General features: G+C 42.1%; 12 protein-coding genes and 2 long non-coding RNA genes across 39 annotated transcripts in view; all 14 read right to left on the bottom strand.

The window, feature by feature from the left end:
* LOC8073559 overlaps positions 1–2,615 on the bottom strand; it is a 5,385-nt gene extending 2,770 nt beyond the window's left edge. For 2 of the 7 annotated variants that reach the window (XM_021463266.1, XM_021463267.1), the window contains exons 1-3: positions 2,372–2,615; positions 1,004–1,095; positions 178–247 (exon numbers count right to left, since the gene is read on the bottom strand). Coding sequence is in view for 2 of the 7 variants with exons in the window: in XM_002447945.2 (XP_002447990.1) it covers positions 1,004–1,013 (10 nt within the window). In the remaining 5 variants the exon portion in view is untranslated. Of the gene's footprint in view, positions 1–177; positions 248–1,003; positions 1,096–1,728; positions 1,875–2,371 lie in introns of those variants that run through there. The other 5 variants (XM_002447945.2, XM_021463268.1, XM_021463269.1 and 2 more) reach the window with 4 other exon arrangements.
* LOC110436584 lies at positions 13,377–15,476 on the bottom strand. Of its 4 annotated transcripts, XR_002454384.1 has the most exons (4): positions 15,072–15,476; positions 14,865–14,944; positions 14,117–14,198; positions 13,377–13,629 (listed from the first exon to the last, which is right to left on the bottom strand). XR_002454384.1 is itself a non-coding variant. In XM_021463938.1 (3 exons), exons 1-3 carry the CDS (start codon positions 15,356–15,358, stop codon positions 13,523–13,525), a joined length of 465 nt encoding a protein of 154 aa, XP_021319613.1. In that variant the 5' UTR covers positions 15,359–15,476; the 3' UTR covers positions 13,377–13,522. The 4 variants fall into 4 exon arrangements, 1 of the variants encoding a protein (XP_021319613.1); XR_002454385.1 differs by having other exon boundaries at positions 14,128–14,944; XR_002454383.1 differs by having other exon boundaries at positions 14,117–14,944.
* Positions 20,559–25,186, bottom strand: LOC8057500. The gene is made up of 2 exons (XM_002447946.2): positions 23,598–25,186; positions 20,559–20,862 (listed from the first exon to the last, which is right to left on the bottom strand). The coding sequence occupies exon 1, from the start codon at positions 25,152–25,154 to the stop codon at positions 23,631–23,633; it is 1,524 nt and encodes a 507-aa protein (XP_002447991.1). The 5' UTR covers positions 25,155–25,186; the 3' UTR covers positions 20,559–20,862; positions 23,598–23,630.
* Positions 41,073–46,148, bottom strand: LOC110436135. Of its 2 annotated transcripts, none has more exons than XR_002453825.1 (5): positions 46,108–46,148; positions 42,515–42,573; positions 42,230–42,297; positions 41,450–41,611; positions 41,073–41,325 (listed from the first exon to the last, which is right to left on the bottom strand). It is a non-coding gene; the product is annotated as an uncharacterized LOC110436135 (long non-coding RNA). The 2 variants fall into 2 exon arrangements; XR_002453826.1 differs by lacking the exon at positions 46,108–46,148 and adding an exon at positions 43,738–44,934.
* Positions 48,256–49,425, bottom strand: LOC110436134. The gene is made up of 2 exons (XR_002453824.1): positions 49,141–49,425; positions 48,256–48,483 (listed from the first exon to the last, which is right to left on the bottom strand). It is a non-coding gene; the product is annotated as an uncharacterized LOC110436134 (long non-coding RNA).
* Positions 51,721–57,115, bottom strand: LOC8073560 (poly(A)-specific ribonuclease PARN). The gene is made up of 7 exons (XM_002447947.2): positions 56,495–57,115; positions 55,565–55,695; positions 55,041–55,369; positions 54,062–54,175; positions 53,700–53,826; positions 53,150–53,414; positions 51,721–52,960 (listed from the first exon to the last, which is right to left on the bottom strand). The coding sequence occupies exons 1-7, from the start codon at positions 57,034–57,036 to the stop codon at positions 52,156–52,158; spliced, it is 2,313 nt and encodes a 770-aa protein (XP_002447992.2). The 5' UTR covers positions 57,037–57,115; the 3' UTR covers positions 51,721–52,155.
* On the bottom strand, positions 57,122–60,615 carry LOC8057502 (indole-3-glycerol phosphate synthase, chloroplastic). The gene is made up of 10 exons (XM_002447948.2): positions 60,319–60,615; positions 59,944–60,222; positions 59,678–59,854; positions 59,054–59,128; positions 58,913–58,957; positions 58,642–58,806; positions 58,448–58,526; positions 58,048–58,130; positions 57,592–57,660; positions 57,122–57,488 (listed from the first exon to the last, which is right to left on the bottom strand). The coding sequence occupies exons 1-10, from the start codon at positions 60,517–60,519 to the stop codon at positions 57,393–57,395; spliced, it is 1,269 nt and encodes a 422-aa protein (XP_002447993.1). The 5' UTR covers positions 60,520–60,615; the 3' UTR covers positions 57,122–57,392.
* On the bottom strand, positions 61,143–66,137 carry LOC110436174 (protection of telomeres protein 1b-like). 3 transcript variants are annotated; one of them, XM_021462535.1, is made up of 12 exons: positions 65,985–66,137; positions 65,780–65,858; positions 65,380–65,672; positions 64,766–64,899; positions 64,442–64,622; positions 63,667–63,734; positions 63,495–63,580; positions 62,932–63,207; positions 62,772–62,842; positions 62,288–62,352; positions 61,918–62,076; positions 61,143–61,773 (listed from the first exon to the last, which is right to left on the bottom strand). In XM_021462535.1, exons 3-12 carry the CDS (start codon positions 65,573–65,575, stop codon positions 61,558–61,560), a joined length of 1,452 nt encoding a protein of 483 aa, XP_021318210.1. In that variant the 5' UTR covers positions 65,576–65,672; positions 65,780–65,858; positions 65,985–66,137; the 3' UTR covers positions 61,143–61,557. The 3 variants fall into 3 exon arrangements, with proteins under 3 accessions (XP_021318210.1, XP_021318209.1, XP_021318211.1); XM_021462534.1 differs by having other exon boundaries at positions 64,766–64,908; XM_021462536.1 differs by lacking the exons at positions 65,780–65,858; positions 65,985–66,137 and adding an exon at positions 65,160–65,251 and having other exon boundaries at positions 65,380–65,516.
* Positions 67,921–74,711, bottom strand: LOC8058628 (kinesin-like protein KIN-14F). Its single transcript, XM_021462440.1, has 17 exons — positions 74,449–74,711; positions 73,697–73,860; positions 73,459–73,602; positions 72,748–73,074; positions 72,548–72,616; positions 72,135–72,326; positions 71,747–71,828; positions 71,577–71,666; positions 71,308–71,487; positions 71,103–71,209; positions 70,691–70,869; positions 70,302–70,466; positions 69,778–70,031; positions 69,534–69,697; positions 69,270–69,449; positions 68,553–69,127; positions 67,921–68,391 (listed from the first exon to the last, which is right to left on the bottom strand). Exons 1-17 carry the CDS (start codon positions 74,519–74,521, stop codon positions 68,238–68,240), a joined length of 3,099 nt encoding a protein of 1,032 aa, XP_021318115.1. The 5' UTR covers positions 74,522–74,711; the 3' UTR covers positions 67,921–68,237.
* On the bottom strand, positions 77,574–84,175 carry LOC8058669 (spidroin-2). Of its 14 annotated transcripts, XM_021462477.1 has the most exons (8): positions 83,938–84,175; positions 83,759–83,837; positions 82,737–83,652; positions 80,351–80,472; positions 79,838–79,918; positions 78,411–78,485; positions 78,218–78,274; positions 77,574–77,902 (listed from the first exon to the last, which is right to left on the bottom strand). In XM_021462477.1, the coding sequence occupies exons 1-3, from the start codon at positions 83,941–83,943 to the stop codon at positions 83,090–83,092; spliced, it is 648 nt and encodes a 215-aa protein (XP_021318152.1). In that variant the 5' UTR covers positions 83,944–84,175; the 3' UTR covers positions 77,574–77,902; positions 78,218–78,274; positions 78,411–78,485; positions 79,838–79,918; positions 80,351–80,472; positions 82,737–83,089. The 14 variants fall into 14 exon arrangements, with proteins under 14 accessions (XP_021318152.1, XP_021318153.1, XP_021318142.1 ...); XM_021462478.1 differs by lacking the exon at positions 78,218–78,274; XM_021462467.1 differs by having other exon boundaries at positions 77,574–78,274.
* On the bottom strand, positions 86,148–87,638 carry LOC8058670. The gene is made up of 3 exons (XM_002447951.2): positions 87,326–87,638; positions 87,146–87,227; positions 86,148–87,016 (listed from the first exon to the last, which is right to left on the bottom strand). The coding sequence occupies exons 1-3, from the start codon at positions 87,329–87,331 to the stop codon at positions 86,535–86,537; spliced, it is 570 nt and encodes a 189-aa protein (XP_002447996.1). The 5' UTR covers positions 87,332–87,638; the 3' UTR covers positions 86,148–86,534.
* On the bottom strand, positions 96,528–97,430 carry LOC8058672 (heavy metal-associated isoprenylated plant protein 16). Its single transcript, XM_002447953.2, has 3 exons — positions 97,244–97,430; positions 97,026–97,104; positions 96,528–96,936 (listed from the first exon to the last, which is right to left on the bottom strand). The coding sequence occupies exons 1-3, from the start codon at positions 97,247–97,249 to the stop codon at positions 96,635–96,637; spliced, it is 387 nt and encodes a 128-aa protein (XP_002447998.1). The 5' UTR covers positions 97,250–97,430; the 3' UTR covers positions 96,528–96,634.
* LOC8058673 (heavy metal-associated isoprenylated plant protein 47) lies at positions 112,425–113,033 on the bottom strand. The gene is made up of 3 exons (XM_002447954.1): positions 113,028–113,033; positions 112,850–112,928; positions 112,425–112,741 (listed from the first exon to the last, which is right to left on the bottom strand). Exons 1-3 carry the CDS (start codon positions 113,031–113,033, stop codon positions 112,425–112,427), a joined length of 402 nt encoding a protein of 133 aa, XP_002447999.1.
* LOC8058674 (heavy metal-associated isoprenylated plant protein 41) lies at positions 126,271–126,878 on the bottom strand. Its single transcript, XM_021463607.1, has 3 exons — positions 126,761–126,878; positions 126,430–126,653; positions 126,271–126,393 (listed from the first exon to the last, which is right to left on the bottom strand). The coding sequence occupies exons 1-3, from the start codon at positions 126,876–126,878 to the stop codon at positions 126,271–126,273; spliced, it is 465 nt and encodes a 154-aa protein (XP_021319282.1).

A 142,370-nucleotide genomic window follows, 5' to 3' on the forward strand; every position in this document is an offset into this window, starting at 1 on the left:
AGAGTGAACAGAAAAGAAGAAGAAAAAAATCATAATGAAGCAAACATATTGTAATCGGCATTTATTGTTTCTAGTTTGCAACGTCAATAAATGACTAAAACTATTTCTAAGATTATAATAGTAATAATTGATGACCAACCCAACCAGGACAAGAAATATCTGGAAAGAACTTATTACCATGGAATTAACATTAGAGTACTTAGGTAAGTTCAGCTGTAGTTTCTCTTTCCTTTTAGTTGCGCTGTCACTGTAATCATATGCAAGCATTAAACTTTCCTGCAGTGACTCACAACTCAAATAAAGCACATCTTGTCATAAAGAAACCCAGAAAAGTTTATTTGCTTAAGTTGTTGTTGGTAGTCCTGAAGGAACAAAAACCAAGAACCGAAAATCTTCCTACCAAATCAATGAAAATCATGATTCAATACAAGCAGAATAGTTTTTTTGGTTTTTTTAGCCAAGAATAATGTTTTTCTGTCGCCATCAAGTCAATATAGAGATTGCATTAAAATTAAAACTGACTGAAATTGGTATGATGGATCCTTCTACGAAGATTAACGCGAAATATAACAGGCGTACGGAAGATGAGGTATTAAAATCACAACAATGAGATAACAGTGGGGTCTAGCAAATCACATGACATATCTCCCCTCTGAGTTGTTGTTCTGCTCCTGTTTGTGGCTTTTGTAACTTTCTCGGTTGCATTTTTTTTCAATAAATTTCAGTAGAGGTCCCCTCGGGCCTCTCCTGTTCTTTCAAAAAAAAAAAAAACGATGCGATGTGATGCACATTTCTCAGTTCAGTTATCCTAGCAAATGAAATGCATCATGCAATCAGATCGCAATCTATCAACAGACTACCCTATAAAGGCACACAATCAGCCTTTGCCACAGCCCAAAACCTAGCATCAAGAATCGTAGAAATCAGAATGCAACCGTGCTTAACTGACGCAATTTTGCAAGTGCCTTTACAAATAAGAAGACTAGATGTGAAACTGACTTACCTATCTTCATGATCTGCACATACAGTATCCTTAAGTACTACCCATGCCTCAGAACTCAGGAGCTGCCTTTGCTAAACAGTGCTGGTTATTTCCTGAAAAAAAGAAGAAGAGAAAGAAATATTAGAAGTCAAATACTCCCACGATCCACCCAGACAAAAAAGTGCATGCTTCCTGTTCTCCAGAACGGAGGACAAAAGGCTGCGTCTGCGAATGCCGATGTCCATTCATCTGCAAACAAATGCCGCGTTTCGCGTAAACTAGATTCCCATGGGAGGAAAAGTCTCGCAGCGTCCTGATAGAACAAGACACTTTACGCCCTTTCAGAGACAGCCAAAAGAAAAAAAAAAAGAAAGGATGAAAAAGAAATCAAAAGACGAAACCATGTCGCAAACGCATAACGCTAAAGGAAAAACACAAACTGAAGAGGGATAGCAGAGGAGGCAACGACCGGCCCGCCCAACAACTCCTTCGCGGCATTTGGACACACCAAACATCAAGCGTTTCCAGGGAGAGAGAGTCAGCCTCAATGTACACACGCATTACAGCTAATACTACACAGCACAGGACAGCAGGAGCACCAGACAAGGCACCGGATACCAAAACTGCAGGTTTTCTATACGCGTCGATGCAGGAGACGGTCGGTCCGGCATACAGGCAGACAGAGAAAGGAACAAACAAAGTAGCGGTACCATACCATAGGAAGGAAGCAAAGGGGAGACAAGGACCTGGTTGGATCACAGGACAGGCACGCCATGGTTTCTTCCTTTCCCCTCACGGAAAGAAGCAAGCGAGCGAGCGAGGACGACGATGGACAGGGAAACAGGAGCGAAACCACCAACCGCGCACCGATCCACCACTTGAAGCCTTGAAGAAACTTGCAAGGGCCCCGAGGAGCTCCGGACTCTGATGGTGATGGCATGGCTTTAACTGCGCCGCATCAGACTGTGTCGGTAAGGCCTAGGGGGGAGTAGTACGGAGGAGTAGGACTGTGCGGCCCAGCGCAGTAACTACGTGCAGGCAAGAACAAGAGGAAGCTTGGATCAAAGACTCTCTATTTTCCCTCTTTCTTTTTGGGTGAGAGAAATGATGCACCTCCAATCCAGAGTCATGAAACATGCATGTCGAATGCTACTTCCGCGATTCTACCACCCATCCACCAGTTCTTCAGATCAGAGCTTCTGAAGAAACAATAACAGAGCAAAAACGAGCAACATGGGAAGATGAACAGGGCCAAGAAACAAGTCTCCTCCACTCCCCACTCGCATGCAGAACCAGTCCAGGCGTGGGCGAAGGAGGACGATAGCACCACAAGAAAGAAGACCAAGAACAGGAGACGGAGTGAAGGATCGGAGTCGGAGGAGCTCTGACCTTTGCGTGTGCAGACGCCGCCGCCGCCGCAATTCTGTTTCGCCTTCTCTCTGTCTGCTGCGCCGGCCAGAAAGAAAGCTCCGGGAGAACCGGCGGGAGCAGCGGCAAGGCGAGGATCGGGATGGATCGCGGCGGAGCCCGAGAACCCAAAAAATTCCGCGATACGTACACAGAAAAGAATTCCCCGGGGCGGAGGGTGGAGACTTAAATAAACGCCATTCATGATAGGCAGCAGAGCAGTGCAATAAATTTGATGCGCTGTGAGGGGAGAGGGAGAGGAGGCTCTTTTGCGAATAGGACCTCGGCGAGGTGCACGAACCGAAGCCTTGGATCGCTTCGAGAAGAAGGGCCTGCAATTTTATTTTTTTAGTGCAGTGCAGGTGCAGGTGTCGAGGAAAATTTTGCGCGGTGGTTGACTGCGTAGGCTTGTGTGCTATTCTTATTGTTTTGGGGTGGAATTTGTATAAATGCTCTAGTCATCCTGAGTTGTCATTTTAAAATATATAATAACACAATATCTTATATAGTAAAATGCCAACAGTACAACAATGGTATTGGTACACTGGATTTTTTATGAAAGATATACAATAAATGTTACTACTCCAAAATATGTACAATATATTTTTTTTATGTTGTCACTATATAGCATCAACAATGAATTGGTGATATGTGAAGATCTTCGCAATATCAGTCGAAACAAATAAAATGAGGTCACCGAGATTAGTAAAGGGTTTCTATATAACTCTAATAGAATACTATACTGACAAATGGAAGGCACCAACAAGAAACATATTTAAAAACACACATGTTAAATTGCTGGCATTCCAACAAACTGTCAAGATCTCCTCTTTCCATGTGATTTTTATATTTCAATTTTTCTTGACAAACAGGCTTACTTTATTTCTCCACATAACCAGAGTGAACATTAAATTTCCTGGGAATATATATATATTTCCATAGCTCAAATGGGCATTATATAAGTTTAAATCTTACTTGATGGCTTGATGCATGAGGTAGGTTGCATAATACTAGTACTGTACCACCTTGTACTGGAATGTTAATGAATCCTGGACATGAAAATCTTTTGTTCAGTGTTCTTCCATTCATGTGCTGCTGTACCGGCCGGGAGCAAATCACTGGACAAGATAACCTGGAAAGTACTGCTAGCAGTAATTACGGACAAAACCGGGGTGTACATGCGAAATGCCAAGAAGAGTCAAAGAAAAGGAGGGGCATTGTTTCTCTAGGAGCAAATCACCGGGCCACCAAACCGGAAGGAGGAGACAGCTCGGCCGCATTTAAGTACTAGTAAACCTCCATGGACCCCAATCCATTAGAGACAAAGACAAAGTAGAAGCCATGCTTTCAAGTTCCATCAGCCAAAGGCAAGACTCAAAAAGAGATGATTCTAGCATAGGCTAAATTATGGGTTTAGTAGCAGCATTCAGAGTCTGAAAACATTTTTACTTGTGTCATGTGGGCCAAATGTGCTTGTTTATAGGGAGAAGATTAAAGAAGACTACTACCACCTGTCCCAGATTGAAGTCCCTCTTTTTTTGGGATTGTGCTCTTGCCAAGCATTTTGCTCTCTAATTGTCAACCGAGGTAGTGCAGTGCGCTGGTAGTTGTGGGTTACTACAACTTAGGCATTGTTTAGTTCCAAAAAATTTTACAAAATCGACACTGTAGCACTTTCGTTTGTATTTGATAAATATTGTCCAATCATGGATTAATTAGACTCAAAAGATTTGTCTCGTCAATTTCGACCAAACTGTGTAATTAGTTTTTATTTTCGTCTATATTTAATACTCCATGTATACGTCTAAAGATTCGATGTGACGGGGAATCTGAAAAATTTTGCAAAATTTTCTGGAAACTGTTTAGTTTGAGAAAAATTTTGGATTTCGCTACTGTAGCACTTTCGTTTGTTTGTGGCAAATATTATCCAATCATAGACTAACTAGGATCAAAAGATTCGTCTCGCGATTTACAGGTAAACTGCGTAATTAGTTTTTGTTTTCGTCTATATTTAATGCTTCATGCATGTGCCGCAAAATTCGATGTGACGGAGAATCTTGAAAAATTTTGGGAACTAAACAACCAAAATATTTTGCAAAATAGACACTGTAGCTCTTTCATTTTTATTTGACAAATATTGTCCAATCATGGACTAACTAGGCTCAAAAGATTTGTCTCGTCAATTCCGACCAAACTGTGCAATTAGTTTTTATTTTTGTCTATATTTAGTACTTCATGCATGTGTCTAAAGATTCGATGTGACGTAGAATCTGAAAAATTTTGCAAAATTTTTTGGGAACTAAACAAGGCCTAGAAAACTCTGATGGCATAATCACCGCGCGTGAACACGTACTGACGTCCATCTGTGAATGGCGTGTGTTTGACTGGAACCTGACAGTGATAACGTGTTTACCACAAAAGTGGCGGTAGAAACCTCATCCACAAGCCTAGCATCCTCTAACATGCTTAAACTCGGCAAGCAAGCAGGTATCATCGCTTGCTTCGTTCAATCTTCAATCCTTTGTGTAGCTTTATGCTGAGGTCTGCAATGCAAGAAAGCCAGGTCTCAAGCATATCCATCAGATACTGCTGACTGAGCGCTACCAATCCCTTGTCCCTTCCCTGTAATGCCATCGTATCTTTGCTGACCTATTTTTTTTTATATCCTACTACTATATAAAAAGCTTCCTTTTAAGGATTATAATAAGCTACTAATACTAATACTAGTCTGTTTGTCCGTAAGGAGGTGGATCTCAAGAGGATTAAGCGGCGACCTCGCGGAGATCCTCATCTCATGATTTCGCGGTGCCCGCACACAGCAAGGAGCGCAATTTTTTCAAGGGGTGCGGAAAAGAAATCCGGGGGGCGGAAATGATGCCATTGACTTGTGCACCTCTAGGCCATTGGGCATTGGCCATTGGGATTTGGGAGCCGAGAGGCGGTGGTGAACCGGATGATTGGCTGCCGGTTGCCGCGGCCTGCGAGAGCAGCGGAGGCCACTGGCGTGCGTATCGCGGTGGGTGGACGACGGGGGTGGTGGATATGGGATGCAAGGCGGATTGGCAGAGGCTACCTTTTCTCTGGACTCATCCGTTTGACCCCGGACGCCTCGCCATGATGCTGGCCTGGCCATCATGCCAAACGGCCTTTTTCGTTTCCGGTGTGTGTTCCAGCCTGCAGGGCAGGTTCCCGGTTTTGGGACTGGCCGCTGGATCTGGATCACCGGAGGGAGATCTTGCAGCTGACATGTGTCGACGCCTGACGTCATGCCCATGTTTCACATACAATTCCCCGAAGAATATGACATGATTTTGCAGTAGAGGATTTTTAGCTCCGCGTGGAATTGGCTATTTTCTTTACAAAACCGTTATGAAATTCTAGCATTGTTTAGGTAGGGTTCCTAGAAATTACCGCCAGCTTGGAATTGCCCTAGGCCTTGTATTTTCTTTACAAAACCGTTATGAAATTCTAGCATTGTTTAGGTAGGGTTTCCTAGAAATTACCGCCAGCTTGGAATTGCCCTAGGCCTTGTTTAGTTCACCCTAAAAACCAAAAACTTTTCAATATTCCCCGTCACGTCAAATCTTACGGCACATGCATGGAGCACTAAATATAGACGAAAATAAAAATTAATCACAGTTTACCTGTAAATCACGAGATGAATCTTTTAAGCCTAGTTACTCTATAATTAAACAATATTTGTCAAATAAAAATGAAAGTGCTACAATTCTGAAAACCAAAAAGTTTTCGGAACTAAACAAGTCCCTAGTAGAAATCGTCAACACAGAAATGCACAATTTTGAACGACGTTATGCACTCTGGCCCATTTTGGATGAAGTGGAAAGCTCCCCCTTGTCTCACTTTGCTTCTTGTTGGACGGCAAGCTCGACTATTTTGGACGGCAAACTCAGGAGCTGTTTACTTCTCTAAAGTTTTGTAAAAATTTTTCAAAATTTCTCGTCACATTGAATTTTGCGACACATGTATGAAACATTAAATATAGATAAAAAATAACTTATTGCATAGCCTGTAATTTACGACATGAATCTTTTGAGTCTAGTTAGTGCGTGGTTGAACAATAATTATCACATACAAACGAAAATGCTACAGTAGCCATTTTGCAAAATTTTCAGCACTCCGTACTGAATGAACTATTTAGGCATTGTTTAGATCCAATTTTTTTAGATTTGGACACCGCAACACTTTTATTTGTATTTGATAACTATTATCTAACCATAGACTAACTAGGTTTAAAACATTCGTCTCACATATTACAGGCAACTATACTATTAGTTATTTTTTATCTATATTTAATGTTTCGTGCATGTGTCACAAGATTTGATGTGATAGGAATCTTGAAAAGTTTTTGGATTTTGAATGGAACTAAACAAGACCTTAGCACTGAAAATTCATGTCGCACGCCCTAGTGTGTGGCACGATATTTCTCTGTTTTTTTTTCAATTAAAAAATGTAAAGAAACACAGTATTTTCTTTTCCGTCTTGCATGATGAGCATGAGCCACACAGCAAATAAAGCAAGGGCACTAGTACGAACAGTAGGTCCTCTGGCCCTTTTTGGGCGGGGGGAGCTGGCCTGCGCGGGGAGCCGCGGACACAAAAGGTGCAACCAAAGCAAGGTTGAAAGCTGAAGGCGATCGAGTTGAATGGCTGCGGAGGCAACACCTCAAAAGGCAGAAATTGTCACAAGGGTGCTAGCTAGGTATACTGTACATGGAGCAGTGGGCCAAGCGGTAACGAGTGCAAACAAGCATGGCTATCCATAATCCATCTATATATCTAGGTCTTATTTAGTTTCCAAAAAAATTTACAAATTTTTTCGGATTTTTTGTGACGTCGAATCTTGTGACACATACATAGAGTATTAAATATAGATAAAAAACTAATTGTATTATTTACCTATAATTTGCGAGATGAATCTTTTGAGCCTAGTTAATCTATAATTGGACAATATTTGTTGAATACAAACGAAAGTACAACGGTGTCTATTTTTTAGAAAAAAATTGAAACTAAACAAAGACCCTAGCTAGCTAGGGTCTATTTTGTTTCTTTCTATTTTTTTTTTGCCTCGGCCATTTAACTAACCCATTGAAGTTACAAATATTACTCTTCATTTTTTGAGTACTATGCAACCAGTTTTTTCCTCAAAATTTCTATAATACCGATTTAATTTGGAGCTTGCCTCTCCCCCCCCCCTTCTTCTTCCTTCATTTCTTTCATTCTCCATCTTCTTCTTCTTCCTCTTCTTCCAAGAAAATAGAGGGGCTCAAGGAAGGGTTCCACTGTGCAGGAGGCGATAGGGGAGCTCGAGCCCTCCTGGTTCCATTTCTATGGTTTTTTTGGCACATCTAGCAGTGGTTGGACTGGAGGATTCATCGCTTCCTTTTCAAAGGAAAGTTTCCTACACCTATACATTTTGGAGGAAAATACTTAGTCCAAGACAATGAACCACGATGTGGCATCATAGTGTGTGTTTGTTGGTAAGCTAGCCATAAACTCGTATAATCATTTATCGCTTGGGAGCATGACGATGAGGAGCTCATCCCAAGCGGAGCATGACGATGAGGAGCTCATCCCCAGCGGAGCCCGTCTTGCTACGAAGAGTAGGTTGTAGGAGCCAAAACCGGAAGCGCGGGCAAGGAAGGTCATGATGAAGCGCCTGGGTGTTGAGGTAGAGACGCAACTACCTCACGAAGCATCTTTCCAGGAATTCTAGGAGGCCTTCACTCTACCACTCATGCCATCGAAGCGAGAGGCAATGGAGGGGCTTTTCCCATGCATGAAGCAGTGGGCCGTTCACACTGACTAGTATGACAATAGCTTTACTGTATGTGGTCTAGTCGTAAAATTTGGATCATGTGTAATAGACATGCGTAACTTCAGTAGCTAGGACCTGACACATCGCCTTCAATGGCCCCTGGCCAACGCCATTGATCGTCTTTGTAATATTTTCAAAAATTCCCTTTCCTCTTAATGAAATATGAGGTAAACACCGATCACACAAAAAATGTTGTTACATTTTTTTCCCAAAAAGCTACCCTAGCTAACACATGAGCCATTTGATTAGCCTCCCTATTATAATGCTCACACAAACATAATCAAAACTATGCCACATAATGTTGCATTCATCATAGATGGCCACAAGAGCCGTTGATGAGAAACCACCATCTCTCATCATCTCCACCAATTCAAGGTAGTCGAATGGGACAATAAGCCAGTTCCCCCAAAATGCTAGACCAAGAGTAAACCTTTTATGTAGGCCAACTGCTTCTGCCATAGTAGCACATCTATTACATGGCCTATTCATCTGTTTTAATACTACCCCTCTATCCTGTAATATAGTGTATTTCTAAGAACATAAAAGATGTATGTATCGTCATTTTAGTTTTCTAATCAGACGCTATTGTCAGCGTGATTATTGGTGATTGGTTGATAAATGAAAAATATTTAATGCAAAATTGGTTTTTGTCCTCCAAAATACATTATATTTGAAGACAAATTTTGACTACAGGACAGAGGGAGTACATTTCCTATCACTTTCTATATAATAGTTTATCTAATCTCTTTGCCTGCGTGTCACGAACCTGCACGGTGCCAACTGGCATACACATACCGGCCACTGGCATTTTTTTTTTTTTGGAAACTTTTGGTCTCTCTCACGGTATCACCTGCTGGCTGCGGGAGAGAAGGCTTGTGCGGGTGTGCAGTGGTGCACGGCGGGCGGCGAGAGCGTTCTCTCTCGGCTCTCACTCACGGTACCCCGTACCGTGTGGAGTGGCCTCGTCACGCGCAGGATCGGAGGCGCAGCGCGCATGATGGTGACGCGCGGGCTGGCCTGATGAATCGTGATGGGGGCAACACGCCCACTTCACTGCCCCCGCTTTTGCTCACCGCCGCAGGCAGGTTGGGTGGGTGGAAGCGGAGCAGTGCTCAGTGGGCCTTGGAGTTGGGAGTTGGAGCGAGCGGACGACGGGTGCCGGCGGCGTGCGTGCATGCGTTGCCTTTGCCTGATCGCGTTCGGTTCGGTTGGGTTTGGTGGGCATCGATCGATCATGCCCGTGCCACAAACACCCACCTGTCACGCATACACATGCACAGTACTACAGTAGTACCTGCGCTGCGACTTTTGATTTGATTTGATGAGTTCACGAGCTCTCGGCCCCACGTCACATGAGCTAGCGGGGGAAAAAAAAAAAGGGAACTGCTTTGGTGCTCCTCTATTAGAAAATTATTTACACGCATCTTAAAGCAGCTACTGAATTAATTAATTATTATTTTCTCAATTCAGAGTATTATAACCTGAGTCCCACAAGGCCCAGCCCTAAAAACGAGCCCAGCCCAAATGGATCCCATATCCATCTCCCTGCAGATCAGCCTCTTCGTGGTGGACGTCCGCAATCGTTGCAAGAACGCGGGTAGGTGAGGACAGCCATGGCTGCACCTTGCATGGACACCGCCAGGCGATGGGCGAGGCTGCTCCTGGTATCACCGGCCATCACTGCAGCCATCCATGGATTGCCCCTCTTCACTGGTGCTGGGGATGTGAAGGCAACCATGCACACTCAGATGTTGGTGCTACTTTGCCGTGGCCTCACGCGGCAGCATTCATGACGAAGGGTCAACAAACGCTGCAGATCTCATACGAAATGAAACAAAGGGATTTAGAGGGGATGCATTTGCCGCTGCGGAAGTGCCGTCGATGAAGTTCGTTTCTTGCCGCTGCATGATGTTGATGGGTTTCGATTTTGTTTTGGGCTGCGCGGAAGCAGGAACCATCCAGATTCATAATAAATTAAGTAAGAATATAATTAATTAGTTAATTAGGTGGGCTACTTTAAGATGTGTGCAATTTTAAAAAATAGGAGTACTGGAGCATTTCCCAAAAAAAAAAGGTTAGAACCTTTTGCCAGTTTCCACTACCCATGCGGCCATGCCTCACTCAGCCTGGAGTGCCTGACCCGGGGCCTGCATGCGATGCGAGTCCAACGTTGACATGCGGATCGAGCGGAGGTCCATGCATGCATGGAGGATTAGAGGTGGAGGAGGGCCGCGCTTTTCAAAAGACAAAAGGGAACCTACGCCTACGCTATGCTATGATTGATGATGATGATGATCCATGTCGCCTGGCAATGCAATGCATGCTCCATTTGTAGTTGTAGGCCATCCTTGTTTAGTTCACCTCGAAATCCAAAAAGTTTACAAGATTTCTCATCACATCGAATCTTGCGGCACATGCATGAAGTATTAGATATAGATAAAAATAAAAACTAATTATACAGTTTGTCTGTAAATCGCGAGACGAATCTTTTAAGCCTAGTTACTCTATAATTGGACAATGTTTATCAAATAAAAACAAAAATGCTACAGTGTTAAAATCCAAAAAGTTTTTGAATCTAAACCGGCCTTAAACATGAGGTGTTTACGCTTAGTCGAGGAGGAGAAAGCGGTGGTGCCGTGGTGGTGGTGGTGGACATGCACAGTACAACGATGTTTACGCTTCGGGATCACAACGTGACGGGTGTTTTTCAGTGGTACTGTATTATATATTATTTGCAAGTACCCACGTGGGCAGGACACGCATTCAAGGGATCGATATCATCGCTGGTAATCAGCGAGAAGAAGAAGAAGAAGAAGAAGAAGATTTATCTCAACCCAAAACACGGACGGTCGGATCTCGGATGCCATAAGTTCGTCTCCTGTGCACCGAAGGTCCAAGGATTTCGCACACAGAGAGTACTCTAGCTAGCTAGTTAAACAAATCTTTCTGGACGTACGTACGTCTCCGTGCCGGACGTACGTCTCGGCATCTTCTGCGCCGTGCTGCTTCCAGTTCGATCGATCGGTCAGTCTCAGGCTGCTGCCGGACCAGCTCGTGTAGGAGTACGCGTACTATTGAAAGATGCTAGATCGACGTAAGTGCAGCACAAAAGCACACATGAAATGCCTGCAAAGAAAGAAACCAGCAGAGGAGAAAATAAAGAGACGCACGCACAGAAACATGAATGCCGGCCTGATCCTTCCTACATGTCTCAAAGTTTCATTTTCATGCATGCAGAGTGCCGGCCATACCACCAGTTAGGCCTTGTTTAGTTCATCTCAAAATCTAAAAAGTTTTCAAAATTCCCTGTCACATCGAATCTTACGGCACATGCATGAAACATTAAATATAGACAAAAACAAAAACTAATCACACAGTTTGACTGTAAATCACGAGACGAATCTTTTGACTCTAGTTAGTCTATGATTGGATAATATTTACCACAAACAAACGAAAGTGCTACAGTTCCGAAAACTTTTCAGTTTTCGAAACTAAACAAGGCCTTGCATTATGGAGCAGGGCACAGGAGCAGCTGGGATGGGATGCGTGATCGCGCGGGCATCTGATTTGATGGTGGAGCAAGTAGCTTGAACTTATTAGCTACTATATAGTCACAACAAACCTGTAAAAAGTATTTATAGCATATATAAGCTAATTTTCAACGAAAACAAGGTCAACGCCGCAGCTTTCACAAGTACTCCTACGACTCCTACTCGGAGGCGGTCGGATACGATCAACCTGACAAAATGAACTCACCAACCAGTAGCCAGCTAACTAGATCTCTGTAGCCTTTTTGAGTTGATGCTTGCAGTCCATTACGGTATTAATACACAAAACTACTAATAGTATGCTGTTGGTTGCCTGCATCGTCGTATGTACGAACCAGAGGCCCACGCTGAACAGACTATCTTTATTTGGTTGGCTACATGCATACGCATAGAACATGGCTGAAAATATATAGTGTTTGGTTTACCACGTAAAGTTGTACCTTAAAAACAGGTAACAACTAATCTTACAATTCTCCAAGAAACGATCCACATAGGAACTCAAATCTAAAATGAGTAGCGAGAGACCTAAAATCAGCCTCCAACAGATTATTTATACAAAAAACCTATTTTAGATTGCTTGAGAGGCACAATCCAAATATAATTATCCTCTCTCATAGAAATCCATTTGTAGAAAGAATTCTCTTTTGGGTCATATTGTTAGAGAAAATACTAAATAGGTATTGAACTCTTTCACTGCAGCACTACCTAAAAGTCAAATGGGTTATTTTGGGTGCTGTTGTTAAAGATAGTCTAACTATTTGGATACTATGGCTAATTGCTAGCTACCTAAAAATTATCTAAATTTAGCTCTAATGCATCCAAATAAGAGAGCTAATATAGTTTGGCTAATTTTTTAGTCAAATCTTCAACTAGTTATTAACCAACCATAGCTATTTTTTAGCCCTAACCAGTAAGTAGTCAAGTGTATCCAAATATGTTCACTTGAGCTTATCTGCCGAATCTGCCAGACATTCAGCAATGTTTTTCTCTCATAATAAATCACCGAACAATATTTTCAGTCATGGCTTTTCAGACAAGCGAACAGACTCACGTCCCTACTTTACTTCTAATATATTAATCTATTTCAAAATACACTACTATCACTTAGTATACATTAATCACATGTTAATAGCGCTACTAAGAAAATTTGCACTATACTAAGCGAGCCTGACTCGCTAGAAACGCTACTGAAATTCATATATGGTGAGCGATACTGTGGGCTGCCTTTTGCATTTGGGAAGTCAGATCCACTACAAGAATTCTGTTAATTCATGACAAAAAATTTCCGTCATGGATCACCAAAAAACCGTCACAATACAATATCTTTGATGGTTTCATCAGATATCGTCACGGATTGAGCGTCATGGATTAACCTCTGTGACGATTTTGACCAAACCGTCACAAATTGACAAAATCCGTGACGATCTCACAGTTGAACCCAAAGCCTAGTTAGCCCAGCCCAAGCCCAATACCTATGACGGTTCTAAACCGTCACAAATAAATTGCCACATCATCATCAGACTGCTTACGTGGATGATAACATGGATGCTTACATCACCAACTGGCCCATCTATTTTTGTTTTAAGAAGAAATCCCAACATTCATTGAATGACAAATATGGTGAAATTTCATTATAGCATTCTGAATTATAGATTTACAACCATTTGGTCAAATATGTTTATATAAAAAGATTTACAAATTGATGATGAATCAATTTAAAAACTACACTAATTCAAACAGCTAACATTGTCTATCCACCATGCCGCGATAAGCAAATAAGCAATGCAACCGCCTTGGTGAAATGATGTTCCTTGGTCAAGCACTTCTCCAATATTGTTTTATCCACCAATTCTCTTCCTAAAAACCAGAAAAAGAAACGTTCAATCAAATGGTGATTCAAAGAACTTAATAGATAGCACTGCAACGACAAGATAATGTAACACTACTAATTGTTGAATTATAGATTAGAACACAAAAACTATTAATTCATGTAAGAAAAACTTATGTATCTACTCAATAGTCTGGCAGCCGTTTTATCAAAACAGGAATAAATGCAAGTAACACATACACGGAAGATATATTGCCATAGTCAGTGCACCTAGAGAAATACATGATTTGCCAAGGGAGCATAGCTTTGAATTAGGGTGGCAAAAAGAGAAATAACAGGTCAACCAGCAAACTTAGAGTTTTCTGAAATCTCAATTACCACACTTGTTTTTTGTGTGCCTGCTGAAAAATAAATGCTAATGTTACTACATACTATACTATCGAAAATGTCCAGCATGCTTTAAAATTATTAAACTTCTTGTTTAGCAAACAGGAGGTTAGAACCTATAATACTCACTCAAAACTCACTAGTTAGATAGAACAGTGATTGAAAGCATAGCGACTGCCTCAAACTAGTGCTGAAACCTATTCCAAATGGCCTGTAGTTGCACAATAGATAGCAGTCATCGTCAGATTTATTTGTCATACATATATGATGCTTAAATCCCTACAGAAAGTGTAGATGGAAAAATAGAGGGCTACAAGCAGGAAATAGTAGTACACTTGCCATCAATTTATTACAAGTGACATCACAACAGTAGGAGCTAACTAACCATGCTAACTAGAAGCAGCTCCGTGACTACCTATGGTCGAATTAATAAGCAGTTGTAGTATACTGAACTTCCAAAGATTAATTTAACTAGGAGCAGTACACTGAACTACATCTTTAATCTAGACTTTGGCCGATGGCTATATGCATCCAGAATACAAGAGACCACCAGCAAATTTATAGTTTAATGGTGAACTACAGAATTAAGTATATTAAAATCTACACTACTGCATTACATGCAGAACATATCACTGTAAATAGCCTAAAATTATTATTCATAACACTATGAGAATGCACAGTTTCTTGGGTGTTAGATAACCTGGGACAAAATATCACCACAATAGTATAGCTAATCATCTATTGAACACTTCATTGAAAAATATATACAAGAATAACATGTATAACTTTAGTATCGAGTATGATTTTTAGAGTGTTCTCCGAGCTTGTCAAATTTATGTTTTTATTGATGCTGAACTGAATTCATATTAAAAAATACAGAATCATGTTGCTGTTGCCGGTTAACAGATGCAAAGCCAACACCATTGAACTGCTGCTAATTCAGAAGAAATTCAAAACCTGAAAAATTCAGAACTGCAAAAATTTAGAACCCTAACGCATCATTGCAGGACATCAGTGAATGGGTTATGCAATTTATACTCTGAATAGGATGAATTTATGTTAGCATATATTGGAAATTACTAACCTCTGGTCTCCCAAAAACAAAGGCATGAGAAGACCTCTGCCAAATCTAACCACAGAGAAGGCCGTCATCGCCAGCATCCTGGCAGAGCTTGTCACGCCAGAGCTACACGTCACCATGCCTCTGCATGTGCCGGAGCAGCATGCTGCTAGGCAGGGCAGCGTCCGCCCAGAGCTGCACGCCTCCAAGCCGTTGCATCTACCCGGAGCAGCACTACCAGGCTGCCTCTGCCCAGATCTCGGAGTCACGCGCCACCAGGCCACATCTACCGCCGCGCCACCATGCCGCATCTACGGGAGCCGCCTGCTCCAGGCCGCGTCCGCTAGTGTGGCGTGGGATGTGCGTGGCACCTGCTGGAAGGGAGAGAACTGGGAGAGTGTGGGTGTGGGTGGCGGCTGGTGGAGGGAGGGGGGCAGCTGCGGTGGGTAGGATTAGGTTTTGGGTCTCTTACTATATACGTGAGCTGTTAGCGGGCTTTGGGTTGGATATCCAAAACGCTATCTCCTGTGTTGTAATTGATAGTGTACAATTGGTGACGTTCTCAAAATCCATCACCAAGAAACCGTCACAGATTAACACATTTCTTGTAGTGTCCAGATTTCCGAGCAGACAACCAAACACTAATATCTCAAGAACCTTCTGGTGTACGTCGAGCCTTGACATCATTTGGTTTTTGAAAGTAAATTGGCATGTTCGTTTATTGGCTTATGTCGATGATAAAAAGTACTGTTTACTGATTTATTATGATAAAAAATATTATATAATGATTAATAAGTCATTCTGATAAGTTCAAGCGACCAAGACCTTAGGAAGGTGTCCTAAGCTAAAACATATACAATGCCATTGTTTGGTATGGGAACAGCCAAAAAATAAAGATCATGTTTAAGGCTAATTTAGATCGCATGAGCTAGTAGTTAGCTGGTAAAATTAGCTCTAGTAACTGAGACACTCTAGCTATTAGCATAAAATGAACTATTTAGCTAATATGCCTCCATTCTAAATTATCAGCCGTTTTGACTTTTTTTATACATAAAATTTGTTGTACATATACATGTCTAGATGCATAGCAAATTCAATGTATCCAAAAAGTCAACATAATTAATAATTTGGAACAGAGGGGCTTCATAAAAAAGTTATTAATTAACACTTTACTAGCTAAGTATATTAGCTGGAGGATCTAGATGGAGCTTAGCTAATATGTCCGTTAATATCTCCCCTAATAAAAAACTATTAGCTAGCTTCCTTAGCTAGCAGCTAACAATCAACTGTCTGGATCCAAAGAGGCTCTAAACTAGACGCAAACGCAGGCACAGCCGCTTGCTCCCCGGTGATTCGCAGAGCAAGAGCAAATTTTCTTGTGTGTCTGCTTGCTTGCGATCTCCGCGTGGGCGTGGCTAGGTTTCGTTGGACTGTGGATATATATGCAGCACACTTGGCTTCTCCTGGGTTAATTTCCAGAAAAGATGGAAGTGACATGACTGCTCAACTACTAAACCAACCGGCCGAGCGAATTGAAGAGGTGCAAACAAGACAGCTGACACGCCCCGGGAGTATATATACACGGGTTAATCAATTCAGGGCTTCCCTTCCAAGGAACCGACGTATATACACCATTTTTCATACAAATATATTACTCGCTCCAATTTGCTTGTCTTGATAGGAACCTACCCTGATACTAGCTTAAGATTATCCATCGAACCACCAGTCTTTCATCAATGTTTTTCTCTTACAAGTCACAACAAATCAATAAATAGTACTTTCGGCTATGACTTTTTTAGACAAGCAAATAAGTACAACACTATCTGCCAGCCTCTTTAATTGGTCTGGTATGATGGTGCTAACTAATTAACGGGATTAAGCCCAAATGCTATACATTATTGTTTGGGGAAGGGGGGATGTTATTCATTGGCTTGGATATGCTTTCAGTACGGATATAACAAGTAGTACAATGGAGGAGGAGCCACTATAGGATGTGGTACACGGCTTGATGCTTGTTAACCACACAGATTTTGTACTAGGCCTTGTTTAGTTCCGAAAAAATTCAGATTTCGCTACTGTAGCACTTTTGTTTTTATTTGATAAATATTATCCAATCATGAACTAACTAGGATCAAAAGATCCGTCTCGTGATTTACAGACAAACTATGTAATTAGTTTTTGTTTTCGTCTAAATTTAATGCTTCATGCATGTGCCGCAAGATTCGATGTGACGGAGAATCTTGAAAATTTTTTGGATTTCGAGGTGAACTAAACAAGGCCCTACTCCTATGTTTGTTGACCAATGGGCGGAGATCCTAGACGACGCACGGTTTCATTCAACAACGGCCACACGCAAACGGCAGGATGGTACTGCAAACACGAAACTGCACATGATTTTATTTTCTTTTCGGAAGAAAACTGGAGAAGTTTTCACATTGTTTACTTTCTCACTCATGCGTCCTTTCGATTATTTATATATATATATATAATAAAAAAAAGAACCTAGAAGTCCACTGTACCCTTCACTTCCGAGAGGGACAAAAGCTTGAGATCACACGCACACACCTCGCCTCGCCATGTGACAGTGTGTCTGCCGTTTGACCGGGGATTCGCTTACTTCGGCCTTTTTATAGTTAATGGCTGAAAAGTTTTAGGTGGAATATTTTCATTTGTATTTGGTAATTATTATCTAATTATAAATTAACTATGTTTAAAGAATTTATCTCGAAATTATAGATAAACTATGAAATTAGTTATTTTTTATATATATTTAATACTCCATGTATGTCCCACAAAATTCGATGTGATAAGAAATCTTGAAATGTTTTATAATTTTGCGTGTAACTAAACAAGACCTTAAGCGCAAGGGGAACGAAAGCGAAACAGAAAAGCCTCATTACTGTACTACATACATACTGTACTCACCAAACGCACACGCATGGCATGTTACCCGGCTGGGGTGGTTCCGTTACTCCTGTGTCTGCAAGCTAGTGGCTCCAGCAGCGTGCGTGCGTGCGTGCGCAGACTGCAGAGAGAGGCGCACACAGGAGGCCAATCATTTGACCGTGACTGTTGGCAAAAGTCCAAGGCCTGGGAATTTTCCATGATCTCGGTGACACCACACGTCCACACCACCGCCGCTCCATGGCTCCATGTTCTGAAACCAGCCGAGTTTGTTAAGGTTTTCCCTCGAGGGCAAGGGTCACGTGACGCGCCTCGCCTCCCGGCCCGTGCTTTTTATTTGGATCCCCCTACCGTTTGGTTCTCCGCAGGACAGATGCACGGAACAGCCGCTCGCTAGCCCACACCACATGGGTGCTCGCTGCTCAAGGTAACGTAGCGTGCGGCCAAGCAAAACGGGCGGGCAGGGGCAGCTCCCGTGTTCTCTGCGGGGGCTTCTGCACGTGTTGGCTTTTATGCCAGTCCGCGAAAGGAGGCATTTGGCGGTTTGGCCAGTCCGCCGACGATGCGACGAGGAAAAAAAAAAGATAGTTTTAGGTAGCCAGGCAGGCAGGCGCCCGCCAAGCGGAATGCACGGGCTGCCTCTTCCGGCTCCATCTGCCGCCTGCCGGCGGGCGGGCGGTGGCCGGCGGCATAGAGCTGTGCCACTGCCAGCCACGCGCACGGGCGCGTCCCCGTGTGCATGCATGCGCCGCGCGAATGGTTGGCTGAGGCCGACAAACTAAAGCCTTGTTTAGATTAAAAAGTTTTTAGATTTTGACTCTAAAGTATTTTTTTTTATTTTATAAACACTGTCTAATCACGGAGTACGCGAGAAAGATGGCATTGCGTTGCCCGGTCCGCGGCCCGTTATTTTGGGCGCGGGCGCGCCAACCTTTGCTGTTGCTGCCCAGCCCCCAAGTGCCTGCCCGGCCAACCAATCCAATCCCAGAGCAGGAACGCCCCGCCCGCCGGCCGCCGGCCGCCGGCCGCCTGCCTATACCTATCTGTCTGCGCCTGCCCTTGGAAAAATAATGGTTGGGTTCTCCAAAAAAAGCAGGAGCAGCACCCAACGTCCCAACTGCATGCACATGCATCCGTGTGTGTATGGACCAGGATAGACCGACCGACCTCTTAAATCCGCCGCGACCATTACACCCGCCGGCGGCCGCGCCGAAATGTGCCGGTACTACAGACGTAGACGTGTATGGTGTGTGTACCCGGCGGAGATCGGCCAACTCGCAGTACTTTGTGCTTCCGTTCCGGACCATGAACAAACACAAAACCGGTTTTTACGGCCCGGCCCATGAATTCCCCTGGGCGCGTTGCCAGTCGATGTAGCGGCCCAGCCCAACTAACAGCAACAACTATTGGCCCCCCAGCACCGGCACCCTGGCGGCAGCCCACCAAACCGACACTCTCCGTGTTCTGATAAAATCTCAATAAAACCGGTCTAAAGCCAGTCTCAATATATAATTTTATGACAGCCTTTATAGGGATAAAACTTTTCTCTCATCTGATGAAACTCCTTCATTTAATGATGCTGCCAAGTCAGCAATTTTGCTTATGTGACACCTTATTTAATGTGCATGACACTCTTATAAAACATGCATTGAGACTAACCTAATACGTTTTGAAAAAACGGCGGATTCCTAAATATTTGTTCCAAATAAATAATTGAACGGCGTAGGGAAACAGACATAATTATAGTTAAGATGCGAGGAGTACAGAGCAGAAAAAAATTGCAGCCCGATTGTAACAATGATCCGTGTGGCCTTAGCGATCCGCTTTAATCAAGTGGGTCGAATTTACCGCGTGTACTCATTTCGTATCAGATTTAAAAGTCGTTTTGATAAAATTTAGGCCAAACATTAAAAATATAAATCATAAGTGACTTTTAAATTATTGAGTTTATAAATGTGAAAATTATATAAATAAATTTGTCTTGAAAAATACTTTTATAAAAATATGCATATATTATTTTTTTCTAAATATTTTTATAAAAATAAGAGGTCAAAATTATATTTTATAGACGGTGTCGCTATCCTCAAGAGAGTATTAGGTTGGACCGGAAGCGTTGCCGGCTGTTCCAGTTAGCATGCAGGAGTACAGGACACGGGGCATACAGGCTATAGGGACATTCAATTTGATCTCAACATTCGCACGTGTTCGGCTGATATTATTTGCAGCAGCAGCGCCTGCCGCTGCCGAGAGTTAAAAACATTGAGGAATCACCATACGCACAGCGCCAGGGCAAACATCAGAAAACGAGCTACATCACGCACCCACAGATCCACATGATAATCCAAGTTCAACCAAACAAAACAAACAGTTGTCTGTCAACAACAAAATAAATACTAAGGCCTTGTTCAGTTTGCAAAAATTTTGGGATTTCGACACTGTAGCACTTTTGTTTTTATTTGACAAACATTGTTCAATTATGGAGTAACTAGGTTTAAAAGATTCGTCTCGCGATTTACAGATGAACTGTGCAATTAGTTTTTGTTTTCATGTATATTTAATGCATCATGCATATGCCGCAAGATTCGATATGACGGGGAATCTTGAAAATTTTTGGAAACTAAACAAGGCCTAAGTCTATTACCGTAGTCAGTGATCACCAACATTTAAATAACATTGTAGTCTGCACCTAAAGCAAAGTCACCAATCAATCCGCCATCTTAAGAGTGGTTTTTCCAACATCATCACAAGTTAAGTTTAACTACTGCATAAGATAAATTTCTCGTGCTGGTTATCTCTACCAATTCCTTTTAGTCAGTTGACATTTGGTACCAGGTAAGCCTGGTGTCTGCAGCAAACTCCAGGGAGAGCAGAAGTTGCCGAACAGGACGGCTGCAGAGGACAATGAATCTGCCTGCAGATATGAATGAACAGAGTCAGCGTATTTGAACAGGAATCATAACAAATTAATCCACATTTGCGAGAAAGCACTACAACCGCATGATCAATCATGTAAATGGTGTTTCGATCCAATGGAGAACATGAAAAAACGCTAGATTGAATGAAGATCTGTGGAAGAAACATCGCTGGTGAAAGTCAAATGTGAAAAAGAAAAAGAAGCAAATATACTTGCAAGTCGTTACTCGAAATCTCTGTAGTTTAAACTTTCGAAATGGTTAAGGAACGAGACTACTATACATTCAAGCCCTAGCAAAGAAAGAACACCACTTGTAGACTTGTAGTCGGTATCCTGACAAAGTCTAGCAAGAATCTTCTTCATGAGACACACTTCATGAGACACAGGGTTCGCTTGTCTAACATCGAGCACTAGCATGGAATGGAAATACCAGAATTCTAATGTTTTATGAAGTGGCACCAGAACCTGGAAAGAACAGAGCAAGCACAGCGGGTGATAATATTGAATTCTATAAACCTGGAAATATCAGGTGCTAGTTGGGAGGCAATGCTCCAACGTATGCTTGACAAGCCAAGGCATTCCTAGCAAAGAAGTAGTCTTTTTCTCTCCCTTGCACATGGTGCTAACTTAAGCAACTGGTGCTAGCATTTGTGAGCTAGCACTACCTGCTTCAGCATATTGCACCCTCCCTAGTTTTCTCTCTCTTGCTAGCACCCCTAAAACACCAAATCACTAAAGTTTGTTCATCTTGCATCGGGTATGTTTCAGTAAACCAAATGGATCTTTGCCCAATCGCCAAAAGAACAATATGGTGTATCCCACCTATTATATTCCATACAACACATTGTTCACAGTGTATTGTGCAAGCAGTAAGTTGAAACTGCTATGTGAGAATTTGTTGCATGACAATCAACAAGCTCTATCCTAGTACAACTCATCATTTTCTATTCGATTCCCTATAGCATCCACAGTCCACACTTACCCCTCGTCCTTAACTCCTTATCCTTTCCTCTCTCTGAACATTCTCACGGCAATAAAGCCAAGCTTGCCTCACAAAAAATGAAGCAAAAACAAAATACTTAAAGCTAGCTCAAAGCGGAAAACAATAAGCAACTGGCATAGCATTAAAATCTAACATTCACTTTCAAGATTTACATGAAATAAATTATTCAGTTATATTCTCTCCGTTCCAAATTATAGTTCACTTTGGTTTTGTCCCAAGTCAAACTTCTCTTAACTTTGACCAAGTTTATAGAAAAATCCACCAACATATATACCATCAAATTAGTTTCATCAAATTCTCCATGAAACAAGTTTTGGTATTGCATTTATTTGAACTTATAGATGTTATTATAATTTTTAAACTTGGGGTCAAAGTTAGAAAGTTTGATTTAGCACAAAGCCAAAGTGAACTATAATTTGGAACGGAATGAGTACCTATTAACTCGAGAGACAGTAAATAATTAGCTAAATTACAATGCAAAAATTTATCTTTGGCTAAGAAAATTATAATGACCTTTTGCAATCACACAGAAGTATAAAAATTATTCTAATATGTTGGCAGTCATGTATGATAGAACCGACCAAATCAAGTGCTTTGTTTAGTTGTGAGTAGCATGTCAAAACCATATGCTAGTAGATGGTCAGTCAGTATACGCATGGAAGATACGCATGAGCGCAGTTAAATATTATACATGCCCAAATATGTATGCTACTAACTGTTAAGATGAAGCACTAGAGGATCACCACTATTCTGTGCTATGCTGACAGCATGGTATTGTGATAAGAGACGTTTATTTCATTACCAAGTTTCTGATAAGTTCTTTCTTAACTGTACAGTACCATGCAACACTTAATTAGCACAAGTGCTCAAAGGTGGCAAAAGACAATGTGACCAAAAAATGCCAGCATATTGTGTTCTGACTCTGATTAATTAATTGCATGGAGATAGGAACAATGACTAGTGAGTTTACAATTACATGTTCCCATGAAGAGAGAACTATATGTAGTATGACATGGCATAAACACACTTGAGTCAGGAGAAAATGTCATGCTGATAACAAGTCAACAACAAGGCAATGGTTTTCCTAAAAAAAAGGCAATGGTTTAAGTAACCAATGCTAAATAGTCAAACAACATGATTATGATGAATGTAGCAGCTGTTTTTGCACTAAGTCCAATGTAACTGACTAACGAGAAGTGGCAAGAATTCACCACGCTCAATAACCAACTAACTACTACCTGCTCATACAAGATGCAACCTAAAAGGAGGAACATAATAAATTAATAGAGATCAATCTCTTATCCCTGTGACAGATTGAAAGTAGAAAAAGGATCATAGTTGATGCTTATAAGGAGATAAAAACATCAACCATTCAAGTTTCGAAAACTACACTCTTTTAGACACCATAAGGCATAATGATGCTAAAGGAGTTAACTTAAGGGTACCATCCTGTCAGTTACAACAAGAGCTGCCTATGTACATTTACACAAGAATATGACTAAAGGGAAGAGCTTCTGGTTGCAATATAGATCTAGGGATATATTAAATCTACCAATCATGTACGAAGCTGCAACTCAGAACAAGAACACTATGAATGATTGCTCAAAAATGAAGCAAACAAAAAGAACTAGAAGAACAATAACTTCAGATATACACCATTTACACTAGTTATAGGAGGAAATAAAACACAATACTAATAGAACAATGTGTTTCCAAGAGTTTCAATTACCATTTAGCTGGAGTTGCTGCCTGGAGTGCAAAATTAGCGCCTTCTCCTTGGATGATCATCATCACCATCATCCCTTGATTGGCTCCTTGACCTTGCCCGTACTCTCCTATCCTGGTCAGCACGCTCAGTGTACTCCTGGTACCTCCTATTGCCACCACCATGTCGATCAATCTGATTCCAGTGCTTCTCCTGCTCCCTTTCCTTGTCCACAATGTGCTCGTGATGGCGACCCTTCTCACAATCATTCTCTTTGTAATAATCATCCCCATCACGGTCAGCCTGCCTTCTATCCGGATATCTCACATTGCCAATGCTCCTCTCCTCGTTCTTATTACTTAGTCCTTCGCGTCTTAAGCAACGCCCCTGCTTCCCGTAGTTCCCATTTCCAAACTGCTGATGTGCCTGTTGGTGCTGCCTTGGTGCTCTTAGCTGCTGCCATGGCATTTGACAACTTCTGAAATTATATTCCTGCTGTGCACCCCATAAGCCCCCAGACATCCCCTGACCATGCCAGACTCCTGAGCCTTGCATCCCCATCCCACTAGCTGCAAAGAACGGTGGGTTCATGTGGTGTGCCAATGCCGACGACATCATACCATTGCCCATCACAGCATTGTACTGTGCCATTGACTGAAACCCACCGTACCCACCAACGCATCCCAAAATGCCAGGGAATTGCGGGCTAGGAGACGACCGTGGAACCACGGAGCGCTGAGGTGGTGCCCGAGGCGGCCGATCACCCAACACGGGGGCCGCATTGCCTCTAATCGCCGTCGCATTGCTGGCACCACGACCGCCGTTGCCGAGACCTCCGGTAGGGTTCGGGGACCGGGCGGCTTCGGCGTAGGAGTCAGAGTCGTCGCCCAGGCGGTGGAGGAAGGGCGGGCGGTCGAGCGAGGCGACGCAGTGGCGCCCGTGGAAGGCGTGGCCATGGAGCGCGATAGCGGCAGAGGCGGCCGCGGCGGGATGGAGGAAGTCGGCGCGGCAGATGCCACGCGACTTGCCGTTGAACTTTTCGGCGTAGAAGTGGAGGCCGTATAACGCGGCGGCTGCGCCGTGCGGCGCGGGCGCGAGCGCGGCCTCCACCTCCGCGTCCGTCGTCCACCAGTGGAGCTCGCTGATGTAGAGCGGCGTGCACCTGGACGGCGACGAGTAGGAGGCGCCGCCACCGCGCGGCCGGCGCTGCCTCTGCGTCGGCGTCATGTGCTGTCTCGGCACGGGCGGAAGAGACCGCGGCGGCTCTGGCTCGCGCTGTGGGGCGGGCGCGGGCGCGGGCAGGGGTTCCGGAGGCGGGAGACGGTGCGGCGACTGGGGTGGGAACTGGATGGAGCGGCCGGGGGATGGGGTTTTGGGAGGCGATGTCGGAGCCGGAGACGGGGAGAGCGGCAGCAGGGGGATGAAGCCGACGTTGACGTCACCGTAGAGGTCGTCGTAGTCCTCGCCAGCGGAGGGGGTTAGGGGGATGCGGACGTCATTCTGAGGCGCGGCGATCGCCTCCTCGGTGCGCGGAGAAGCGGAGGCCGGGAGGAACTGGCCGCCGGCGTCGTCCCCGTCCATGGGGAAGGAGGCCGACGCGGCGAGGAGGAGGGTTTTAGCGTGTGGGGTGGTTGGGTGGTGGTAAGTACCAAAAGCGACCGCAGCGGCGCAGCCGCCAGCAACAGACCACTAGCACTAGGGGAGACCAGGGTAAAGTTTTCTTTGCCCTTGAGGGCATATACCTTCACTCTCCTACTTATTGGATTCGCTTTGAAAAGTATGTAAACACACATCTCAATGTGAATCTGCTTTGAAATATGTGTTTGCACACTTCTCAATGCGAATCCGACCAGCAGGAGAGACTGGGGTGTTTTTAATTACTCGGTCTTTTTTAAAAAAAAAACTAAGGCTTTGTTTAGTTCCAAAAAATTTTGGAAAATTGATACTATAATATTTTCATTTATATTTGACAAATATTATCTAATCATAGACTAACTAGGGTCAAAAGATTCGTCTCGTCAATTTCGACCAAACTGTGCAATTAGTTTTTATTTTTGTCTATATTTAATACTACATATATACGTCTAAAGATTTGATGTGACGGAAAATCTGAAAAATTTTGTAAAATTTTGTGGAAACTAAACAAGGCCTAAATCCTTGTGCTAGATGGTACGGTTGGTCAAACCTTTTCAGAGTCGGCTCACGGTGACTGATGTATAGTTACTCCGTTCACATACAAATGCACTCCTAAAATTAGGCCTTTTTTAGTTTCCACAAAAACAAAAAATTTTCAAGATTCCTCGTCACATTGAATTTTACGGCACATGCATGAAGCATTATATATAGATAAAAATAAAAACTAATTACACAGTTTACTTGTAAATCGCGAGACGAGCTTTTTGAACCTAGTTAGTCCATGATTAAACAATGTTTACCACAAACAAACGAAAGTACTACAATAGCGAAATCCAAAAACATTTCATGTCTAAACAAAGCCTTACACTGTCAAATTGTCTTGAGTTTAACCAACTATGTTGTAATAAAGAATAATAACATTTATATATAACATCAAATGAAAAGATTATGAAAATATATTTTATAATGTATCAATACCTAATAATACTATTTTAGTATCATAAATATGAGTATTCTTTTTTTGAATTAGTAAACTTTAAAATAATTTGACTTAGAACAAATAGAATTAGTATCATAAATATGACCGTGTCATTTTGTTTCGTAGGCTCATGCACGCTGGTCTGATTTGTTGTAAGAGAAAAATATTGTTGAATGACTAAGAGATTCGACGGATAAATTTAAGCGAACAAGTTTTTTTTATTTGGGTTGAAGCATGAATCGATGTTTTTAGCACTTCTCTAAACATATTTTAAATGTGACACTAATCTTTTTAAATCTAACTCTTTTGGTCATACTACCGGCCACGGTGCCGTATTTCAATACTGCACCGCTAACGCTGACTTGGCATAGGGACCCATTATTCAAAGTGACAACCTGATTTATGCACCAAAAATTTCTCGTCACATCAAATTTTGAATGCATGTATGAATCATTAAATATAAATAAAAAATAACTAATTATATTGTTTATCTATAATTTGCGATACAAATTTTATAAGCCTAGTTAATATATGGTTCAACAATAATTATTAAGTACTACGATAGTCTAATAATTTTCGCGAACTATGGCCTTGTTTAGTTCTTAAAATTATTTAGTAATTATTATTTAATCATAGACTAACTATACTCAAAAGATTTATCTCGTAATTTATAGACAAAATATATAATTAATTTTTGCTTTTGTGCCAAAGTAAGATTACGATAACAAATGCGCCTGGTAGCTGTGACTGAGAGCCTGTGACTTCGAGAGAGCCATGCCGTGCAGCAGGCTCTTCTCCTTCGCTCCCCCAATGTCACTCCCTATTCATGCTGCCTAAATTCCTACTAGAGCTAGTGCTAGGTCTTGTTTAGTTTCCATCTAAAAACTTTCCACATATCATATTAAGGTCTTGTTTAGTTCCTAAAAACTAAAAGAAATTTCAAAATTCTTCATCACATCGAATTTTGCGGCACATGCATGAAATATTAAATATAGACGAAAACAAAAACTAATTGCACAATTAGCATGTAAATTACGAATGAATCTTTTGAGTCTAGTTATTCCATGATTGAACAATATTTACCAAATAAAAACAAAAATACTACAATACTTAAAACCAAAAAAAATTCAAAACTGAACAAGGCCTAAATCTTTGGACATATGTATAAAACATTAAATATATATAAAAATAAAAATTAATTATATAGTTTACTTGTAAATCACGAAACCAATCTTTTAAGTCTAATTAGCAATACAAATTATTAAATAAAACAAAAATACTATAGACCTTGTTTAGTTCACTCAAAAATAAAAAAACTTTTCAAAACTTTCCGTCACATCAAATTTGTGGCACATGCATACAACATTAAATATAGATGAAAAAAAAACTAATTACACAATTTATCTTTAAATTACAAGACGAATTTTTTAAACCTAATTATTCACAATATTTATTAAATAAAAACAAAAAAAATACAGTATCAAAATTTAAAAAACTTTTTAGATCTAAAACAAAGCTCCGTCATGTCCTCCTCTCCTCTCTCTCGCTCTCTCTCCGTCACGTCCCTTCCATCTCTCTTCACACACGGCAGCAGTAGCCTAGCGTAGCAGTAGCAGTAGCCTACGTAGCAGGCCTAGAGTAGCCATGACAGGTGACAAGAGGAGACTTGACAAGAGGAGGCCGGCGAGCCTGTGCATAAACTGGCATGCTCGTATATAAATGCACGTATTATTTTCCAACAAAATATTTTTAAGTTTCATCAAATATATCAAAATATACTAATATTTATCACGTACAATATTTATTTTAATTTAATTATGAAATATATTTTTATAATGTACTCCATCCGTCTAAAAAGAGTGTCATTTTAGAATTTCAGACATCTTATTTGACCATTCGTCTTATTCAAAAATTTTACATAAATATTATATATTTTGTTAAGACTTATTTTATCATTAGAGATACTTTACCTATGATTAATTTATTTTATAATTTACATAAAATTTTTGAATAAGACGAACGGTCAAACACAATGTCCGAAAGTCAAAAACGTCACTCTTTTTGGAACCGAGGAAGTACTTATTTATAAATATAAATATAATATTATTTAATATATTTCTCTCCTTGAAAAAAAATGATTCTAAAATCCCGGGGCATGGAACATGGATACACGCCGATCCTACTACCTTGCCGCCTATCTAACCTGCTGCGCGGTGTGCCATGGCACGGCTTCCCTATAGTCACCGCTTACCACGCCCTTGTTTAAATATGAATTTTTTTATTCTTACGCTATAGCACTTTTATTTTTATTTAACAAATATTATTCAATTATAAAATAACTAGGATTAAAAGATTAATCTCGTGATTTACGAATAAACTGTATAATTAATTTTTATTTTTATTTATATTTATATTTAATACTTCATCATGTGCGACAAGATTCGATGCGACGGGTATCTTAATTTTTTTTCCGAACAAAACAAGGCCCACGTCAGCATTCTTACCGTACCGGCATGTACGACGCCACAGTGTTGAAATGCTGCGTCGCGCGACCAACTAGGGCCTTGGCCAGATCATCCTCAAAACCAAAAAGTTTTTAAGATTCTCTGTCGCATCGAATTTTATGACATATACATGAAACATTAAATATAGACGAAAATAAAAACTAATTACACAGTTTAACTGTAAATCACGAGACGAATTTTTTGATCCTATTTAGTCCATGATTGAATAATATTTGTCACAAACAAACAAAAGTGCTACAGTATCGAAAACTTTTCACTTTTCGGAACTAAACAAGGCCCTTGTTTACTTCGGCTCAAAAACCAAAAAGTTTTAAATATTTCCAGTTACATTAAATCTTTCGACACATGTATAAAGCATTAAATATAAACGAAAATAAAAACTAATTACACAGTTTAACTATAAATCACGAGATAAATCTTTTGATCCAGTTAGTATATAATTGGACAATATTTGCCACAAACAAACGAAAGTGCTACAGTAGCGAAATCCAAAATCTTTTCACATCTAGTTCACCAAAAAAACCAAAAACTTTTCAAGATTCTCCGTTACATTAAATCTTGAGACACATACATGAAACATTAGATATAGACGAAACAAAAACTAATTGCACAGTGCCTGTAGATTACGAGAAGAATCTTTTGAGCCTAGTTAGTCCATGATTGGATAATGTTTGTCAAATAAAAACAAAAATAATAGAGTACCGAAATCCGAAATCTTTTCGCAACTAAACAAGGCCTAGATTTCTAAAAAAGAAAATTCAATGTCAAATTTGAAATATATTTTAGAAAATGCTAAAAATAAAAAAATCTGTTCAGGTAGGGTTAGGATCAGTTCATCCTAATTATATGTTTATAACAAAAGAAAACCCTAATGGTGTTACATTGTTGTCTTTTTTCTGATGATGAGTTGACTCATCGGCAGCGATGCTCTTAACTTAGAGTAACAAACATATTTGATTAAGTTTGACATCTAAAAATTTAAATAGATACCTTATCAAGACGTATTATAGATGTTGATATTTTTTTCATATACTTGATCAAAGTTTGAATAAACTCAAAGTAAGGACCGTTTTGGAATACAAAAGTTTCACAAGAATTATATAGAGCTATCTCCTCCAACTAAAAAGAAAGAAAGAAAGACCATCTTTTCGTGCGATAATTGTCGTTCAGTCGGTCCGCTCCTCTTTGCGATCCCGCGCTAACCAATAGAGGTGAAAGGGTGCGAAATAAAATAAATAATAAGCAAGGATTCCTGATGCAAATGTACCAGAGAAAGAATATAAATGTAGAGGTGAAAAGGTGTTAAGAAAATAAAGAATAATAAAAAATTCCTGATAGTATACAAACTCCAATTAGTTGAAAAAGTCTCGGCGTATAGGTTTTCCTAGGCGACTCGAGTGGTGTCGCGTCGTCCGCCGCCTTCCTTCTCTCTCTTCCATCTCTTTGTGCCCTCCGGCAAGGAGATCGTCCCTGCTAGGTGTCCCAGACTCGTTGCCCTCGTCGTGGGGGTGGGTCGTCGTCCCTCTCTTCCTGGCCTTTCCCCCTGAAAGTCCACCAAAACTTTTTTTTCTTAAAACCCTAGTTTGCTAGCCTGTGCATCCGGTGTCCACTAGAAAGCTTTTCGGTTGGCGGGGGTCTGTCGTCCAGTCCACCGTGCCAATGGAGGGGATGGAAGATCTGCTGGGGCGGCTGAACCTGTCTTCGGAGGAGAAAAAGACCATCAAGATCGGGGCGGGGAAGGAGTCGTCAGTGGTCGCGAAACCCTACCGGCCGCGAGCAGTGGCCAAATTGCTGACAGAGAAGAATGTTGGGACTGAGGTCATTGTGGACTCGGTGGGCTGGATCTGGTGTCCGACGAAGGGAATTTCATGTAAGGATATGAAGGACAATATCTTTTTGGTGACTTTTAACCAGGAGTCAGGATTGCGCAAGGCGGTTGATGATGGACCATGGACAATCTCCAAAGAGGTTCTGATCGTCGAGGTGTTTGACGGGTCCAAGGCAATTGAGGAGTACGAGTTTAAGACCATTCCAATATGGATGAGGGTGGAGCGCTTGCCCCTGGTCTGATGAACAGGGAGGCAGCAGAGGCTATTGGGGATGATGTGGGATAATTTGTGGAGGTGGATGTAGATGGTGATGATTCTGCAGTGGGACGTGCCCTTCGCATCAAGATTCGGTTGGACATCAGCAAACCTTTGAGGCGTGGGATCATGGCTGACCTCGGAGAGGAGAAAGGAGAGCGTTGGTGCCCCATTGCATATGAACATCTACCGGAGTTTTGTTATATATGTGGCCATATTGGTCATGTGGATCGCTCATGTTCCAAAACGCTGGGGAAGAAAGAGCTGGCACCGTATGGGAGAGAGTTGAGGTTTATACCCCCGCGTAAACCTTTTGTCCATAGAACTCAAGGGTCAGTGTTGTCAGGCAAGCAATGTGGTTCGGGTTCTTGGAGGGTGGGGCGCTCGGAGTCTGGAGGCAGTGGTGGTAAATCCCGCTCGGATGGGCCGTCTTGGAGAAAAGACCCGGTGAAGGAGATCGCGAAGGTGGGCGGGAAAAAAGTTGGGGAAGAAGAGGAAGTCACAAGTCCTCTGAAGCTTACCAATTCGAAGGAGGCAGGTGCAGAGAAAGCGAAGAAAATGTTGTTTGGTGCTAAAGACAGGTTGGGTAGGGAGGGGAATAATGAAAAGGAGGGTGAGGTTCTAGCAGATAATGATGGGATAAAAAACAGGGTTAAGGTAGAAGCTCGGGGGGGTTTGGACTTGGTTTTGGGTAAGAGGAAGGGGGAAGAGGATGGTAGGAGCTGGATGTGCCGACTGAGGTGAAGAAGTCGAAGCAAGGGGTGCTGGAGGGTACCCAAAACTTTTCTCCTGAAGCGGGGCTGGAGGCGCAGCCCTGCGGGTCACCATGAAGATCATCGCTTGGAACTATCGCGGGTTAGGGAACGGCGCGGCAGTTCGTGGCCTTCTGGGTGCCCAGAAGGAGGAGGACCCCGACATCCTTTTCTTGTCCGAAACTAGAATGGACGAGAGGAGGTTGGACGGTTTGAGGTGGAAGATGGGGATGGCAAATATGGTGGTGAAAGATTGTTCACCGACTCGGGGTGGCGGTCTTGCCCTTCTATGGAGGAGGGGCATCAATGTGAGTGTGCAAGGCATCTCGCGTTTCTTTATTGACGCGGAGGTGACAGAGGAAGACGGCTTCGTGTGGCGGCTCACTGGCTTTTGTGGGCAACCGGTTGATAAGAAGTTGTCATGGCAAGCGTTAAGGACCCTCAATGCATCACGTACACGGCCATGGCTGTGTTTGGGGGACTTTAATGAGATTTTAGTGGCAATTGAGAAGGATGGTGGACCACCAAGACCTCAAGGCTGCATGGATCGTTTTAGAGAAGCTCTGGAGGAATGTGAGTTGGTGGATCTAGGGTTTGAAGGTGATCCTTTTACTTGGCGGAATAATAGTCACACCAGCGTTAACTATGTTCGAGAACGCTTGGATAGGGCTGTGGCAAATAAAGGTTGGATGGAGAGGTTCCCCTTGTACCATACAATAAATGGGGAGCCTAGGCACTCCGATCATCGCCCGGTGATTGTGAACACCAACCCGCCCTTGGTTAGACGGCCAGGAGGACAGCAACACTTCCGTTTTGAAGCTTCGTGGGTGGAGGAGGAGGAGTGTGAAAGTGTAGTGGAGAATGCTTGGAAAACAGCGGTAGAAGCAAGGGGGGAGAGGGTTGGGGGTGCTATACAGTCGGTGGCAAGGGATCTGGGAGAGTGGGGGAGGAATGTGTTAGGAGAGTTGGAGAAAAACGTTAAGAGAGCTAGGAAGGCGCTGGAGGAGTGTAGAAGGAGGGTTGTGACGGATGACACTGTGAGAAGAGAGGGGCTGCTCAAGTTTAAGCTAGAAAAATTAGAGGAGAAGAAGAATCTCTATTGGCGCCAGAGAGCTAAAGTGCATTGGTTAAAGGATGGAGATAAAAACACTAGCTTTTTCCATAAGTATGCTTCGGAGAGGAAGAGGCGTAATCGAATTAGGAGGCTTGTCAAAGAGGATGGTGTGGCCGTCGAAGAGGAGGAGATGAAGAATATGATTTCTATTTTTTACTCTGATTTGTTCACAGCTACCCCAGGGGAACGGATGGAGGAATTACTTTCTCAAATCGCCCCAAAAGTCACGATGGATATGAACTCTTCTCTTCTCCAACCGTTTACGGCAGAGGAGGTGAAGGGAGGGCTAGATGCCATTGGAGATCTGAAAGCACCGGGAGTGGATGGTATGACCTCTTTGTTCTATAAGAAGTATTGGGCCATTGTTGGGGAGGATATTACAAAGGAGGTACTGCATTTTCTGAATGGGGGGTCGCTCCCCAGTGGATGGAATGAAACGGTCGTCGTGCTGATCCCAAAGGTACCAAACCCTGAATCCCTCAAGGACCTTAGGCCAATAAGTTTGTGCAACGTTTTATATAAGGTTGCTTCCAAGGTCCTAGCTGCTCGGCTCAAGCTCATCCTCCCTGAAATAATTTCCCAAAATCAGAGCGCCTTTGTCCCTGGGCGGCTTATCACGGACAATGTTATGGTGGCCTATGAGCTAACACACTTTCTTCAGAATAAACGAAGCGGATCCGAGTGCTTTGCAGCCCTCAAATTAGACATGAGCAAGGCCTATGACCGTGTGGAATGGCATTTTTTGAGGGGAATGATGGAGAGGTTGGGTTTTGATGAAAGATGGATAAATCTAATTATGCAATGTGTGAGCACCGTCTCCTATCGTTTTAAGGTGAATGGTGAGTTAACTGAGGAGATTATTCCTACGAGAGGTTTGAGGCAGGGCGACCCCCTATCACCATACTTGTTCCTGATTTGTGCTGAGGGCTTCTCTGGCTTGTTAATTGAGGCTGAAAGGACCGGAAATCTGGAGGGGGTCACTATATGTGCGAATGCACCGAGCATTACTCACTTACTGTTTGCAGACGATTCTTTGCTTCTCTTAAAAGTGAATGACGAGAATGCAAATTGCCTGCAACATGTGCTACAACTGTATGAGGAGTGTTCGGGGCAAATGATAAACAAGGATAAATCGTCTGTCCTGTTTAGTAAGAATTGTGGACATGGGAGAAAAGCGGCTTTTATGTCACTGCTGAATCTAAGTCATGAAGCAAGATCAGATAAATATTTGGGCCTACCGGTTTACATGGGCAGGTCGAAATCAAAGTTATTTGCATACCTGAAGGACAGGGTTTGGAAACGCATTCAAGGATGGAAGGAGAAATTGTTATCAAGAGCTGGGAAGGAAACTCTCATCAAAGCAGTGGCCCAAGCAATTCCGGCCTATGCAATGTCGTGCTTTGATCTTACCAAATCCCTGTGTGATGAAATAAGCACAATGATTTGTAGATTTTGGTGGGCTCAGCAAGAAAATGAAAGGAAAATGCATTGGCTGTCCTGGCAAACTTTATCGTGTAGGAAGGAGTTGGGAAGCTTGGGATATAGGGATTTACACCTTTTCAACTTGGCAATGCTGGCTAGACAAGGCTGGCGTCTTATTCAGACTCCGGACCGTTGTGTGCACGACTCCTGAGAGCAAGATACTTCCCTGATGGTTGTCTGTGGAAGGTGAAGGAAGGTCCGGGTATATCTTACACCTGGCGCAGTATGATCAGGGGTTTAAGAGCACTGGAAAAGGGGATTATCTGGAGAATTGGTGATGGCAGTCAAGTCCGCATTTGGGAGGATCCTTGGATTCCAGCTGGGTTCTCTAGGCGACCAAGGACCCCGAGAGGTAATATTATCTTGTCAAGAGTGGCAGAGCTAATTGATCCAATTTCGGGGACATGGGATGTTCAACTTGTGAGAGATCTATTCTGGGAGGAGGATGTGACAAACATTCTGGCTATCCCAACTCATACTGATCGGGATGACCACGTGGCATGGCATTTCGACAGCAAGGGAGTTTTCTCAGTTAAGTCGGCGTATCATGTCCTGGATGAGGATAAAGCCAACAAAGCTGTCAAGCAGAAAGGCGAATCATCTAGCCGGCAACCAATGATAAACCAAGTCTGGAAGAAAATATGGCGTATTCCAGTGACACCAAAAATCCGGCAGTGTGTTTGGAGAATTGCCCATAACAGTTTAGCTTTCAAGATGAACATAAAACACCGTGGGGTTGACCTTGACACAAGGTGCCCAGTATGCTTCCGCTTCGATGAGGATGGAGCTCACTGTTTCCTGAAGTGCAAGGAGGTGAGGAAGTGTTGGCGGCTGATGGGTTTGGAGGCGATCAGGCGGCAACTGCTAGAGACTCCCTCAGCCGAATCCTTTGTGGCTGAAATACAGAAGCTGAGGAAGGATACGTGCATCACTGTGTGCGTCCTACTCTGGAGATGGTGGGAAGTTCGAAACAAAGTAAACCTTGGGGAGATGATGCCGTCAGTACAGGCTACAGCCCACTCGGTCATGTCCACGGCGATGGAGTTGTTGAACGGGGAGCTGGCGACCAACCCGGTAGGGGTCGCAATAACAGAGCAACGGTGGTCGCCGCCGGCAGAAGGAACTTTGAAAATAAATTGTGATGGGAGTTTCCAGGCTGAAACAAAAACAGGAGCCTGGGGCTTCATTATCCGTGATCACGAGGGGGGCACTGTGGTGGCAGGAGTGGGAAACCCAGGTCACGTCCATGATGTGTTCTTCATCGAAGCTTTGGCGTGCAAACAAGCTCTGGAAGCTGCGATCCATTTTGGTATATCAAGGGTGGTCATTGAGACTGACTCGAGCGAGTTAAAGGAAGCCCTGTTATCAGTGACGCATGACTTGGCCGTTGGAGGTGGTCTCGTCCGTGAGATCAAGGTTCTAGTTGAGGAGAATTTGGCTAGTTTTAGATGTGCTAAGATTCCACGTTCTTGTAATTTGTGTGCTCATGAGCTAGCTAGTGTGGGTGTGAGTTGGGACCCGGGGCAGTACCATTTCTGGACTGACCCCCTCCCGGATTTTGTAAAGCGTTTAAGTGCTCGCGATTGGGCTGAGCATCAGTCTATTAATCCAAGGCCATAGAGCCAAGGGCAGTTTCAAAAAAAAAAAAATTCCTGATGTAAAGTTAACGTGGAGATGGAAGGGTGCGTAGGTTTTTTTAGGAAGGAAAATTTATCTTCCCTGCGTTCCGCGCGATCTCCACCCTTGCTCACCCCAGCTGCCCAGCACGATGCGGAAAGGATCGAGATAAAAACAGGGATTTGTTTAGATGCGAATTTTTTTTTGATTTCGCTACTATATCACTTTCGTTTATTTGTAGTAAATATTGTGCAATCATAGACTAACTAGAATCAAAAAATTTCGTCATGCGATTTATAGGCAAACTGTGTAATTAGTTTTTGTTTTCATCTATATTTAATGCTTAATGCATATGCCGTAAGATTTGGGTCTTGTTCAGTTCACAAATTTTTTTAGATTTTGACACTGTAGCATTTTCGTTTTTATTTGACAAACATTATCCAATCATGAAGTAACTAGGCTTAAAATATTCGTCTCGCGATTTACAGATGAACAGTGCAATTAGTTTTTGTTTTCATGTATATCTAATATACCATACATGTGCCGCAAGATTCGATGTGATGGAGAATCTTGAAAATTTTTAAAAACTAAACGAAGTCTCGATGTGATGGAAAATTTTGAAAACTTTTTTATTTTGGGATGAACTAAACAAGGCCCAGAAAGGCAATGCAATCACCGCGAACTTTGCCTTCCACGCCTCACACATCACCCATGCTCAAGACGCCCTCCAGCTATAAATGGCAACGGGCAGAAAATATCCACATACTCGTGGGCACCCGACCCGGTGGGCGCGAATACAAGCATCAACCTGTGTCCGCGGGCACAGGCGTGGGCATAGAACTGTGCCCAACAAGCAAAGATACACGGGTAAGAAAAGAGTGTGCCCGCACCCGCAAATCCGCCAAACCCGCACTGACATGTGGGGCCACTGCCGAAGAAGTATATATCCTTTAGCTTCTAGAGTTTCCTCATCCCAAATTCCCAATCCTCACTCCACTCCACCAGCGCCGTCACCCACCCTCACGCGTGGACGCAGACCTCACCTTCCCCACATCGCGGTCGCGGCCCCACGGGTTGGCATCGCGCCTGCGCTTCTAGCCTTCCCAACCACGACGAGCGCGACTCCTCCACTCGCAGCATGCCTCCCGACTCCCTCAAGCGGCTAGGTCTGCTCCCCGACGCCTGAAGCCTGCTTCCTCGTGTCGAACTCTGGCCTCCCAGTACCGGCACCGAAGCTCCGACCTAGGACGACGGTGAGGCCTCCAGTGTTTAGCCTCCTCCACTCGCAGCGAGAGCGGCATGGCTCCTCCACTCGCGGCTCCCCGACACCAGCCGCCGGCCTCCCCGTGACCCCGGTGACCCTAGCACCATGCGAGCATTGCGCCTCGTAGACGGGTATGCGGGCATGCCCGCGGACAAAACATGCCCGTGGGTAGTGGGCACGGGCGCGTAGTGCTGCCCGTGACGGGTGGCGGGCGCGGGCACGGGCATGGATTTTTTCTCGCGGGCACGGGTTCATGATGCCAGTATCAGCACGAATTTTACCCGTTGCCATGTTTACCTCCAGCACACCCTACCGACCATCGTGGGCACGACCTTCTTTAGTTCTAAAAAAATTTTGCAAAATTTTTCGAATTCCACGTCATATCGAATCTTTAGACATATGCATGGAGTATTAAATATAGACGAAAATAAAAACTAATTGCACAGTTTAGTCGGAATTGACGAGACAAATCTTTTGAGCCTAGTTAGTCCATGATTGGAGAATATTTGTCAAATACAAACGAAAATGCTACAGTGTCAATTTCGCAATTTTGAAAGATTCTTCAAAGTCAGCGGGCGTAACAGACGAGAACTTCACTGTTGACGTCAGCATGTCCTGCATGTTCATCTCCTACACCTCCAACACCTTTCCCACCGTAAGGCCTTGTTTGTTTAAAAAAATTTTACAAAATTTTTCAGATTTCCCATCACATCAAATCTTTAGACGTATGCATAAAGTATTAAATATAGACGAAAATAAAAACTAATTGCACAGTTTGGTCGGAATTGACGAGACGAATCTTTTGAGTCTAGTTAGTTCATGATTGGATAATATTTGTCAAATACAAACGAAATTGGTACTATTCCTATTTTGCAAAATTTTTTGGAACTAAACAAGACACTTAATACCACATCCAGATACGACATTAGATATGTAATTAAGTGTATTGGTACTATTCCTATTCTAGCGCAATCTCTTCTAAAGGCACTCACAATGCAAGACTCTATCACAAAGTCCAAGACACTTAATTACATATTATTTATAGTACTTTGCTGATGTGGCAGTATATTTATTGAAGAAAGAGGTAGAAAAAATAAGACTCCAAGTCTTATTTAGACTCTAAGTCCATATTGTTCGAGGTAATAAATAACTTTCGACTCTATGATAGAGTCTGCATTGTGAGTGCCCTTAGGGAGGTGATTAAGGTGAAGCTTTTTTATGTTAGGAGGCAAGGCTACGCGAGTAGTGGGTTATCAGGTATATTTAAACATTATGATTAAAATCTTGATTGAATATGTAAATTCTAGGAGTTGTAAATTACAATGTTTAAAGGAATAGTGTGGAATTACTAATAACACATTTATTGATGCTACAGTAATGTAGTCTATAGTTTTGATCTACGAGTATACATATGTTGCAGACCCAGATGCTTTCTAGATATGGTTCTTTCGACAGTCTTGGAACCTTAACCATCCAGGTGTGAAAAATCAGCAATTTGTTTATTATTATTCTTGATTGCTCACTCTATCTGCTAAGCACTGAAATATTTTTGATGATAAATTGATAATCATGTTGATGTGACAAACTGTGGATTTTGGTAGCTCAGTTGCATACCATTGCTTCTTCCAATTTGCAATACATTTTTGAGTTTATAATATCAGTTAGCTATTATGTGGCTCTCAAACATTAAGCAATGAAGTTTGGAAAATATTGAGGATGTATTTGCTTCTTAGCTTACTCCGAAGAAATGGCATGTGTTGCTTGAAATGTTTTATGTAGGCAAAATTAACTAGCCACCGATCCAAAAAAAATTGTATGCTCCTTTGCCAAAAGCAGATGTTTCAACTAGAGTGAGCCTAATGCAAATCAATATCATTGCAGATAAATAGGTCTATTTTTGCTTAGGTTATCAATAATGGACTGCAGTTCCCATCCTTCTGCTTTGTTTTTGTTGTATTCTTTTTTTAGAAACTACTACACCCTAATTTTAGAGGATGAGCAACTAGTTGATTTCTTTTTTTATATTTTGGTTTTTGTTGATACAAGACTACTCTTATCTTGTATGTTTTTTGTTTAAATTTGAACTTTATGCATGCTTTTGAAATCAAGTTTGTGTTTTAAATTAATTAAGACACTGAAACAATAGTTCAGATTGCACATTGTATGCTGTAACACTGCAACTGCAGTATGTAGGTGCCTCTCTATTTGTTATTAGATCACTTTCTCAATATCACATTTGAAGTTGCTGCTCCTCGGTATTGCTCTTATTGCCGCCACCACAGGCCAACCAGGGCACCACACCGCCACCGTGCTTCTCATAGGTGATGATGTATCTCATCTCTGTTCTCCACTTATGTCTATTATTTGAACTTATAATGCTCTATTGTCTATTGCTTTGAAGTCTGAACCTACGACGGTTCTGAAGTCTTAAGTTAGAACCTGTTGTACTCATTGTTGTCACCCAAAGAGCCAGGCCTGGAAGTAAACATTTGTGGAGCTGCTGCTAAAGATTGATTAAGTCCAACTACTAACATTCCCAAAATGCCTTTGAAAACTGCAGCACTTACATTTAGAAAGCTTACGACACCGAAGCGTGTTGCCTATAGTGTGATGAGAATAGTGAGGAAGAAGGATACTATGGTGTATATGAAATTATTTTTTATAAGGGCATAGCTTGAGAAAACTATACTGAGTTGTAGCTATGCATGGATCAAACAATGTAGGGTGTCATGGATCAAATAATTTTGAGGGAGGTTGTAATGAACTTGACTATCATGACCACTTCCTTTAATTTGAACTCCGTGCTTGTATCATGTGTTTAGTGTCCTTTCTTCAAGCAAGCAAGCTTGGATGCTTTCATGTAAAATTGGTGCTTATACATCTAAAATGTGTCTCAAAACAACATGTTGCTAAGATCAAGTATATTATAGTGTTTAATGAGAATATGTAATTTTCTTGACACCACTTAGAATATGCACATTGCAGTATTGAACATCTTGATCATTTGATTTGTATGGATCTTTCCCCTTGAAGCTTTAACTATGGTTTTGTACATTGCGATCCCTGTGTGTTTTAGTACAAAAAATTAGTTATCCCGTAGCAACCCACGGGCACACTACCTAGTCATAGAAAAAACATGAAAAACGGGAAATTTTTTAACAATGTAAAAGGCCCTAAACTATAATTTCAGCAGAAGGAGAGTCCACTCTACAAGTCTATATATAATTAACGAATGTCTAGCACTTTTTATCACACCCCTCGGCTCTATAGCCTTGTATTAATCAAGGCTAGCTCAACCGAATCGTAGTAACGTTTACATGTTGACTAAAAAGGTTATCCAACCATATTTGCACCTGGCCCGGATCCTATACTCTAGCTAACTAAGCAGCCTCATGCATAGACGATTTACAAGAGCGAGGTATATGCTTTAAAGCTAAGAGATTAAAACACAAAAGTAAAAGATGACAAATGGCTTTAAAGATCATTCCGCTAGGGTCGAGATCTCTGGAACAAGTTGATGGCTGCCTCCAATCGCATTGAATCTGTCTCCAAACTCAATATGAGAGATGTCGTATTGATCAGCAAGATCCAGTGCCTTGAGGCAGGCTGTTGCTTCAACCATTAGTGTATTACTAGAACATTAGGCGCCCTTTGGGCGCCCTACCGTGACTTCTAATCACAGCCTTAAATTTCAGCAAGTTGATTAAGGAGATTGATAATGAGATAAATGCATAATAATAAATATTATTTTAAAGATTAATAACAAAATCACATCCAACATAATTTGTTTGTTACATGTTGTCCGAGAGTAAACATTACATAATGTTAGATGAACAAAGCTTAATCTTTTATATGTATTCATATGTGTTTGAATTTTTTTAATCTTCAGCCCTCCAGTTTCTTACTGGACAACATTCCACCCTTTTTTTGTTCCTTCTGCTCGGCATCGTCATCATCCTAATCCACGACTCTTTTGTGGCCCCAAAAGCATGTATTTTGGAGTTTGCAAAAAGAAAAAGAAAATGTAAAACATATGTAGAAATCACATGCAATGTAAGAAGTCTAGTTAATGACAGGCATACAAACCATGTTTTATTGGAGGTTCGTACACATGAAGGTTCCTGGAAGAAGAATAGTTTACATAACTTGTATTTGAAAGGTGCACAGCTTGGACAGAAATATCTTCTTGTCCGTATGACATGTAAAATGACAAACTTAGTAACTGTCCTAGAAGCAGATTTGCCAAAACAGAAGCCAATTCAAACAACTGGAGCTCCACCCCTTTCACCATCTTCATCACCTGGTCACTAGAAACCACCTAAACTGCCTTAGGGATTTTTTTATGACATATGGTTTGAGCAGTGATGAAATGTATTAGTAGTCTAAAAAAATAGCAATATGTGCTGTCCACTTAAGTAGCATACATGGTCAAATCATGTTGTTTCTTGAACTGGGAGCAGAGGATAGCAGAGAATTTATTGTGTGCGTATGGTGGTGAGGCGGGGTTGGTGTGGATCAAGGAAGGGCTTTCAGATTTGTGATGTTCCTGCATCTTGAGCACCATCTTGTCTTCAACCAATTGTTTTCTTTCAAAAGAAGATAGAGAGAAGAGGTGTGATGCACTTCGACTGAACAATCCATCATTTAACATTTTTGAGGTGGCATCCAACAAACATGTGGAATCATGCATAAACACTACATGCTTTGATGAGTAAGGACATATACAAGTGAGTTGGCACAATCAGGTAAGAAACAACAAAACATAAGATAAAACTGGAGGGTACAGAGAGCCACTTAGCAACAACAGAACTGCGAATAAAGAAATGCTAACCTGCTGATAAATTTGTGCACGGAAACTGATAAAGCCTCATTTGTGAGATATAGAACAAATAAGCCTCCAATAACTGGGAAGCAATAACAGGTTAACATTTTCTTTTGGAATACTATTACAAAAATCCAAAACTAATATATTAGTTTGCTACAGATAGTTTCTTAATAAGTTTAGTTCGAAACCAATTTCACAAACCAATGAATTTGACACAGCCATTTTGATGGATAGTAAGAGCAAAGCCATGGGACTGAACAAAGTCCAATAGTGCAGATCAGTCATTTAGAGAAGTTAAATGGGCATAGGCACTCAAACACTCGGTGAAAAAAAATCTAGGAACACATATAGAGAGAAGGAGGCTCAGAAGGAATCTCACATCTCCATCAAAATCACAGTTGAATTTGACGCCATCATCCTGCTCTTCTAGTTGTTATCAGTTTCGTCCTGTGAGCATATATGCATATGGAAAAAAATCAGAAGCATCCAGCCAATAAAGAGGTAACACCATCATTCATATTTGGACTTGAGCCATTAGAAATTGTGTAGTTATGAAATCTTGACAACTTTTGCACCAGCATTGCAAGCAGATAAAGCCTATGAATGCAAAAAGCAAATATGCCAAAGAACAAAAATATGGTTGCATAGCTCAGAAGTGCTTTACCTGAATTTGATGGAAGTTCACACATCAAGTGATACATACTTAAACTGGTGTCCGCAATCCTGGAATATACAGAATAATTACTTTCTTTAAGAAAGCAAAGGACCATCCTAGTGTGCTGCAGAAGCACAGTGTACCACAGTACAAAAACAATCATTTCACAATTACATGACATGGGTGGAACCATCAAAGCAAAGGTCTTGATAATTTTTTAAACAAAAATCCAAGTTGGTTGCAAACACTTGTTTGCAAGTAAGTCAGACCTAAATATAAATCCTCATGTACCAAGCATATCGACAGTGTCAGGTAGAGAAAAACAAAACAATGGGTATAAGACACATGATAAGTGATTGCAGAATTGCATAGCTAAATTAGTGTGATAACTAAACATGGGCAAAGCTGTTAATACGACAAACAAGAGAGCAATGACTATATGGCATCATTCTGGATTCCACTCTCAACGAGTAACATTCCAACATTGTAGCTCTCCTCATCTGCTAATTTTAATTTTAATTTAGGAATTATCATGAAACCTTCCTGCTTCTCTAATTTCCCCACTACATTCACTTGCTCCCACAGTTACCTGAATCAACTAAGATACAGGTAAGAAATCAGGGAGTCTATTTGTGAACTGACAAATCCCCAAATCAAAATAATTCACAATATCTGATGAGTGGGATGAACCTGCTACAGCTCATTTTTTCCTATAGAGTCCACTCCAGCATGCATCGGATGCTCAAGGCAGCTGCTAGATGTTTGAGATCCGTGAGCCACCCTAGTTGGACATCGCCTCCTCTCTGATCTCTGCTCCCACACGACGAGGAACTCGCAGATCCGGTGGAAGGAAGAACGCTCCAACATGATGGCTGGGGAGCTAGCAGATCTGGTGGGAGCGACGAAGCTGTCGATCTTCATGTGCTTGGACTGTCCTAGCCCATGGGGCGAGATGGAGCCGTTGAGGGTTTGGGTTCCACTACTGCACCACAGTCCTCCCTTCACAGTTCGAGGAGTGAATCGAGGCCACTACACCAGATCCGGAGGCGGAGAGCTCACTTCGTCTTGATAAAGTGACATTCTGCTTGTGCCAGCATGGAGGTGACACGAGGAGAGGGGGGAGAGGCATGGAGGCGGCACGCCGAGGAGAGGGCATGGAGGCGCCCGTGCCGGTGGTAAGAAGGAAGAGAGGAAAGGGAGACTATGAAACAGATGGGGGAGATGTCACTGACCTGTAGATCTGTGCCGTCACCATGAGCAGAGGGGAGCTTGCCCCGGCACCGCGAGCGGAGGGGAGGGGAGAAGAGGAGTGGTCTCTGCAGATCCGTGAGCTCCTCTTTTAGAGCATCACCACGAGTTGAGGCGAGAAGAGAGAAGAAATGAGGGAAGCTAGGGTTTCGGGTGCCACCCAGGCCGTGCGGCAGTGAGCCCGATGAACATCAATACATCTGGACTGCGGGTTGGTTTTCAAAAAGCTAAAAGGCTTTTTTGTAAAAGATGTAGCACGACGTGTCGACACACGAATGAGCCAGCAATGCTCTGGATGCTGTGGTGCTCCCAAAGTCGAGTAACTTTTAAACAACCCTGATGCGTCTGTCCGATATTTCCAGCAGCTCCAGTGAATCCAACACCTCAACATTGAGTTCAGGTTGGAGTAATATATTGCAACTACTATTTTCTTTGAAATATAAATGTACGTGGTTCTTCTATGTATTTGATTTGACAAAAAAATTGGGTAATGCCTCTAGCGTGATGACTTGAAAATCTTTTTTTAAAGAAAGAAACATAATTTTGCCATGACATACGATGTGATAACTGTTACTATGTTTCATCTATTATTATACTTTCTCCGTCCCAAAATAAATGTAGTTCTAGCTTCCATGACTGAATTAATATGATAAAATATTTATATTTATATTACATAATTATTATCATTAAATATGTTGTCAAATCTATTCGCACAATGAATTTATTTGGAGATCTCTATTTGGCTTGCTAAAAAAGGCTGCTACTGATGTTGATTTGTTATGGGAGAAAAATATTATTCTATGGTTGAAAAGTAATGCTGATAAGCTCAAGCAAACATGGCTATGTTGCTAATATTTTCTATAAATTTAGTTAAATTTTAAAAAGTTTGTCTCACACAAATATCATATAACAACACTATTTTGAGATGGAGAGAGTACTGATATATATAGTACTACTCGAAAAATATGAAATGATGCATCATGAAAATAAGAAACATAAATTGTTAACTTTTCAGAAGAAAACTATGGATGCTGATGCATGATGTACGAGTAGGTGAAAGGTCCTAATATGGCTAGAGAGGGGGGGTGGGTGATAGCCTATTTAGAAATTCTACAAACTCACTAGAGCAAAACGTTAGTAAATAACAAAGCAAATCTTTTTACTCTAGATCTAAATGGGTGTTTGCAAGCCACCTAACCAGTAATTCTAGTTGCTATGATCACTAGGCATACAAGAACTAAGTCTCTAAAAGTTACACTAGTAAGCATAACTATACAAGACAAGACTAGCAACTAAACTAGTTATACTACTTTGCGGTAATTAAATGAAGAGGAAGAGATATTTATACCGCCATGTAGGGAATGAAACAATCACCAATATATGAACAATCATGCATCGGGAGAATGCCAATCAAACACAATTGAGACACCGATTTTTCTCCCGAGGTTCACGTGCTTGCCGGCACGCTACGTCCCTGTTGTATCGACTAACACTTGGTGGTTCGACGGGCTAAGAGGTATAGCACGAACCTCGTCCTATCTAGGACACTGCAAGAACATGTGGTCACCGGACGCACAACGGGTGACCACCGGACGCTCAACCCCTATGTCCGGTACTCCAGATCCAGCCACGTGTCAGCTAATAGAACCTCGCGTGTTGATCTCTAACGGTAATATTTGAACCACCGGACGCGGTAAAGTAGATACCAGACGCGTTCGGTGCACACCGGTCATGTACGCAGAGAGATTGTCAAAAGCATGGGATCACCGGACGCAGCCACCGGACTCACTCCTGAGCGTCCGGTGCCTTCAGTCAGAGACACTCGCAATCTCACAGCTAAAGTCAAGTCACACCGGATGCACAAACAGGGTCTAACCCGCGTCCGGTGCATAGCGTTCGATGCTCGCAGTAAACTTCGCTAGAGACTGACAGCACACCGGACGCGCAGGCTCAGCGTCCGGTGCCTGCGGTCAGAGCGTCCGGTGAGTGTTTTTCAATGAGAAACACTCCAGCGACTTCTCCAAACTTTCCATCGGCGCAATAGAAAATATGCATTTCATTTTCCCAAAAACCCTCTCTACCCTTTACACTCCACCTCATTCTTAAAGTGTGCCAACACCGCCATGTGTGTACCAACATGTGCAAGTGTGTTAGCATTTTTACAAACATTTTCTTCGAAGGAGTTAAGTTAGCTCACTAGGTTCTAAATGCATGCACATGAACAATGACACCTAGTGGCACTCCATAACCGTTTAGCCAAGGAATTTCCCTCTTTATAGTACGACTATCTATCCTAAATATGATTGCACCCTCTATGGTGCCTTGATCACTAAAACTAAAACCCTAAGCAATACCTTTGCCTTGATCTCCATAGGGTTTTGTTTTTTATTTCTTCTTTTCCAAGTTGAGCACTTGATCATCTTGTGGTCATCACCATCACCACCATGATCATCACTTGCTCCATCACTTGGCATGTACCAACCTTATTAAGTCTACACGCACTTAGTATAGAGGTTAGTACTAGGGTTTCATCAATTATCCAAAACTAAACTAGGACTTTCAGTAGGGCCATGTTTGGATCCACTAGCTAAATTTTAGCCAGCTAAAATTAGCTATGGTGGATCCAAACAGTTCAAACTAAAACCTAGGTAGAAGTGTTCTGCTGACACTCACTAATATCAGTTATAAATCATTAACATAACCTGCATATATACTTAATTCCATCATCAAACATATGTGTAGGGGTTTAAACTAATAAATTCCATAAGTTTTGGTAAATCTGTATTTTTAGCGGAGTTTATCTAGAAAACTGTCAAAGGAAATCACGGAATACCACCACAAAAACTACGTGGAAGACTCTATAAGACTCCAGGAGGCTCTCCATCGAAGATGATCGTGAGAGGCGGACATGGGGGGCCGACTGGCTCCACATGTAGGCCGTCCGGCCCGTGAGACCCATGGGTCAGCCTATCCTTCGTATGTCGGTTTTCCACCGTCTTTAAGATTGCATCTCTATTGTTCTTTCAAGTCGGTTTGATCCGAGGGTCTAGAATGAAGCTCGGACCTATATATTGCAGCCCCTACCCCCTAACTCAGGCATCCTAAAACCTTAATTCATATCCTCATCTCAGGATCAAGGCATCAAGAGAGATTAATCCTCTAGTTAGGTATATATATATATATATATATATATATATATATAGAGAGAGAGAGAGAGAGAGAGAGAGAGAGACAGAGAGTAAGGGAAGAGATGGGGGGGTACCGGTCGTGATACCTCTACGGCCTGTACTTTGGCGGATCTAGGCTTCTCCAAGTCTACATTTGAGATACCTCTGGCAATTGATTTCTATTTAAAGTATTTGTGCTCATTTGTTCAGGGATTCATAGTTCTTTTGAGTGCTATAGTTCTTGCTAGCTGGATTAGAGTAGTAATGGTTACCATAAGTGTGGTGCTTAGGCTACCAGCGTTTGCTCCCTGCTCTCTGGTTGTGTGGTAGTAGCGGGAGGTGATAGCCCCGTCTATCCTTTGTAGTCCATACCAAATTGAGTAGGTTCTTAAATTAGTAGGACCGTAGTCGCATCGGTAGTTATGTTTAGAGGTGCCTTTACTATCTAAGCGACGTCCCAAAGTGAACATTAGAATCATAAGCCTTGCTTTACCTAGGATTAAAAGCGATAGGAATCCTCTCTACTCATACCTTAAACCTTGATTGCTACCCCTGGACAAACTAATTGTTAGACAACACACGTTTCCATATGGATACAATACTTTAATACTTCTGGTGAAAACTACTTCGATACCCATGCACTTGCGGATTTTATTTCTGTGCGCCTCCACAGGTGCCAACATGCTCTTAGCTAATGGGAACCCATTATCTCATTAGCTGTTCCAACCTAACTAATGACAACTAAAACCAGTGAATGATGAAATTGCCCTCATGGCTTTTCCACATCAGCGCGCTAGGACCGCATGATTTTTCCCCAAATCGCATCGGCACACTGCTTTTCTCTTCACCGCACGCTCGCCTTCACTGCTGATGGCGGTGGCTTCCCAACGCTTGACAGTCTCCCCCACCCAACGGTAGCCACGGTGGCCTTTCCCCACCCGACCCGATGGCGGCCGTGACAGCCGTCGCCTTAAGATCCAATATATAGATAAATATTTCTACATTAAAAAAATACTTCCGGCTCCTAAGGGCACTCACAATGCAAGACTCTATCACAGAGTCCAAGACAATTAATTACACATTATTTATGGTATTTTGCTAATGTGGCAGCATATTTATTGAAGAAAGAGGTAGAAAAAATAAGACTCTAAGTCTTATTTAGGCTCTAAGTCCACATTGTTCGATGTAATAAATAACTTTAGACTCTATGATAGAGTCTGCATTGTGAGTGCCCTAAACTTTTTTTAGCTATATCACTATATACTCTAGTCATGTATGCATGTCCTCATGCATGATCATTGTCGGTTTGAACACCTCCATATTCAAACTAGCAGGTATCCCCGTGCTTCGCACGGGTCAGGAAGCCAGAATTATAATACATGATACAATTATACATTAGGAAAAAGATTAGTGACATTAGTTATAGATGGGTTGCCATTTGGTTGGACACTGCTGGCATAGTACAGTGCTATTTCGGTTGTATATGGAGACTCATATTGTTTAGGCCCAACCACTGAGGAGTAGGATATCTGCTAGCGTGCTTGCAGATGTCCAGTATTAGCCCTGCACCAAAAAGAGTGTTATATGTTTGTCGACAGTTGAATAGATTGGTATTGATCAAGTATGTCAATAATGTAGTGGTATATGTAAGGCGAAGGATTGAACTATTTTATTAATTCGCAGCTGATGCTGGACTGAGGTAAGAAGGTAGAATACAACGTCAACCTAAACCAAAGGCTTTTACTATTGCAGACTTGCATTACATCACCGAGGAAACCAAAAGGGATAATTATTTCATGGATTATTGTTCATGAAACTGTAATCTCTGTACTAAAAACAGAGGGTCTGAACGGAGAATAGAAGCTATTATATTTGTTCCTGAATATACAGCTACGACAGTAGATTAGATTATCAGCAATTGGGTACTCAGTGCAGGTAAGATTAAGTACCTGATGTTAACTTCAGGAACAAAAACTTATATCGATTCAGCTACTATCAATATCATCGGTAAGGAATAATAGAACAGTTGGGTAACATAGGCTGTCTTCCATGATCCTTAGCGCTGCTAATGGCAAGGATTGAACTATTTAATTAGTTGGTAACTAACATAGTTGTGAAATAATAAGGCAAAGGAAATTATTTGGGTAAGGTAAAGGGAAAACAATATGGGATGATTATTTGATCAGCTGAGGTATAACAGGATTAAAAAAGAGAGCATACCTAGTTCCCACTTTTCATGCCAACGATTTTGCTTTGTCAGCTGTGCAACAGCATTGTATGCAGGGGTGAATTGTTGCGCAATAAAATATGAGGAGTCTCTAAAGTGGTGTGTGGGCTGCAGAGCTGTACGACATAAGTTTACTCATTAAAATAGAGGCAAAATAAAGTTGTGTGAGATATATATGTGTATAGGAAAATGACCATTTTATTGTAGTGTTCCATAAAGTAATGGGAGAATAAGACAACGTGAGCTGTATATCTGATTATCTGTATAGGGAAATGGCAGGCTCTATAACGCTGTCGACTTCAACACATCGTTGACGTCGTCGATTGCGGCCTGTGTCCACAGGATGGCCCTGAGCTTCAATTTAGTATTTCACAAATAGATAGAAGCACCGAGTAGCAGGTAATTCAGGTAGATGTAGGTGCCTGTGCACATAGGAAACAGGGAAAAGGATTTTCTGTGAGCTACAATAAATTTAGTCAGACTGAGAAAGACCGTAGAAACAGGTGCACAACTAATATACAGAACAAACAATCTGTGATGCATATAAACTGGGAGATCAAAGAAAAGTTACAGCTATTGTTGGAGGGTATATTAAGTTGGGAGGTGGGAAAAAAGGTCACAGCTATTGTTTGAAGCTATACCCAACAAATATACATGCGACATGGCATATATACTAATATGGCTGTTACTTTGGAGCCGAATAATAATAATTTTGGCAACAACCTATTATGAAAACTAAACATATAAGATGTTTGGAGTTCCTATTGCCGAAGCAAAGGAGCACCTATAAGAACGCAAATCGTACAGGCAAGTTTGTAGTGCAATAAAATTTACCTAGAATTTGTACCCTGCCTTGAGGGAGAACAAACAATTTATGTTGCATCTAAGCTGGGAGGTAAAAAAAGTTGCAGCTATTGTTGGAAGGCATACTAAGTTGGGAGGTGGGGAAAAAAGTTAAGGTATACCCAACAAATATACGTGGCATATATACTGATGTGGTTGCTACTTTGGAGCAGAATAATATTACTCTGAGTAATAGCCTATTAATGGCAGAAACTAAGCATATAAGATATGTGGATTTCGTATTACCGAGGGAAAGGAACACCTATAACAACCCATAGAGGCAAATCTGTAGTCCAATAGAATTCACCTGGAATTTGATGTCGTCCTTTGTACTTATCTAAATTCAGTAAGGACGCAGTATTATATGAACTCTGCATTCATCCCATCGTGATGTTTAGCTGCTATTTTGTATGTAAGAGTCCTTTCTATATGAGTAGAAAGTGGTTTAAACAATGGGACTCCAAAGTCAGTAATTAAGGTGATGTATTTTTTTTGTACGACGCTTTTACAGTGGACTGAATACAGAGTGGTTTGGACTCAGAGGTCAGTAAAGAACAGCTTTTCAGTAATTATAATTCGTCGAGGTGAACTGGAATTGCAGAAGTAAGTGGTTTTGTTGGAAGGAATGCGTCCTCATGATTCTTGGAATTGCAGAAGTAAGTGGTTTTCAAGATTCCTCGTCACATCGAATCTTGTGGCACATGCATGAAACATTAAATATAGACGAAAATAAAAACTAATTACACAGTTTAGCTGTAAATCACGAGACGAATCTTTTGATCCTAGTTAGTCCATGATTAGATAATATTTGTCACAAACGAACGAAAGTGCTACAGTTTTGAAAAGTTTTCACTTTTCGGAACTAAACAAGGCCTAAGAGTATAGTATAGATACTAGCTCTGTCCATGGACCTCACAGTCGCAGACTTGCGGCTTTTGAGGTCAAGGAAGGAGTAAGAGCACCTCCATGTTAGGATAGAAGCGAACCGTGAGCTATCCAAACCGAACCGTGCACACTAGGAGCTACGAACCGTGAGTGTCAGATTCAAAAGCGCACCTTACAGACATGGCACACCAAGCCCATAAAAATATTATATACATACATGCACATGGTCCTTTCTTCTCCTTTCTACAGAGCACCCATCCGATTGCCCAAGAAGTCGTATGTAGGTCCCTCAAAACCGATACCTACACTAGATTAATCAAACTTTGATTCTATCTAAACCGTTCGGTTCGGCTCACACTAGAGGCGCCCTAAGGGAGAAGAGATAACGATGACTGCCAGATCTCACCATAGGTCTTACATGAAGGCTCTATCCATATGTAGTACCCATTGGTCAAGTAAGAATCCACCACAGCCCACAAGTCGAGCGGGTTCAGGCAAATTAGGGGACGGGGACTCACGTGATATTTTTTTTTTTTTGAAATGGATATTTTTAGATTTAGAACCTAAATGACACCCAAGACATGTGAGTTCGAGGAACTAAAGTATAACATGTAACAAGTTTACGGACCACCAATATTTTACTCAATAAAAGTTCACAGCCACTACACCAAATATAGCTGAAGTTAGAACGTCTCTCAGTGAGCAAAGGACGATGTAAACAGTGCATTAATCATCCTTGTAAATGGCATCAAGAAGAATGCTTCCCTGCATAGGTATAGATTTACTCTGTAGTTCAAAGCTTGCACAGTGCGGATGCGAGATGGCACTGTGCCTAGACATACTGGTAAAATGAATACTCATAAAAAACATTAGAGTAATCCGTGAGCCTCAAATAAAAGGCCAGGCCAATAACCTGCTGAAAAAGGCCGACGGTAATAATTAGCTTCTGTTCTGATCCTCAGATCATTTGGGGATATGGATAACTGTTGCCACGAAGATGGCCGAACAAAGTCAGCATGAAGGGAGACTGCGAACAGGCTCTAGAGTATTTGGGGGAATCGGATTGTTTGTTTTTTCTTCATTCCCCTCCTTGGTACATCACCTCACCTCTCTTATAGAGAGAGGACCCCAGGCCACCTAAGGAAGGCCTAATCAAATCGTAACAAATCATATCCAATCCTATCTCTAATTGACCCAAATCTAATCCTATCTGTAACTCATCAAATGCCTCTAATTGATCCTGTGGCCCCTGTGCCCCTAATTGATGCCCCATAACAGCTTCACATTCGTCTGCCCAACAATGCTTTGCCATCGTGTAGAGCATCTAAAATATCGTGACATGTAACATCAGCAACGTCTTGATTCTTGGAACCCGATAATATTCCATCTCCCTCAGTTTCAGAGGTGAGTGCAAATCCATCAAGAACACCAGATATAAGATTATCATCAACATTTTCTTTGAATTGATTCTTTGAAGTTGCACAAACTGCTTCAGCTTGATCAGCAAAGAGAGATTTTGATTCAGAAGAGCTGCAGATGTCTCTGTAGGTATCATACTTTGCAGCTCGTGTTTGGCCTCCTTCCAATATAGTTGACAGGGGGTGTAGAATTAAGACAGCACTATCTGCCCTCTCCAAAGCAGACTTCAAATCCAAGAAATCGTTTACGGACTCTTGTTTCTTGAACTGCACAAGGGCAGCAGTGGAATCAATGGAGAAGACGGTTGTAACCGAACCTGAACCAAATACTTTGCAGATGCAATCCTTAATTTCCTTTGGTCTAACCTTAGACATGAATCCCCAAATGACAACGATGTTATCATACACAGCAGCAGGGTACCTTCTCATATAACCTGGATCTGGTCTCTCCATGCCAGTGCTCAAATCAATCACTGTTCCACTGTTCCAGCTAGGGGACAAAAAATTGATGTGTTTCTGCAGCCTAGTGTTCGTTGCTAGGTCATCCAGAGGTGAGAACTGCTCAAATTTTATGCCAAGATAAGCACACAACTGCGCAAAAATACATCCAGTCATGTATGCATCATATCCAGCTTCATGCTTGGCACCTGAAATGAAGGAAGAAGACCTGCAGGGTAGCATGGGAAACAAAAGAGTACTAGGTCACTATGTTAATTTATGAACCAACTAAGTTCAATTAAATGGAAATCTCATAGCAATGTTCTCTGTACATGCCAAAGAAGTTTTGTGTAAGTGTGTTAAATGTTATCAAAAGCATGCAAGTGTATCAAATATCAAGGATCCAGACAAAACGTACGTCGTTTCATCTCCTTCAACTTCAATTGTCACAGGAGAATGACTGGATGCCTTCTCAGCCGATGAATAAGATGCAGGGCACAACAATGAGAAAGCTGAAGATAGTGATTTGCTTTTCTGCTTCATCAGTTCCTGAACTGCTTGATTGACAGACAAAAGATGCCTGGTATCTGCAATGTGTGGGAAAATTTTGTGGAAACTTAACGCAAATTCCTTGATAGATGATGGAAGAGGACCTACAAACTTGCTGTACACTTGGGCAATATCTGTTTGAACACAAAAGAAAATTTTGAAAAGCAGGAAAGTTAGTGTCAGAGAAATCAACAGTTCAATTGGTATATATTGGTCCAGGTTCACAGAACATCTGAGCAGAAATTTCCATGGTAGGAAATCATAAATTTTAAAATTGACTAGCAATATCTATAAAAATATATTATCTTAAATGATGGTCACAGTTAAGAAAGAAGGTCTGACTTGAGATTTGAGACAAACGAATAAACGACTTATATTTATGATCGGAAGAAGTATCTGTATGCACATAAGAGAACTACCTAGGAAACAACTATGTCCAATAATCAATTTCCTTTCTGATGAAAGAAGGTCGATGACATGGCGGATTCCTATTGCTGATTTGACTCTTTCTTCCCTGTTTTTTAGTTGATCTTCCTGCACATCTTTCTGCATTGAAGTAGAAAACACCTACTGCTTAGATTAATGGAATAATGATCATAAGGATAGTGATGTTTCATAGATTGAGCCTCTTCAATTTAAAGATAAAAGAAAGGAGAAGTGCCAGTTCCAAAAGTTGGATTGCATCATTCAAACTATGACCTAGCTTTTGCAATATGTTTAGTGTAGATAGAAAATTTAAAGAAACATGCACCATTCCAAATAAATAAATAAATTCTCTTACCATTAATAACATTCTGTCCTCATCAGTGTCTGAATAAACTACTTTCTTTTCAGATGTGTCATCCTCACCAAATGTACAGACAAAAACAAGATCCCTAAAGTTTTTTCTCAAAACCTGCATGGGAAAATATGAGCAGAAACAGAAATAGGTTACCAAGAAACATTATTAATGTAGTAAAACATTGTGCAACAGAAAACACAATTAGTATGAAAATATTCTAAATCAATTACCAAAGATTGCAAATTCAACATGGCAGAGTAACTAGCAAAATGACAACAGCCAAAAGTGTTGGACTTGGACCAGGACTATCTTACAAGGTTTAATGCATACCTTGATGTTTTAGAAGTGAAAAGGTATTCATTCTCTTTAATGTTATAGTTAATTAAAAAAAGAGATATGTCTATGTTCCTAAAGTGTTCCAACCCACATTCAGCGCATGCTACGGGCTTGTTTAGTTCCCAAAAAAATTTGCAAAATTTTTCAGATTCCCCGTCACATCGAATCTTTAGACACATGCATGAAGTACTAAATATAGACAAAAATAAAAACTAATTGCACAGTTTGGTCGGAATTGACGAGACAAATCTTTTGAGCCTAGTTAGTCCATGATTGGACAATATTTGTCAAATACAAACGAAAAGCTACAGTGTCCATTTTGCAAAATATTTTGGAACTAAACAAGGCACATTGTACAGGTTATGAGAATTTGGCCATTGGTTACTGTAAGTGTTTTAGGACGCAAAATAAATTGGACAAATTTAATAAGGTAGCAAGAGACAACTTTAGTAGGGACATGTCTTCTATTTATTTTTATTTTCATAATCATGTGTAAGTCTAATACACCAAATAAAGAACAAAAAGGAGGGTAAGAGCACCATTCAGCATTTCTTAACGATATAACTCAGGAAGAACTACAGTAACTTTTCACAAATTTGCTGCCCAACTATCACTATATTCCAAAGTAAAGACTGTGTTCTACCTGTTGAATTAACTTCAATTGATGGGATGAGAATCCATTAAGCATAATAGCTGGGCGCATTTTGAAGAAAACTGTCTGGAATTGTCCTGCACCACATTTAATGTTTACTGACAAATGGTTGTCAACCATTGGCTTGCTGACTATCACATCACGCCATTCCTTGAAGTTCATTTTCATCCTTTCTGTGAAAAGAATATCAGAAGCACTCTTTAAAGGTATGTCTCCGTCCTCTTCAGAATTGGTGGAAGATGTAGCGGTTTGACCATGATGCAATGTATTAAATTTCTGTAGCGCCTCTTCCTCTTGTGCTCTGGATAGATAAGATATTCCTGAGATTAACCAAATATTGTAAATGAACAAATGCTCCGGAATAACATGCATGGAGCATGGTCTTATCTCTAATGTACTGGACAATGAAGAACTACAAAACGATTAGTGTGATAAGCACATCTTGCAATCTCCATTGACAGAGAAAAAGGCATGAAGTAAAAGCTTAGCAAACTATTATAGGTAAAAGAAAGCACCTTCACGGAAGCATGTGTTGAAATCAAACTGGTACTTTGCTAGGAAGTCAATTGAAGTTGTCTGACAAAGAAACTCATGAGATGAACAATCACTAGGGAGCTCCTTGCGAGGGAAGATAAAGAAGTTATGCCTGCAAGAAGAAAAAGGTTATATCCTGAAAAAAACAGCTGCAAATCTGATTAGCAAGTGATCAAGCAATCAACAACTAATGTCGATTGTCGAATTACAAAGCAGTAATAAGGCAATGACTCAATATACTGCAAAGTACAAACCCTCACAACTAAGATACTCAAAGAGGGAATGTCATGGTATGAAAAGACTGATACAGACAGAGATACAGAGCAAACTATATTGGTAGTGTTGGACATGTGTCAGGACAGGGGCGGGGACCCCATAAGTTAGTACAATTTCCACTGGAAATTTTTAAATTTGATCAAAATTTTGACAAAATTTGTACTGCTGTCACCCCCTAACAAAGGAAAATTCACATTTGCCTCTGGTGCCATCAGTGTGCACCATGGTAGACGAAACTACCACACGGCAATTGGAAATTCATGCAAGGTAAAACGTGTTGATGATCCATTCTTGATCAACAATTCAACATTCCCCATAGGTTTCTCAGAAGTCCATTTTCGTTGCTATCTAGTTTGAGCTTATCGTTGCAGAGCATTGCACGAAGCACGGTAAGCCAAACTAATAATTGCTGTTTTCTCACACCTGCTCAGAAAAAAAAAAGCCCCCCCTATTGTGGCTTCTCCTCCTATCAGCACAAAACTTTCAATAGGAAATAAGGCCAAAATGTTGCCTACGGCACAAAAAATGTGCGAGTCGCACCCCCAAAACCTCGATAAGATATTCAGAATCCTCAGCTACTAGTGGGTTATTACTGGAACATGAAGGAGATTCGGGCGAGACAAAGAGGCACGCACGGATGGGCAACGAAGGCGGACTTGGCAGGGTCCCATCGGAAGGGGCAGACGCCGAGCTGTAGGGCGGCGAACCGCTCCGCGGAGTCGCGGAGTTTGAGGTAGCGCACGTCGGCGCGGTCGAACTCGAAGGTGTCTCTCCAGGGCGCGCTCGTGACGCCGCTCATCTCCAGGTCCACCCCTACGAATGCGGCCTCCCGCACGCGTCCCCGCAGCTTCTCCAGGGCCTCCGCCATGTTCCCCCGCGTCACCTGCTTCACCGCCACCCCGCTGCCACCATCGCCACCGCCACCGCCGTTGCCTCCGGGCGGCGGGGAGGAGATCGCGCGGTAGAGTAGGATTCTAGGCGGCGGCGCCCGGAGGACGCGCCGGAGGCGGCCCTGCATCTGCATGGCCGCCGCCGTCGCTGGAGAGAGAGGGTGGAGCGGTGGAGGCACGCGGCGGTGCGTTGGGCTTGATTTGGTTTGATGGATGGATGGAGTCCTGCTTACCATATGGCCCATCTTCTGGAGACTAAACTTGGGCTGTATCTTAAGTTTCGACATTGTCGCAGCCCGGTTTTTATTTGATTTATTATCTATCTTTTTTTTTATTTACTACTATATAAGAACAGTACGGATCAAGCCTAAATAGGCAAAAATCAAGCTGCTTGCAATTTACATTCAACTCATTGAACATATCTTGTGCACTAAAATCTGTATTTATTTTGAGATGGTTCGGTCACAAAGAAACAGCAGCATGGGGAAGTTGCTGGTCAGGTAAACAAAACGACCGATCAAAACTCTGCGGAAGGGTGGTGGATTTCTGATTTGCACCGCTCCATTTTCTCCCCTACACAAAATGATGCAACCTGGAGTTGCGTTTCTCGCTTATTCTGGTTGCTCTTCTGCGCCTTTGCTCTTTAGGTAGCACCAGCGTGCGAGATATCTTTGCCGAAAAGCCCAGCGATTGCTTTCCCTGGATCCTCCTGCTTGATGAGGGATTCCCCGACGAGAACCTTCATCAGACACAGCGGAGGAGTCAGATCAGAAACACCAAGGAATGGCATGTCGCCAGTTCAGCCTGCTGTAAGTCTACAGTATCTCTGTCTCATGGCTTACCGCTTTGACCCCAGCATTTTGAACAAACGAAATATCATCAGGAGTGAACAGCCCAGATTCTCCTACAACCTGAAACATAGAAAACAACGTGAATGCTCGATGCAAGTACTACTTCCTGTTTAGATGACATTAACAATGTGATAACTGTCCCAATTGTAGCGAAGATGACACAAATCACGTGATAACTGTCCCAATTGTAGCAAAGATGGCACAATTCACTAAGTAAACATAGTTGTAGAACATAAGCATTGCAAGGTTAGCATTGTACTTCACCGATTCATTCTATCTGTTTGTATAAGAATCTGTGCAACAAGGTATTATTTGTGCAAGTGTAATCTGTGAATAGCTCTGCACAGGTAACATGGAGCGTGAATAGTCATAGCCAGAGACAGAGAAAGCATACTTTCTTTTTCTTTTTTTGCTTTTCCCTAGATTCGTGTCAAAGAAAATACTTACAATTACATCCTTTTGAGCTATAATTTGTCCTCGTTCACCCTCCAGAAGCTTTTTTGTGTTTGTAATATCAACTTCAAATGTCTCTGGAAAAAGGAAATGTCCTCAATGACTTGTTCAGCCTAATAGCATGATATGGAGCATTTAGAAATAATGTCTATACTAATCTATTCCAACAATGACCACATTATCATGTTATGTCTAGATTGACCATACATTTCCCCCCGGTCACTAATTTACCGTGCAATAGAATCTTCATAGTATGGTGACGTTTGAGATGTATAAGCCAATGGTTTAATACCCTGAATGAATCAACAAGCTTCCAGGTGATAAAATAGACAAAAGGCTTGTCTGGTATCACTAGGTGAATTCAGTATTAAAAGTTTAAAAAAAAACAGCATACCAAGATTACGGTTATTGATGCCGATGAGCTGTACACCATCAATCCCTAAAACACGGTCCATTTCCATTTCATCATGGACCTTCAGTAACACAGTCCAGTTGAATCACTAACTCAAATGACTCAACACTCAAGAGAAACAAGAGGTGACTGTTGAAACAACATAAAAAATATATAGCAAGAACAACTCAGCTAACCTCAACTAAAGCAGCCATCCCAAGTATCTTGCAAATTTTCAACATATATTTGATATCGCGGTCAGGTAATACAGCAGCAATTAGAAGAACAGCGTCTGCACCCTTGGACCGTGCATAGTAAAGTTGCCAAGCATCAACAATGAACTCTTTGCACAGAAGAGGGCACTGCATTTAGTAATTCGAACTTGAGCTATTCATGCACTTAAACAGCCCTGTCAGGATATCATTGATTTCCCAAATCAAATATATGTATGTAATTTGGAGACAGCACCTGGACTCCAGCATTGCGAATAGCCTCCAAGTTGTTAAAACTTCCCTGATTACATGTTGAAGGAAAACAAGTGTCTTCAGCATATATCACTTATTGATGATACAAATGAGACAGAACTTCTGAAGGTAAAGAATAAATGACCTGAAAGTATTTTTCGTCTGTAAGAACACTAAGGCATGCTGCTCCGTTTTTCTCGTATGCCTGAGCGATCTGAACCTGTTTATATCCCAACAAGCATTATCAGACGGCAAGAGAAGCAGTTTGGTTTGAAAAACAACATCATGTATGTTCATTCGGATTTCAGAATGTCAACAAGTAAAATCAATAACTATCACGAGGCATTGTTCAAAAGCAACATGAATCAGATGACTTCTACCCACTTATTTCCCAGTTTTTTTAGCAGGCGTGCAACATATATGGGCCAACTTCAATACTTGGCTACTCCAATTTCCAATCTTTGCATCTCTCTGAAGGTTCATAGCACATATGTGATGTAAAGGAATGGCATCCTGGCATACTCAGGTTCCGTTGTGTTATTAATTAGTAGTTGCTGTCGGACTTATTTATTCTGTCACTGTCAACAATCAGTTCAGTCAATAATAGTATATATCAGGTTCAAATTAGTGCAGCTCCACAAATGAGTTCCCAGGACAAAACATAAGGATCAATGGGCATATTATATAACAAATATATGAACTTATACATAACAAGAAATGAAATGATTGGATTTACTCCTGCCAAAATTTAGTCATATGCTAAACTCACCGGATCAAAATTCTCCCTGATAACACCCCGGCTTGGTGAAGCCTTCTTGACCTCCGCGATCAGAGCAGGCAAGCCAGTTCGATCATAGGACGCCTTGAGCGCCCCAACAAAGTCCCTAGCGGGGGGAGCAGCCTCAAGCGGGCCCTTCAGCATGTACAGGGGCCTCCTCTCCTTCATCTGCCAGCACAAAAAACCGCGTGAGCACGAGACTAACCCCACGCTCGGGCTTATCTTCACCTCATTCTCGTCCAACCATCCAGACGTGCCTGCGAAACCTCTACATCCTTGTCCCAGATGATCTTCTCGAGGATGTTCCGCGGCGTGTTCCCCTCGTTCTCGAGGCGGAACTGGAACGGGCCCACGTAGTGCACCGCGGGCCCCGTGACGGGCCGCCGCCGGATCCTTATCCCGTCGACGCCCGGGACGACCTCGGCGGAGTCCGCGGCACCCGCCACGGGGCTCCCGTTGCCCCCTTGCTCCGTGTCCGTGGTGGCCCCCGCGGCGTGCGAGCTCGTCGCGACCTCATCCACCTCCACCTCGGCGTCCTGCACGACAGCCACACGAACCTCACAACTCGGAATTCGAGGCGAGCCGAGATCGAGAGCGGTAGACACGGGGGAATCGAGCGCGGAAAAGCTGACCGTCTCCGCGCTGGTGCAGCGGATAGGCGCGGGGCTCGGGCGGCCACCGGCGGCGGCGTCCATGGAGGCCGCCGTGACGGGGCGGCGCGCAGCTGTGACTAGAGTACCGGTGACGGTTCCGGGGCGGCGGAGGTGGGAGTACCTTGCGAGGGCAGCGAGGCCCGGCCGGGGAGGCGCGGATCCGATAGCTAGTGCTTCCATCCGAGGCGCCCGCAGCGCAGAGCAGAGGTGGTCTGGCTAATTGGATTGGGGTGGACGTTAGCCGTTGGGCGTCGTACACTTGCGAGCCTTCCCGCTGCTGTCCTGGTGGCGTCTATAGGTGCCAGTCGTCCACGGTACTAGCGCTAGCAGGGCAGCGCCTGGGCGCGTGACAAGTAAAAACTAAAAACATAATTAAAAAATAATTTACGAGACAAATCATTTAAAACTAATTAGTCTATGATTAAACATTAATTATTAAATAAAACAAAAAGAACTACAGTTATAGAGGATACCTATTCGGACCTATAAAAAGCTTTCTTACTCAGAATCATGATGATGGTGCCCCCAAATCAGCCATCTATCGCAAACCTCGTTTGTCATGAAACGAAGCCCATGAGGGCTTCACCAACACACACTTGTTTGTTTAGTTGATAAGCCATGGTAAAAAACAATATAACTGACCGGATCAAAATTCTCCCTGATAACACCCCGGCTCGAACAAACAATATAACTGACCAACCGCGAGAATAGCAAAAGCGCAGCATAGCAATTAGCTAGAGCAGTCCATCACAAGCTTCTGATTCTGAAACTGAAAACTGCAGCATTGCAAACGCGCAGAAAAATTCACAAGAAACACATCCATTTTGCAGAAATGTAAGGCGCCGAACAAGGGGTTCTTGCCACGTTCCAAGCCAAAAGATGGTGATGTGTGCACTAACATTTCATAAGATAGAGTGCAGGCGCACAATTGGCACATACAGACTACTACGGAATGCCACCAGTGTTCTGGACAGTATTCACTGATTGTACATAACCAGATGGCCAGCGACAGCACTGCAACTACATTACATAAAGGGAATAGCACTGACAATAGTAGCGTTTACCACTAAGTGTGTCGCCCTGCGCCCGTGCTTCCTTGCAAAACGCCCCCTCCAAGCAAAATGCCAATGAGAGCACTGGCAGCACATAGAGATACTACACAACATTTGTTTGATTCGTTTGCATAGTTGTTCCTGCAAATTCAAGCAGCATCCCCACTCAATCCTTGATCTCTGTGGCAAAGATTTGGTACGCTCTGCTGCCCCAGATATCGCTTTTGTCCCTATAGTATGATTTCAAGCAACACCATATCCAAGGTGGATTCCTAGTCAAGGGGACACCTTCCTCGTGGTCTTCTGGTTCTGGGTAGCCCAGTAGCTTGTTCATCTTTTTTATTACCGCTTCTGCTGTCAGAAAACCACCGAAGAATTTGACCTGCCAAGGATTCAGACGTTTAAGCATCCATAACCCTTTTACCACCAACACTGATTTTTTTCACTAGTGATGAATGTGGACACCTGGGACGGTCTGTAGACTATGACAAGGAAATCAAGCATAAGGGTTATTTACTAATATTACCATCTCATCCTTATGGACTAACGCATGGATTCTCGCTGTAGGATCCTCAAGAGTCAACCGCATAGTATATGTACCAGTTGAAAGCAACGAACGGACTACACTGGGTTGACATGGAAATGCTCCCACAACACGGACCAAGGTTTTCGCTTTGTGTGTCACCTAGCACAAAGAAAAAGGAGATATTGAAGCTGTATTAATTAGGGAAGCAAAATATATAGTTTTCTCTTGAAAAGGAAGAGATAAATCACTGAGATACAACTTAAAGTAAACATGCTCGCATGTTCTCAGGGGTGTTGGATAATATTAGACAAAATCAAAAACAGAAATAAAACTAATAAATAACTGGAGAAAAATGGGAAAGAAGTAATACCTCATCATGAGTTAAAGACTCCATTAACGTTGAGTAACCTTCTTTCTCATATTCTACATCTACACCTGACAGAATTGATAACAAGTTGGCATGAGGCAAAGCCTTTGTGGGCAACAGATGGCAGCAAAATGCAATACAACTTTATGCAGCGCTTCATCATCAATATAATACATGTAAACAAGCACTTTGACAAGATCATGTGCTCCATTTAGATCTCCATATATACATACCACATGAGAAAAAATATTGAGGTTTGTTTTTATGCACAACAACATTCATATGCAAATAAAACAGAGGGATGCTATATTATACACTTATTCAGGTAACAATGAAGATAAGGCCTGATGAACAAACTTAAATATTGCTATTTTAATCAATTATAGATGCTAAATCAGAAGCTAAATTCATGATCAGAACGATGAAAGAGAATATGTTCATCAGTGATTCAGAGTAGCTGTGCAAACTATCGGACTATACTCTATACCAGTAACATTAGAGGGGAAGCCTGTCATCGGCTGGCAGTGAACTTTGTTGGCGTTGCGGCTGTCATACATCCTGGAGGTGTTCATGCAATTGGTAAAATACTAAAATTTACTCATATAATGTCCAAAGAACATTAAAATTTCATCAGAAAAGAAGATTACTTCAGACGATCAACAACGCTACCATCTTCATGAGATAAAAGGCGAACTCTACTAGTGGGCAGCAAAATGCCTTTCCATATGCCAAACTCTTCTTTGCAAGTAATGTTGCAGAACTTGGCCCAATAAATACCCTTTTGCATGTGTAGTACTTCCTTGATAAACCTGTTTGAATAAATCCTCAGAACAGTTCCTACACATGGCATTGTGCACAAAACCTCCCTGTGTAGAGGTGGTCCTTCAAGTAGAGGGGGCAATTGAACTGCTTCAGCATCCGAACTATATGTTCACCAATCAATAGCAGAGAGGAGACCAAATAAAACAGATAAGTTTAGTGAAAATAGTGACGTGGCTGACATCAGCAAATGTTTTTTCTAAGATAAGACTTATTTTCTTTCTATTGACCATGCTTAAGTTCAGTGCACCATATAAGAACAACCAAATAAAGATTAAAAGCTGCAACAGTATTTCAAAAACACTTGAGCACCATCCTATATTGCATAGATGGTTTTCTTAGTTACTGCTGAAAAAATTATTAGAAACAATAAATAAACAGATAATCTTACATTGCCTGAAACTCAGCTGCAGGGGTGTCAGTTCCATCCCAAACATAAAAAATCCATTTGCCACTATCTTCACAGACATGAACAACCTACAAGAAGGCAGAGAGAAATTTTTGGAGCACTCCCTGTACCAAAATAAGTCTTGAGTTTCAATATGATTGAATAAAGAACTAACCTTGCATACTAGATCAAAAGTAGAATCAGACTTTAAACTCCTTAACTGCAATTCAAGATCTTTCAGACCTGCGGTGCAAAATAGTTAGATAGAAACAGATGTTACAAAAGTTGTTGGAGGCATTGTTAGGGACATACTAGTTAAGTATTTCATGAATCTCTGCACAGAGACAAAGATAGACACAGAATACATGCTATAATAAAAGGTATATATCCTAAAGAAAAAGAATAGAGTATATCGCTTGTACTTGTAGGGAGAGCAGGTAGTTAAAAAAGTAATATGAGTTCATTGCAATAAGCTGACAATCTAACAAAATAGGAACAATTGTAGACAGAAAATTCAAACTTTTGTTGTGTTTGATTGAAAGGCAGGCAGAGACCCTCCTTAACTAAGGACTAAAATGAGATAATGAAAGTTCTGTTGCACTCATAAATTTATAAAATACTTGACTCCTTTGGGTAAGAAGAGTTTATAAATAGAATGGCTGCAGTATACTATTTGATCCTACATAAATTCAGGCGAATCATGCTAATTGGTGGGACCAAGAAATCAGAAACTGAATTAGCCTTTCACCCCCCCCCCCCCCCCCCCCCGCCCAAAAAAAGTATGATAGCTAGGCTGGCTTCTCATTTGGATAAGAACATGTTCACCACCATGATATTTCATTGACACATAAAAATGGAGTGGAATGAGCACAAATAAGGCACCACAGAAAATATCATGCATATGGGTGGACCAAATAAATCATCAAAAGTATTTATCGATAAGGAGTCACCTAGAAGATTATATGCAAGCCATGTTCTCTGCTGGGTTAAAAGTTCTTTGTCATCTATCCTGCCACGATATTTCATAGAAGACTGATATGGGCTGCACTCAGCAAATACTTTGCTTTCAAATAGCGCGAATGAAGAAAACTTTTTGTTAAATGTAACAAAGAACTCCCCATGCATTGTTATCTGCAGATCAAAGTAGGCATGAACGAGGTGTTGTCAAATGTGTTATGCTTAAATAACCACACATAAAAAGGTATGTGGAAGTTTATAGCTCTGAGAAATATCCAGTGACGAATGGCACAATTTAATAGAGTTTTATGCTGTACCGTGACGTTATGGAGACTGATCACATCTCCACTTGACTTAACACAGGGCAATAGGGCAGTGTCCTCAGCAAAAAATGTTGCAGAGATTCCAGCCGGGCGTGATTGATCCACAATCCTCAACGTAAGAGTGAAATCTGCAAAAACTATAGCCATAACCAAGGGTTCTAGCATTGATTTGAGTATCAAAAGTGAGACTTAGAAATGAAAATGCAAAAAGTTGCAAAAGAGGCGATCTAAGGACAAGCACACGAGCTAAAGCATGTGTCCCCTCACAACAAGCAACCAACAATTTGAGCAGAGAACTAATCATAATCAACACTATTCAACAAATCATTTCAAATATACACTTCTCTAATTTCACAGGGAAAGATCACAACGCAACCCCACAAATTACCGTGGCTCCACAGCATTTGCCATCAAGAACAAACCCTAGGTGAACACTTTGTGAATCAGACTGAAGAATAACTGAAGAAGGAAGCATACAGCCTGCAACAGCTTAAGCACAAACCGTCAACTCTCAGCCTGCTAAAATCCGAATAGACCCTAAGATGACGCCGACGCCAGGTGCGCCGAAGGAGAGAAGGGAGGGGTTGAGACTTGAGAGTGAGGCTCACCCGTGCCACGGCTGCGGACGGCGGTGCCGATCTCGGAGACGACGGCTAAGATGCAGACCCGGACGCCGGGAACCTTGAGGGCGTCGGCGATAGACAGGTATGTGTACTGAGGGTCCCTGGCCGCCGCCGCCGCGGCGGAAGTAACCGCGTCGCCCTCGCGCAGCCTCTTCCGCTCTCCCGCTGTTGCCTCCTCCATAGCCTGGGTGTGATTGACTGTAGCGTGCTGCAAGCAAATCCTGGACCTGAAGGTGCTGTTTGGTTCACCACAAGGGACAGGAACTTCCCGGCGCTACCTGTCGCAAAAGCAATGGATACCGCCATTTGTTTGAAAGTTCAGCAAAATCAACGGATACTGCATTAGGGTTTAGGTATAAGAATGCATCCAAAAGAACACACGCACCTTTACATGATCCTCCCTGATCCAATTGGTACAGGTCGTCCTCTCCCCATGCCCCCTCTAGCACAGCTTCCCTTTTTCACTGAAAATCCCATCACAATCAAGAACAGAACCCACGGTTAGGGTTTAAGAAAAAATGTTGATGCCAAAGGGAGAGGAGTGGGGGGAGGGGAGGGGAAGGGGATGGGATAGAATGCGCCGTTCTCACCGTTGAAGACGGGGCCGGAGCCGGAGAGGAAAGGTGGAGATGCGGCGCGGGAGAGTCGAGCGGAGCGCGCCGCTGCGAGGACAGGGTCCGTTGGCTGCGGCCTGCGGCGTCGCGACTTGGGAACGGAGCGGGTAGTGCTGGAGTTTTTTTTTTTTTTGCCATTATAACCGTTTCGCGCCTCTTCAAAATTCCATAGTGCCTTAATATTAATAGATGCAAATTTCTATCCATTTTTTGTCTTGTACCCAGTCTTACTCTTTTTTTTTGTCTCCTCCACGTTTCCGATTTGTTCTTTTTTTTTGTTATGATCGGCTTTCAAGTTTATGATTTATTTTCGCTTTTTGTTACCGTTGTGCTTGGTTTTTTCGTTTTTGTGGGTTGTTTCTGTTTTTCACTTTGAAGGTTGTTTCTATTTCTCTTTCCACTTGGGCCTTGTTTAGTTCCCAAAAAAATTTGTAAAATTTTTCAGATTCCCCGTCACATCGAATCTTTAGACGCATGCATGGAATATTAAATATAGACGAAAATAAAAACTAATTGCATAGTTTGGTCGGAATTGACGAGACGAATCTTTTGAGCCTAGTTAATCTATGATTGGACAATATTTGTCAAATACAAACGAAAGTGCTACAGTACCTGTTTTGCAAAAAAAATTGGAACTAAACAAGGCCTGGGTTTTGTGACCGGTTATTTGTCTTACATTTTTTGCGTCTTCTCCATGTTTTGATTTGTTTTAGTTTTTATTCTTATCCTTGGTCTGCATATTTCTGATAGTTATTTCCATTTCTTTTGTAACTTTTACGTTTTTTTTCACTTGGCTTTTGGAAATGATTTTCTATACATTCCTTCGTTTCTGATTTTTTTTATCTTAAAAATAGTAACAACAAATAATAAATACAATATTATGAGAACCATTGATCTCTCATTGAAAAATAAAGATTTACGTCACTAAATTATTGATGTAGTTATAATTGTAGAAACATCCTTATTAAAAACATATCCTAATCAACCTGTGAACTTAAGCACTTTGTTGCTAAACTCAAACTAAATAAATGTATCTATGTAAACCCTGACAAGGACTATTATTGAAAATTGAGAGGGGTCTCCTTCAGGGGCGGGCCTAGAACTAGGGCCACTAGGGCCATGGCCCTAGTTGTGGCCCAAAAATTTTGGGAGCAATTCTTGAGGCCTAGTTTAGTTTTTAAAATTGTTTAAGATTTTTCGTCATATCGAATCTTTGGACACATACATGAAGTATTAAATATAGACAAAAACAAAAACTAATTGCACAGATTACCTGTAATTTGCGAGACGAATCTTTTGAGCCTAGTTAGTTCGTATTTGGACAATAATTGTCAAATACAAACGAAAATGCTATAGTAGCAAAAACCAAAAAATTACGCGAACTATTAATATGTGATATATCGTGTAGTTACTCCTATGTCTATATCTGTATATTTAGGGTGCATATGACCGGACGAAATGTATATAGACGAAGTATGTGATTATATTAGACCATTTAGGATGATATGTATATTAAGTATGCATACATACATAGAGTATGAGGTTATACTTATTATATATACTATACTAGTGGCATTTTAGTAATATTTTTTTTAAAAAAATATGAATTTCTTTGAAAAAATTTCGCGTGGTAAGATCTAGAATATGAGTATATAAATATATTCAAATCGATAAACAAATATGAACACATACGCAGTGTTGTTCAATAGACTATACTTTAGGCTATAGCTTTTGGATTTTGGCCGCTATGATTTGGCCCTAGTCTTCACTAAATCCTGGGTCCGCCACTGGTCTCCTTCATAATAATCAGCAGATAAACCAACTTTAACTTTAACTAACTCCTTACTAACTTGAACTTTAATCTGTATTAGCATATTTTTATGGGCCCTCAAAAATAAGTCACGACTTCTTCCATGGCAACGCAAGCTACTATATTAATAATAATATAAAGAACAAAATTGATAGGAAGCAGTGCCTTCAGTTTTTCAATCGCCGCTGGAACGAGATGCTGCAGTACAACATTAACCCCCTACATTTTTACATCGCGCATAAGAGAGTAAACTTTGTGTTTTCACGGGAGCTTCGTGGAAACAACTCGACCGACTTGTGTGATGCCATCCTGATGAAGTGTTCTACACGGCCGTAGAGCCTACATACGGATCGGACCACAGTCCACTGGATAACAAACAACCAATGAAAGAATTGCCTGGCTGACGAAACTAGCTAGATTCACGCAAGAAGGTTCTTCCCGCGCGGCAGGGAGACGCTGCGCCGGATGTCCGGCAACGGCACATTGGTCCTCTCGGCGTATGGCGGCTTGCTCCAGTTTCGGCGTTGCCTTCCTTCGGTCAGAGGCTCCATCTCCCGGACAGAGGCCCTGACACTGCAAGGAAAAAACAAGTATGTGAGTTTCATCACCTGTCAGTCTATAATAGCCTACTATAAATCAGCATTTGGGGACATGTCAAGTGTATCACAGTAACCACACAAAGTAGTGAAATGAAGTAACTACGAGGGAACACAGAAATAGCTGGTGAACCATACCTGATATCTATGTTCTGGGACTGTCTTGTCACCTGTGTGGGTAACTTCTTCGCCTTTCGGTTGAAGTGGAAAGTGGGTTCATCGCCTGAAAACTCGTTTTCGATTTCGGATGAGTCCCTCGTGCTCCTGACCTCTGACCTCACTTTGGTACCCGAGTGTCTGTTTGCCGATTTCTCTTCATTGTGAGCCTTTGGTGTGCTTTCAGACCTGTTCTTCACCATGCTTTGCCGGATGGGCGGAATTTTGGTTCGGTTCTCTTCAGAGTCCCGGAATTTCCGTAGACTCTGAACTGTCAGGACAGATGAAGGTGTGTTCTTCGAGTTGCTGGACAATACTTTTGGAGGCACTTCGACCTTCGATATAGGTGTGCAGTCGATGCTTCCAGTGTTCTCCACGATTTTGGCAAAGCTGCCTCTCTCAGCAGAGAGGGAACTTCTAACTGGAGGAGATGGAGTCTTATACTTTCGCGCACTCAGGTACAATTCCCTGGTGATGACAGGTGACTTATCATCTAGCTCTCTCACTGACAATGGTGAACGGAACCTTCTTTGCTTGCCAGATGATGAACTTCTTATCTGTCAATGAGCCAAGTTATATCTTTAGGATGATGCATACATGTATCTTTTAAGATGTGAGCAATTGTGCTGCAACTCCAAAAAAACTGTAAGAGTATCGTAGTGAAAAATAAACATAAGAATTTTCAGAGAAACAAAATACCTCACTTGTACAGGTGTCTACACTGGATTCTTGACTAGCTTCAGGTTTCAAGGACATGCTGGCGGTTAAAGGTGATCTTGTTCTTGCATTTCTCATCTCAGAAGTTACACGGTTAGCAAGATCTTTAAACTGTGCCGCTTCATGTTCCTTTTCATCTAATGCCAATTTAAGCTTGGCAATCTGACAAAAATAATTCTTATACTATTGAGTTACGAAATCGAGGTTCTAATGGTATTTGGTAATTATTATAAAACAACATCATACCTCTTCCTTTAGGTCTTTGACCTGGCCTGCTTCCTTATTTGCACGGGCGGCACCAAGTTCTATTGTAGCTACACGCTCAGCAAATTTGAGAGTGCTCATTGTTTCACTAAAAGAGTCTGTTTCAGGGTTCACATGCACAAACATCAATGTTTTTGCCTGACCACCTGTATTGCAGGGAAACAAGTGGTTAGAAAAGTATTTTTCACAACAGCATCTCCAACAATACAAGGGCTTTTAACAATACCTAAGGCATCCTGCAGCACTTGTGTTAACTTGCTATTTCTATATGGAACATGAGAACTCTTTTGGGCAAGTGCAGATATCACATCACCAAGAGCTGATAGCGATTTGTTTATGTGCTTGGCTTCAGTTAGTCTTTCTCCAGTCGCTTCAGATTTGTCTACCCTCTCACTTCCCGCGAGATCCACTAGATGCAGGCACCCTCTTAGAATTGAGCCGGAAATTACCTCCTTTCCTTGTACATGAACCGTCAACACACTAAAAAAAAGTAATACAGTTACCAACAATACAGTGACACTAGGTATACCATCCAGATAAACCAAAAGAATGCATAAACTGGAGAATGAGATAATGCAGTTCTTTGCGTTCTTTGGATGACCTTTTATTTCTAGAATGATGCCGGATGCTACATTCCATTATCTAAAAAAAGATAAATCAAGAGAGAGTATCTCTAAGATAAGTTTAAGAAGACTACAGATTATATGACCTTATTCTGTGCCGAAGTATGGTGCATGAGTTCAAGAATACCTGTGTGAGCGGCTACTTCGTTCATTAAGAGCAGTTGATCCAACTGCTCTGTTTCTCTGGCCAACTTTCATCAGATCCAAAACATCTTGTGCGCACTTGACTGGCACAATATTTGCATTTGGGATGTTTAGTCCATTTACATGAGAATTATTGCGTATCTCTAATGTGTTTCATGGTTAAGGAAATAAAGAAGAAAATGCATGAAAACAAACTTTTGTGCAAAGCAAAAAAAATGTCAGGCAAATTAATGTATTTCATATTATGTTAAATAGAGGGAGTCTTTCAGCATGAAATACATATCAGTTACTATTTTCACTATGACAACTTTGTTCATATTATTATATTTATTATTCAGAAATAATAATATAACTTAACATAAAAAAGGATATCTTTTGTTTGCACCATCCGTCATTAGTAAATCCCTCACTTGTTCATTGTATATTTCAATCATCTGAACTTTAACATCATATGTAATGGAATCGGCTCTTGTTTGAGAAATTCCAAACAAATCATTCAACGACCGGTAGTTTACACCCCAGGTTTCCTCTGCTGTTACATCTGGACCGCTCTGAATAAGACATACAAAATAACTTATTATGAAAGTTAATAAACTTGATGGTATGCAATGAAAACATATATTTTCTATGAAGAAGATGTTGTAGTTCTCTACCCAAAGATAACTACTAGTCTACTATCTTGTTACACTATTGTGCCCCTGATTTGAACTTTCCACACAAAGGTCATCATTTGAAGCAAAAATACTAATGAAGTTCTAAGAATTTTTTTCCTATGAAGAATTACCATTGTGTAAGTTTTCCCAGATCCCGTTTGACCGTATGCAAATATGCATACATTATATCCATCCATAACAGATCTAATCAATGGTTGGGTATCAGCAAAAACTTCAGCTGTTACAAAAAAAAAAATCAAAAGTCAGAAACATGAGGCAGATTGAGAGTAGGCACAAAAAATACACAATGAAAATTATGAGAGAGTGATTATCTACATTGTGAAACACTAGGTCCAAATATTTTGTTGAATGTGAATATTTTCCGTCCATCCTTCCCTTGCTTTTGAGGATTCACAATCAGGATTTCTCCATTTTCCCCAATATGATCAACAGTAGACCTTTGATCAGATTGTGTCTTTGGGAAAGGTTTCACTCTGCAGTAAACTCTAATGCTACCTGACAATATGTACTTTCTGGGATAGTCAGTAACCAAATATCTTTGCTACTAGTAAAATGAAATTAAAAAAATTGAATCTGCATGTTACCTTTAAGATCTTGTACTTGGTTATAAAGCTTACGGTTTTCCTCAAGCAACTTGCGGTAAGCACTATGGTTCTGAGCCTCAAAGTAGCTTTCTACATTTTCAAAATGTTTGTTTCAGAGATGACAGAACTAAAGGTTAAATGTTAAGTTCAATTCCAAATCCAGTACCGACCTAGCCTCCTCAAGTCTTCCGCCCAGTCAGCACGAGTCGATTCAACTTGAAGCTTCATTTCATTGAAAGACATCTTTAACTTCTGAATTTTCAAGTGTCAATAAACTAAATTAGTAAAGTGCAACAATGCACACATGGCTTTACAATTACTGTAGTTTCATATCTTGAGTAGTTGTGTTGTTAAAAAAGGGTTCAGTTTCAAAGAACAAACAGAGGTCATTTAATTAGAGAACTAGAAAAGGGGTTCCTAGTATATGAAGCATGCAGCTGACAGTAGATCAGATTTTTGTTAATGCTACAAGGAAACAATTAATAATTCTGATTCTGCATTCGACATATTGCCAAGTAACAAGCTCACTGGCGCATATAATTTTGGCATGATCTTTACCTCCAGCTCTTCTTGTTGGCTTTCAAGTAATCCCTCACCATCCAAGTGTTCATGGCTGCCACGAGGTACCCTCAATGAAGAGAACATGCACTCACTATTCTCCTTCAGGCATTTTGAAATAGTTTGGATCAAATCCATTTTAGAAAGAGTTCCATTGTCATCCTTCATCATCTTCCTTAGAAGTGACCTGACCTGTTAGAAATGGATGCCTTAAAGTAAGTAATAATCTATTGTCATGGATGTTTTAGTTTTCATAGTTACCAGTGACAAGACTATTTTTAAATTTTGTAAACGCTTTTTCTCGAGAAAGAAATATATGTGTCAATATTATGTGCATAGGAGCTACATCATCATAACAAAGAAATGCAAGCAATAGAAATTAAATATTCCATCTTTTATCAACAATACAGTACCTGATTTCTGTGAGAAGCGAGCAAAATGGTAAATTCTTTACAAGCTTGTTCGAGTACTGTTTCAATGACCTGAAAATTCACCACCATATGAAAGTTCAATCCAAATGTCATTGTGGTCAAGGTTTGGCGTCAACAACGGCATCATCCTGACATCTACTAAGAGGGACACAACAATATAAAACTAAGCAGAACTCACCTACCATATCATCTAGAGGTAAATCTTCAGCTTCACCCCATTCCAGAAGGAATGCTCGTACAACTTGAAGAACAAAGCGCTGAAAAAGAGAATGCTGAGCTTCTTCAACTCTTGATTCCTCAAGAGAGACCTCAGAGAGAAGATGCACAAATTCCAGCATTTGTTGGTCTGAGCCTCCACCTCTGTTTAAATGTGAAGCAGGCCTTTTACTTGAGGATGCAATTTTCACGATGCCACCATACCGCCATATACCAATGCCACCTGAGATCTTCCACTCGTGGTATCCCTTGAGGCAGAGTATGCAGTCGACAACTTTCATTGACGAACCTCCCTGTAAGCATTGTATAGATGGTGGATTCAGATAGGACTAGTTTAACATAGTGAGGATAACCCTGAGTTTGATCTAAACAGAAAGGTGAAATCATAAGATAGAATTCCGCATCTACTATGAACTAGCAAACGGCATCATGGGGATTTTCTTGATTGAATGATTCAACCTATATATGGATTCACTGTATAATACTCGGGTAAGAAAAATAGAATAACTACAGTTTTCATGAGAAACAGCCACCTATTTTCTTCCAAATGGACAAAACAATTCAGCTGACCCCTAATAAGCCCTACAGTGTAGCAAATCAAACTGCCCATAATAATAAAAGACTTTCATGACACGTATATATAGCAATGATGGGATCAATGCAACCCAACTATTTACCTTCTCTATATCAGAGGTTTCAAACATCAACAGGTTCATCGCACTAACTGCAACAAGGAAGTTCCTCATGTTCTCAAAGTACTGTATTGCAGACTGTGCTGGGCCATCGAACGTCTGAACCGTGATGACAGGATTCTCCACAACCTACGGGCACAAGAAGAAAGAAGGGAGGATAAGTTATTACTGACACGAAATTAGTGACATTTTCTCCACGATTTGTTGCGCATCTGACACGCACCTTGGGGACGGCACCGGGATTGACGCGGTTGAGAACCTTGCAGAGGACGAGGCCGTTGCGCAGTGCCACGCAGAACTCCTCCTCAGATGGCCTCTCCGGAAGGGACTCTGCCGCCGCGGGCTCCATCTGACGCAGCCATCGCGCCGCCTCGCACCTCCGCGCAGCTGCAGTGGCGGCAGCATTGTCAACAACAGATCAGAGAGGTCGCATTTCCGCATTTGTAAATTGTAATAGAGAAACAGTAGCCAGGAGAGTAACGGTAAGGAATTTTGAAATATTACTGTATTATACCAAGTAAATCACAATCCACTCCGGATCACATCGAAGAGATCGAAAATTAATGTTGCGTGGTGTTAAGTGAATGCAGTACACCCCTTGCATGCTTGCATACGCATTGCTTGCCTTTTGTGGGAGGCAGTGTGCTTAATTGCAGAGACGTACGATCAGCAGCCCTACAGTAATTACACTCCCGTGCAGCACTAATCCACTTGCTAGCCGCAGCCGTGGAAATGCCGTGACCAAGTTTCTCCACATCCGCCGCCGGCGCAGCTCAGCTCGCCACCACCGAAGCACGAAAAAGCACGCGGTGGCCAGCGCCGCGAGCGCGGACCGCCCGCCCGGCCGCACGCACGACACGACGAGGCAGAACAATAGAACTAAAGCAAATGCGAATGGAACACGAACACCCACTCCCCCGCATTCCGCCATTCGCACGCGCGATCGGGGACGGGGAGCACTGTGAGTCGACTCACCGGCTTCCTCGGCCTTGCGCAGCGCCATCCCGACGTCGTGCGCTCCGGCGGCAGCCGGGGCCATCGCCCTCATCACGGGAGCGGGTGGGCGAAGTCGAAGTCGAAGTCGATCGCCTTCTCGCGCCGGCGACTCCGTCCGCCGTCCTCTCCCGCTCCTCGCGGATCGCACGCAGCTCGGCTCCGCGCACGCGCTCGCAATCGCAACGGCAGGGAGGACGAGCGGTCCACACTCCACAGAGCCAGGGGCGTTTGAAAAGCTCCGACCCCGAGGCAGAGGGCGGTGCGGGGGGCTCTTAACGGAAACTCCCCAGGGGGGCCGCTCGTAATATTTCAAACTCACAGGGGGGCTATACTAACAGCGAGTTAACTGACCGAGTGACCGTGCTTGCGGCGCTCTGAAAGATAGGCGCGTCAGGCGGTCCGCTGCGGGCCGCCGAACACGACGCAGTGGTGGTGGCCGGTGGGATCGCTACGTGTGTCAACGCCCTATCTCTACCGCTCGGGGCTTTCTGGGCCGAGGTGTCGAGCGCTCACGTGCGTGCGGGCCGGAGTCACAGTCGCGTGGTGGATTCAAAGTTTCAAACGCTGGACTGCATGGAACGCACTGCAACTTTCAGTTCCAATTTTCCTTTTGGCGTGCCGTATGTGGGGGGGTTTGGGGAGGGATTTCGAACGGTCGACTCGGGTAGATCCGGCATGTGGCAGGACCGGTGGCAGAGGCAGCATATGGCTTTCGTTTTTTAATGAGTGCAGGTGCAGTAGATGAGAATGCGTGCACAGTAGTAACTGGCAGCTGATTAGTGGCACTGGCAGTGCAACCTGGAATAGTGATGGGTATATGCATCTTCCGTTTTCAAAGGTCTTGTTTAGGCCTTGTTTACTTCCCAAAATTTTTCAAAATTTCTCGTCACATCGAATCATGCGGGACATGTATGAAGCACTAAATATAGATAAAAAAAATAACTAATTGTAAAGTTTACCTGTAATTTGCAAGACGAATCTTTTGATCCTAGTTAGTCTATAATTGAATAATAATTGTCAAATAAAGCCGAAAGTGCTACGGTAGCGAAACCCAAAATTTTTCGCGAACTAAACCAAGCCTTCTTCCACCCTAAAACCTAAAATTTTTCAAGATTTCTGTCACATCTAATCTTTAGACGCATGCATGGAGTATTAAATATAAATAAAAATAAAAACTAATTGCACAGTTTGGTTGAAATTTACGAGATGAATCTTTTGAGCCTCGTTAGTCCATGATTGGACAATAATTACCACAAACAAACGAAAGTGCTACGGTGTCGCGAAATTTTTCGCTTCGAAAACTAAACACGGCCCAATGCAGCAACGCTCCATGCTGCTAGTGCTAGGTTGGGGGGTTAATGCCTGGTCCAGTCCTCAAGCCTGTCTTTGCTCCAATTTTGAATTTTCAGAACGGATGGTAGCAGTTTTGGATTCAGTGGCAGATCAGCATCTTTGGCGAGCCTTGGCTTTGCTACCCTTTGTACAATGCTCAGGCCACTGAATAAAGCCAGTAATGGATTTAGAGGATTGTGAGCCCAAGTGACGGCATAGGTTGTATTGTAGTATCTCTGTTTAGTTCGACCAAGTTAGAATTCGATAATGTACAGTAGTATCTTTGCCTATCATGGGTGCATATATAGGTTCCACACTTCCACTGTTGAAAAGAACAAATTGTCTCGTATTTTTTTAGATTATGTCGACTCATTCTCTTAATTACGCTCGTTTAAAAAAAACGATAAATTTAATTTACTAGCAGGCAGCACTTGTCAACTTTCAGAATATGTGTGTAAGCACGTGCGCGCATGGAGATACGGATCTGTGCGCCGATATGTAAACTCATGTGTCGGTACTATTATGTTTCAAAAAGGCTATTTATTTTCATGACAAAAAAGGTGAAAAATGTAAAGAAGACCTTAAAAATGTCAATGAAAAGGAAGAAAAATGAAAAAAAAAAAAGGTAGGATGGGCCGTCAAGTCTCCTTTGAGGTGCTTTTAAGTCGAGGATGTCAAAGAATTTAGATTGGTCAAGGAACAGGCTGAAATCAGCATTGGAACATACACCAGACGATAGAGTTAATCCCTGGTGGATCGTTCAGTGGTGCTGTTTCCTATAGAGAAGTGATTTTATCTCAGTGACTAGTGACTAGCGAGCATCTTATTATCCAGTGAGGATAGTATGACCCTGGTGGATCATCCGATTGTGTGCGACTTGATTGGGTAACTCGTTGGCAAACTCTGTATTATTTGGTGGGGACAGTTGTGACTCTGTCTCTGACAGATCATCCAAAACATATCGTATGCTGGTATCCTCATGTTATTACCATATTTCCACACTTACGATTCTACAATGCTCAAAAACTGCCATGTTAGGATGAGACATAATACTTTAGAGTTTTTTAAGATTTATTTACTCAATTTCTGTGATATGCACAGTGTAGCCGATGAATTAGAATTATATAATAACAGAAACTCAAATGTTAATGGATCAAAATGACCTTGTTTTTTTGTTAGGGATCGACTTGGCTTACATATAACCGATGTCTTGTCTTTTCGTTAGGGTTTGATAATCAGGGGATTGACCTGGCTGACTTTACAAGAGGACAAAAACATTAAGAGTCTGTCTACTGCACAACCATGTGTTTCACTAGAAATCAGCACTCGGTTGTTGGCTACAAGTAAAACACATGAATTTCATCATAGACAAATCCGTGTGTTTTAGGTGAAGCTAGCACTCAGTTGTTGGCTTCATATAAAACACACTTGATTTCCATCTAGGATATATATGTGTGTTTTAAGTACTTGTAACACATGATTCTACCACCTTTAGATCAAAAACCAACGGCTGACCACAAAAGATAAGGAAAATCTATAATATTCCTTACACACACATAAAGAGATGTTCTCAGTAAACAAATGCACAATGAATATGATCTTCAGAAATTACAAAACACAAATATAAAAATTGCACACACCAAATAGTGCAAATAGTATGTGTTCTTAATGCAATTATACTTTATATATAAAAATACAAAATCCATCTCATAAATGAGGAGTCTGTTGACAATACAATTAAACAGGACAAAATGGTGTACATAGAAAGAATGGCAAATTGGAACACAACCACACAAGAATAACAAAAAACATTGATGACACATCTACACACTGCTGCCAGCAGGCTGACTGTGCAAACAGGCCACAAACGGTGTTGCACCTGCAAAGAAAAACATAAAAATATAATTTACATATCTCACACTACCAGGTGCCAAAATTGTACTCATATGGGAGCATACAATTTCTATAAGCACAAAAGACCTAAAAAGATCCTTCACATGAGCCTCCACTTGCAACCATATTTGGATCATCACATCCTAGTTCCTCAACCAAGTACTTGCAGACCTCCAAATGACCCTTGCATGTCGCTCGTTGACATTTCCTATGCCAAGAATTCATAGTAGGTCTAGGTGGCACATGAGATTAACGATAAAAATAGATCACAACAATATACTGGAACCAGCATAGATTCAAGCAAGATACTAAAACTACACACAGATTCTTTATAATGCTCCAACTTTAACATAGACATATCATTTGTTTCTAAATGCATGTAAATTAAGAGTGGAGTAGGAAGTTTATATATGTTCAAATAGATGTTGGGCGGAAAGAATGCATTTGCAAATTCTATGTTCATAAATCTATCCGACATCAGTTACAATGACAGAGAGATGAGCAAAATATTGCCTCTGCTTACTTTATATTTTTCTTCCATGTTTCTTCCCCTACTGCATTGCAGAGAACAGGATAAACACTACAATTCATGGTGCCAAACACACTTAGAAAAATAAAAACATAATATAAATTACATAACGATAATGAAAAAATTGCACATTACAATAAGTGCATTTTATAATATTAAAAATGCAATATTAGATATTGTAGCTTACTTGCCAAATCATATCCTTCACAAGTAAATAGGGCGGCATTTCTCCTTCTAATGCAAATCTGATAGTAGCTGGCACCTGAATTTAAAAACAAAACAGATCAAAACATTATATTCTTTTCCAGCAGTTGACTCAAGTGTAAACACAACATATTATAATGTGATAAGATCATGCACAAAACAAAAATAATAGGATAGAGCTATTTTGCACAAATTCCACCGCAAAATAGATCACATGGTAAGGAAATAGTCTAGTCAAGTTTCATCTAACAGCGTATGCATAAATAATGATGAGTGAGAGAGGATAGAGCTCTGGATGTCCTCTGGCTAGCTACTGCTGGGGCACGGACACAGAGAGAGACTGAGAGTGTAATTGTGAGTTTATGGGGGTCTGTGTTGCCACAAATGACAATAAATAGATTTTAAGATGTGTTAGTACAAATCAAGAGTGATTGTACTTTTAAGTTGTGTGTTGCCACAAATCACAAGTTACAAAGATGTGTGTGCAAGCACAAATCACAATAAACATTTTTTTCTATGAAAGAACAAGGATAAGAACAAGTACTTGCAGACCTACAAATGGCCCTGGCATGCTGCTCGATCACCATTTTCTATGCCAAGTGCTTAGTTTTAAAAATGCCAACATAAATAAGGTTGTTATTAAACTAGAATATATTTGAATGCAGGGAGGCTACACTAAACTAATGTTGGAACATATTAGAAACTCATAGAAAAATAATCAGACTAGCATGTAAAAATTATACTGCATGTATATATAAATTACAATGCACACATATAAAAATTACACCCATATATACGATGTAAAGTCAACATAATAGGAGTGCAATTTTCAATGCTTCATTACAAACTATGCAGCTACATGATCATTTCATCTAGCACCTAAATCAAAATTTATAGATTTTAAAATGTGTTAGCACAAATCACAAGAAACAATTTTTTTCTATGAAAGGACAAAGACAAAAAAGAGGTGTGGACGGACAAAAATCACAATAAACAAAGAAAAAGTTGTGCTAACACGAATCACAAGAAACATTTTTTCTATGAAAGGAAAAGGACAAAAAATTGGTGTGGGTGGACACAAAACACAATAAACAAAAAAATGTGTTTACACAAATCACAAATAAAGGTGCCCAGGCAAACTTATCAACTCATAAGTACTCCTTAGGTATTTAAAATAATAAAGTCCCAGGAAATCACTTGTGTTTCCTTGGTACTAAAATTTCCCAACCCCAACTCCATCTCTAAGCACCTCAAATCCATAGCATTCCACTCCACCATGTGTTTCATGGTGGAGTTGCCTTTATTTTACACAAGAAAATACAGACTGTAAAAACCCACTAAAATTATAGAAAAGTAGCAGTGACAACACAGAAGAAAATACAAGAATATATAAGCTGATAAATATATAACCTGTTTTACAAAGTTGCAGGCATGATCAGATGAGTTCAGGATCTCATAGTACAACACTGTGATGATCAGATGGTACTTTGCCTAAAAATGATAATTAAACAGAAAATTTCAAGATGTGAAAACAGATTCTAAGATGCAAAAACACAAATCACAATTAACATATTCCAAGATGTGTTAGCATAAAACACAAGAGACAATATTTTTCTATGAAAAGACAAATAAAAATAAGAGGTGTATATAACACAAAATATAATTAACAAATTTAAAAATGTGTTAGCACAAATCACAAGAGACAATTTTTTTCTATGAAAGGACAAAGAAAAATAAGAGGTGTATGTTAACACAAAACATAATTAACATATTTAAAAATATGTTAGCACAAATCACAAGATACAATTTTTTCTATGAAAGGACAAAGAAAGAAAATTGATTTGTGTTGGCACAAATGATAACTATTAGGCCCAGACTAGATGCCTGGGCAATCAGATATCACCAAAATCTTTCTGTACTGACCTCTTTGCAAAATCTTTCAGTGCAACAGCTTCCTTCGTCTAGTCCCCACCATCATCCTGATGGTGAAAGAAACAAGAAGAGGGACCACCACAATCCCTTAAAGTGAGTTGTGACTGAGATTACTGCATGTAAAATTTCAATGAATTATATTTTTCTAGCATCATATAACAATATAATCTGCAAATAAAACGTAACAAGGTAATGTTGCACTGGTTAACAGCTTATAGGTATTCGATCGAAGCCATATTTTTATTGAGTATGGAAGATTGCCATTGAAACTGTTGCTACCCAGATTCCTACATCACCATTTATAGTGAAACGCCAGATACTACATAACAAATATACTAGGAGGGACACAAGACACATACAAATGAGTGAGATTAGGTGGCAGCTGGTAATGGATTGAACCATGCAACTTGTTATTGCTCAAATCTCTGCTTGTTATGAAATTTTGGATCAAAATGGTGATTATATAGGGGAAAAATACTATAGACAAGTTGTAGCTCCCACAATGTTTCAGCGAGAACATGTTACGTAGTTAGTATCCCATAGAACCATCCAGCCCTACCTCTAACAGAAGAAATACAAAATTGATGAACATGATGCCTTTTCATGTATAGAAATCTGCATAGCCACAGAAGTAAATAAAGGTGTTGTGAAACATCAATTTGAATTGCATCACAGTTTACTAATCCAAAATTGTCATAGCATGAGTGCAGAGACAAACGAATAAAGTTGAAAAAAAAATCATAATGCTAGTAGTTTGATTGCCTTGTAGTACCCTCTAAACTTGAGACTAGCACAGATAACATTATTACGTTAAGTCCTTCCATTCCTACCAACTCTCACAAGCCACAAAAGATTATATAATTGCTTGTGAAAAGTTAAAGATGTACACTAAAATCTTTGAAACATGGTAGTAAACTGTATGTAAAGCATAAGTTAGCTTTGCATGAGGGAACAAAGCTTAAACGACACAACAACGGCAATACTGAAGCACACTTCTGCCTCTACTATCAATTTTGAAGAGCTAAATACTGAGCATTGTCGTGCAAGTGCACCTACGTAATGAAAGGGAGAAATGATTTGCCTCTTGCTATTAGAAAAGTACTAGTATTATTACTACTTGATGGATCTCACATACAGATCATATCATTAAAGGATCAACATGGTTGCAAGGGTTCAGCAAACCATCAGTTTAATTAGTATTTGATTCAAAAGGGAAAGTTTGGTTCAGTCATAGTCTCACAACACAAAAAAAGCGGCATTCCCATGTTCTCATTTGGATCAGATCAAAGAAATGGAAACAGCATGGGTAAATTTTACAGGATCAGAGCTTGATTCACAAAATAATACCAGCAGAATTCAATCAATCCCTAGATGGCAACAACAGAAACAGAGATGTCACAGTTCATAGGAAAGAGAAATTTCATTATAGTCAAATTACAGTGGCACAGGACAAACTAAAATTTCATGCTCTAGATCAATTTGTAATCAGATCGAAGAAATGAAAGCAACATGACTAAAATTTATAGAAACAGAGCTTAATTCACGAAATATTATAAGGAGAATTCAATCGACTCCTCGTCAACAATAACAGATATAAGAAGAAATCTCTATGACTATATAGATCATTCAGTTATTGTTGTTGTGGTAGTACTTTTTCTCTGAACATCAAATCAGAGAGCACTCGTGCAGGAGCATCAATGGACAATAGGTAGATTAATATATTTCTGGAACTAGACATTCAGAGATCAAGCAACTACAATCACAAAGTGGACTTAATGTTCCAAGTACTGACATTCAGAGAAAAACCACTACTACAGCCGTGCTACTAGAGTAGTAGCCTAGTACGTACTCCATAAGAACAACATTGCTGCTAGTCTGCTACTACTGGGGCCATGTAGGTGCAGCGTAGTGGCCAGCAGAACCAGACCATTCGAGTTTACTACTACGAGGAAGAAAATGATAGAAAGACAACAAATCGCATACATATCCGCTTCTCTGCAACTACTACAAGGCGTTCCTTCAACACGGCGCTATCGGCAGCCTCAATGGAGCGGGTGGCCGCGGCCGCGGTGAGGGTGCGGCTGATCTGATGACAAGGCGCCACAGTTCGTCAGACAAACCACCCGCTACAGCTCGCCCTGCGAGCTCTCGCCGTCATGCCGCTACAGCTCACCCCGCACACTCTCACCCTCCTGCAACCATAGCTCCACTCACTGTTCCGCCGCTACAGCACACCCCCACGCGTCCTCGTCGTCCCACTGCAACGCCCCACGCGCATCGCTGGGCCTTAGGAAACAAAGAAATACAGATCTATAATCGGTGGACAAGGGGGATGAGAGTGACGAAGAACTCAAGGGAGAAACTGGCGAACTCATACCTCAAGAGCTTGAGAAATGGCAGATGAGAGGGAGGCTCGCCGCGACGCCGGGACAATCGCCACCCGTCGGGACGAACCCTTTTCCCCTCTCGACGGGACGTTGGGGAAATCTCTCGCCGGGACGATGAGGAAATGAGACAGCTAGAAAACGAACAGGCCATAATCAGAGAAAAAGGAATTCACAGAACCATAATCAGTTTCTCTCAGTGCTTGCCTATGCACACGAGCAACCTACGATTCTCAATCGGCAAATATCATGAGCTCACACGCAACGTACATCTTTCGGTCATCTGCCATTAATAAATAATAACACGGCAAATGAAGCAAAAAAAAAGGCAAATGAAAAAAACGCGCTATAATATCGAGCAGCAGTTGGGCCCTCCGCCGCCACCGAGCTCTCGCCGCCCGCCTGCATTGCCCGGGCGGTCGTGCCGCGCGATCATCGGCGAGTAGTTCGCGGGGTGGCTGCGCGCCACCTCGAGCGCGAAGCTGCTGCCCCCCGCGTAGCCGTACCCGTATCCTCCTTGCCCAACCATCGGCGACGACTGCTGGTGGTAGTATCCCGGGCCCGGGGTCCGGCGGTGGTAGTAGCCGACCGCCTGCTGCCTGCCGTGCTCGCCCGGCCACTGCGCGGCGGCGGCGGCGGCGAACGGGCACTCGATGCGGCTGCCTCCGGGCACGCTCCGGCCGGGAGTGGCGGCGTGCCGCTGGTACGCGGACTGCGTGACGACGGTACTGCTGCCCGGTGCCAGCGCGCTGCTGGTACTGCCCGTGGCCGGCAGAGTCCGCAGCTCCAGGATGTCGGCCTCCCCGACCTCCTTCTTCAGCTTCCTCGTCAGCTTGCCCGCGTCCACGCCGTCGCCGATCAGCAGCAGCATGTCCCTGCTCTCGCCGGCCACCGTCACCGACTCGACCCCTGACGACCATGTCACGCGCGCGTGCTTCCATGTCATTGTTGCGCAACAAATTGGGGCTGGTTTTGGTTTCTTGACGAAGGGCGAGGAGGAGGAGGAGTAGCGTACCGCTCACTGAAGCTGCCACCTTCAGAGCCTTGGCACGGCCTTTGTCCGAATCTGGCTGCATTCGAATGATGATCTCCTTCTGAACAAGTAAATTTTAGCAAATCAAGGTGTTATTAGTTGGTGCTAGACAGGAGCATCGTCTACAGAAGTTGAAAGTTTGAGGAGAAACTAGTTCTTACCCTCATGGCTGTGCAGTGTGCACTCGGTGCAACACCTCAAAGAGAGCCCAATTGTGATATGCTGAGGACACAGGTGGTAGAATGTTTCTGCTGCTCCAGGTATGTAGATGGTACATTCAGAGTACCGGCAGACGTATACTGGAAACAGAAACAGGTTAGATGGGCTCATATATACTACCTCCCATATTTTTGATGGTGATGGTGATGGTGATGTTGAAATGTTGTAAGAGGAAAACACTATTTCTTCTTGAAAAAAAAAATACTTGTGTAGCATATATAGGACCCCATCTTCAAGATCCATGTATGATTTGGAGTTTGCAAAATAAAATAAAACAGTTAGAAATGTGTTCTTTAATATAAATAATAACAAGATTTAATTTGTTAACCAAATACCTTCAAGCGTGTATTCATAATTCTACTTCAAGCGTGTATTCATAATTCCACTTCAATCGTGTATTCATAATTCTAGCTCCAGGAATTTCTAGAGCTAGAGATGGCCAATTTTAAAAACTCTAGCTTTACCAAACAAGCCTAGAGTATCGCAATTCTTTTTTACGCTGACTATTAAGACTAGTAAACTCATACCTGCTCCAGGCGACACTTGGCTGAAAAGAATTCAGCAGAGGCTAAACAAAGTTCAGAGCAATTCAGATGGTGACTAGACGTCGCAGACTTTGTTCCCAGAGTCAAACAATGCAATCTCAAATATAGCCCAGCTTTATGCAAATAAAGTAACTTTTTAGACTACTGAAAGAATAATCGCGAACATTGGTGTTGATGTCATGGTCTAGGATTTGGGTAGTCGTTCAGCAGTTGGCTTTATCTTCGTCAGCCACACGGCCCCACAAACTAAGGACAAAAACTTGTCCTGGGTTTACGTACCGCCGTCACCGTGTGGGGGCGAAATGAAAAAAAAAACGCCATTTGTTAAGATGCAATTCGTTTGAGCACAAATGACCGTAGGATGATAATCCTGTATTCAGCCCAAGATGCACATTTCTGCGTCGTTAACTTTGGCTTTTCTTCCATCGGCCAGGGAAGTAAGCATGGCCGGGGTCGTCCATTCAATCCATCTGCCCACTGACCGCCATGGCATGTTTGTTGTATTATTCCTATCTCGGTTTGTATATACGCGAGACAAGTCCGTTGAATGGGCTTGGCTGCCAAGAAGAATCTTTAGATTAGATCAGCTGGTGCGAGGTGGATGCGGATGCCGTAAATCTGACCAAACCGCCCTACGTGTGACGTCTCCGGGGCTGGCGAAAGCGAGGGCTTGTCATGACCACGTCATCGTTTTATACGCGTAAAGAAAATACCACGTACACTAGTACTGTACTAGTAGAAAGGTGGGGTCAGCATGTTTGATTTTATACTTCGATTCGAGGTCGAGGACACGGTTTTGTGGGAGCTTGAAAGAATTGACTTGTAAACTTTGGTTGGTTCCGCTAACTGAGCAAGCGTGCTTATCTCCTCTCCATGACATAGCAGTGGTGTTGACGTAGTACGTACTATATATATATAGAACAAGTGGCCAGAAAACTATTCTGCGACTCTGCGAGGGGATACGAAAGGCAGCATTTTGTGTAGCGGATGCTATCAGAATCGGTGCACATGAAAATAAAAATCTTGCATACGACGAAGGACAGAGACGATAACGCGACTAAAATGGAGACGATATAAAATATGCTCTTATGTATTCTTCTATTTTTTTTTGGATGAAACATGTATTCTTCTATTTTTTTTTTGGATGAAACATGTATTCTTCTAATTAGGCAGGAGACAGCCGAGGGTTGCTGTATTTTAGTGAAATTTTGGAGGGTTGTTTTCTATTCTAAGGTTGTAGAAACAAATTATGAGTTTTTTTTTTGTAATTTACTCTCTTTACTAGCTAGAGTACATCGTAGATTCCAATACTCTTCTCTATAATTTAATTAAATTGAAAATAATTTGATCTAGAATAACAAAAAATATATTTTTTTATTTTTAGTGATAACTGAAATGAAAAGTCGGCTTATGGGTTGAGTGCGCCCTGTTATTTCTCCCCTTTCCTAAGCTTTGCCTGTGTACAGTTGTATTTTCGTTTTGGCTCCAACACAAGTGGATATGCATGTACGTGTGTCATGGCGTGTTGATGAAAAGAAACTTATTTTTTAAGTGGATATGATGCAGTTATTCCGCTTCGCTGTGACAGAGGTTACACAGTGCACACATTTTTTTTTTTGAGAACGTGCAGATCACATGCATTTTTTTCATCAACAGAACGGGAGAAATAGTGTTACAAACTGACCGGAAGAAAAAGGGTCATGTTCTTCCTTCAATTAGTTCGTCCCAATCAAGCAGTAAAAGCTTGCACTTGGCACCGTACGTACACACTACACAGATTGACGCATCCACGGATGCACTGCTTATGCTGTACACTGGTCACACAGAACAGAACCAGAAGCAGAAAGTAGCGCGCGTAGTGTCTGCATGTGAGTGACCCGCCAAGTCACTGCACCGCACCGACGTGTGACACGAACACACGTCGACACCAGGTGGCCATGCCATGCAGGGTCACCTACCTCCCAGATCACAGGATCGAAACACCAACGGCGCCATCACATGATCGAGCAGCCGTTGGGGTCGCTGGCGTACTCGTGGTGCACCACCGTGTGCGTCTTGGCGCCCGCCGGGTGGTACAAGTAGTCGTGCTGCTCGTACTGCGCCTGCGCCGGGTATCCCCCGCCGCCGCCGCCGTAGTAGAGCGGCGGCGGCGCCGGCGGCGCGTACGCGGATCCGCCACCGGCGTAGTAGTGGTCCATGCCGCCGTAGTAGTGGTCGCGCGCACCCGAGTGGTGGTGATGCCTGTAGGGGCTCGGGCTCGCGTGGTAGCGGTACGCGTGGTCGGCGGCGGCGATGGCGCGGCCGCCGCCGACGAGGTCGTCCGCGAGGGCGGCGGCGTCGACGGTCCGCAGCTCCACCACCTCGGCGTGGCCCACCTTGCGGCGCAGCTTCTTGGTGATGCGGTCGGAGTCGATGCCGACGCCGATCACCAGCAGCAGGTTCTTGTCCTCGCCGGCGATCGTCACGGACTCCACCCCTGCTCGACCCACCACACCCATCCAAAGCATATATGTCACCATCGTCACCAGTAGGACAAATTTTTGGGCGACTAAACTTATTTCCTGAGAAAAGAAGAGGGAATCGACTAAAAAAAATCTGTTTTTACCTGAGATTGCAGCAGCCACCTTGATAGCTTTGCTGTGGCCCTTCTCGGAGCCCGTCGTCTGCACCCGTATGATCATCTCCTTCTGCAAATAAAGGTTTCCAACGATCAAAAAAGAAGCAGAACAACTTCACTAGTGGTTATGAAGGACGAGACCGGAACTAGCTATCTGGGATTTCTTACCCTCATTTCTCCTGAAGTACGTACGTAGGACTCAGGCGAGGAAAGAAACAAACAGAGCAAGAGCCAGACACACTGCTCTTTCTGCAAGCTCGAGCAGGAGGCTTTGCCTTGGCGCTGGCAGGAGTAGTGTGCACACACACACACAGACACTACCGCTGCTTCCTTTTTGTAAACACGGGCGCAATTAGCAGAGACACTACTAGCTTAGTTACAGCCAGTGGAGTTGGTTAAACTAATAACAAGCTAGGTCGTCGCACTGAGAAGGATATCCCGTAGCGTACAGTGCCTGCAGAGAGCAGGACGGTGACACAAAGACTTGACTAGGAAGACCTGGCTCGACTAAGCTTCAAGTTAAGCATGAGAGCAGGTAGAGTCGATGCCACTTGCTTGATTATTATGGCGACGCCCCGACGCGTGATTTGGCTGGGATTTCAACGGGAGAATGGGCTGGAAATTTCCGTTGCGGCCGGTGCAGCGGGCGACTTTGGTGGCCCGGGTTTTAGAATAGTACTACTACTAGTACTACTGCCCGGAGATCGCTGTCGTCCCGGGGGTTACATTACACTACTGATGATGAACAAGTGAGGGCAGTAAATAAGTGTGGGTCGATTGGGTATTTTTGGGGACCAGATGCAGATGCGGGTGAAGAGGTTGCTTCTCGAATTCTCTATTGGAGGAGGTTGCAATAATGCAATGCTCCGTTGGGTCGACGGATCAGCCGAGCAAACTACTTTGTGACAAGTCGACAGCATCCCTTGTTTCTAGATCTCACGACGGGCTGAAACTGATGCCTGAGTGACGATGGATAGGGATGATGATGATGTCCTCTTGGATGGCATTCTTGCCGTTCTCAGGCACTTTTTAGTGGCCGTTTGGCAGGGCTTCTGGATTCTGGAACGTCTCCAGCTTCGGCTTCGGCTCTTGCTGAAGCCCTGGCAAACAGAAGGGCTCCGGCCAAGGAACCAGCCGGAGCCGGCCCAGAACTAGACAGCCGGAGCTCGAGATTGAGGCTTCTGCGGCAGTGCGGCTCCTCTCCTTTTTCTCTGGCCACGTGCACAGCCATGGTTGCCTGGAGGAGTATGATGTCTGAGCAAATGAAAAGACAGTGGCCCATGACTATACAATTTCGAAATTTTGAAAGCAATTTTCTCCTAAGGCCTTGTCGGTGAAAAATTTTGGTTTTAACTATCGTAGCACTTTCGTTTGAATTTGATAATTATTATCCAATTATAGACTAACTAGATTTAAAAGATTCGTCTCGTAAATTACAGACAAACTGTATAAGTAGTTATTTTTTATCTATATTTAATGTTCAATGTATGTGTCTAAAGATTCGATGTGACAAGGAATATTGAAATTTTTTTAAACTAAACCAGGCCTAAACCGTGTATCCATTTCCAAATCCGTTTTGATCATGATGTTATTTATAATTAATGGAATAAAATAAGATCAAACATGATTATATTTTGATTTTTTATTAAAAAGTTAGTATTTTTATTTAGAAATACAATTTTCTATTTTGCTTGAAATAATTTTCTTTATTCTCATGACACATTTTGTGCTACCTCTTCAACGTAAATGTGGTGTAAAAATAGCCTTTTTTTAACACCAACCATTAAATAAGCCAAAACATAAGCAGCTGTTTTACCTAACGTTTTTCAGAACAACTTTTGCTCCTCTAGAAGAGCTGTTCCTTAAGAGGAGCCAGCCAGAGCCCTGCCAGATAGGCTTTTAATAGACTTGCTGAAGTCCGTACAGGAGTACTACTAAATAACGGACAATTGAAATTAAAAGGGAAGAGATAATGTAGAGGTTTCGTGACTATTGCATTGTGTGCTCATCACAAAATGGCGAGCACAGCCTCAGTACATTACGAAACGGATTCCATGGATTAAAGGCCAAATTCACGTGTTCAGTTGTGTAATCTAAATTCAAAGTTTGTTTATTTTTTGGATAACCAAAATTCACCGTTGCTTTTTCTTAAAAAAGAAAATTTTCACAGTTGCTTGGAGGCAACGAACCAAAGGAGGCAAGACCCAGCCCAAATTCATGGGTGAAGTTTCGGGTTCCAATGTTATATGGGCCAAAACCTAAAAGCCCATCTGATCAGTACCCTATAGCCGGAAAAGGCCTTCTGAATCTATAAAAAAAATGGACCAAATTAAGCTAACCACACTTGCGCCATCAAATCCATCGCCCCTCCTTACTTATTATAGCTATAATAAATGGACGATCTATATAAAAAAAGCTGAAGGGTCGAATTTCACCAAAACTAAATTTAATCACATGTTTGTTTCTTAAGCACTGCGCTTGCCGTTTGATTGATTTTAGTTTTGGTGGAATTCGTCTATTTTAGCTTAACCCAACTTAGTACCACTAAGGATTTATTTGGTTTCATGGATATCCATGGACAGGAAATAGACTGTTCATATTTTGAAAGAGATAATTCATTGTGTGTCCCTTAAAAAGATGGTCGACCCATATTTCTTCGATGTCATTTTCGTCAAATGGGTATTAAGACCCTAGCTAGCACGATTTGTAGTTACCGAGTTGCTCACTGCCCACCTAGCGTACAATCCGTTAGCGACGAAGTGATCACCACCGCCAGTATGGCGTTTCACGTTTGGTGTTGAAAAACTCATCATCGATGTGGCATGCGATCCATCGGTGATGATCAAATCATCACCATGGCGTTTGATCCCGCGATGATAAAAATAATGGTTAGCTCTAGCCAATGCTCCATTGCTGACAAGAATGTCTAGAAACATAAGAATGTTATAAGCAAACCAAGTTGATTATCCAGGGTAGCTAGTAAAATATACTCTCTCCATCCTAAATTATAAGCCATTCCAAAAATCTTAAAGAATCAAAACATCTCAAATTTAACCAAATTTATATGATAAGATAATAACATTTATGATACCAACTAAGTATCATTAGATTATTTATTAATTATATTTTCATAACATAACTATTTGATGTCATAAATATTTGTAATTATTTCTATAATTTTAGTCAAACTTAAAATACTTTGACTTTTCAAAATTTTTAAAATAACTTATAATTTGGGATTGAGGGAGTACTTTTTTTGCCCTCTAGGTCGAAGAGATCGATCAGATATTCAGATGCTGCTGCCTGTGCTCGATCGTTCCGTGCCCTACATGATGGTGCACCACGGATCCTCGTCGGCGCAAGGGTCTTCGATGGGGTAGCAGTGGCCGGCGTACGGGCGGACGACGCCCGGTCCTGCTGGGCAGTAGTAGCCGGGATGGTAGGGGTACCACCACTGCGGCGGCCACCCGGCCACGGGATCAGGATCGCTACTGCTGGCGGCCGTCTCGTCTGCCGGCTTCGTCGGCGACCGCCTCCACCTTCACGATGTCCGCCCTGCCCACCTTCACCTTCTTCCGCAGGCAGCTCGTCAGGCAGGTGGCGTCGACGCCGTCGCCGACCACCACGAGCTGGTCCTTGTCCTCCCCCTCGATCCCCACGGACTGCACACCTGCATGCATGCGCAACCAATACGTCACAGTACATGCATATCGACACGATCAGTTGCTCTCTCTGCAGCCCCAACCATGAGAGGCAGGCTGGTCGTTCAGATGGGTCGTCTCTTGCAGGTTGCAGGATATGCATGGCCAGTAGTAGTAGGCAGTGCTTACCATATGTCGAGCAAGCAAGAGCCAGAGCGCTTTTCCGGCACTTGTCACAGGTCATCTGCACCTTGATCACAATCCTTTGCTGGAAAAGGAAAATTTGCACAAGAAGGTGTTTCAGTTAATTAGAGGCACAAAAATGGAGCTAGTCAGCTAGATGCCGTGGTCCATGGAAGAGAGAAACTCCTTCCTGGCAGGAAAAAAAAATGTTACCTTCATATTTTGTTATACTCTGTTGATAATTTCCAATGTGAGTTTCTCTGTGGTCTGACAACTCGATCGGAAACTTGAAGGAACTCAAGAGTTTGTTTTGGGAAGAGAGGATCCCTTATCCAACTTATATACAACTAGGACTAGGATAGCTACGACCGTAGGCCCCAGGAATGTACTTTTACTACTTTATACGGCCCCACTAAGAGTAATACCCAGTGCTGAGAAGATTCCTGGCAATTTATATCTAGAAGAGATCTGAACCAAATTAAACAACCGAGTAGCCTTTTTCTATATACATGCCGTGTTGCTAAGCTTAATTAGTTTAAGAATTGACGTTGAGGAACTCTTCATGGTCACTGCACTTTTCTGAATGCGTGTTTGATTACTTTCATTCAGTGGAATAGTGCTGATTGTTGATTCTTTGGTTTGCAATGAGGTGTATGTTGTGGAATTTGATGCATATAGTTGTTTAAACAAACCTTGGCGCTTGACTACGACTTGAATGTTTGACATGTTAGCTGAGATATAATTGTAGGTGTGGAGCTTCAGAAACAGAAAGAAAGAAACAGGTGGTACCGTAGGCTACACACTGGATTCTTGACAGTTAATTTGTCATGACGTGATTGTAATTGGGTTGTTTAACTACAATATTTGGTACTAAAGCAACACTGATTGCGCATGAGGATTTCTTTCAAATCAAATTATATCTGAGGTCGTTTCAGTATTCTCTCGGTCTCCACCAGAGGAACCCCCATTGTTCACCACAAATCCTATTCATTCGTCATCACATAGGAAGTTGGCAACAAGGAACTTACGAGGAAAGAAGAACTTAATGCAAAGTGAAAGAATTATTACCTTTTTACACGTACTCATGGAGCAATTAGACGCTCCTTTTTTTCCCCATGAAACCAAATCTACAGCACTGAGCTCTTCATTATTAGTGCGCTAAGCACACGCTTTCTGTTAACGCTTAGGGCCTGTTTAGATTGGAGATGAAAATTTTTTGGGTGTCACATCGAATGTGTCGGAAGGATGTCGGGAGGGGTTTTTAGATACTAATAAAAAAACAAATTACATAACTCGTTAGAAAACTGAAAGACAAATCTATTAAGTATAAATAATCTATCATTAGCACATGTGGGTTACTGTAGCACTTAAGGCTAATCATGGAGTAACTAGGCTTAAAAGATTCGTCTCGCGATTTTCAACCAAACTGTGTAATTAGTTTATTTTTTTATGTACATTTAATGTTTCATGCATGTGTCCAAAGATTCGATGGGATAGATGAAAAAATTTTGGGTAGGGAACTAAACAGGGCCTTAGGTGCCGGGAAATGTACAAAGTTACTTTCAGAAGCTGCACTGCACAATCTGAACATACTAACCGAGGTGTAAACCCGTTCGTTCCAAAGCGATCCTTACGTTGAATTCCACTTGCTATTTTAATAAAATTACTTGACCATATAGATTAATCTTGATCGTTTCATTCTGTCTTGAAGTAGATATGTATGATGGTGATTTGGTCAACACCCGATCCTCAAAAGGCACATGGCCCTGACCCCTGAGCTCATACGACCATTTTTGTAATAATGGTTGAAATTTCTAGTGAGCTGTATCTTTCAGTCTATTTGGCAACCACACGTTGCTTCGGCCAGTCTTATTAGAAAGTAGGACGATCGCGAAGTGAAACATTTCACTATCATATATGGGAAAGAATAATACTACTTTGATTTGAAATGAAATTTGGTGGGGAATCTCTCCCCCCCGTTGCATCAAAAAAAAAATATATATATATGGGAAAGAAGTTGTTTCAGAGAGAAGGAACTGTGTGTGTACACAATAAATGGAAGGAGGTGCAGTCCTCGTTAGTTACTATTACTAAGAACAATTTTAACATTTATTTGCCAAGGTGTTCACGGCGCAATGGCAAAGGCCATTGGTTGGGGGGCTCCCACCCAGGGTTCAAATTCTGGGTGCGGCACTTTATTCTGGATTTATTCTAGGATTTTCCGGCGCTATGCATTAAGTGGTAGGCGACGTGCCCGTCGACAGCGAGGCGCCTGTGGTGACTTCGTGAACTTTAAGATTTGCCGGCTCAGTCCTTCGAAAGGTGATCATAGGGGTAGGGTTTGCGTACGTGTGTTCATAGGGGTGAGTGTGCGTGCGTGTTGAGTGTCTGTGTTGTACTGTGTAATCTCAAAAAAAAAATTTAACATTTATTTTCTTAAAACATTCAGACATATTCTGCTAAAATCATTTCAAATGGAACATTCAAAGAAAATCTAGGGAGGAGCCCCAAAGAGAATAATTTCATGTGAAAAAAGTAGCATGTAGCAATCTTACTATTATTAACTCGAGGCTCGCAATTATGTCTTCATGTTAATTCTCACGAGACGTGATAGGAACATAGATAAGTTCAAGAAATTCTCATAAACAATATATCTTAGACTTAATCAACGTGACAACGTTGATGATAATAAATCTATTTTGTACTTAAAAGATTACCCCATTTCCATTATAAAAACAACACAAAGTAGCCTCTAAAACTGCATGTAAAGTATCCACATATGCTATTAATGAAACATAATCTAAAGTAACCTCAACACCCAATCCTGAATAAAGGGAATACAGCCCTGAGCTGATACGACCATTTTGTAATAATGGTTGAACTTTCTAATGAGCTGTATCTTTCGTCTTTCAATTTATTTGGCAACTACAAGTTGGTTCGGTCACTCTTTACTACTCCCTTCATTCTAAATTATAAGTCATTCCAAAAATCTTGCAAAATCAAAATATTTCAAGTTTAACCAAAATTTGAGACGGATGGAGTAGAAAGTAAAGTAGGATGAATGGACAATCGCAAAGTGAAACACTTCACTGTATCTATATGGGAAAAGTTCTTGTCTCATAGAAAAGGAACTGCATGGACATCTGATTTTGGTTTTAGATATTTGGTATATAACAAATGGTAGGAGAAATCCTAGTTAGTTACTAAAAATGATTTAACATTTTTTTCTTAACTCGCGCAGACATATTCTACTCTTGCAAATATAACATTCAAAGAAAATCTAGGAAATAGCTACAAAGAGGAGAAATATTCATATGAAAAAATAGCATGTAGCAATTTTACTATTACTAAGTAGAAGCCTCCACGTTAATCTTCATGAGACAAGCTAGAAACATATGTAAATTCATGAAATTCTCACAAAAATCAATCCCGAAAACTTAATCAACCTTGATGATAATAGCCATGGAGTCAATTTTGTTTTTCAAAAGATTGCCCACCATTCCCATTATGAAAAACAACACAAAATAACCTCTAAATTAAAATTGCATACAAATTATCCACTTATGCCATTATGAGACTTAATCTAAAGTAACCCCCAAATTTGCATCTAGATTATCCACCATCCTATTATTCTAATAATCTAAATAACCCGCATGAAATATCATAGTACTTCAACCATTATTCAAATAAACTAAAATATCCCCTCAAATCATCTAAAATAACAATGTAAGGAATTATGAAAATTATTCAACAACTATAAATTATTTCTATACATGCTTATAATTACCCAATTCTATTACTATTACTATTAAAAAATAATTTAAATTAAACATACATGTTGTTCTGTCATGCTACTTTGTTTTATTGTAAATATATTATTAGTATAATTATTTTATAATGATTGTATGTTTTAAAACAAGTGTCTACTTCCAAAAAGAAAAAAGCAAACACCCGTTTACCAAAAACAGGAGGCAATGCTGATCGATGGTGAGTGGGGAGGTGTGGGAGCAGAAAATGAGTGGAGAGTGTGTCCACGCATCTAACTCTTTTTTTTACGGGAGATGATAGATATGCAGCGGCAGGACAATGAGTGGACAAGAAATTTTTCTTGTTTTCTTATTATTGCTGTGGCCGGCGCTCAGGACAAACTTCAAACTCCCCAGCAACAATCTTTAGGGAGTATGTCTAGTGGAAGAGCACATGTTAAATTGTTGATAGACTAGCTAGTCAAGCCCTCCTGATTATATCCTAAAATAGAATAGAAAAAAGATATACCTCCGGATAAAATAAGTGATGTTTACTGGGTGGTTATTGATTCCTGATCAGAATTTGGGGGTTCTGGGAAACGATGACGAGTGACTGCTTCTGTATAAACTGTAAGAGCTTTTTACCTACATGGCCTCAAAAAAAATGCTTCATCTTTGTATAGCCTCTTTTTTTCTTTGAACTCACATGTATGGTCTCAAAACAAAATTTTCTTCCTTCTATGATTTTCTATCCGTTTTTGACACTTGACGGTATTAATGCAAAGTTTTAAAAAATAACAGTATTTTGCTTTGAAAAAACAAAAATAATATATTAAAAAAAATAATTTTTTGCTTTCAAAGCAAAAAAAAAATATTTTGTGTTTTTTCTGTCAGGGGTAAAAAGGTCGTTTTACTCTTAACTTGACACCGTTAAATGTTAAAAATGGATGAAAGGCTATAGGAGGAAGAAAATTTTGTTTTGATGCCATACAGATGAGTTAAAAAAAGGCTATAGAATGAAGATGCATTTTTTTAAGGCCGTACAGGTAAAAAGCTCAAACTGTAATCTGATTGGTCATCTGCTTCACTTGTGAACATTGAACATCACCAACTTAATTAAGGGAGTGTTTAGTTCCTCTTTTATCGTAAAAAATTCTGAGTTTTGGTTCATCATTTTACATAACGGAACTAAGCACCATGCAAAAATTTTAGCAAAATTCTTGACATTCTTCATTTTTAATTTTGGCCTTAAGAGACAAAAAAAAACTCAAAAAGAACCTCAAGGTGCTATAATAAGAACAATAAAATTTACATTTTAAATGAAACTAAACATAATCCTAAAAATTTGATATTTTATCTTTTCTTATTCTGAAATAGTTGACATTTTATATTTTGTATTTTATTATTTCGAAGTAGTTAATATTTTACATTTTGTATTCTATCTCAAACTAAACAGACCCTAAGATAACGAAACCAACACGACATAGGCCAGCTGTGTGGAAACGGCATTATTGCGACTTTCTCCACCTTTTGTCAAATGATCCATCCATCATGGTTGATGTTGGTGGGTGACGTCAGTTTCTTTGTGACAGATGACGTCAGTAACTTAGCCCTTCGAAAGTCGTTGGACTTTCAGTTCTCCTTGCAGCTAATGATGATCTAATCACAATGGGATCACGGATTGAATCGTGCCGAAGCAACTGAAAGTCCTTGGGACTTTCAACACGTGCACGCTTCACGTACAAGCTACCAACTGAGAAATGGAGATGCAGAATAAAGCCAGTTGAAACCGTAAACAAAGGCTCCGCAAATTCAACTTTATTTTGCACAAATCCTTGAATTGCTGACAAATACAGGTCTACCTATATGACAAAATCGATCTCAATTATTTATGTCAGCTGTTTTAGTTACATGATGGGGCAACCGCTCGGCTCCTCGCAGACGACCATCGGCGGCGGGTGGCGGTAGTAGTGGTAGCCTCCGGGATAGCAATGCGGCGGCGGGTGCACGGCCACGGGCTGCGGCGGCTTGGGCTCCTCCGGCTTCTTCTTCTCCTCGGGCTTCTTGTCCTTCACTTCCTCCACCTGCAGGATCTCGGCGTGGCCGACCTTCCTGCGCAGGCAGCTGACCAGCCTGACCGGGTCGACGCCGTCGCCGACCACCTCCAGCTTCTCCCTCGCGTCGCCGGTGATCGCCATCGATATCACCCCTGTGCGCAGACGCAGAGCACTGTTATTAGCTAACACTCATGGCCACCTTTTGCTAGCTAGTACGGGCCAAAGACAACTGACGGCGTACCATCTGCTCTGGCGGCAAGCGTCATGGCTTTGGACCGGCTCCTCTCGCACGGCATGCTCACCTTGATCACCATCTTTTGCTGCAAGCGGCAACCACACGATGCAGTTCAGAAGCAAGAGAGCATCGCAAATCAATTTCAGAGCTCTGAAAAAAAAAAACTGAAGCAGAGAGAGGTTTCTGAAATGATCGAAGGAACTGTCCAGCCCCTGCTGCTTTACCTTCATTGCCCGCTGGCGGTGATCTCTCCGAAACCGACGAGAAAATTGGCAAAAACCTCTCGCGACAGATCGGTGGATCCCTTGAGGCGAATTGGGTGGCTGGTTATTGCTAAATGCTAACTGATGGAGCTTTCTTGTGACTTTTGAGGTTTGACTGGCCGGCGCCGGGCTCTTATATAGAGTGGGAGGGAGGGAAAAGGGGGAGAGAACGAACGCTGGTGTCAGTAGCGGACGAATCACCATCAACTGACTGAGACGCGTAATTGGCGATGGTTAGCGTGTGAGATCCGAGGCGGGCAAATTGTTATCGTCAAATGGCCTGGCATGTGCGCTTCTCCGAAGGCGCGCTGGCCCGTCCGTTTACTAGCTGCAAGTTGCTGAACTTGAACCACACCAGCGAAACAGGAATGCAATAGGTACTTTCGAACTAAAAGAAGACTAATATGATGGCAGTACCAGCTTTGAGTGGTGGTACGGGTCACTGGAGATCCAAAACTTGACACTCGGACCTGGGAGTTAGCAACAGCAGTAACCATCTACAAGGCGACCATATTCCTCTCCTTAGTGAAGTACGGTTTCGAAAAAAATCTACAAGGCAACCACTGGACCTCTTGCTGACTCTTCTTGTCACCTACTCGGAAACCTCATCTTGTCACCTACTCGGTCACCTCAGGCAAACCATTTGACTCGAAAAGGCGCCCCCCCCCCCTCAGCGGGCGGCCAAATCTTAGCCGTGCCTGCCCCCTCCTCTCCTCTCCCGCCATGCTACCGCCAGAGTGGGCCATCAGCAAGGCCGCACAGCCTGCCCAGATGGCGGCGGCGGGGCTCCTTCTCTTTGGCAGCGTGCAGTGGCGTGGGTGGCGGCGGACCGCGGCCTCGCGCGAGCAGCGTGGTGCTTGGCGGTCGCGCTCGCTAGCGCTGCGGCAGCACCGGTCGGAGCCCATCCGGCGCAAGCTGAAGGTGGCGTGGCTCTCTCCTCTGTTTCTCCCCTTCCTCCATGGTGTGGCGCGGCGACGGCATTGATCGGTGCCTCTTCAGTGCCTTGGTGGCCAGATCCGACGCTTGGATGGTTGGATGAGCCGCCTAGGCCGGCGACCGCAGCGGCGTCCATGGCGCCGGTTTGAGGCATCAGATCCTCAACCGTAGTGGCTGGATCTGAAGTCCTCTGGGCTAGGGCAACACCAAAGATGGTGGTGGGCACTTTCTCTTGGTAGCGGACGACAGAGGCAGGCAGTGTTGGCAGGAGGTGCTCGACCTAGTGCCGGTGGTCAGTGGTGGCTTTAGTGTCCGCTGCTGGTGGAGCGGGGATGGACCTGCAGTGGAGCGAGCATGCAGTTCGGCCATGGGCGTGGTGGTGGTGGGGCAGCATGCCCGCTTCTTCTTCTTCTTCTTCTTCTTCTTCTTCTTCTTCTTCTTCTTCTTCTTCTTCTTCTTCTTCTTCTTCTTCTTCTTCTTCTTCTTCTTCTTCTTCTTCACTCTCGTGTTGCTGGGGCTCAACAATTGTGCGATGCGCACAGTCTGGCCGTGGGCTTGCCGCCGCGGGGCTGTACGCCTGTGGGTGTCTTGCTGGTGCGCACCTTCCACCATCATGGGCAAAGTCTGAGAACGGCTCTGCAGGGTGTGGCGACGGCCGACACACACTGGCTGGTGCGTGCCTCCCTTTGTTGCGTGCGAGCCTAGCAACGGCTCCGCGCGGTATGGCGGTGGCCGATAACCCTATGAGTGCTTGCTGGTGCGCACCTCCCACTATTGCGGGCAAGTCCAGAATGGGCTCCGTACAGTGTGGCGGCAACCAGCAAGCCCCACCCTCAACACATACACCTCTGTCCTGGCGTGGACGTTTGTTGGTGCACGCCTCTCACTGTCGCGGGCGAGTCCGACAACAGCTCCGCATGGTGTTGTGGCGATCGACTTCCGCCTCCTCTGGCCATGTGTGGACATTTGCCGGTGTGCCACCTCTATCTTGGGGCAGGTCAACAGGAGTCTACCAATGGTTTTGGGCATAAGCTATTAGTCTAGGCCAGTGGCGAGACCTCCTTCTTGAAGGCACTATTATAGAACCTTTAGTTGCGGTCCCTTGGATTGACTCGCCGATCATCTTGACACAAGGTTTGGGCGAAAGCCTCGCCAAGCTCCTGCAGAGTCACCTCTTCTTGCTTGGCCAACGATGATTACGTTTCGACGTCATTCACCTCCTTGGAGGTATTGTAAAGAGTTCTTGTGTCTCGGTGTTGTTCCTTGTGCACTCTTTTGGTGTTTTGTGGTGCTGGTTATGCCATAATGTACAAAATGTAAACTATCACTACTGGAAACGCGTCCTGTCGAGGGCCTGAGGCTTTGCCGAGGGCCAGCCCCAGGAACCCTCGGCAAAGCCTGGCCCTCGGCAAAGATAGGCCCTCGGCAAAGGCGCCCTAGGCAAAGCTGGTCGTTGGGTCACGGAGGCCAAGACCTCGTAACTATAGCCCTCGGCAAAGAATTATTTAAAAAAAATCTGCACAATTTCTTTGCCGAGGGCCGTTGGTGGAGGCCCTCGGCAAAGATTTGTAGCCCTCGGCAAAGAATTTTTTGGAAAAAATTTTGGTCAATTTCTTTGCCGAGGGCCATGGGTAGACGCCCTCGGCAAAGACTCCATCCAAGGAAACGGCGCCGTCACAGTTACTTTTCTTTGCCGAGGGCGAATTTGGTCCTCGGCAAAGACTTTGCCGAGTGCCCGATAAAGGACCCTCGGCAAAGGCTCTCTTTACCGACTCAAAATTTTCCGAGAGCTCTTTGCTGAAGGCTGTCCTCGGCAAAGCCTTTGCCAAGAGTTTTTGGCAAAGACAGCGCGTCCAGTAGTGTATATAGAGTGTGTTTGGTTACCTATATTAGGGCCTAGCCAGGCTTATGTAATACAAGTTGGGCTTATTTGGATGCCTGCTTGGTCTCTTAGCCAGGCTACCGCAAGCCAGATTGGGAGGATTTGGGTGGCTTCCTGTAAACGGCCGAATCGGCCGTTCTCCCGAAGCCTGGCTTGTGCTCGCGATGTGGATGAGTCTGCTCACCTTCGGAGCCTACCGCCGCACCTGCATCCCGTCGCTCGAGCTCGTCGGAGCCACCCGCATCCCGCCGCTCTCCCCCACCGGCCACCACGCCTCCACCCACATCCCGCGCTCGAGCTCGTTGGAGCCACCCGCATCCCGCCGCTCCGCGTGGCCGCAGGTGCCGCGCGGAGGAGCTCACGCCGACGCTGGCCATCAGGTGGTGCGCGGCAGAGGAGCTCGCGCCGGCCTCCAGGTACCATGCGGAGGAGCTCGCAGTGGCCTCGCGCCGGGCGTCACGTGCTGCGTTGGTGCAGGAGCTCGCGCCGGCCTTGCACTGGCCATCAGGTGCTGTGCGACGAAGAAGCTCGTGCCGGCGACCAACACCATGGGATGAGATTCGTGAGACCTCCAAGTAGCGCTCTTCTACTAAATCAAGATGGCGTGTGTGAGCTGTGCTCTGATTGAGTTGGAGAACATAAAGGCAACAAAGAAATTGGGACGGAGATGGTTGCGGGAGTGGGCTCGGAATGGTGTGCCGTTGTTGCTTGCCATGGCTGCTGCGACTGTGAGGTGGAGCTCCGAGGGGCGAGGTGGGCGCGGAGGTGAGCTGGACGAGCATGTCTAGTACCTGTTCGAGAAAATGCCTCAAAAGGGGTGATCTCACCACTTTAAATAAGAGGTGTCTGTACGCAAACTGAACCAGGCAACCAAACACACAGATTCTTAGCCAGGCTTAACTAGTACAGACAACCAAACATGTGCTGCTTACATTACCTAAAGCTGGCTAGAGCTAGCCTGTCTTAGTTTTGTTAGCCAGACTTATCTAGAAAACCAACCAAACACACCCGTAACAAGTCGTTTTGGGCCAATATATGAAATTAGGTGGGGGGATGCCTAAGAAAAACTTGGTGATGACCCTTCTGCGTTAGTGACGGGTCGTGGAGACCAGTATTGACCATGGGAAACTGGATTTTCTATTTACGAAAATCGCCACAAAAACTGGATAATTTCTATTTACGAAAATCGCCACAAGCAGACTGACAAATTCTTTGTTTAATATTTCATCGCTGAATAATAGAATATTTGCCATTCATAATATTCGTAGTAGAATGTGGTTACGTCTGAAACCGTATTGTTTATCATCAGATTGTTCATATGCTGCCTAAGGCCATGTACAATGCAAAAAAACATTTAGATAGCCTAGCACATCAACGTGTGCTTCAGCATGTCCGAGAATCTTTTGATATCGCAAGTCACTAATTTTTACTTTTATTCTTAATACTTATTTATATCAACAATAAATGAAATTCGAATCGTGTTATCATGAACTATGTGCAAATAGATGATGAATTCTCATCAACAACACTACTACAGAATGAGGCATTGGTCGATACCCAAAATGGCCAAAAACCTCGGCCTTTTTGCGGCCCGGGGTTAAAGACCCCTTTAACACCGGTTCGTAACACGAACCGGTGCTAAAGGGTCCTGCCCAACGGCTACTGACAGGTGCTGTCGGGGCAGAGACCCTTAGCACCGGTTCGTGTTACCAACCGGTGCTAAAGGGTCCCCTTTAGCACCGGCCAGCGCCACGGGCCGAGGCAAAGCCTTTAGCACCGGTTTGTGTTAAAAACCGGTGCTAAAGTGTTACCCTTTAGCACCGGTTTTGTTTATGAACCGGTTCTAAGGGTCCGGTTTATAGGCCGGATCACTCCTCATCTCTGCCCATTTGAAACCGAGAGCACCATTCACCATTGTTGTTCTTGGAGCTTCTTCTTCCTCATTTGTTCTTCGTCTCCGACGCCCATTGTTGATCTTCTTCGACTCCGTCATCGTTTCTTCGTGTTTGGAGGTGACTAACTTTTGTCTTTCTTGTCTTTTTCATATTGTTTTTGGCTTGTGATGTTCCTATTATTTTTAGCTCAAATCCACGTTGTTATTTTGAATCATTTCACATGAATTAGTATCCATATATATATATATATCATATTTCATGGTTGACCTAGTATTAATGTAGTTTGCAAGAATGAATTATAGTATATTTTTATGATCTTAGAAAGTAGGATAGTTCAAATTAATTGGTTTGTTAATATCACTTGATTTATTTTTATTACTACATATAATGTCCATTGTATCATACATGTTTAAATGTGGAATTTATAATTGTTTAAAAATTGAGTATGGATAGTAGATGGCAACCGTGACCGGGTCTTCGGTCTCTCAACGGGTTCAAAAGCGATACCGTCCGGAACTCCCTCTCATTACTTGTGGCAAGTGTGGGCAGAAGATTTTGATGGAGTACAAAGTGTCGAAAGAGAGAGTAAACAAGGGTCGTATATTTTCTACAAGTGTCCAGATCGTAATGTGAGTTATTTCCAGACATTTGCTTATATATGTGCATATTTTTTTAAATGATATTAATTAAACTTTTGATTCTCTCTTTTAATTTCAGTGGGACGGTACCGGCGGATGTACAGGTTGGTACTGGGAGGAAGAATACATTGAACACATTAAGGCACAGGTGGTTGAGGCTGAAGGTGGTGAGGCAGTGAGCCGACGAAAGGAGTTCAATAATGTTGATCAAGCGAATGATCTATCTATTATAGTTAGGATCGGACGCGAACTAATTATGTTGCTTAAGTGCATTTTAGTTTTGGTTTTTTTAGTGCTAGTTGCGATTGTATTTGTTGTAGCCAAGCTTTCCTAAATTAATCAACTATGTATCTTAGACATGTTGTGCAATAAGATGAGAAACTATATGTGTGCATGGTTTTCATAATATATATATGTTATATTTAATGCAGATGGTAACACGTAATTGGATGTATAATGCCGATCGACGCTCCGAAGAGTTCATTAATGGCGTGCACTATATATAACAGTGCTAAAGGGTCCAGCGCTATATAACCAAGCAGTTGCCCTGGATCCGCAGTTCCTTCGTCTTCGTCTTCGTTCCAGCGCCGCCGGGTTCATCTTCGCCGCCGTCGTTTCGACTCCCTCGCCGCCGCGTCTCCACCAGCGCCGCCGCGTCTCTCCACCAGCGCCGCCGCGGCCCTCCGCCAACGCCGCCGCCGCGGCGATCCACCAGCGCCGCCGCAGCGGGCCACGGCCAGATCGAGCGCGCGGGCCACACATCATCTTCCACGTCGATCTTCTCCGGCCGGCTGTGTGCTAAGTATAGATCGAGAACGCCGCCGCATCTCTCCATTGATTAATTAAGTATTTATATACACTAGCTAGACCAGAAATATATATATATATATATATATATATATACAAAAAATATTACATATATATATACTTAAAAATATATACAAAAAATAATACTACAAATCAAAACACCATATATACATATATATATATATGGTGTTTCCATTTGTAGTATTATTTTTTTATATATTTTTATGTATGTAATATTTTTTGTATGTATGTATATTATTTTTTGTACATATATACACATATATATAGTTTGTATGTATGAATTATAATTGTTTGTATGTATGTACGTATTATTTTTTTAATATATTATTCTATATATATATATAGTATGTATGTATGTTTTATTTTTTGTATATATGTATTGTTTTTTTATTTATGTATATTATTTTTTGTACATATACACACATATATATAGTTTGTATGTATGAATTATAATTGTTTGTATGTATGTATGTATTATTTTTTTAATATATTATTCTAGTATATATATAGTATGTATGTATGTTTTATTTTTTGTATATATGTATTATTTTTTGTATGTATGTATATTATTTTTTGTACATATACACACACATATATATAGTTTGTATGTATGAATTATAATTGTTTATATGTATGTATGTATGTATTATTTTTTTAATATATTATTCTAGTATATATATAGTATGTATGTATGTTTTATTTTTTATATATATGTATTATTTTTTGTATGTATGTATATTATTTTTTGTACATATATACACACATATATATAGTTTGTATGTATGAATTATAATTGTTTGTATGTATGTATGTATGTATTATTTTTTTAACATATTATTTGTAGTAGTTTTTTTAGTATATATTTGTTGTATATTATTCTTGTATCATATTTTATTTTCTAGTGTTTTGTATATATTATTGTTTGTACTATATTATTCTAGTATTGTTTTTTATTCTAGTGTATTACTTGGCTTAAAAGATTCTAGTATTATTTTTAGAGCACTCCAACACTTTCATTTGTAGTAGTACTAGTAGTAGTATATAAGTCTCTAATATATGTTCTAGTAGTGTTTAGCCACCAAATTTATTCTAGTAGGGTTTTGTATATATTTTTGTTTGTAATATATATTATTCTAGTATTGTTTTTTATTCTAATATATTACTTGGCTTAAAAGATCCTAGTATTATTTTTAGAGCACTCCAACACTTTCATTTGTAGTAGTATTAGTGTATTTCTTATCTTATATAGAATATATATATATATATGTATGGTTGCAGACATAGAAATGGCTGACCGTCCTCATGATGATCCTGATTATATGGAAGATGCCATTCAAAATATGATCGACGACGGTAGTCAGTACTTTGTTGATTACCACGACATCATGCAAGGCAATCCTACTGAGTAACAAGAGGGCAATGCCCCTGAGCAACAAGAGGGCAATGCCCCTGAGCAACAACTTGTCGTGCAACAATATGTAAATACTGGCGAGGTATGTAAATGTAAACATATATAATTAATGCATCTCTTACATTAGGTTTTAGACTTATTACTTGGTTATTAATTTAGTATTTTTGTTTCTATATGTACGTGTAGCCTTCTGGATCGACCTCTACGGGGAGAAGCGTACCTCCACGAGGGCCAAAGAAGCCGTTGGAGGGCCGCTATGTAATCTCTGAGTTTGAGATAGCTACAGGCAGACCACTTGGTGAGCATGCAAATAAATATGTTAGTCACTGTGGATATCTTGTGAGAGATCAAATACCGATCAGTGCTCGTGAATGGAGAGAGAAGCGAGGTGCTCCTGAGATCAGTTTTGTCTCTGTCGTGACAAGAAGTTAGTTTGGAAAGCCGTCACAGACGTTTTCACCTTCGACACCAACGATGAAGAGTTGAAGGTGCGAATTTATGACTGGACTATGAAGAAGATGGCAGTACTCTTCCAGAATTGGAAGAAGTCTTTGTACAATAAATATGTCAAGAAAAACGAGACTCCAGATTTCAACCTCAAGCAATATGTAAAGCTGAGGGCCTTCTGGGATGACTTTGTGCAGTACAAAACATCAGAAGAGGGCGAGGAACGAGCCAATAGAAACAAAGAGAATGCCAGTAAAAAGACATACCACCATCATATGGGATCAGGTGGTTATAAGAGTGTTGTTCCCAAGTGGGACCGAATGGAACAGGAGATGCTTGCTAGGGGGGTCACACCCGAGACAATAGCAAAGAATTAGAGCGAGCGCTCCAAGCATTGGTTCTACGGTCATGGGGGAAGCGTGGACCCAGACACCGGGGCGCTAGTTTGGGGCCAAGAAATCTCTAGAGCAGCAGAGAGACTAGTCCGTGCACGAGAGGCGGTTCAGTCTGGTGAGTTCAGGCCTAACAGGGAGAAGGATGAACTCACCTATGCGCTTGAAAATCCTGAGCACGGTGGGCGTACGAGAGGCTATGGAGCAGTTCCGTGGCTGCAATCATTCCAAGCCGATCAAGATACCTACAGAAGCCGCCAGAGAAAGAAGGATGAGGAGGCAGAGCGGATCCGCCGCCTCGAAGCTTTTGTTCTGCAGTCACAAGAGCGCGAGAAAGCTCGTGAAGAATGGATGCAGGCAGAGATTCAAAGGCAAGTGCAAGCAGCACTTAGTCAAATGACGAAAGGGCAAGGTACATCACAGCCTGAGGTCAATGTTAGCCCCCCAGGCCAGTTGAAAAGCAGCTGCGCATCCACGGAAGTACCAACCATTCAGGATGACACGAAGCTACACTTCCCCGTGGATGATGTCACAGAGGCTTTTACTACCTGTGAGCTGCATGTACCAGATGGGAATGCCACTAAAAAGGTGGCTATCGCTGTTGTCAACCCTATCGACCGAACGAGAACTCCAAGAATCCATAATCGACCAGTACCTGGTGGATATGCTAGCGTCTCGGTTGATAGGGTTGAGAAAGGTTGTGGCAATGTGCCACTAGACATAGAAGGGGGAGACAGAGAGAAGACCTTAGGTGAAGCTGAGAAGACATTTATTTGTTGGCGCAAGCGCTTCATAATTATTCCTCAGCATAGGTTTGTGTGTGATTTTACTTCTTATATTATTTATTATGTATTGAAATTAAAAAAAAGTTTACTCATAAAACTTGTAATTGTTTTCTTTGCAGGGACTCCTCCAACCTAAGTCCAGTTCTCTCCCCAGCGCATCATAGTGCTGCGGGCGGTGACAATGCTGGATCTCCTCCAACACCTGCGGTGGCCACACCGACCCCGCCACCGCCTCCACCACGGTCTCCACCTCCTCCACCGAGGTCTCCACCTCCTCCACCGAGGTCTCCAACTCCTCCACCGAGGTCTCCAACTCCTCCACCGCGTTCTCCAACGCCAAAAAGATCGGCCCCACCACCTCCACCGCCTGCACCGCCCTCTCCAAAGAGTGCACGGTCGGTCCCCTCGCCTCCAAAGCGAGGTAGTAAGAAGCGGTCCGCCCAAGAAGGACCGAAGTCATCGGTCCCACCTCCAAAGAAGGCTGCCTCAGCAAAGAGAGCTAAGACGTCAGAAAAATTACCTTACGAAAAGAGTGAAGAGGAGGTAATTGCTACATCCAAAGCTGAGGTCAAACAATTTTTTGATAAAATAAAGGAGGATAGGAAAAAACGGCTTAACCCAGAAAAGCCGTACTTTTATGTGAAGCCATCGGAACTGAGGCAGAAGGTGGCGGACCATCAAAAGAAGCAACGCGAAGCTCAGAAAAAGCCAGCACTTTCGGACTATGAGCGGTCTCTGGTCAAGTCTTCACAGCCTACTAAGAAGAGAGTAGGAAAGGGGGTCCCACAACTCGGAGAAGTATCAAAACCGGTGCCCCCTTTGATTGTGCCAAATCAATACGACTCAAATGAAGACTTGATGCCAAAGAAATCCTTAGCGTTGTCTGAGCTAGACTCGCTTGAGCGTTACTTTGGACAGAGCGGTTTAAATATGGAAGAAATTGCCGCCATTCTTGGATGCCAAACATTTGAAAAAGCCGAGATAGTTGATCAATTGAGGGCAAGATATGAACCGGGCAGGAGTCTATTCGACCCTAAGCGTTTACACGAGCTCGGCACACAAATGTTTGCAATAAACAAATGGTGCATTGAGGCGTTGAAAGCCCTAGTTTGGTTTTGGATAATTGATGAAACCCTAAGTACTAACCTCTATACTAAGTGTGTGTAGACTTAATGAGGTTGGTATATGCCAAGTGATGGAGCAAGTGATGATCGTGGTGATGACCACAAGATGATCAAGTGCTCAACTTGGAAAAGAAGAAAGAGAAAAACAAAACCCTTTGGAGATCAAGGCAAAGGTATTGCTTAGGGTTTTGGTTTTGGTGATCAAGACACCATAAAGGGTGTGATCACATTTAGGATAGATAGCCGTACTATAAAGAGGGGAATTCTTTGGCTAAGCGGTTATCAAGTGCCACTAGGTGTCATTGTTCATATGCATGCATTTAGAACCTAGTGAGCTAACTTAACTCCTTCAAAGAAAATGTTTGCGAAAATGCTAACACACGTGCACTTGGTGGTTTACACGTTGTGGTGTTGGCGCACTTTGAGAAGGAGGTGGAGTTTGAAGGGTAGAGAGAGGATTCAGCGCTTTTTGAGAAAATGAAGTGCATATTTTCTATTGCGCTGGTGGGAAATTTGGAGAAGTCGCGGGAGTGTTTCTCGCTGAGAAAACACTCACCGGACGCTAGCTTCTGGAGCACCGGACGCTGAGTCTGAGCGTCCGGTGCAAACAGTGCCTAGCCCAGCTAGGGTAAGGCACCGGACGATAGGCACCGGACGCTGGCTTGAGCGTCCGGTGGTTAGCGTCCGGTGTGCGGGCGTTTTGCGACCCTCTCTGCGCATGGGTCCGGTGAGCACCGGACGCTGAGGGTGCGTCCGGTGGCTTGCGTCCGGTGACCCTGCGAGTTTGCGGAGCTCTCTGCGCATGAGTCCGGTGTGCACCGGACGCGTCCGGTGCCAACCTGCTCAGCGTCCGGTGCTCTGCAGGTTACCGTTAGACTCTGACACGCGGCTGACGTTGGAGCACCGGACGCTGGTGTTGAGCGTCCGGTGCCCCTTTAATAGCGTCCGGTGACCCCGTATTTCGCCCAGTGAAAGAGCCAACGGCTCTATTTGTTTGAGGGGCTATAAATACATGTTTGGCCGGCTTGGGGCTCACACTCTTGGCATTCTAGCATACATAACATCCTTGTGAGCCTAAGCAAACACCTCCCACTCATCTCCTTCATAGATTATACATCTTTGTGAGATTGGGAGTGATTCCAAGTGCATTTGCTTGAGTGATTGCATCTAGTGGCACTTGGGGATCGTTTTAGCTGCGGTTTTCTTGTTACTCTTGGTGGTTGCCGCCACCTAGACGGCTTGGAGCAGCGGAGGAACTTTGGCACGAGTTGGTGATTGTTCGTGGCCATCTCCCGGTGATTGTGAGGGGTCTTGTACCTTCCCCGGCGGAGAGCCAAAAGGTAACTCTAGTGGATTGCTCGTGTCATTGAGTTACCTCACTTGTGGGTAGGTTCTTGTGGTGTCCTAGTGAGGACGAGGTTCGTGCTACACCTCTTAGCCACCGAACCACCAAGTGTTGGTCGACACAACGGGGACGTAGCGTGTCGGCAAGCACGTGAACCTCGGGAGAAAAATTGTGTGTCTCCATTGTGATTGTTCATTGGATTTCTCCCGGTGATTGGACTTCATATTATTGATTGGTTCATCCCCTCTACGCGGCGGTATAAAGTTCAAACCATCTCTTTTACATTCCCGCAAACTAGAGTAGCTTACTTACTTGTATAGAAACTTTAGGTAGCTTTCTAGTGTAAGTAGTGACATAGCTTTTGTGTGCCTAGTGATTATATCAACTAGAATTGTTGGATAGGTGGCTTGCAAACACCCCATTAGAGCTAGAGCAAAAAGCTTCGCTTTGTTATTTACTAACCTCTTGCTCTAGTGAGTTTGTAGAATTTTTAAATAGGCTATTCACCCCCCCTCTAGCCATATTAGGACCTTTCAGGCGTCTAAAAGGGGAGAGAATTGGATTTCTGTTCGTATTAGACAACATCACTACTTCCGTGGAGATGACCTCATATACGTGCAGTTCGAAGAATTGCACCAATTATGCCACCTCGACGCTCTTGACAAATCTCTTGTCAGCTGCTTTTGTCTGTAAGTATTTTTTTCTTTTTATTATACTTCTAACTTCTTTAATTACATGTATATAATCCTTACACACTTAGGATTTGTATGTATATATGCAGGCACCAAATGAGAGAGCTCAGAATGAGAAATGACAATGGTTTTGGGTTCGTTGACCCTTATATTGTTTTCAAGGCTCCGCAGGCAGTGTGGACAGCAGATCATGAGACAGAAATCTGCACCAATCTTATGAGGTTCTTTGTGAACCAAAAAGAAAAACAAAAAATACTCTTCCCCTTCAACTTCGAGTGAGTTATATAGTTATTAAGTGCATGCATATTTTATTTTACATTATAGGACTGACCCTATATATGTGTGTGTAAACAGCTTTCACTGGATACTCATGGTCATTGAAATTCCCAAGAACCGATTGATAATCTTTGACTCAATGAGAAAACCACAAGAAAATTATCAACAAATGGTAAACGTTATTCAAAGGTACGTAATGTCGATCTCAGCTACAAAAATATTATAATATGACTCTGTAATTATTAGTTCACGATCCACAATGGCTGTGTATAGGGTTTAGGAAAGATTCATTGACCGTGAACATCTCAGTGGATGTAAAGCGCCGCTTAACATAATACATCCACAAGTAAGTTCTACTAGCTAACAAACTTTCGCTAACTTTTAGCCTTCTTATTGTCGTGGTCGTGAATATTTATATATATATATATATATCGTACAGTGGTGTTTAAGACAAGAAGGGGGAACAATCTATGTGCATATTACGTGTGCAAATTCATGATGGCACAAGTCAATCAAACACCCACAGAGACGCTCAGAGTACGTTACATGTCTCTTTTCATTATCTCCTGAATTATATTGAATAACTTAGATAACTAATACCTTTTTTTATTTATTTCAAATTAAAGACGGAATGGCTGAGGAAAAATGTCCTACAACAAGACCGAATCAAAGCTATCCAAGAGACGATAGCAGGATTTCTCCGCGACCAAGTGATCAATCCAAACGGCGAGTTTCACTTCAACGGCAACGAAACTCTTATTCCAAACAACGATGATCATTTGTATCGTTTGTAGACATTGGGAGAAAAAACTCTATGTATATATGTGTTACGAATTTTGTACATATAAAACTATATATATATAAAGCTTTTTACATATATATTTAATTTTTGATTTGGTCTATTCATTTTATTATAGGCAAAGCTTAATTATTAAGCAAAGCCTATAATTTTCATTTATATATGCTTAATATGCGTGTAATATAAATATATTATTGTATCAGCAAAATATGTATTGAAAAACCTATATATTATATATAAACAATAAACAGAACCGAAGAAGTGAACCAAAAAAAAGAAAAAGAAACCTTGGTAATACCAACCGGTGTTAAAGGGTCCTGCAACGTGGCAGCCCTGGCAGGACCCTTTAACACCGGTTGATGTTACCAACCGGTGTTAAAGGGAGGGGCCTTTAGCCCCGGTTGCCCGAACCGGGACTAAAGGGTGGGCCTTTAGTCCCGAAAGGGCAGCACCGGCTCGGGAACCGGGGCAACAGGCCCTTCCCGACCGGTGCTAATGACCGAACGTGTGGCAGTGCAATTTCGATCATTGCTATTCGTTCAAAGTGAAAGAAACTTCTAATACCACATATGCGTGACGTACGTGCATCTATGTATATTACAACTAAGGCCCCGTTTGCTTGCCTCTGTTAAACTTTACTGTCTGTCATATCAAATGTTTGGACACATATATGAAGTATTAAATATAGATTATTTATGAAATTAAAAACACAGCTACAGAGTAATTTGCAAGACGAATTTTTTGAGCCTAATTAGTCCATCATTAGATACTAATTGTCAAATAAAACGAAAATGCTTTAGTACTTGTTAATCTTTAACAACCCCAACCAAACACCCCCTTTAAAGCTTCAATGATTGCTTATGAGATTATTCTTCCAACAAAATTTTATCTGATACCACTTAAGCATTCTCACAGTCATATATAGAGTAGTACTTACCTTATTCAACAGAAGTCGTACCGTATCCAGCACATAGCAAATGACAACTTGGAACTTGAGAGAAAATGGAGAACTTAATTAACGCAAAGAGAAGAATGGTGACGCCCAAGAAGCCGAATTGACGATAGTAGACCAGATCTTTAACGATAGTAAAAGATAACTGAGCGGTAGGACAGTTAACTGAGCGGTAAGACGATAGTAAAAGACAATTAATCAACACGACTGCAAGAACTTTGGCCAGCAGAGAACGAAATTCAGTCATTCTGTGGAGCCGCAGGACAATTGAGCGGTCGAGCTTTGAAGAAACCTACTCCTAGTTTATTAGACGGAGAAAGTGCAAATTATTGATTCATCATGGCATATGTCGGCGTACGTCAAACACTGATGTTGGCGTGACGTTAATTTCTTTTTGATAGATGACATTAACTTTGCTTGCTTTGCTTCTTATAAATGAAAGCCGGTAAGATCTTTCGAAAAAAAAAGACATTAACTTTGCTTCCAGTTCTCTTAATGCAGATAACGATGCAAGTGGTATCCAATAGTTCAAAAAAAAAAACGCGAGAGAGAGAGAGAATGGTATCCATTAATTTTAAGACTTTACTAGCTCGTTAAATTGTCCAGTTACACGTGAAAGCAGATGGAAATTTTGAAACCGTAGACGGAAACGGAACCACTGTTTATTTACTTACAGAAATTACGATTCCCGACATGGCAAAATCGATCTTACTTATTCAGTTATTCATGTCAAACTGTTTTTACATGACGGCGCAATTGCTTGGTTCCTCGCAGATGACCATTGGCGGTGGCGGGTGGTGGTGGTGGCAGCAGCAGCAGCAATCCGTGTAGGTGTAGTCTGGATGCGGCGGCGGCGGTACTGGCTCGGGCGGCGGCGTCGGCCCGTCCGGCGACTCCTTGTTCGTCGGGTCATCGGGCTTCACTTCCTCCACCTGCAGGATGTCGGCGTGGCCGAGCTTCCTGCGCAGGCAGCTGACCAAGCAGACCGTGTCGACGCCGTCGCCGACCACCTCCAGCTTGTCCTTGTCGCCGCCGGTGATCTCCACGGAGATTACCCCTGCACCGGCCGGCACTGTGAGTCTACCGATCACCGATGCGATTCACGTGAGTCGATCGAGAGACTAGCTAGGACACACGATGACACGGCAGTAGAACGCGCGCGTACCGTCTGCTCGGGCGGCCAGCGTCAGGGCTTTGGACCGGCTCCTATCGCACGGCATGCTCACCTTGATCACCGTCTTTTGCTGCAACAAGAACATCGGCGGACAAGAAGAATAAATGTGATCAGTCTACGTGCCACAGCAGGTCGGACGAATTAACAGAGCACGGTTAGTGCTGCTTACCTTCATATTGTCTGCAGGTGGCTTAATTTCCGTGTAACCACCAGTGGTGACAAGTTTAGTGGACGTAATGTGTGCTAGGGTCACTAAAGGAGGAGGTGGCTAATAAGCTCGCTGCAGGAAGCAACTGTGCCCACCGCCATGCTTTATATATAACCCATTCTAAATTATGAAACATTTCAACTTTTGAAGATATATTGTAAAAACTATATGTCAATCTTTCTGCACCCCTTGGATCAACATCATGCGGTCCAAATTAGAGTTTGCACAAGAGATGAGTTTGTATTAGATCCGTTGCCAAACTATATATCAAAAAAGCTAAAACATCTCTTGATTTGGAACGGAGGGAGTAGGAACAAACACGGAACTTAAGGGTTTTTCGTTTTTGTGATTGTCTTTGGAAAGTAATTATTTGAGAGATGCGATTATGTGGATAAAAGTGTTTATCTGGGATAAGATAAATTCTATGTAGGATGTAGTATAGTACTAGTGTAATTTTGTGCGAGAAGTAACTCAAAATCTCTTAAACTAGTTTTTTCAGCTTCTAATTAAGAATTTAAGCCTCTAGTTGGTTTTGTAAAAATCACTTTGCAAAATCAGCCTATATAACCATTTCTGTGTAAAATTCAGTTGGACGAGCAGCCCTTAAGCTGAAGAGTTGTGGCAAATATAGGCTCTTCCACTAGCTACTGGTACTCTGGTAGTAGTATATCTAGAGGGGAGTACGACTGTACGAGGATAAGGACAATCAAGAAGGTAGGTTCCGGGTCAGAGCAGAGCAATGTAAAGATCTTCATGGAGCAAAGAATCCAACTGGCCACGCTGTTAGATGGTGGGCGCGTGGGTGACTTGACTCGACGGGGTCCCGATCGGGCCACCCTCCTCGGCTACGTTAGTCAAACACAAGAGCAAGAGTGCCTCCATGTTCCAACCGGTAGTCCAGTACCAGTTCAGTCGTAGCAAGACCGTAGGAATACGGTACCACTGATTCTGTCATAGTCAGAGCACACAAGTACAGAAGTAGTAGAGTACACAAGCAGGCGGCCCTGATGTATGTATGGTTCATATATAGCCCATCAAGAATACAAGATCCGACAAAAAAAAAAGGGAGCCCGTGTTGGAAAACTTGCAGCAAGCTGTGGGTGACCTCACGGCTCACGTAGTCCAGGTAGACGCTCGAGTGTGCTCGGACTCATGAATAAAGATACTTGGTTACAAATTGTTCAATAGACTAGATATTCTTTGGGTGCACCATATATGTGTGGGAAAAGCTCTACCCACATGTGTCAGCGTCCTTGCCCCTGGGTCACGGGTTGGGCGGCTACCAACGGCTAGGGCTAGGGTGACAGACGGTTGCAATGGGGCATTAGCGGCAATGCGGCATTAGCGGTAGGACGACGGTGGCACAACATAGGGGTGGAGAGGGTGATGGCGGCGTGAGAGAGAAGGGGAGAGAGAAGTAGGGAAGACATTTAGGCCCCTTTTCTTGTTTAAGATTGAAAGGTTTCAACGCCCCATATATTTATAGTCCTGCGAGACTTGACCCATAAGCAATCTAGACTTAACCTCCAAATAACCTCTAGGTAGAGTCATTATAGAGATGGACTTCTACTTTCCAAGCAAACCAATCTATTTTTTAATCTTTCCTAAAAAGTTATGTTTCATTCTTCCTTTATCCTAGACTTTTCAGTCGGGATGTGAATAACACCTGCGCTACTATACCTCTGAGTAATGTTCACGCTAGTCCTGTTTTGGGCCCAACGGGCGCCTTGGTCTAGACCTTGGGGGCCTCTCTTAGTCTGCTTGGCCCGACTTGGGGGGTGGCTCTAATCAAACATGTGACGACATGACACAAGGTCCCGATCATATATCAAAAAGGGATCGATCTTTTTGGTTGAGAGAAAACTTTAAAAACTTAGAAGCCTTCAAACAAGTTGGTACTGTGTAGGTTAGGAATGGTAGGAATTGTGTTACCTATGGGAAGATAATTGGAACAATGAACTCTTTAGTCTCTTGATGCAGGAACTTCATTCTTTTGCCAAAAAACAAGAACTCTAACTCATCTTGCTTGATTGATTCATCATTTATAGTGAGATTGGAGCGCATCCAAGTGCATTGCTTGAGTGATTGCATCTAGAGGCAGTTGGTGATTGTTTTTCACCGCGAATTTCTCTTGTTACTCTTAGTGTTGCCGACACCTAGATGGCTTGGAACAACGAGGATCGTTGAGCAGAGGGTGATGTTTGTCTCTGGCTCTAATCGATGGATTATGAAGGGTTCTTGTGCCTTTCCTATGGAAGATCACAAAAGTCATCTCTAGTGGATTGTGTATGGCTTGTGGATCCTCATCTCCTGTTGCTTGTGCGGCACCTAATTGCAGGTTAGGCATGTGATGCCTATTAGCGTGTGAACCTTCAAGTGAGGGATTCGCCACAACGGAGACTAGCTTGCCGGCAAGCAAGTGAACCTCAAAGAAAAAATTCATTATGTCATCTTGTCTTTGTGGATTCATTGGTATTCATTGTGATTAATCTCTTGCCTGGCATGGTATATCATTGATAGCACATATCTTTACTTTCTCATATACTTGTGTAGTGCTAGTTGTAGTTAGTGAGTAGTATGCTAGCTTGCTCACTAGTGGTAGAAGTAGTGACTCAGCCATTGTTTGATACATAAAGATCATAGCACATTAGACTTGTGGATAGGTGGCTTTGCAACCCTTATAATACTAACGCTAAACTCGCATTACGCTATTTAGTTATCTAACTATTTGTCTTAGTGTTATTGTAGAAAAAAAATATAGGCTATTGACCTCCTCTAGTTATTTAGGATCTTTCACCTTTACCGCTCCTGGTCCATCTCATACGGACACCTTGCTTGACATTCTCCATCGTCATTGGCCATCTCACACTCAATCCCCCTGCACACCACAAAGCTAAGAGACATGTTGTAAACACCACTTACACCATAGTTAGTCTCAACATATTAAACCAAAGCTCTCATCACCACTTGACTCATCATGCATACACATATATGGGCACACATCCACCATGTATTTGCACTAAACAACATATTTTCTTCCTTTTTTACGGCATATTTTCTTGCTAAATTGGCTTATTCCATGAGAAAATACGTAGAAAATGACCTTAAATGGATTCTTGATACGTTGGGGCACTAGTAGTTTTCTTTCTCACGTAGCCACGCCTTGCCTTGTCTAGAAGGGAGCTAAATTGCCTTGCCTAAGACTTCCTCAACACAGGTACCTAGAAGTAGGAGTGTTTGTCCCAAGAAAAATGCAATAGTACTCCATGTTACAGAGGCCGAGACCGTTTTAATCCAATACTCCATATAGAGATGATCAACGGGCCGGCCCGGCCCGGCACGGCACGGGCCCGTGCTAGACACGGCCCGATAAGGCACGGGCCCGTATGGCCCGCGTGCCACTGGGCCGTGCCTTTATAGGCCATCGTGCCTGCCTGACGGCCCAGGCATGGCCCGTGGGCCGATTTTCGTGTCGGACCGGCCCAAAAAGCACGAGGCTCAATAGTGCTTTGGGCCGGCCCATGGCCCATTATATAAAAAATACCAAATTTAATACAGAATTTAATAAAGCATAAGTAAATTACATTTAATTCGTGGACATTAATATTTCACAATTTAAATAACACAATATATTCAAAGATTATATTTCACTTGTCAAAAATTACAAGTTTGACAAGTCACATAACGATACTTCAAGTTTCACAAATTTCCTGATACCGGGCCGACACCGTGCCTGCTGTTAAAAGCGGGCCGTGCCGTGCCGCCCGACGGGCCGAGGGGTCGGCCCAAGCACGGCCCATTACGTGCTTCGGGCCGGCCCGGGCCTGGTTAGGATCGAGCCGTGCCGTGCTCGGACCGGGCCAAATGACCGTGCTTTGGGCCGTGCCTTCGGCCCGTGGGCTGCATGCTCAACTTTAACTCCATGTTATAGAGGCCGAGACCGATTCAATCCAATGATGCGGACGCCTGTTTGCTTGATCAGCCAAATCTATAAGTCATTCAACAGTATTTTTCTCTCACAATAAATCAACAATCAGTGCTTTCTGTCATGGCTTAACAGTCAAATGAATAAAAATTATTCAATTTTAGTTTTGTGTTAGCGTTTTTTAGCACCTATCACATCGAATGTTTGTATACATGCATAAAGTACTAAATATAAATTATTTACGAAACTAAAACACAACTAAAGAGTAATTTGTGAGACGAATCTTTTAAGTCTAATTAGCCTATGATTGAACATTAATTTTCAAATAAAACAAAATGTAACACCCAAAATTTTGCTCATTTTAAAAATAGGTGAAAACGATTTATTTATGAATTTTTGTGCTCATGAAACATAGGAAAATAATATTTTTCATTTAATTAAAATTTATCATATGATGTAGCAACTTGTTGTGCATTCATATTGGAGCATTTATTTTTATTGTGTTGTGTGATTTTGGGGAAAGTCAAAATATTTTCAAACTGATTTTAAACTGTTTTGAAAAGGCTTTAAAATAGAAAAAAGAAACAAAGAAGAAAAAAAGAGTCACCGAGCTCGGCCAGGCCAGAGGCCATGGCCCAGTTTCCTTCCCCTTTCCCCCCTGCCCCTTTCTCTCCCCGCGGCCCAGCTTGCTTCGGCCCAACAGCCCAGCCGCGCGCCCCACTTCCCCTCTCTCCTCCTTCACTGACCAATCGGGCCCGCGTGTCAGTCCCTTCCCCTTCCTTTCCTCTCACTGCCACTCTGGGCCCGCAGGTCACCGACATCCTCTCCTTTCCTCCCTTCTCCCTCGCGTGGACGAGCCGGACACGAACACCGGGCGGCATTTCAATCCCGGACTCCACGGGGTTTTCTCTAGGCGAAGATCTCCCTTGCCCTTTTAAGCTTCGTGACCTCCCCCGCATGCTCCCTTGGCTTGGACGCGCACTAAAGGAACCCTAGCCACCCTGGACGCCGAAGTACGGATCTCGCCGTGCTTACAGTGTCGCCGCCGTCACCGTGGAGCTTCCTACCCGCTGCTGTAGTGACAGATTCAAGCCCTTGTCGAGCTTCGCGTTGGGGTAACGAAGTTTCAGAGCTACTTCTCTTCTTTTTCTACCGCCTGGGTTGCTCGCTAACTCGGCCATGGCTTGCAGTGAACATCGCCAATCCACCATAGCCGTAGCCGTCGTCTTCGAGTCCGCTTCGCCGAGATTTGGTGCCCTAGGTGAGTTTCCCTTGAGCTCTTCTTGCTTCCTGTGCTCTCGGATTGAAGAACGATGCACTAAAACGTCGAATCCACCAACTCCGGCGAGGAGCAAGGCTCTCCGGCCATGGCGCCACCGCCGGAGCCACTGTAGTTGGCCGGCGCCCTCTTTTCCTCTCTCCCCGATCTAATCTGAGCCGTCCAACGGAGATCCAACGACCCAGATTTCGTGATACCCCTTCGACCGACATTTTTTCTAAAGAACCCCTGTGTTTTCCTGAAAACAACCCGCAGTTCAAGGCGCCACAGTGGAATACGTCAACGGCTTTTGAAAACGTATTTCAGCTCGGTATGATTTCAAATACGCTTTCACAAAATTTCAGATTTGCCACCGAGATTGTTTTAACCATAAAATACTTGTTTTAATTCCGATTTGACCCATTCGAATTGCGTTAGGTTCGTATTAATGAGCTCTACATGTTAGTAACATTGTTTTCTCAGTTTGAAACCTTTTAATTTCGTGATCTTATTTAATTAATTTCTTTTCTATATAAAATCTTAGAAAATTCATATCTTCTACGTTTTAATTCTGATTTTCGTGAACTTTACGTTTGTGTGATCGTAGCACTGCGTAGAATATTTTTATAAACTTTTATATTTGTTTTACTACTGTTTGGTGTATTGTTCTAATAATAGCTTGTTTGCTTCGTGTATGATTGCCTACATTGGATTGTGTGTTGTGATTGATGTTTGGGAATAGACGGTGAGTCGTACGTTGGTGAGCAAGATCAAGCCTTTGAAGACCAACAGGCTCAGGAGAGCTTTGATCAAGGCAAGTATAACTTGGGATCATTCTTGTTACCTATACACAATTAATACAATATTTATCATATGCATGTGTCCACCTTGATGACCTTAGCAAAATCATAGATGATTGTTATCCTAAATTCCTTGATTACCTATTTGGATATGCATTTGGGTAGTTCTTGGTAGTGCTTGATTAATAATCCATGATCTTGTAACATGAATGTTTGGATATACAATAAACAATAAAATAAGCTTTCTAACAACTTGAACATAAAGGGTGGAAAGAACTCTAGCTTTTGCTAGATTGATCTTGACCCTCCATAAGGACTTATCCCTTGGCAAAAGCTGGGACAACTCGTACAACCATGAGGGCTACATGGCTCTGGTTTTAGCTCAGTATGAGGACCTTTTTCTAGCTTGTTAGCGGTTACCTTAAATGGCGTAAGAATGGCTAGACACGTTGGGTATAGTGCGGCCTCTGTCCATGTGTATAGGCTGCGGGTTATGTGCCATGGAAGGGGGGCTCTATATCTGCCTGTCAAGTGAATCTAATGGCCCTAACTTGTTAGACGAAACCTTTGAAAGGCTTCATAGTGAACCCTACCGACCTCCCTAGGAAGGGGGTTAAGAGACTTGCAACCTCGGGCGAAAGGGTAAATCACGACTCATGGGTAAAGATGTACAACCTCTGCAGAGTGTTAAATCTGGTATACTAGCCGTGCCCACGGATACGGGCGGCCCGAAATACTGACGGAATAGATGGACACTGATGAACATGATTAATGATGATAAATGATGGTGTATTATGTTATTTATATTTGTTATTCTTAATTCTTGTATACATTGATCATGTGGTTATGGGATTAATTATGCTATCTTGACATTTGCTATCTAAATATGAACCTGTTATCTATATATAAAAGCTAAATGCAGTCAAACCAGTGTCAGATGTTTGAGCCTCATGAACCCCTGGTTATACTTATTGAGTACGATATGTGCTCACTCTTGCAATTTCTCCCACACCGCAGGAGAAGTTTTGGGCTTATGATCAACCAGTCAGTTGGATCCTGTAGAGAGAAGTTAATACCCGAAGTTTGGAGTTGTCATTCCGCTGTTTGATACTAAAGGTTATATCTTCTATACTAAGTACGTTATATAATTTATGCATTGTCTTTTGATATTACCCCTTATTTGTAGCTATATGTGAGATTTGACTTCTAAAACTCACATATGGTAAAATCGGGTATCACACTATAAAAGAGCGAGTTTTTTTTTTGAGAGAGCTCTCCCTTTATAATAACCGTTCGATTTAATTGACGTGCTATATAAGCCCTCTATTATTTAAAATCTTACATATATAAGATGTAAGACTCCTCTCAATGTAAGACTCAATCTCACATTACTTCGTATAGGACTCGTATAATATATATCTCATGTATATCTCATGTAACTACGCTCCCAGGAGAATCGTTTACATAGTCACGATTCAGATGTTGGATTCAGGCGACGGTTTCACACGTGCATGCGTCACCGTCTGTGTCCATCTTCGTCCCCGGCGGGGCAGTGTGTATTCCGGATCACACGTATCAGGTATGCATGGACGACACGCGCGCATGGCAGGTGCAAACTACGTACGTACACGTATTAGGCGATCGGATGGTATGGATTATCCGTTGTGAAGTATACCATGATTTGCTAACTGTTTTTGTGTTATAAAAGAAAAAATTATAAATTGATAAATCAGTTTTTTCAAATTTGTGATCTTTTCTAATGGGGTTTTTATTCTCAAAGAAAAAAACTCAGATTATATCTACACAAATAGCAAAGGATAAAAACTATAATTTTAACATAAAATATATGCAATAAACGTTACCTGGAAAAAGGGCACCTGGATTTTATAAAGTCCCTTACATAGTACAACTAAACTCGGGTAAAAAAAAGTTGCCCACAGAAAACAAGTCCACCACAGAACCAAAGTTGAATAAAAGAAAACAAGTGCACCCTAAGAGAAAAAAATATCAGATTACATCTAAACTGGACAAAAAAAAGATAGTAATAGATCGGATCTAAATTCGGATTATACTTCTTCGTAGAAAAATATAATTTAATAAATATAAGCAAATAGACTTATATCAGTTAAAAAAATAGATTGTAACAGATCATACTAAAAAATCGTAGCTTGTGGTAAAAAAAAAACTAATTTAAATTAACAAATAGATCACTAAGAAATATAATCTAATTTTAATTAATAAAATAGACAAAGAAAATAGAAAATTCTTCAAATAAATCAAATTGATACATCAACAGGCCAACTACAATCTGCACGTAGGTTGTCGGTACTTGGCTCTTGCCGACGCCTTGACGCTGCAAGCCCTGTGCACAAGTAGCTCGCCGCTAGCAGCCCACCACGTGGCGGCCTGTGCGGACACGCTCGACACCGCGTTCGCGGACCATGAGGTGCCCGCCTTACCTCCTGCCACTGGTCGCCTTTGCCGCCTTGCTGCTGCTCGGCTAATATAGGCCTGTCTTTCTGCAAAGGCCACCACACGCTCAGCCGACAACCGCAGGGGTTTGCACTTGGGAAATGAGAGTCTAGAGTCGGGAATTCCAATCTTCAAACAAAGCTACGCGAACAAAACTTCCCAATCATGATATGATGCTTGGATTTAGGTTAATATTCCTAATCTTGACCAAGGAGACCACAACCGCCCAGTTGATCCTAATCGTTGATGATAATTCCATAGACTATCTACGAGTACTAAGTCAATCAAGTCACAATTGTTTATGAAGATTGTTGTGGATTCATGAATCTTGGTACACATAACTAGAAAATGAATTTACCAAATTATATATCGATCGCTTCATCATCAAATTAATAAAGCACGACTAGATGAAGGTTATGTATTTTTTTTCATTCTTATCCAATCTTCGTTATATTGCTAATTGATTAGTGTTATTTGCTCATATATATAGGCAAATATCTTTATCCTTCTTATAGACACTATTGATTTTTATTGTTATTTTTATTGATATATACATCAAGAAGAAATAAGGAATAGAATTTTATGGAGTCTGAATCTCATTGAAGCTAATGATTTAGTCTTTCTAGCATAATATTAATTGTGCAATGGTGTTTTTGATAAACACGTGCGTGCCGCACGTGCATATTTGCTAGTTACACAAAAGCTACAGCTAAATTTTAACACCTTCAACTAAACACCTCTTAGATGAACCCGTGAGAAAAAAAATTCACAGCGCGGGTAGCAAACTAGCAAAGCATCAAACAACCGTATATTGTTCCAGGTTTGCACACCCTTTGTTGTATGGCTGCGGTGCTGCTGTTTTGGCTTTGTTTTTTAGCAACTTTTGTCAAAGGGTTTTGGTATCCTTATTTTTTTAGCAAAAGAAGGAAAAAAAAACTCTAACAGTTTAGCAAAGGGGTTGGTATTTTTAGCAAGTTTGCAAAAATTAGTCCTCTACGCGCATATATGAGCGCTAGCGCTACTCATCCGCGCGGATCCACGGTCCGGGCGTCCGGCTTCCGTGGGCGCGAATCACTTCGTTCCCACGCTATTTCTCGGCGACGTGACTCCTCGTATGGTCGATGCGACGCTTTCTGCTCGACGTGACTCCTCATCCGGTCGACTATGCGAATAGTGATACACACACGGACACATCTAGCTTTTGGGATTTGTTTTGTCTGATGACTAGTGTAAATGTGCAATCCTGGTACTAACACATCTAGCTTCTGTGTATATAGTATATGCTTCTCTGCATATGCTTTGTACTAGTGCATCCTGTATGTGCTGCTTTTGAAAAAAAAATGCAGTACCTTTTCAAAACCGGACAATCTGCAACCGTTTCAGATGGCAACAAGTCTGTCATTTAGCTCCTGTTTTGTTTGAAATAAACAATGCACTGATTACACACTTGATTACTACATGATTTTGTATTTGATTGTTCATCGAAGATAGCATTGATTTACTGTTCTGTAATGATTACACACTTGGTTACTACATGATTTTGTATTTGATTGTTCATCGAAGATAGCATTGATTTATTGTTCTGTAATGACACAGGACACTCAACAATCATGTAATGCCTTATGAACTTGAACAACCGCGAGAAAATACTAGATTGTTGGCTCAATTTTGATTTTGCAAAGTGAATTATGACAAACTATTGTAGATTAATCTTTTTTTTTCCTTAGGCATAACATTTGGAGAGTTGCCAAACTCTAAGGTTTAGAAAATAAAAATCCCAAACTGTTTGAATTGCTCGGCCCACCTTATACATATAGGGGATCTTGTAACCGGCCAATCAAATTAATAACCCAAACACCAAACAATATACCGTTCCGGCTTCTAGCAAATGCTAGGCAAGCTCCTGGCAAGGTAACCTCCTCTTCCCGTTGCTATTTCCACGGAGGTCATAGGTAACAAATTTCCAGGTGTACTCTGCTTTTTTCAGGCAGCTGGTTCAAGAGTCTTGACGTGCGTATCTTTGTTGCTACGGATCGGTTTAGAAAAGCTGATAAACATAATCTTCTTAGTGGATAACACCGACGTCCAGTATCTAAATGTTTTCAATCTTCAGCTATAATAGTGCGAGAACGATTTAGCTTTTTTTTTCAATGTATGATTTACTGAGGATTCAACCTTTTTAATGTAGAATTTAGCTGTTAAATGCCACTATGGCCTACTGGTATAGCTGTTTAAGAAAAAAATAGCTATTTTTAATGTACAATTTAGCTGTTACCCGCTCTGTCCTGTAACAGTACCTTCTATTAATTTTAAGACAACTTAAGGAAACACTTAATTAATGACGTATATACTTATAGATTATTTTAATTATAGAGTTTCTTTTCAAATCGTGGCTTTATTTTTAATAAACCTTGACAAATCGAAACATAATCATTATGTAAAGTGCATTATATTTCAATATAAATTTTAGAAGTCATAATATACTTTATTTTCAGGACCGATGGAGTAGGTGTCACTGTAGCCCATGATAACCAGCTATTAGCTTTCTCTGGAGACAGATCACTAAATATCTATCTTAGTTGACGATCTAAAACACTGGCATCTACAAAATCTGAACGCGCATAAATATGTGTAATTTTAAATTTGGAACGATGTGAATGCTCTGTCAACGATGAATGTTCGTCTAGAAGTAATCCATTCTAAATGCATTATTTCCATCTGATGCATCTATGGTACAGGTTACACATGATAAAACATAGATAAAACATAGAGAAAGATGTTGGTGCGTGCGTCATTTTCAAAGGCCACGTCTCTAATTTCGTTTACTTTTATCAAGCACTGCATTCTTTTGTGACGAGCGGCATGCCACTTGCTATTAGTTTTTGTCCACCGTGAACGTTTTTCTCCTTGTTTAGCTCTGAAAAGATTTTGAATTTGACTATTGTAGTATTTTGTTTTATTTGTTAATTAATATTTAATCATGAATTAATTAAACTTAAAAGATTCGTCTCACGATTTACAAATAAACTGTATAATTAGTTTTTTTTGTCTACACTAAATCCTCCATGTATATGTCCAAAGATTTAATGTAATGGTTGAAAAATTCTCGGAATTAAAACTAAACAAACTCTTGCTCTCACCAACCCTCGCGTCAGCACCTTCAGCAAATACTGACCGGTGAAGGTACCAAGGCAAAACTAGACAACTTCAGCTTGTGCAGGCTACAACAAAACTTTTATACATGGTCTTGTTCAGTTCTTCACTCAAAAACATTTTACCTATCCCATCTAATCTTTCATTATATGCATAAAACATTAAATATAGACAAAAAAACTAATTATGGTTGTAAATCACGAGATAATTTTTTAGGTCTAATTGATTCATGATTAGCCATAATTGCTACAGTGCTAATGCCGGATTAATTAGGCTTAAAAAATTCATCTCGTAATTTAACGAGCGATGTAATTTTTTAATTAGTCTACGTTTAATACTTTAAATGTGTCGGCACATTCGATGTGACACCCAAAAATTTTCTTTTAGCGAACTAAACAAAGTCTATATTAAGCCCGTTCGCTTGTTTTATAAGCCATACTTTTTTACTGGCGAACAGTATTTTCAGCCATGATTTTTTTAGACCAAGGAACAATGTTTTTTTCATGCAAGGTCGCTAGGATCTTGACCCTCACGTCGTCTCTCCGTGAGGCAGCTCGGGGCAACACATCATAGCGCCTCTCCATCGGCTAGCCCCTTGGTTGACGCCGCTCTCCGGCAAGCGGTGGCACCGGATGCGGTGGTCTTTAGGAAAACAGCCATCTGCAGCCCCTTTCCTCCCCCTCTCCCTCCGCAGCCTCTCCCAGCTCCTCTCATTGCCGGTTGGCCCGCGACGGATCCGCGCTTGTCATTGCCGGTTGGTCGACAACGGATCCTCGCCTGCTAGGGTCAAATCTAGTGCCCTCCGCTCTAGATTGTCGACCTCCAGATGCTTCGCCATCTGCATACTCGCTCGCTGGCCTCTAGGCAGTCGAGGGCTTGCCAAATAAAAAAAATCCATAGATAGATCCACTGGGCCCATCAACGCGTCGTCCCAACCATTCGCTGGATCGGGACACCAGCCGCTGTCGCATCCAACTCGAGGCCTCTGCCACTGGATCTAGACTTGCCGAGGCATGTGCGCGCTACTGCCAGGAGGGGCTGTGGCCGCCCCTGCGCGACAACTGGGAGGGGCTAGGCCGCCCTGCACACCTTTGGTAGAGCCCTGCGCCTTGGTCGTTTGGCACGCCGCCTGGAAGGGGTCACGCCGTGGCCGCCACTGCACGCCGCTGCCTCACAGAGAGGCGGGCGCTAGGGAGGACGGAGGCGGTCAACCAGCCTGCCCGCCTCAGAGGCCCAAAGGCAAACACCACAAGTTTTTTTTTTCCTAGCACATAGAAGCAAATAGCTTTAATCTCTGCATGGAGATAGCGACAACTAGAGCAGGAGATTTAGAACGATTGCTTTCATTTACTAACCTGGTCGAATTTAGAACATTTTAACTTAACAAACTCAAAATATTTATATAGTAGTGATCTAAATTTCATATGACCACTTACGATTGGAAGAAGCCAAAGCAAACCAGAACCACGTCTGTGCACACATGGACAAGCCGATTCACGGAGAGAAGCTGACCGGTCGATGTGGCAAAAAGTTCAAAACCAAAATCACAAGCATATTAGGCATACATACGCAGGGCAAAATCCATCTTAAGCATCTTCACAGGATGTGGCATAATCCTGGCTGATCCTCGCAGAAAACCGTCGGCAGCGGGCGCCCGTAATAACCGGTGCACGGCGGCGGGCAAGTGCAGAGCTTCCTGAGCTCTTCTTCCGCCTTCTTCTTATCTTCTTCCGCCTTCTTCTTATCTTCATCTGCTTTCTTCTTTTCTTCCTCCGCCTTCTTCTTCTTGGCAGCTTCTTCTTCCTTCTTCTTCTTCTCCTCCTCCTCCTTCTTCTTGTCCTTCACTTCCTCCACCACGACGATGTCGGCGCGGCAGGCCTTCTTGCGCAGGTGATTGATCAGGCAGGGGATGTCGACGCTTTCTCCTACCACCTCCAGCTGATCCTTGGCGTCGCCGATGATCGCCACCGAGTTCACTCCTGCATATAAAATTAACACGAGCGTGTATTCATGGACGATATGTGGAAAGATCCCGGCCCGCATACGACGTTCAAGATAATAGCTAGCTAGTGTGATGGATGTGTACCGACAGATTTGGATGCCAGCTGCATGGCTTTAGACCGGTTCTTGGCGTTCGGTTCGCCCAGCCTGATCACAGTCTTTTGCTGCAACAACGACGACGACGAGCCCAAGTTAGCTAGCATCAGTGAGAATTCTAAAAATTGTCTGACTTATTCTCAACAAGAGATGGAGCATCAGCGAGAATTCTAAAATTTGTCTGACTTCTCCACAAGAGAGAACTGTATTTTTTTTTTTGAACATATATGGGAGCACACATGCATGCATGGCTAATCAAGAGTTTCTAGAATTTTTTCAGATTTCACGTTACATCGAATCTAACGGTACATACATGTAACATTAAATATGGATTGAAAAAATAACTAATTATACAGTTTTACTGTAAATTGCTAGATGAATCTTTTGAGCCTAGATAATCCATGATCGAACAATATTTATCAAATACAAACGAAAATATTACGGTATTCATTTTGTAAAAAATTTTATAACTATAAACAAGCTAGGCCTTGGCTACTACCTTGGACATCGCGTCGCCCGCAGCCGATCGATTTACCTGCCGCAAATGACGATGAGCAAAGAAGAAACTGTGATGGTGGCTATATACGCAGCTACGCTGATGGGCTGCGGGTGCTACTACCTACCAAGAGCAGCCTATATAGGCCAGTCTCAATGTATGTTTTATGAGAGTATCATACACATTAAATAGGATGTCATATAAGTAAAATTGCTGACTTGGCAGGGTCATTAAATGAAGGAGTTTCATCAGATGAGAGAGGAGTTTCATCTCTATGAAACTCATGTGACTCGCTTACCTAGTTTATAGTCTATGTAACTGTGCCATGAAACTATGTATTGAGACTGGCCTTATACACGCACGCGCGCAAGTGGGCAAAGGCCTTGTTTAGCTCAGCCTAAAAATCAAAAAGTTTTCAAGATTACATGTCACATCGAATCTTGTGCTACATGCATGAAGCACTAGATATAGATGAAAATAAAAACTAATTACACAGTTTGTCTGTAAATCGTAAGACGAATCTTTTGATCCTAGTTAATCTATGATTGGACAATATTTGCCACAAATAAATAAAAATACTACAGTAGCGAAATCTAAAAAAGATTTCGCATCTAAACAAAGCAAAAATGTGGTGCCGAAGCCAGGAGCCAGGAAGAGACGCCGCCGCCTGCCGAACTGCAAATAAATTAAAAAGGCGGCTAAATTAAAAAGTGAACCGTAGTAGAAAAGGGACCATTTGTAACTTGTAAGTACGTGTTTGGGGTACCGAACTCTTTCGGTCAGAACGGCCGGACGGAAGCTTGTAGGACCTGCACCGGGGCCAGCCCACCACGTGAACGAGCGAGTGGCGGGATTTATGATTATGACTACAAGAACAGCGTCCAGGTAGGTATGTACGTGTATTTTCGTATATTGTAGTACGTATGTTTTCTTTTCTTCTTTTTCTCTTGTTCTTTTTTCTTTGTATGCTTCACTTTTTCTTTTCTTTTCTTTTTTTGTACTTCATTTTTTATTTTATTTTATGTTTTATATATTTATTATTATTTTTTTCTTTTCTTTATATATTTTGTATGTTTGTTTTATTTTGTTTCATTTCCTTTTTCATATTATTTTTTATTTCCTTTTTTCATTTATCATTATTTTCATTTCATGTTATTTTTTTTATTTTGTGTGTTCCTAACACCTAATTTCTTTTCTTCTCTCGATGTAGATGTAGGCTGGTACTTAGCAGCCATGTTCCCGGAACGTCGGGGACGTGGTACGGGAACGTGGTACGCGGTACGGCGTCTTCAAAACCTATGGAACGAGGTGGGTATACAGCTGCTGCTCGTACCAAACCCAAAAGGAACGCGTACCAAATTGAAATAAAACGATGACATGGAACATGTTCCTGAAAATAAGGAACATGTTCCCGGAACGTCTACCAAATCAAAAGGGGACGCTACGACATGAAATAATTTTGTCTCTGGTGGTCGTTCCATGCAGTTTTGCACGTTATGAAATGTGCAGAGTTCGAAGTCTTGTTGGGAACCTTTCATTTTTGTGACTTTTTTTTTATTGGGCCGTCGGCCGTTTAAAACTTTAACCCTAAAGCCCATTCCGATTCGGGGCAGCTGAAGTGCTGAACTTTTGCCGACCGCCGCCGCCACGGCCGCACGGGCACCGCGTGCACGACGCCACGGCCAGTGGCCACAGCACACACTGCCACAGCCGCACGGCGGCACGGGCAAGCAGCAAGCTCTATGCATCCGCGCGCACGGCCAGTGCCACTGCCGCGCCGGCGGCCTGCCGGCGGCCACCTACTCGATGCGGCGGCGTACAAATGGCGGACTCGGCGTCTCGGCCTCGACGATTCTTGCGGCGCTGCGGAGCAGGAGCAGCACGTTAGCACTTCGCCGTTCGCCGGCTCCGCGTCCTGGAGCGGGGCTCCGGCACTCCGGCACTCCGGCCTCCGGCGACCGCAAGCGAAGCGATGCGACCTGAGGTGCGTTTTCTTCACTGCCTAAGCATCGTTTGTCCCCGAATCACTATGGCTGCGAGTCACGTTCCATAGGCGTTTGATACTCGACGTTCCTCTTATTGCTTCTGGATTCAATTCGCGTTCCATCGCGATTGGGAACGGCGTCCCGCAATGTCCCCGTCCCGGGTTTCGGGACGAAGTTCCCGGAACAGGAACGTGCCCACGTTCCCGTACCCCGGCTGCTAAGGGCTGGTAGTTATTTTTTCTGTTTATTTTCTTCTTAATTAACTCCTAGTTGGTTGTTATGTTAGTTTTTTTATTTCTTATATTTTTCCTTTTATTTTTCATTACTTATTTTCTATTCTATATTATTTTACTCTACTCAATTATTTTATTTTTCATGTTCATATTTATTTCTTATTTTTCTATATATTTATTATTTGTTATTCATGTTTTATGTGCTTTTTTCTTAGCTATTCTTCTCATTTTTATATTATTTTTTTTACTATAAGTTATTTTTAGTTTAGTTTTTTTATTTTCTATAATCTATGAAATGCTATGTTCATATAATATAGATGTGATATTCTATGATATTTTTTATGATGTTCACATGATATATAATGTCAGGTTCTGTGATATTTTTTGTGATGTTCATGTAGTATATATATATGTAATATTCTATGATATTTTTTTGTGATATTCACGTGTTATAAATGAGATGTTCTAGGATATTTTTATGTCCACGGAGTATAGATGTGATATTCTATATGTATTTTGTGATGTTTGCGTACTATATATGTGATGTTCACATAGTATGTAATGATATTCTATGATGTACTCTGTGATGTTCATATAGTATACATGTGTTGTTCTATTATGTATTATGTGATGTTCTATTGTCTATTTAGTGGTATTTACTTAGTATACATGTGATATTTTGTAATATATTTTAGGATGTCTGAAAAGTACCTATGTGATATGCTTTTAAAATTTTTCTTATGCTTTGCTCTAGATTTCAATATTTTTTAATTATGTTGTGTATTTGTTTATTTACTTACTTATCTTTATGTATACTGTAATATCAATTTTATTAATCTAAACTTAGAACATTCTACTTACCAAGATGGAACATTGTTTTTTGAAACTAGAACATCGTCTCTGCTTAATAAAATAAAATGTTCTATTTTAATAAGACAAATATTCATTATATTTTTTTTAAATATATTTATGTGAGATCTTGTTTTAAAGAATTTATTGCAAAAAATTTAATGGTATTGTCAGAATTTAATTTGGATATTTAATTTTAGAGGTATGACTTTTTTTTAAGTTGGATAAAACTTATGTGTCAACTGTAGACGTGATGGGGCCCTTATCTGAGCAAATTAGTTCTCGGGACCATATCGACCCGCACGCGCTGCCTGCTGGGAGGTTGGGAAGGAAAAGATTCGGCTTTGATGCGAAAAGATTTTAGATTTTGTTACTGTAGCATTTTTGTTTGTTTGTGGTAAATATTGTCCAATCATGGTCTAACTAGGGTCAAAAGATTCGTCTCGCGATTTACAGTTAAACTGTTCAATTAATTTTTATTTCCGTCTATATTTAATGCTTCATGCATATGCCGAAATATTAGATGTTACAGGGAATTTTGAAAACTTTTTAGTTTTTAGAGTGAACTAAACAAGGCCGAAATATTCTTGAGGTCTTGTTTAGTTCCGAAAAGATTTTAGATTTCGGTACTGTAGCATTTTGTTTGTTTGTGACAAATATTATCCAATTATAGACTAACTAGGATCAAAAGATTCGTCTCGCGATTTCCAGCTAAACTGTGTAATTAGTTTTTGCTTTCGTCTATATTTAATACTTTATGTATGTGCCGCAAGATTCGATGTGACGGAAATCTTGAAAACTTTTTGCTTTTTGGGATGAACTAAACAAGGCCTGAGTCTGGGCGGGATCTGGTTTGGTCTGGCCGCCCGGACCGTAAGAGGTCACTTCGAGGTAGCTGGTACCTTCAGTTTCCTATGTAGAAAATGGATATCTCGTTTCTTGGAAAATCAAATCTTTTCAAATTTAACTACATTTATAAGAAATAATATTAATATTTGTGTATCTAAATAAGTTAATTATGAAAATATATTTATATATATCATGGTTATTCCAATAATACTTACCCTATTATAATATATTTGGTCAAACTTATAATTAGAAGCGAGGGTTTCATTCTTTTTTAGCATCAAGATCAGGAAAAAGCTTCTAGTAATTATAAATCCAAAAACACTTTTTTCATATAACAAAACTTAGAGAAATTTTACTATACATGGAAATAATGAGAACCCTCCATTAGACTAGATCGGATGGTTAAAAAATAAGAACCATTTAAAAGAAACTGCGTTGAGTTAATCCTCCAATATAGTATGGATCCCTTCCCTTCCACTCTCTCTAGACTATCAGACTCCCTCGACGCTCTCCACCTGTACACAAGCTATTCTCACGTCTCGCTGCAGACACGCTACAGACACGCTGCATCGTCACAAGCCGTTCCTACAGGCACGCTGCATCATTGCCCTGCATCTCGCTGCAGGCACACTGCATCACAACTAGGGATGAAAACGGTAAGGATATTTTCCGACTGTATTCGAGACCGAATTCATTTAGAGGGGTTTAAATCTGTCCGTATTCGAATCCGAATATTCAACATCTGATACCGTATCCGTATCCGAATATTTAAATCGTATATTTATAATGTCGACATCCAATCATATCTTATCCTGGTTGATATTATCCGTATTCGAATCCTAATCCGATCAGAAATATAAAAACAAATATGATATCAGTGATATCCGTCCGTATCCGATCCGTTTTCATCCCTAATCACAACCCACTCGTCATGGCGGACGCGCAGCTTTGTGTCACGACCATCGTCATCTCCCGAGCGTCATGGTCATCGGCGTCACTATGTCGCCGACCATCGAGGAGCTCCAGCAAGCGACCGAAGAGGCAATCGCTGCTGCTGAAGCAGCCACCGCCAGGCCCGGGCGGGCACTGCTCGTGCGGAGCCAGGAAGCCAATCGCCGGCTCGCTGAGTATGAGAACACGGAGCAAGCACAGCTCCACGCTTAGGCCGTCACAATGAACAACATCAAGCTGATGACCCCCTCGTCCTCGAGCAGACGTCCACCTTCTACAGTCGTTGGCATTCGGTCTTCCTTAATACCTTGTCCAAATATGCCCTTGATTGTCTCATGCTCACAGATGATGATTTCTCCATGGATCCTCACTAGCATCGCATGGATTGTACTGTCAAATCATAGCTTTTTTGGCATAGTGGTGCCCGACCTCATTGAAGTTGTCTCTACTGCCTCCTTGACGTCGTGCACCATTTGGCTTGGGCTTGAAGAGCAGTTCATCGGCAACAAAGAAACTCGTGTCATCATTCTTGATGCCGAAATTTAGACCCTTGTTCAAGGGGGTCTCTCTGTCACTGACTATTGCAATAAGATGAAGCATATGGTAGATGCTTTGGGGACTTTGGGTGAGCCGGTCTTGGACCGCACCTTGGGCGTCAACATTCTTCATGGCCTTAACGAGCAATACTCTCATATGGCAGCCATGATCAGCACGTCTGTTTCTCATATTCTGATGTTTGTGCTGCTGATTTACTCATCGAAGAAGTGACTCTCGCCAGCAAGACTACCACCTGATAGCGTTTGTGGCATCCTCTTCGTCACGCTCTTCTACACCACATCCTCCCTCCGGCCATGGCACGGCTGGATAGGGCGGACAGGGCAGCCCCGCTTATGGTGGACATGGAGGCTCCACACCTTGGGGAGGCTCCAACCAGCAGCACCGGCGTTGGCGCTCCAACAGGTTTGGTGGTGGCTGTGGCGGTCAGGCTGGCACGCGCCCAGTCAGTGTCCTTGGCCGGCACACTGGAACCTGCTCACGGGAACTTTTGTTGTCTGGCCTAGCCAACCTAGCGCCCGCCCACATCCCCCGTTTGCTCCACTGCCGCCACGTCCTCAATATTTCATCGCTAACACCCAGCAGCGGCTGTACATCGGTACCCCATACGCTGTAGGCAGGCAGCAGTAGTATGCCACCGACCTACAGTACGTCGACACCTCCACCCCAATAGCAGTCCTGGACATGGGACCCTCAAGTCTTGGCGAACAACTTCAACACCATGACACTCACTCCTCTGCCGACCGATAACTGGTGTATGGACTTAGGCCTTGTTTAGTTCGCAAAAAATTTCAAGATTCTCCGTCACATCGAATCTTTGGTCGCATGCATGGAGCATTAAATAAAGATAAAAATAAAAACTAATTACACAGTTTATCTGAAATTTATGAGATGAATCTTTTGAGCCTAGTTACTCCGTGATTAGATAATGTTTGTCAAATAAAAACGAAAGTGCTACAGTAACCAAAAAACTAAAAATTTGCCAACTAAACAAGGCCTTAGGTGCTTCCTCTCACATGGTCTCAAACTCTGACTCCCTATCCCATACTCATCCTCCCAGCCTTTTTACACCATCCAATATCATCGTCGGTAATGGCTCTTCTCTACCCGTTACTGCGATTGGCTCCACTTCTTTTCCTATACCCGGCCGCTCATTATATCTACATAATATTCTTATTTCTCCACATATTATTAAGAATCTTATATCTATCCGTCGTTTCACTATTGATAATCATTGGTCTGTCGAATTTGATCTTTTTGGCCTTTCTGTGATGGATCTGGCAATGGGGAACGTGATTGTTAGGTGGAATAGTTCTAGGGAGCTATACTCTTTTTGACCCTCAACCCACCATCACTCCTTCACTGCTGTCACATCTACACCTGTTCTTTAGCATCATCGGCTTGGTCATCTTGGACATGAGTATTTTTGGGTGTGTCCAAGACTTCACGTGTGGTATCTTGCTACTAGTTCGTCTCATAATTTTTAGGCGAGCTATGTAATTTTTTAGTTAGTCTACATTTAATACTGTTAAATATGTGCCGACATATTGATGTGACACATAAAAATTTTCTTTTCGCAAACTAAACAAAACCCATGATAAATTATTTTGCATTAACTTCTAGAAGGTTGTTAGGATCTTGACCCTCATGTTGTCTTTTCGTGAGGCAGCTCGGGGCAACGCATCATAGTGCCTCTCCATTGGCTAGCCCCTTGGCTGACGCCGCTCTCCGTCGAGTGGCGGCGCCGAACATGGTGGTCCTCAGAAAAGCAGCCATCTGAAGCCCCTTTCATGCCTCCTCTCCCTCTGCAGCCCTTCAACACGTCGCTGCAACCACTCGCTAGATCTGGGCACCTGCCGCTGTCGCGTCCAACTCGAGGCCCCCGCCACCAGATCTGGACTTGCGGAGGCCTATGCGCGCTACTGCTCGGAGGGGCTGTGGCCACCCTGCACACCTTTGGTAGAGCCCCACGCCTTAGTTGCTTGACGCGCCGTCAGGTAGGAGTCATGTCGTGGCCGCCACCGCACGCTACTGCCTCATAGAGAGACGGGCGCTAGGGAGGCTGCGCTGCCACCGAATAACGGAGGCGGTCAACTAGCCCGCCCGTCTCGGAGGCCCAAAGGAAAACACCACCTGAAAGTTTTTGTGTTCTAGTGCATAGAAGCAAATAGCTTTAATCTTTGTATGGAGATAACGACAGCTAGTGCAGGAGATTTAGAACAATTGCTTTCATTTACTAACCTGGTCGAATTTAGAACATTTTAACTTAACAAAATATATATATATATATATATATATATATATATATATATATATATATATATATATATATAGTAGTGATCTAAATTTCATGACCACTCACGATTGGAAGAAGCCAAAGCAAACCAGAACCACGTTTGTGCACACATGGACAAGCCGATTCATGGAGAGAAGCTGACCGGTCGATATGGCAAAAAAGTTCAAAACCAAAATCACAAGCATATTAATTAAGCATACATATGGAGGGCAAAATCCATCTTAGACTTTGTTTGGATGTAGTCAGATTCGCATCAATCCACATGTGTTGGGGTGGATTAGAGTGAAATTTAAACTAAATTCCACCACAATCCACTCCAACATATGTGGATTGAGATGAATCCAAGAACATCCAAACAAAGCCTTAAGCATCTTCATAGGATGTGACAGGCTCCTGGCTGATCCTCGCAGAAAACCGTCGGCAGCGGGCGGCCGTAATAACCGGTGCACTGCGGCGGGCAAGTGCAGAGCTGCTTGAGCTGTTCTTCCGCCTTCTTCTTATCTTCCTCCGCCTTCTTCTTGGCAGCTTCTTCTTCCTTCTTCTTCTTCTTCTCCTCCTCCTCCTCCTTCTTCTTGTCCTTCACTTCCTCCACCACAACGATGTTGGCGCGGCAGACCTTCTTGCGCAAGCCGTTGATCAGGCAGGGGATGTCGACGCTTTCTCCTACCACCTCCAGCCGGTCCTTGGCGTCGCCGGCGATCGCCACCGAGTTCACACTACAGGATCCAGGGTCTTGGCCAAGGGCTCAAAATGCTCGGCAAAGAGGGCAATACCGTCGGCAAAAACTTTGCCAAACGTAGCCTTTGACAAATGCAGTTATCGGCAAAGACGTCTTTGCCGCAACCTTAGCTCTTTGCACAATTAACTATTTAAATTGCAAAAAAATTTACGAAAATGTAACATTGGGTACCACATGTAGTATGTATATAGAACAAAAATTTTAGAGAGCATAGAATAAAAAAGAAAATTCTTTGCCAAGAGTCTTGGAAGGGCTCTCAGCAAAGGTGGCTTCACATCGTGAGCATATTTTTCAACGGTGTTGTGGCTTTGTCGAGAGCTCTCCTTCACCGGCCCTCGGTAAAGATCTTTACGCCGAGAGCTTCGTTTTACCGAGGGTCTCGGTGTTCAACTCTCGGCAAAGGTGATGTACACCAAGGTTTTTTTCTTTGCCAAGAACTCTGTTCTCAAGCTCTCGGCAAAGACATCTTTACCGAGAGCCCGTACCTTAGCTCTCGGCAAAGAGCCGAGCCTTCAGCAAAGGTGGCTTCGAGTAGTGTCACTCCTGCATATACAACACCAAGCGTGTATTCATGGATATATGGAAGTATCCCGCATACGACGTTCAAGATAATAGCTAGCTAGTGTGATGGATGTGTACCGACAGATTTGGATGCCAGCTGCATGGCTTTAGACCGGTTCTTGGCGTTCGGTTCGCCCAGCCTGATCACAGTCTTTTGCTGCAACAACGAGCCCAAGCTAGCATCAGTGAGAATTCTAAAAGTTGCCAGACTTCGACCTCAACAAGAGAGCATCAGTGAGAGTTCTAAAAATTGTCTGACTTCTCAAAAAGAAAGCATCGACCTCAACAAGAGAGCATCAGTGAGAGTTGTAAATATTGTCTGACTTCTAAAAAAGAGAGCATCAGTGAGAATAGTTCTAAAAATTGTCTGACTTCTCGACAAAGAGAGAACGACTGTATCTTTTGTTGAACATATATGGGAGCACATGCACGCATGGCGAATCAAAGTAAGAGCTAGCAAAACTGAAGGCCGGGCTAACCTTGGACATCGACGCAGCCGATCGATTTACCTACCGCAAATGACGATGAACAAAGAGGAAACCGTGACGGTGGCTACGCAGCTACGGTGATCGGCTATACTATGTTTTGCGCTGCCGGTGGAGTACCAAGAGCAGCCTATTTATTACACACGCGCGCGAGCGGGCAAAATGATGTGGTGCCGGAGCCAGGACCCACGAAGACGCCGCCGCCTGCCGAATGGAAACTAAAAGGCGGCTAAATTAAGGTCATGTTTAGTCCGCGAGAAGAAAAGTTGTTAGGTAACACATTTGTAACTATAGTAATTAGTGCTTAATTATAGACTAATAAGGTTTAAAAAATTCATCTCGCATAATACATACAAACTGTGTAATTAGTTATTTTTAGTCTATATTTAGGGGGTGTTTGGGATTGCTCTCCTCCTTCGTTTTAGGTTTTTTAGCCAAACGGTTTCAGCTTCACGCACTCAGTTCAAGGAAAAAAGTAGAGTTGTGAGAGCACGCCTAAAGAGGTACTTCATAAACTTCAGTTTTTTTAAAGCTACTTCAGGGCACTCACAATGCAAGACTCTGTTACAGAGTCCAAGACAATTAATTACATATTATTTATGGTATTTGCTGATGTGGCAGCATATTTATTGAAGAAAGAGGTAGAAAAAATAAGACTCCAAGTCCACATTGCTCGAGGTAATAAATAACTTTAGACTCTATGATAGAGTCTGCATTGTGAGTGCCCTCACGGTAGAGTTTGTGAAACAGTTCCAAACACTTTCTTATTATGTCATACATGTGTCTACCTTTTCAATATGATGGGACAAAATTTTTTGAGTGGAAACTGAACCATAGGAATCGTTGTAATAAGAACGTTCGTGGTAGCTGGTAACTTCAGTTTCTTCCTAGGTAGAAAATGGATATATTTTTCTTAAAAAATCAGATATTTTTAAATTTAACTAGATTTATAAGAAATAATATTAACATTTTTATACCTAAATAAATTAATTATGAAAATATATTTATATATATCATGGTTATTCTAATAATACTTACCATACTATAATATATTTGGTCAAACTTATGACTAGAAGTGAGATTGTTTTTAGGGAATAGGAGAGGTTTGCGCCCCTACTGAAATTTATTGAAAGAAAACGGTTTACAGACAGACAGAGAAACAAACTTTAGGAAACAAAGAAGATGAAAGCTCCTTTTTAGACCGAAGGAGTATATAGCATTAAGATCAGAAAAAAGGTTCTAATAAATATATATCCAAAAACACTATTTTCATACAACAAAACTTAGAGAAATTTTACTATGCTTGAAAATCATTAGAACCATCCATTAGACGTCAGATGGTTAAAAAATAAGAACAACCTATTTAAAAGAAACTTAAGTTATGGACCCGAATTAATAAAAATTAGTGGGTTAGGAACTAATTTCAAATTAAATTCAAAGGGTATTTACGGTAATTTCATAGGTGAGTTTTTTCTTTGAGACTTTTGTATATATGGCATTATAAAGTTGGTAATTAGCTACAAACCATTAAAAAGGTTGAGTTCTCACAAGTGCCACTGATCTGAACTCTTTTGCTCTCTATGCCACCTCCGTCAGATGTAGCTCTAAAGGTGTCAAACTGCAAGTTTAAAGAGTCAAAAATACCCTCAAGCCTGAATATGTAATTAATTTTTTTGAGCATCTTAATGACCTCAAATGAAAAAACTCAAAACTACAAAGTTATAGATCTCGACAATATCAGTAATATTTGTACAAAAATTATATTCATTGAATTCCATACAAAAAAGATATGATTTGATATGATTAATATGTCTTAGAAAAAACATATTTTTATACGAAATCAAATAAAATTATGTTTTATATAAATAATGTAGGCCTTGTTTAGTTTACCTCAAAAACCAAAAAGTTTTCAAGATTCCCCGTCACATCGAATCTTTCGACATATGCATGAAGCATTAAATATAGGTGAAAATAAAAACTAATTGCACAGTTTATCTGTAAATCGCGAGACGAATCTTTTGATCCTAGTTAGTCCATGATTGGACAATATTTGCCACAAACAAACAAAAGTGTTATAGTAGCGAAATCCAAAATCTTTTCCCATCTAAACAAGGCCTAGATCTCGATGAGATCTACAGCTTTTTAGTTTTGAGTTTTTTCATTTAAGATCATTAAGATACTCAAAAAAGTTAATTGGATATTCAGAGGGGTATTTTTGACTTTTCATACGTGTAGTTTAACACCGTTAGAGTTAAATCTGACGGAAGTAACGTAGAGAGCAAAAGAATTTGGAGCAATGGCATCTGTGAAAACTCAACTTTTTTAATGGCTTATTATAGATAATTACTAACTTTTGTAATGATATATACATATGTAAAAGCCTCTTTTTCTTTTGCTTGGGCAGGACCCGAGCCCGTGAAATATTCGGAGGCCGTGGCTGCCGTCTACGGACGATCGAGGGGACGCGGGCGACGAATCCATGCCTATCTCGATCAAGCGCAGGCTGCTGCTGCCCCGGCGACCCCTATGAACGTGTGGGCCTCCTGCGCACGGCTATGAACCTATGACAACTAATGATGGAGAATTGGGGTGGGGGTTGTGCTCGGCTCCTGTGACTGTGAGGATGAGTAGTAGCTGCCTTGCTGCCACTTCGACTGCAGCCCCAACTCTGACCGCTAGACGTTGTTATGATCTTTGACGGGATCGCCAAGATCGATGTGGAGCGTGTCTGTAGGATCAAGAGTCAAGATGGCAACGGGGAATTTCCCGTCGGGTATTAACTTCCTATCTCCGTCCCTGTGATCTAAAAATCTCTCCGTCACCGTCCCCGTCCCCGTGAAGGCTCACTCTGACCGCTAGACGTTGTTATGATCTTTAACGGGATCGCCAAGATCGATGTCGAGCGTGTCTGTAGGATCAAGACTTCAAGAGAATCGGAAGGAAGGTGATCCCCACGCAGGTGGTAGCCCAAAGCTCCAAACAGATGATGGTTGGTTGCGATGATTCTCAGACAAGCGGACGGCACCGTGAGCACCATCCTGGGTTCCCGCAGATCCGTGTGGCGTTCAGTTGTGCGCAGACAGAAGAAAGAAGATATCGGTCTAAGTGAATATCCACTAAAATAACTAAGATGCCTCTAATTACCTTAGACGGTTGAAAAAAATTCTACGCGGAGAAACCAGTAGGAACTATAAAACTTTGGGCGCGGCGTTGCCGCGCCAGCTCAAGGTAGCCTTCTGATTTTTGAACTTGTTGTAATGCCACTGAGAATATACTCCCTCCATCCCAAATTATAGACATTCCAAGAGTAGAGCCAAAGAATCTCAAGTTTGACCAAAATTATATTCATAAGATAATAACATTTATTATATTAACTAAGTATCATTAAATTCTCTATTAATTATATTTTCATAGTATATCTATTTGAAGTCATAAATTTTTATATTTTTTCTATAATTTTGATCAAACTTGAGATTCTAAGATTCTTGAAATATCTTATTATAATTTGGAATGGAGGGAGTATATTCCAACAATGTAAATCGTTAAATGGCACTTATCCAATGGCAACATGAAGTAGTAGCGTGCCTTCAATAATCAATAAGATAAGATAAATTCTATGTAAATCCCTTTGTCAAAAAAAATCTATGTAAATTAGAATATATTCAAACGAACAGAGCATTCAGGTGTTTCATTTATGGCAACTTGGCAAGGATGCTGATGACGATATGGTTTTGATAAGTACATGTATTTAACTGAACAAAAGAAAATCGAATTATGGAGTCAAAACCACTTCAAAGTTGAGAACATGATTTCCTCTGGGTGGAAGTAGTTACAGTGAGAAAAGAAAAAGAGAACGACGGGTATATGCAATTGGCAAGCATTGGCATTACATCGATGTGTGTTATATTTATCAATTAGATAAAGGAACGAATTTGATTATATAAGCTATATCAGGCTGCACAGGAAGCAAATTATGTCATGTTTGTAGTATCTGATTATATGATGGGTATATATATTATTTTTGTATTTGTATAACTATATGAACTGGATTAAACATAATTATGAGTATTTCTGTTCTTCTCAAGGTCTAAGAATCATATGCGATGACTGAATATTACTTATCCAGTTTGGTTTGTCGAATCATATGTACATTCAAGCTTCTTTGTAAGTGGTATGGAGATATAAGGTCAAAGAAAACAATAGTAATAGTACTAGGAGCAAAAGCAAAATCATAATATCAAGCAGAGGAGAATGTTATACAAAGGTACAATCCGAGCTAGTTCTTGTTGGGCAATTATCATACTTCGTGAGATTATGTAGAAAAACATATGTAATACTGATGCATAATTATCATACTCCCTCTATCCTAAATTGTAAGTCATTCTAAGAATCTTGAGGGTCAAAGCATCTCAAATTTGACCAAAATTATAAAAAAAATCATAAAGTTTTATGGCATCAAATAGATATACTATAAAAATATAATTAATGAGAACTTGATAATACTTAATTGATATCATAAATGTTATTATCCTATCATATAAATTTAGTCAAACTTAAGATGTTTTGATTCTCCAAAATTTTTGGAATGACTTATAATTTAGGATGGAGGGAGTACATTCTAAGATTTACATGTTTTGTGAGCTTGCAAGTTATGTGTGAGTGATGAGTTTGCTGAAATTTTTCGATATTCGGTCATGCAGATTGAAAAATGATTTTAGTATCACTGAGCACGTCTTTTTGCAATCCCTGCGGGAGTTGGGGACAGGAAACAGACCTGGGCCTTGGTCTAAGGGGGCGTCGCTGCTGCTCGTGGCTCAGGGCTGGCCTAATGCGGTAGACATCAGCAGCAACTGGCAGCTATGGAGGTTGGCGTCGGGTTGGAACGTGAGGAAATAGCAAGGGCGGCCTTGTTGGCCAGGCGGCGCCAGAGAGATGTCGCCGGTGAGCTCGCCCTGCCTCGGTGACGGACCATGCGCGCCTTGCCGGTCACCTGCGATCCCGCCCTATCCATCGACGCCGAGCGAGCAGGCAGGCGTCGCGTAAGACGCCGAGCGAGCGGATGGGCCAAGGCGCCGAGAAGATTCGTGAGGTTATGAGAGCGTGATGAAACGGGTGAAGACCCAACCCGATCCAGCATCCAACGGATGCTGTCGCAAGTTCATTGGATCGAACGGCCACAAGATTAACGGGCGACGTGGCACGATCTGGTAGCTGGGTTTTTGGGGCAGATTTCGTATAGTAAGAGATTCCTTCATTCCGAGCACAATAACAAACCTCCAGTTATATCATGTGAGGATGTCTGTTCACTGAAATTACAATGTTTGGCTTTTAAATCCATGCATGCCCTCTCTCTACTCAACATGTGCGCACATACAAGCACACCACGTTCAGCCTGCCACGGATTCATGATAAGTTGAACACCTTTGGTTTCCTTATTCATGTTGGCCTCGCCTAGAAATAGCCTGCTATAGCTGCCGCTATGGTTGTTTTGTACAATGTATCGCTATTTATACTCATTTTGAATTTAGCTCTTTTAGCCTCGCTATATAACCAGGTTTTAGCCATAGAGAACACCGCTGCTATAAATGCCTATAGAAAGA

This window comes from Sorghum bicolor, chromosome 6 (assembly GCF_000003195.3).
Source record: "Sorghum bicolor cultivar BTx623 chromosome 6, Sorghum_bicolor_NCBIv3, whole genome shotgun sequence".
Classification (NCBI taxonomy): domain Eukaryota; kingdom Viridiplantae; phylum Streptophyta; class Magnoliopsida; order Poales; family Poaceae; genus Sorghum; species Sorghum bicolor.

Coding starts and splice junctions, on each gene's coding strand:
- LOC110436584 (XM_021463938.1), bottom strand. CDS start 15,358: ATGCGGCATGGTGGCGCGGCGGTAGATGTGGCCTGGTGGCGCGTGACT. Junction 14,199..15,071: donor TTGTTTTTGGGAGACCAGAG/GTTAGTAATTTC, acceptor GTGCAACTACAG/GCCATTTGGAATAGGTTTCA. Junction 13,630..14,127: donor ATCACTGTTCTATCTAACTA/GTGAGTTTTGAG, acceptor TCTGGTTTTTAG/GAAGAGAATTGGTGGATAAA.
- LOC8057500 (XM_002447946.2), bottom strand. CDS start 25,154: ATGGACGGGGACGACGCCGGCGGCCAGTTCCTCCCGGCCTCCGCTTCT.
- LOC8073560 (XM_002447947.2), bottom strand. CDS start 57,036: ATGTCGAAACTTAAGATACAGCCCAAGTTTAGTCTCCAGAAGATGGGC. Junction 55,696..56,494: donor TCCGCCTTCGTTGCCCATCC/GTGCGTGCCTCT, acceptor TTCTTCTTGCAG/GCATAACTTCTTTATCTTCC. Junction 54,176..55,040: donor AATTGAAGTTAATTCAACAG/GTAGAACACAGT, acceptor TTTCCCATGCAG/GTTTTGAGAAAAAACTTTAG.
- LOC8057502 (XM_002447948.2), bottom strand. CDS start 60,519: ATGGAAGCACTAGCTATCGGATCCGCGCCTCCCCGGCCGGGCCTCGCT. Junction 59,129..59,677: donor TCAGGGAGAATTTTGATCCG/GTGAGTTTAGCA, acceptor GGATATAAACAG/GTTCAGATCGCTCAGGCATA. Junction 57,661..58,047: donor TAGCTCAAAAGGATGTAATT/GTAAGTATTTTC, acceptor TCTATGTTTCAG/GTTGTAGGAGAATCTGGGCT.
- LOC110436174 (XM_021462534.1), bottom strand. CDS start 65,575: ATGGAGGAGGCAACAGCGGGAGAGCGGAAGAGGCTGCGCGAGGGCGAC. Junction 63,735..64,441: donor GCTTGCATATAATCTTCTAG/GTGACTCCTTAT, acceptor TTTGCACCGCAG/GTCTGAAAGATCTTGAATTG. Junction 63,208..63,494: donor GCAGCTGAGTTTCAGGCAAT/GTAAGATTATCT, acceptor GTGAACATATAG/TTCGGATGCTGAAGCAGTTC.
- LOC8058628 (XM_021462440.1), bottom strand. CDS start 74,521: ATGAGGGCGATGGCCCCGGCTGCCGCCGGAGCGCACGACGTCGGGATG. Junction 69,450..69,533: donor TCAAAGACCTAAAGGAAGAG/GTATGATGTTGT, acceptor TATTTTTGTCAG/ATTGCCAAGCTTAAATTGGC. Junction 68,392..68,552: donor TCCCAGAACATAGATATCAG/GTATGGTTCACC, acceptor TTTTCCTTGCAG/TGTCAGGGCCTCTGTCCGGG.
- LOC8058669 (XM_021462476.1), bottom strand. Junction 83,653..83,758: donor GGTGGCAGCTTCAGTGAGCG/GTACGCTACTCC, acceptor CATGGTCGTCAG/GGGTCGAGTCGGTGACGGTG.
- LOC8058670 (XM_002447951.2), bottom strand. Junction 87,017..87,145: donor GGTGGCTGCTGCAATCTCAG/GTAAAAACAGAT, acceptor TGGGTCGAGCAG/GGGTGGAGTCCGTGACGATC.
- LOC8058672 (XM_002447953.2), bottom strand. Junction 96,937..97,025: donor GCTTGCCGCCAGAGCAGATG/GTACGCCGTCAG, acceptor GTCTGCGCACAG/GGGTGATATCGATGGCGATC.
- LOC8058673 (XM_002447954.1), bottom strand. Junction 112,742..112,849: donor GCTGGCCGCCCGAGCAGACG/GTACGCGCGCGT, acceptor CGGCCGGTGCAG/GGGTAATCTCCGTGGAGATC.
- LOC8058674 (XM_021463607.1), bottom strand. CDS start 126,878: ATGCTAGCTAACTTGGGCTCGTCGTCGTCGTTGTTGCAGCAAAAGACT. Junction 126,654..126,760: donor GCTGGCATCCAAATCTGTCG/GTACACATCCAT, acceptor TTTTATATGCAG/GAGTGAACTCGGTGGCGATC. Junction 126,394..126,429: donor CGGAGGAAGAAAAGAAGAAA/GCAGATGAAGAT, acceptor GAAGAAGATAAG/AAGAAGGCGGAAGAAGAGCT.